The following is a 144,179-nucleotide window of genomic DNA, read 5'->3' as shown; positions in this document are numbered from 1 at the left end:
AAAGGGTGTTTGACAGTTCCTTATATTGGCCCCTAATATATTTATACATGTTGAGCATATCCCCCCTTAAACGTCTCTTCTCTAGTGTAAATAGTCCCAAATTGTTTAATAAGCTTTGTTGCTCTTCTTTGGATTTTTTTTAAATTCTATGATGTCTTTTTTATAGTGCGGGGCCCAGAGCTGCACTGCGTATTTGAGGTGCGGTCTAACCAATGATTTGTACAGAGGCATAATTACTTTTGAGTCCCTAGTTTCCATGCCCCTTTTAATACATGCGAGAATTATTTGAATTATGTTACTGTTAATTATGTTACTGTTAGGAGCAGCTCTGGTAATCCGTGGGCGACGCGCCCCGGCTGTTGCTAGGTGGCCGGGACGCCGTCGCGTCATTCCCTCTGTGCTTCCGCCGGACGCGGGTGCAAGTAGCGCTGCTCCGGCACTTCTGACTCCAAGTGCCCCGGCTGTTGCTAGGCAGCCAGGACGCCGCCGCGTCATCTGCCCCGCACTTCCGCCGGACGTTGACGCGCACTCAGCGGTGTTCTCACAACTCCTTCCTCCCCTGCCGCAACGGTTGCCTAGGCGGCGGGGGACGCCAGGCGGCCGCGGGAAGGCGGGGACAGTGTGCAGCTGATTTGCAGCAGCTGCAGGGGACGCCTTTTTGGCGCCCTATTTAAACTCCCGGGCACCACTCTCTGACGCCGGAGTGCTCCCGGTTCCCTGGTTCCTGGTGGTCTTGGCTCCTGTCCTGCTTCCAGCATTCCAGTATCTGTTCCTGCGTTGCTGCTGAGGATTAACCATTCCCGTTCCGTATCTACTCAGATAAGTGGGGGTTATCCTCATCTCATTTGTTCCTGTTCATTCTAGTATTATTTTCATACCATCCTTGAGTATTGTTACTCCTGTATGCCATTTAGTGTTAAGTACCATCTTTTGAGTATTGTTACTCCTGTACATTTGTTATTGTTCTTATACCATCATTTGAGTATTGTTACTTCCACATATCCTTTATTGCTGCAATACCATCTCTGGAGTATTGTTACTCCCAGTGCCTTTAAGTGGCAAGTTCTATCATCTCCTAGTCTAGTGAGTCCTCGCCTGTGGTTGTAGTTAGTAGTTCCCCTTTTCCTCCGTTGGCCTTGACGGGCGCGTTGTCACAAGTAAGACCTGGTGGCATCGGGGGCGGAGCCTGACTAACGGGCTCTGTCGAACGCGGCTATTATAGGTGAAGTCTTAGCCCTTGCACGTGTCCGTCAATTCTATCCGGAGGCAACGGAGTTAGGGTTGGCGGGGACTCTACGGATCCTAACATTATCACTGGCCTAAAAAAGAAAAGGCAGCTTAGTGCTTATTTTTGGGGATTCGTTCCTTTATTATGGATCCTGCTCAACAGGCCGCAGGCCACACACTTGCAGGGCAGATGCATACACTCACCCAGAAGCTCCAGGAGCTTACCCTCAGGGTTAATACACAGGAGGAACGGGTGCATAGGGGCTTATCTCCTGCTAGAAACCCTGAACCTAAAATAAACCTTCCTGACCGTTTTTCTGGGGATCGCTCCCAGTTTTTTAATTTTAGGGAGGCTTGCAAATTGTTTTTCAAACTCCGGCCGATATCCTCAGGTACGGAGATTCAAAAGGTGGGGATTATCATCTCTCTTCTCCAGGGTGATCCTCAGTCCTGGGCTTTTGGGCTCCCTTCAGGAGACTTGGCCCTCACGTCTGTGGATCCCTTCTTCTCTGCCATGGGGGTACTATATGATGACCCAGACCGGGCTGCCTCCGCCGAAGCTAATCTTCGGGCCCTTCGGCAGGGTAAAGGAACTGCGGAGGCATATTGCACCCAGTTTCGGAGATGGGCTATTGATTCTGGGTGGAATGACCCAGCTCTCCGTAGCCAGTTCAGAATAGGGTTGTCAGAGGGTCTCAAGGACGCCCTAGTGCATTACCCCACTCCCACATCCCTTGATGAGGTCATACAATTGACCATCAAGGTAGACTGGCGTTTTCTCGAACGCCAGAGAGAGAGGGACTCAGGGGTGCTGCCCTCACAGTCGCATGGAGTTGCCCTGGAGAATTTAGATGAAAAACCCATGCAAATAGGAGCTACTCATTTATCCACCGCAGAAAAAAAACGTAGGAGGACCCGGGGTTTGTGTCTCTACTGTGGAGGTCAGGGTTACCAGGCAGTAGCTTGTCCTTTGAAACCAGTAAAAGAACGGGCCTAGATGAATTCGGGGGAGTTCATTTGGGCCTATCTAGTTTTTCTCCCCTCAACTCGATCTTATTACAGGTCGTTGTCTCTAGTGGTAAAATATCATCAGAGGTCTCTGCCTTTGTGGATTGCGGGGCGGCTGGCAACTTTATAGACATTGGACTGGTTCACGCTTTGGGGCTCAAGCCCGTACCCTTAGTTAATACCGTGTCGGTCTGTGGGTTAGACGGCCTTCCGCTCTCCAACAGCAGCATTTCTTCATGCACCCCTGGTATTCATTCGTCGGTGGGAGCTCTTCATTCGGAAGAGATCTCTTTTTACATTTTTCATTGTCCATGGGCTCCTCTTGTACTGGGTTTACCATGGTTAAAAAAACATAATCCCAATATTGACTGGGAGATACAGTAGGGGAGATTACGCGGTGGGGCTCATCTTGTGCTGACAAATGTCTCACACTTCCTCTCCGGGCCATACACTCGGTCGTCTCTTCCTTGCCTCCTCCCTATAGGGAGTTTGCCGATGTATTCTTGAAAAAAGAAGCTGATACGTTGCCCCCTCACCGCGCTTTTGACTGTGCCATTGACCTGATTCCTGACTCCCGGCTGCCCAAAGGGAGGCTTTATGCCTTATCGGTTCCTGAATCCCAGGCTATGGACAGTTATATCAAAGAAAGTCTCGAGAAAGGGTTTATTCGTCCCTCTAAGTCACCGGTAGGCGCAGGTTTTTTCTTTGTAGAAAAGAAGGACGGGTCACTTCGCCCGTGTATTGACTTTCGAGCTCTTAACAAAATAACTATCAAGAATTCTTATCCATTACCTCTCATTTCAGTCTTATTTGATCAGATTCGTGAAGCAGTCATCTTTTCAAAAATCGATTTAAGTGGTGCATATAACCTCATCAGAATTCGCCAGGGTGATGAGTGGAAGACCGCGTTTAATACCCATTCTGGCCACTATGAATACCTGGTGATGCCGTTTGGACTGGCCAACGCGCCTGCGGTCTTCCAAGATTTCCTCAATGAGGTGCTTCGGCCATTCTTAGGAACTTTCACAGTGGTATACCTGGACAACATTTTAATTTTCTCTAAGAGTCTTTCCGAACATCGCCGACATGTTTGTATGGTCCTCCAAAAACTACGAGAGAACCAATTGTACGCTAAATTAGATAAGTGTGAATTTGAAGTCTGTCAGATCTCTTTTTTAGGGTACATCATCTCACCCAAGGGTTTTTCTATGGATCCATGTAAAGTTCAGGCTATCCTATCTTGGGCTCGTCCTACCAACCTTTAAACAGTCCAAAGATTTCTGGGCTTTGCGAATTATTATCGTAAATTTATTCGGTCTTTTTCTCAGATTGTTGCTCCCATCGTTGAGCTTACCCGCAAGGATGGCGATCCCGGTCAGTGGTCTCCACGGGCTATCGAATCCTTTGAATTATTAAAAAGGGCCTTTTGTTCTGCTCCCATTTTGCATCATCCGGATCCCAGTTTCCCATTTATTGTTGAAGTGGATGCCTCGGATATTGGGGCCGGAGCTGTTCTTTCTCAAAAGAATAGTTTCGATCAGAAGATTCATCCTTGTGCCTACTTCTCCCGCAAGTTTTCCTCGGCCGAGAGGAATTATGATGTGGGGAACCGGGAGTTGCTGGCTATAAAGTGGGCGTTCGAAGAGTGGCGTCATTGTTGGAAGGTGCAAAACATGTCATCACGGTGATCACGGATCATAAAAACCTGGCCTATATCGAGTCAGCCAAAAGACTTAACCCACGCCAGGCATGATGGGCATTGTTTTTTACCAGGTTTCGTTTTCTCATCACCTTCAGACCCGGTCCCAAAAACATTAAGGCTGACTCTCTTTCCTGGAGTTTTTTAACCAGTCTTACTTCTAATTGCAGCGAAACCCCCATTCTCCCGTCTTCCATCATCCATGCCGCTGTAGCCCAGGACTTGGCGTCCCGTGTCATCGCCTCTCAATCCTTGGCTCCCCAGAACACTCCACAGGGTCGTCTTTTTGTTCCCAAGGAACAACGAGAACTGGTCATCAAGGACTTCCATTCTAGCAGACTCGCCGGACATCCTGGCATAACCAAGACCCTTGAACATTTGTCCCGTGCAGTTTGGTGGCCAGCCATGAAACAGGATGTCTCTCGTTTTATTTCTTCTTGACAGACTTGTGCCAGACATAAGTCTTCGCGACTCTCGTCTGTGGGCAACTTCTGCCATTGTCCATTCCAAAAAGGCCATGGTCTCATATGGCTATGGACTTCATTGTGGATCTTCCGTCTTCTTCTCATTATACCACCATCTGGGTCACGGTGAACCGTTTCAGTAAAATGGCACACTTTGTCCCTTTGCGCAAGCTTCCCTCAGCCAGGGAATTAGCTCAGTTGTTTGTGACATACATCTTCCGGCTACATGGCCTCCCTGACAATATTGTCTCTGATAGGGGTACACAGTTTGTGGCTACGTTTTGGAGACGGTTTTGCTCTATGTTGGGGATACAACTCAATCTCTCCTCAGGGTATCACCCACAGTCCAATGGGCAGACCGAGAGAGTAAACCAGGCGTTGGAACAATATTTACGTTGTTTCGTGTCCAAATGCCAGAGCAATTGGGCAGAGCTGTTACCCTTGGCTGAGTTCGCCTATAACAACGCCTATCATGTGGCATCCAAGAAGTCTCCTTTTTTGTGCAATTTCGGATTTCATCCCAAGTGTAATTCTTTTGATGTCCCCATGGATACTTCTTGGTCTTCTTCCTCTGCAGTTGCTCTCCTTCAAAGGGCTTGGAAGAAGGTGCATCTCGCCCTTAGACAGTCCGCAGCACGTTCCAAGATATTTTTTGACAGACACAGAAGACCGTGTTCTTTCCAAGTTCGACAAAGAGTCTGGCTGTCAACTCGACATGTCAAACTTCGTCAAAGATGTCCCAAGTTGGGACCCAAGTTTATCGGGCACTTCCTGATTACCGAACAAATCAATCCGGTGGCGTTCAGGCTACGGCTACCCAGGTCTTTAAGAATTAATAGCGTCTTTCATTGTTCCCTTCTCAAACCTGTTTCAATTAATTCTCGCTCCTTGCCCCTCCAAAGTCGCAAGCCCCTTATTGTTCAGGGACACAAGGAATTTATTGTTGAACGTGTCTTGGATTCCAAAGTGGTCCGGGGGAAACTTAAATTTCTGGTCCATTGGAAGGGCTTTGGGGACGAAGAAAGGTCGTGGGTGCCGGATAGGTTTCTTCACGCGCCCAGGTTAAAGGCTGAATTCTTTAAGAGGTTTCTGTCCAAACCCGGTTCTGAGGGTTCGGTGACCCCTCCTCAAGGGGGGGTACTGTTAGGAGCAGCTCTGGTTGCGCGGCTCCGGTAATCCGTGGGCGACGCGCCCCTCATTCCCTCTGTGCTTCCGCCGGACGCGGGTGCAAGTAGCGCTGCTCCGGCACTTCTGACTCCAAGCGCCCCAGCTGTTGCTAGGCAGCCGGGACGCCGCCGCGTCATCAGCCCCGCACTTCCGCCGGATGTTGACGCGCACTCAGCGGTGTTCTCACAACTCCTTCCTCCCCTGCCGCAACGGTTGCCTAGGCGGCGGGGGACGCCAGGCGGCCGCGGGAAGGCGGGGACAGTCTGCAGCTGATTTGCAGCAGCTGCGGGGGACGCCTTTTTGGCGCCCTATTTAAACTCCCGGGCACTACTCTCTGACGCCGGTGATAGTCCTTGCTTGGTCAGAGTGCTCCCGGTTCCCTGGTTCCTGGTGGTCTTGGCTCCTGTCCTGCTTCCAGCATTCCAGTATCTGTTCCTGCGTTGCTGCTGAGGATTAACCCTTCCCGTTCCGTATCTACTCAGATAAGTGGGGGTTATCCTCATCTCATTTGTTCCTGTTCATTCTAGTATTATTTTCATACCATCCTTGAGTATTGTTACTCCTGTATGCCATTTAGTGTTAAGTACCATCTTTTGAGTATTGTTACTCCTGTACATCTGTTATTGTTCTTATACCATCATTTGAGTATTGTTACTTCCACATATCGTTTATTGCTTCAATACCATCTCTGGAGTATTGTTACTCCCAGTGCCTTTAAGTGGCAAGTTCTATCATCTCCTAGTCTAGTGAGTCCTCGCCTGTGGTTGTAGTTAGTAGTTCCCCTTGTCCTCCGTTGGCCTTGACGGGCGCGTTGTCACAAGTAAGACCTGGTGGCATCGGGGGCGGAGCCTGACTAACGGGCTCTGTCGAACGCGGCTATTATAGGTGAAGTCTTAGCCCTTGCACGTGTCCGTCAATTCTATCCGGAGGCAACGGAGTTAGGGTTGGCGGGGACTCTACGGATCCTAACAGTTACATTGGGCACTGCACCCCAGTTTGTTGTCTATTTGGACTCCTAGATCCTTTTCGCGTACTGAATTACCCAATTCATCCCCGCTTAGGTTATAACTTGTACACATCCCCTCGCATGGTACCGAGGGGATTTGCTCGGGAGGTGGGTGGCATCTCCAGTGCTCTGTAAGCTGCAATGTTCACAGCTTACCGAGCCAACCTGAATGAGTACAAAAGTGAGAAATATAATGTTACTCTTATTACTGTGAAAGAAAGGGCAAAATGCTGGTTTGTGCAACAATTTTCCAATTGGAAGTGACAAATCATCATACACTGGGCAAAGATGGGTTTGAGTGTGATTCATGTTGTATAGCGCACATTTGCTTTTTTATGACCGTTTGAGTCATCTGATTTATCTTTACTATTATGGGGGTATTTAATGCCAGACAATATTTCCGACAGCCAGGATTGAATACCCCCTATAAGTTAATGATGCAATCAACTACAGTATATGCATTGCCACAAAGGTGTACATGGCATACAGGGTTACACTGACCCAAAGGTGCATAGGGGAAACCCCTGTGGGCCCCACTGCCTAGGGTACCAACCACTTCATCTAGGAATCAGGTTTCAGACTGTGCACTTGAAGTATACCTTAAATATATACATAAATATATATATATATATATATATATATATATATATATATATATATGTAGACATTTTAGGGGCTCTGCACTCACTAAATTCACTGATGTTAATGGATACTAATTAGTGGAGATTTAGTTCATGAATTGGGGTGCTCGGCTTGTAATATTTACTATATATTATTACCAAGTGGCCAAGGTTATGCACTCTCTGAGTAGCTGGCCACACCCCCTCTGGATACAGGCCACGCCACTAAACATGGGCCCCTACAACTGCTCCAGTCCAGCACTAACAGCATATATTTTTTAAGGAGATTTTAAGGATGTGACATAGTCACACCCACTGCATTTGGTTACACCCCCAGGAGCCAGCCATGCACACAACTCACACACAAAATAGTCTTTTTTTGTTGTTTTTCAAAGAAATATTTCCTGCCCAGGCTCAGCAGCTGCAGTCTGTTATACATATCAGCAATTACCTATTCCAGTGTTTCCCAGGCTTGTTTGAATCATGGAGTATCAGCATTTTTTTAAAACTGTGCCTACCTGTTACCCTTAGGGTCAGTTATGTGGTGTTTTACAGTTGTGCTTCTGATTTTCATGATAGGCAAAACCTGTACTAGTTGTTGAAAAATTTGATTTGCTCCTGGACTAGCAAACTGTGGCACCCTTGCAAGTGTCCCGTGGCACCCAGTTTGGGGCAAATGTATGAAGTGTTGGTATGGGGGAGAAGTATCAGTACAGGTTATGTGCGCTAACTTCATCGCTTCTTCCCATGTATGAAGGACACGGCACAGAATTACAGGGGTGCGATGTGCCCCTATCCATATCAGCACTGCTCTTTAAAAAAATAGAAAGCCAATATTACCGTTCCACCTCCTGCACCAATCAACTTCGACAGCTGCAGAGTGACAGTGCTGCCCCTACTGCCGGCTCTGGGCTGTGCAGGAGATCATGTATGAGTAGCGAGATATCGCACATGGTGCTATAATACATCTGCCCAATAGTCTGAATTGAATACTGCATCAAATACTGTCTGTATGTAACCACAGCTGGCATTTTGGATGTGGCAGCAGGTGGATACATTGCCCTGAGATATCAAAATTATATGTATTAATACAGTTGGTTATTACGTACGTACGTTTGGCCGGCCGAACCAGAATAAGGTCTTTAGTGTCCATGTCAACATGGACACCCTAAAAATATTAAAACATCATGTCGACCTTTTAACCCTGTCAACCTTTTACCTGTCGACCTTTAGACCCTGTTGACCTTTTGACCCTGTCACCTTGTGACTGTGGACCATATGATTGTAGACCTAGACACTGTAGATGTTTTATACCATAACCGTGTCACCATACCCGGTAACACCTCCGGATGGTATTAGAATTACCAAGAACTGTATTGTGAAGGTTATTCATTGATACGTACCATAATATGCAGAAGCATGCCAATATAAAATTACTCACCCTTAGCTATTATCTGATAAAACAAGAAAGTCTGTAACGTCTCACATTTATGAATGGATTAGCAAAATGAACAAGTAGTCAGTCACATCTGTAGAAGCTTTTGCATTTATATTTTTTCTTTCCCTTTTGTATTTTATCTGAGAACATTAATTCAGTTTGCATAACACAAAGCCTCAAGTGAAGTATTGGAAACACAAGAAACAACCACCCACATTGTATCAAAGTAAAACTGGTTGATTGAAGAGAGGCTGCATTATCTATTCTTTGTTATTCTCTATGGGGACCACTGTAAAACTTGTTTGAATCCTACATAGTAACATAGTAATTAAGGCTGAAAAAAGATGTTAGTCCATCGAGTTCAACCTTTCTAACTTGTAACTACTAACTTGAATAAGTCATATCTACAGGATTTCCTTAGTGGCCAAAAATGCATCCAGTTTTGAAACACGTTGATTGGAAACACGTTGAGTATCCGAAACATGTTGATTGGACCTGCTTCTGAGGGTGAAAGGAGAGAACCAGCGGGACTCCACGCTAACGGACACCAACGCTCACAAGCTGCGCTGGTCCGGCTGTGTCTGCAGCACGCCCACCGCTTATCGGCTTAGAGCCGTCCCCGCAACAGCTTGAATCTCCTTCCCCTCCTACGTTACTTAAGGACTTTTATACTTGTGTGTCATTTTATCTGGACTATGTGGATTAAATTGTGAAGCTGCTTTTTAACACCTGGCTATCAATCATTGGAAAAGATACCTTTAAGGGAACATGTGGCAGAACTCTAAAGTAAGTTGAGTGCCTGCCATATGTTAAAGTTGCCATTAAAGAAAAGAAAGGTCCCATGCAGGATTGGTGGTAAAGAAACTGTTATGTGCATACCAGAATAGAATTCTAATGTCAGTTCACTGCCAGTAGGATTCCAAAGCACAAGTGGAATCTCCTCAGATTGTCGGGTGCACTGTGTGAAAAGGGGAACTGATACTCCCCCCTTAGAGATAGTGTTCATTCTCTATCTCATATTAGCGCTGGTTACCTTCATCTATACCTAGTATAGGCCTGTTAGTGAACAAATCATCTCCCAGTTCCATATGATTCCCAATCCTGTATTTGAACATACTAATCATATCACCTCTCAACCTCTGTTTCTCCAGTGAAAACATCATCAGCCTGGTTAACCTATCTTTGTGTTCTAGTGATTCAAGGCCTTTTACTAGCTTAGTCGCCCTTCTCTGTACCTGTTCCAATTCATGTATGTCCTTTTTAAGGTGCGGTGCCCATAACTGAACACAATATTCCAAGTTTGGTCTCACCAATGCCTTGTAAAGAGTCACTATCACATTGGCATCCCTTGAATCCATACCCCTTTTAATGCATGCAAGTGTCCGGTTTGCTTTTGCTGCTGCACTTGAGCAGTGTGCACTATTACACAAAGTTCTTTTCTACAGGAGAATTTCCTATAATAACTCCATTTAGCCTATAAGTAGCTTGTTCATTTTTCTTCCCATAATGGATTATTTTACATTTTTCAACGTTAAACTGCATTTTCCACCTTTCCACCCACCTTTCCAGTGTATTTAAGCAACTTTCTAGTGTTTCCACATCCTCTCCTGAGTTAATTTCCTTACTCAATTTTGTGTCACTATGGGCCTTATTCTGGTTGGTGCGGTCGGACCGCCGTGCATACGGTACAAATCCTGTATTCTTTCGGCTAGCGTGATTCCACCCACAGAACATCCGACAATGGGGAGTGGCGTGCATATGAGCGTATGCTCCCATGCACGGACGGTTCTTAGTCTTAGTGATCGGAGACATCACTGTGCTCCGATCGTAGGCGGTAGCGTACGTCCGAGCCCAGTTGCTTAGGCGTCACTTGTATGGAGCAGCCATTAATTTTAGAATTTGAAAATTGCTGGAAGGCAACTTCAAAGGGAATTCCCTTTGAAGTTGGCTTCTAACAATTTCCCAATTATCCTGAGTTTGTGTGTATGTGTTACACACATCATTGAGTATGCTGTTGAAGTGGATAAAGTGAAGGGTTAATCATGGTTAGCTACCTGACCCTCTCCATGCCTACTTGACCTTCTCCATGCCATCTTACATATAGAGTGTGAAAAAAAACTGCTAGGAGCAGATTGGCTGCCTACACATCAGTGTCTAAATGATCAATTTGTAAGATTGTTTCCAAGATTTATCAAACATTGCAGGTTAAAAAGGTCTTACAAAAACAACATTGTTGCTGTTAGACGTGATAGAGGTGTATAAATAAATAATGTGAAGTGTATGTTTGTGTTGCATTGAGAAAGTTGACACATGTCGACTCCTATGAATTGTGTATCCTGTTGTCCTAACATGACAGGCACACTTGCATTAAGGGTGTAGATAGTTAAAAGAGACCTAATTCCACATATTCCAACATGTGTATTTGGAGTAATTAAAACATAAAATTAATCCTACCTTGAAATGGTGACAAGTGTAGAAAGAGAACCTTCCAATGTATTTCAGGGCTGTGTATAGCTCAAATGAGCTATTTCCCTAAATAGCCTGCAGCATTGGTTAATATTGCGGTCAGATGTATGTAATTTAGGTGTATTTCGCGTTAATTAGCAGACCCATTGCGGGCGTACTCAGGCGGAAAATCTGAGAGTGGTATGGAGCACTCTTTGGCGTCCGACAGTTTTTTGCCAAAAATGTCCCGTGCGCTCTCAGAGCGAGATGGATGCACCTCCGTGGAGTTTGAGTACACACCCCCGTGAACGCCCAGGTATACACCCAGTTCTGCCCACTTTTCTGGCCTCTCCCCTAAAAACACCCACTTTGACCGTGTGCGTGCAGACAGGAGCTTTTGATCGGAAATGTCCTTTTGCAAGCGGAGTGCTGTCGTCGCACATGCGCATAGCGAATGGTACACATGCGCAGAAGAAAAAACAGCGTACCGTCCGAACGAGGACAGGACCGCACCAACCAGAATAAGGCCCTATGTCACTTCCAATATCATTAATGAATATAGTAAACAAGGTGGGTCCCAATATTGAACCTTGCGGGACTCCACTTTGGACCTTACCCCAGCTGGAATGTATTCCATTTACCACCACTCTCTGTCCCCAATTGTGTAACCAGTTTTTAATCCAATTACAAATTGTATCTCCTAGCCCTATATTACATAGTTTCATTAATAACCTTTTATAAAGGCATCGTGTCAAAAGCTTTAGCGAAATCAAGCAGTATTACATCAACAGATTTCCCTAAGTCCAGCCCCCTATTGACTTACTCATTGAAGCTAATTAAATGAGTTTGACATGATCAATTTTTGACGAACCCATGATAAACTTTCTCCTGTTCTAAGAAATTTTGGAAACTATCTCTTATTATTCCTTCTAATATTTTCCCTACAATGGATGTAAGGCTGACCGGTCTATAATTTTCCGGGTCAGTTTTGCTACCTTTCTTCCATATTGGTACTAACCCTGAGTTTATTGATTCCTCGAATATCAGAGATTATGGTAGTGCTATGACAGAACTCAATTCTTTTGGTATTCTAGGGTGTATTTTGTCCGGGCCAGGAGATTTGTTACTATTTAGGTTCTGTCTATTTCTGACTATTTCCTTCAACAAACATACAGTTTGGGAGCAATCAAAAGCCGGGCATTTAATCTGTGGGAGATCTTCTGAAGATTCTTCCCTTGTAAATACCAAAGCAAAAAATTAATCAAATAATTCCGCTTTCTCTTTTCCTTCTATTACCAGGATACCCTGCTTATTTTTTAGTGGGCCAATAATTTCCTTCCTTAACCGTTTCCCGTTTATATAACTGTAGAATTTTTTGGGATGAGATTTGCTATCTGCTGTTATTTTACGTTCAGTCTCAAATTTAGCCATCCTGATTGTATTTTTACATTTCTTATTACATTCTTTATTTGCTGCAAATGATTTGGGTGTCCTATCGTGTTTACCATATATACTCGAGTATAAGCCTACTTTTTCAGAACATTTTTTATGCTGAAAAAGCCCCCCTCGGTTTATACTCGAGTGAGGGTCCCACTTGAGTCAATAAGTTTTCCCAGTTTTTTGTTGTAAAATTAGGTGCCTCGGCTTATATTTGGGTCGACTTATACTCGAGTATATACGGTAAATGTATTGAATGCCCTCCTTTTTTTTTGTTATTTCAAATTTGACTTTGCTGTTAAGCCACATAGGTTTCCTTTTGACATGTGTTCTTTTATTTACCCTAGGAATAAATTTATTAGTGACCTCCAGCAGTATTTTTTTTAAAGTTTGCTTTTCAAAATTTAAGGACCTAGTTGCTCCAATATAATTATCTTTGTTAAAATCTAAATACAATGTGATCACATCGTGATCACTGTTCCCCAATGCCTCCCTAATGGTTATGTTAGGAACAATGTCCCCGTTGTTGCTTATCAAGAGATCCTGGAAATTGTTATTTCTGGTTGGACTTTCAATAAATTGATACAAATAGTGGTCATTTAGGGCATCCAATAAAACATTTCCCTTAGCGGTACTAGTTGACCTATCCTTCCAATTTATTTCTGGGTAGTTAAAGTACTATAATAATGTCTCCTAAGCTGGCCACTTTTCCCACCTGTAGCAAGAGGTCTTTTTCCTCCTCCTTATTTATGTTGGGTGGTTTATAACATGTTCCTACTATAAGTTTTTTAGCCCCTTTAATATTACCTGTGATTTCTACCCATACCGATTCTACCGACTCCATTGTGCTCTTGTTTATGTCTTCCCTTATGCATGGTTTAAACCCCACGTCCCCTTCTACCTAATCTGTTTTTTTTTCTAAAAAGACTATAACCCTCTATGTTAGCCTCCCACTCATGTGATTCATCCCACCAAGTCTCGGTAATACCTATGAGATCGAAATCTTCCTCCAAAACTAGGGTTTCTAGTTCCCCCATTTTACCAGTTAAACTCCTAGCATTCAGATAAAGGCATTTCAGATCTAATTTTTCCTTTGCCCTTATCATGTTACCTGTTACAGTTGCAGAAGGTTCCGTATCATGGACAATATTTGTACTTGGCTTTGTGTCTTTCATACACTTTTCATATACCTTGTTCCCTTTTTCCTCCCTTCCCCTTGCTTCCTCCACAATGTAGCCTGTATCCTGTGAAATTCTTGTATAATACAAAGCGTTGAATCATGCTAATTAAGTTTAATTTAGAAAAGCAACCTCCAGACATTGCAGTAGAGCAAGTGTGTTGTTGAATGATGCTGTTGCTTAGCACCAATCCGGATTCATAGAACAAATAAGTTTGCAGGCCGCAGATCTTGTAAACTACTCTTTTTTTGCCAAGGGGATTGATACCTAGAATTAGCCAGTGGGCAAACTACCACACACACCGTGTGGCAGCATGGAGAAATTCGTTCTTTTCAAGCTTAATTGTTTGGTCTTCTGAAATGCTTGCCATAGGTTTGCACGGATAACCAAACCTTTAGATGCATGCAACTGCCTCGAATAGGGCATATCATCTAAGTGTCAATTCTGGCTCCTCTCAATGTAACAACTGGGCCTGATTCACCTTGGATCGCATATGATAAGCTGCTCCCATCAGTAGCGGTGTCCCTCTGCAACTGCAGCCTGAGAGAGTCTAACTCAGCTTGCAGCCTCAAGCCGGCTTGCAAAGCCATGGAAACTGCGGCTTATGTTGGAGTCCTTGGTTCAGAAACTCCAAGGGAATGCCTCTGGCTGTCAATCAGGAAGAGGTGCTCACTGTTCTGTACTGTGATCACAGGACCCATCCTGCGATCATAGATTGAGTTATAACATCTTAAGTATTCAAAAAGTTAAGAAAGATAATTTTTTTGCAAGAATGGACCTGGAATTGAAGATTTTCTGAATGAAGCAGAGGTACAGTAAACATTCATACTAAAACAAACATAAATGAATCCCGCACCAGTCTCCAAAAAAGTTTTAAGGATTTTTCTTACCAAGGACCATTATATCTCCATTAATGTTCACATTCTCTGGGGATAATCTCCCAAAATCTTTATATGGAGGTGCTACCCACTACTCAATGTACAGGCACCACAACAAGAAAAGATAAGTATAATGTGGGAGCACTAAGAATCTACTAATGACTCCTAAAAATGTACTTTTATTAATTTTCCATAAAAAAGGTGAAATATAAAAATATAGTTAGTAGAAAATAAAGAACAAAAACTGTAAGAATTAAAACATAAATGGCAACTGCTCATCTATGTCTATGCAGGGATAACTTAACCCTGAATGCTTAACGTGTGTTATAATGATGATTTCAACACGATCTACAATTTCGGCTGGCTTTATATTTAGCCTCTTAGTAGGACTTCGTGTCAGAAAAAAGTATCAGAAAAAATAATAAATTGTAGATACTTAGTTGCGTCAGAAATAAGTAATAGTATCTATTTCATCTTAGACAAATATTACCAGAGTCATAATACTCTTCATGCAGTTTTGTTATATTGTATCAATCAGAGCGCTGTGTGCTTTCTCCTTTACAACCAGTAACCCAGTAATCACAGTGTCGCTGTGTATTTCATTTCAACATGTATCCAAATATTTTATTCAGTGTTTTGTGTTTAATTTTTGAAAACATTTATTATTTACCAGATTTTCAAACGGTTTTATTTTTCCTTTTATTTAGGGTTCATTATTTATTGTCTATTATTTATTTTTTATTCCCCCCCCCCCCTCTTATTTTTGTAGCAGCTTCTAGGGGAGAATAGATAGAATATTATTGGTTGCCCATAGCAACATCACATCTTCAAAAGAACCCTCATCTCAGTAAATAAACCCTCAAGTTTGTCACATTTGCATTTGGAAGCTGTTGCTGTGAATCCACAACATGCAGTCAAAGGAGCTCTCAAAGCTAGTGAAACATGTCATCACCAGGCTGCAAGAACAATAAATTCTTCAGTGGGATAGCAAGAACGTTAGTAGTGGCCAAATCAACAGTTTGGTACATTTTTGAGAAAAAAAGAGAGTGTACTGGTGAGCTCAGCAACGCAAAAAGACTGGGACAACAGTGAATGGGTGTGGAATCATTGGAAAGAAAACACTTCAGAACATCCAGCCAAGTAAATAACAATCTCCAAGAAGTAGTGATATTATCAACCAAGTCAAGTTTAAAGAGTTTAAAAAAATCAAATCCAGACGTCTCCATGCAAGGTGGACCCTTTCAAAAGCCTCAAACAGAAAGGCCAGATTAAATTATAAAAAAAAAAAAAAACACATCACAGTTCTGGAACAGTATTCTTTGGACAGATTAAACAAAGATCAACCTGTACCAGAAACCAGAATGATGAGAAGAATAAAGTATATGGCAGACTTGAAATGGCTCATGATCTGAGGCATACCACATCTTCTGTAAAAACAGATTGGAGGCAGTGTGATGAGTGTATAGAGATATACAGTCTTCTTAGATTCAGTTCTATTCTGAAAAGTTGATTGGACAGTAAAGATGGACAATGACCCAAAATATACTGCAAAAGCAGCCCAGGAAAGTTTTAAACTTTCAAGTGTTCCTTGAAAACTCACCTCTTCAGGCAGCCTATCATATTTAAGTACCACACACATAACCCTCTGAGGCACTTATGTATTATATAGCTTCCCTTCTGGACCTGCAACTTGGTGGGACTGCTATGCTATTACTGGTACCTGTCCTTGTGTTTCCTACAATGTCTCTATAGATTGTAAGCTTGCAGCAGGGTCCTCCTGCCTCCAAGTCTGTCTGTTGTTACCCAGATTGTTGAACGCTGTCAACAATTGTAAAGTGCAACGGAATCTGCTGCGCTATATAAGAAACTGTAAATAAATAAATAAGGCAAAGAAGGGGAACAATCAGCAATGCCCTAGTCAATCAATTGATCTCAGCCCAGTGTAGAATACATTTCACTTTCTGAAGACAATACCAAAGTCAGAAAGAAACAACCGAAAACAGCTGCAGAAATGCATTGGTGATGTCTATGCATTCCAGACATTAGACAAATTGGTCCAGAAAAAGTATTAAAAATTAACATTTTATTTATGATTATATTAATTTGTCCAATTACTGTACATTTGAAAACACGGGACTGTGTATAAAAATGTTTGCAATTCCAAAAATGTTTCATACAATTTTTAGTTCAACACCTTGAATAAAAGCTGGAAGTCTGCACTTCACATGAATCTCCATTGTTAAATTTCAAATCAATTGTGGTAGCTTATAGAGCTAAAATAAGGAAGATTGTGTCACTGCCCAAATTCCTACAACCTGAAACTTTACCAGAGGGCAATTTAAAGAATTGACTTGTCTGAAAGATGCGGCTGGTTTTTTTATGGTAAACAGGAAGCTTGTTATGCAAGTTTTATTTCCCATTGGCCTAAAGGGGTCTGGTCGGTGGAAAGAGGTACAGTACTGGGGGCATGACCAGCAGCTGCCAGAGAGCTGGGCATACCCCCATCAAGATAAAGATTGGAGGAGTTTTTCAGGGGATGACATTTCCCATGATGACTGATTATATGTATGTGGCTAAGATCTCTTAATTTCTACTATTTTTACTGTAGGATAAAATCTTTTTTTACTGGTCTGTTCTACTGTGCTGGGGGTATTATGGGGTAGATTTATGAAGCAGTGATAAGGGAGGAGAAGTGAGCCATAGGAGAAGTGGCCCATGGCAACCAATCAGCACTGAAGTAAGATATATAATTTGCATACTATAAAATTATAAAGAGCAGCTGATTGGTTGCTATGGGCCACTTCTCCTCTGGCTCACTTCTCCTCCCTTATCACTGCTTCATACATCTACCCCTCTGTGTAGGGATAATTTTACAACTGGCTATCGATAGTGGTAAACTATGCAATGGATTACCATCGATATTTTTACATATTGATGGTCATCCATTGTGTTTGATTGATTGACCTGTGGGCCAATCAAAACAAGGGGGCGGGGCTTAGCGGGTACCGGGGGGGGAGCTATGCTCCGTGTCCCGGCACTTTGAAAAAAAGAAAGCAAAACATCGTTTTGCTGTTACATCGATGGAGGGAAATCATCTGGTTCTCCCCCATTGATGGCAAAAGTATTCGACATCAGCCATGAACCATCGATGATATGCCTTTAAGAGAGCATATTTAGATGGTACAGGTAACTTTAGGGTACAGAGAAATTCTCTTCCCCATTCTGCTTCTCTAATGCAAACCTTTCTGTGCGTTTTCTGCAGAGTTACTGAAAATCCTGTTTTACACTAATGTAATCAGGGTCTATATCATGTGCAAATAAAGCTGGCACATCTGGGAGACCAGAGTAGCTGCGCAAAGACCATTCATCTTTTAATTTGTATCTGAATGGAATATTATACACTTCCGATTTATTTCTCCTTCAGTGCCCCATGTGTGGCCTATCATTTTGATGAAGAGGGTTTTTATGCACGGGCTACTCTAACCATTTCCAACTCCCTCGGCTGTTGCTAGCTGGCAAGCCTCCCAATAAGCAAATGTGTCAATTCTGTTGGCTCTGCAGTTAATTAGAGAGAGTAATCCAAACAAAGCCTTAACCCTTTGAGTGCCAAGTGAATTTGTCAATATATGTGTGAAAATTGGCAAGCAAACATTTGTATTCATCATAATGACCTGTAATGGTTACCTAATATAGGAAATATAATCTTTTTTTGCACAACCATTTATTTTAATTTATATAACAACTGTGAGCGACGCAGGTATTTCTTGTGGCTATTTTGCACATCTCTCACAGAGATGTTGGCACTCACAGGGTTAAATCATTCTAGTCTTTGGTGTGTTCATTTGTGATTTCCCAAAATGTTTCACTGTCTTATAGTAAGGAGAATAGTATGTGGCTGTAAGGCAAAAAGCTAGTGCAGGTGTCAGTACTTGCTACTGTATCTGCAAGCCAGTGAAAGATTAGTGAAGGTCATCTCACTATACAGAAATTTTAAATTGTGTGTGGCATAGTTTATTAGAACAGGATATATAACACGCAATCACTGTTATGGGATCAATCACATAACATTGTGTTTTCTAGCAACTCCGTATTCTAGCCATTTGATCTACAGTTTCAAATGCTGTTTGATCAGTACTCCCAATGTGTGTGACATTCAGTGCAGTCAGCTCATGTCACTGTCTATTTAGAACAACCTGTGAAAAAAATTATTATACTTCAATGTCAATGTACTGAGCCGAGTTCTTACTGACAGAGAGATCTCTAATATGAACTGTGTCCTGATCACTAGCAGAACTTTATTGTGTTCTTAGATTCTAAGGTACTTGTTACCTAGCACGGCGCCCGTCGGGTCCCATCGCATACCTTAACTTAAGGTATGCGATGGGACCCGACCGACCCGATTTTCGGGCTTTAAACACATTTTTAACGCACTTTGAAAATCGGTCGCATCGTATGCCATTATAATGGCATGCAATGCGACGGACCCGATTTTTACATTGGACCCAATGTAAAAATGGTCCCTGAGACCCGATTTTACATTGGACCCAATGTTAAATGCCCCCCAGACCCAATTTTTAATTGTTAACCCACCCTGATGGTTAATTATGTCAAATGCCCCCTCCCCCATTGTTAACGCAACGCCACAATCAACGTCAACCCGAAGCGTGGCGAGCGGCGGCGGTACGCGTCCTCCGACCTTTTGATACCCCCACTATCCACGTCGGCGTGGAGTTGATTTTATACAGTGTGGCAAGCGCAGCGAGCCACCGAGCCCGATGCGCGGCGAGCGGACGCGTAATACATCTGAAGTAATGCGCGTCCCCTCACAGGGCTCGCTGCGCTCGCCACGCTTCGGGCTCGGTGGCGCGCTACGCTCGCCACACTATATAAAGATAAACTCCACGGCAACGTGGTTAGTGGGGTATGAAAAGGTCGGAGGACGCATACTGCTGCGCTCGCCACATTTCGGGTTGACGTTGATCGTGGCGTGGCGTTAACAATAGGGGGCATACAATGAAAAATGGGGACTGGGGGGCATTTAACATGGGGGCCAATGTAAAATCGGGACTCAGGGACCATTTACATTGGTTCCAATGTAAAAATCGGGTCGGTCGGGTCAATCACATTGCATGCGATTTGGTTGCATGCGATGCGATCGACCCGATTTTTGCGACAATTTCATACAAAAAACATCGGTGGCGCCTTGCTAGGAAACAAGTACCAAATCTAATTAGGCAGAAATAGTATTTACATTTCCTTTAGTAAATTAATTACTTGTGGTCATTTTCCATCACTGGAATTACACCAAGGGTTGGATTGGACCACAGGGGTATGGGAGGAACCCACGGTGGGCCCTACTGCCTGTGATGTCCCCACCAGTCTGTTTACTTGAATCATGCATTATACATATTTTAGCTTATTGGACAATGCTGTATTTCTGCAGTGCATTGCTGTTATTAATCTGGTACGTTATCATACATGGTAAACAATGTCTATAGTCACAGGTATTGTGGTCTGTGGCGGTAGGCAATAACTGTCGGCAGGGTATTGTAATTGGTGTCCCAATTGCTATGCTATGTGAGTTGACCTGTCCCACGAAGAGAGATGTTGGACTCAGGGAGACTTGTGGCTGGGAGTTCTGAGAAATGAGTCTCTTGCTTCTGTGGTGGGGTGTCCATACCTCAGGGGCAAGGGTATGTACAGGTTGAGTATCCGTTATCCAAAATGCTCGGGACCAGGAGAATTTTGGATAACGGATTATTCCGTATTTCGGAATATTTTAATATTTCAATTATGTATTTTGAAGTATCTTGCATTTATTCTGTATAAACACATAATATACACACAAATATATTTTATTACCACATAAAATACACACAAATATATTTTATTACCATATAAAAACACACACAAATATATTTTATTTGTTCAAAAAACAAGGTTTTAAAACGTGAAACAAAATGTGTGTACTATCTCAGCACTGAATTTGAATGCCAAGCAATCATTGTCTTGCACATATATAGTGGCAGTTACATATCATGTCCCCAGTAGTGCTGTTACAAATGTCCCCAGTGAGTTTTTAGCGAAAAAAATTTTTTTTATCACTTTCTGGAATGTCTGGTTTTCGGAATAATTCGGATAACGGATATTCGGATACGGGATACTCGACCTGTATCAGAATAAGTCAAAGTTACATGCAGGTGTACACATAGGGGTTTATTCTGTTTGGTACGGTGGGACCGTATACGGGCAGATCAGGCTTTTTTTTCATCTGCGCATGAGTAGCTTTCGCAATGCGCATGTGCGGTGACCTCACACCGCTCACGGACGGGTCTATCCGTGCAAAAAAACCTGTCCGCAAGAGTACAGTCATTGTGGGCGGCATGTGGGCGTTTTTATGGGAGCGGCCGGAATAATGAGGAAAACTGGGCGTAAACATGGGCGTACACGGGGGTGTGCACACAAAATGCATGGTGCCACAACCGCCTCGATCGCCTCGTGCATTTTGGCCCAAAAACAGCCAAAGATAGCTCGAGACCACCCCCTAGAGCTACCGCATGAGAGCGGAAGCCTGGGTCTGCTAATTAACGCTGATTACTAGTCACACACATACACATGAATGTAATAAGCAATGCTGCAGGCTATTAAGTGAAAACCATGATTTCACTACCTGCAAGCCACACACAGCACTCAAACATATTGGTAGCATATCTTTCTACACTTCTCAACATGTAAAGGTTGGTTTAATTTTAGCTAATATTCATTCTAATACCTGGTTATATATGTCCAGCTAGTTATTTTATAACCATCTACACCCATTCAGAAAGTGTTTTTGTATACTTTAAAAAGCAGGACACTCAATTCCCAGAATTCGACATGTGTCAACTTTTTCACTGTAACACAAACATACCAGTTTTTCATTATGAAAAAGACACATAAACCACTTCTAAGAGCAACAAGGATGTTTTTGGACTCAATTTCTACTTGCAATGGTGGAGCAAAGTACTAAGGCCATGGCCACTATTTTGCACACAATCTTTATATTTTGCTCAACAACATACATTTATGCACTTTCATATCTGCTATGAATTTTATGTGGCACATTCTGGATGTAAGATGCCACCAAGTACATTATTGCAATCACATATCTCTAACAAAGGATCCCAACATCTATCCCTATCACACTCTAAAGTGTTATTTTGAACAATAGTAGAAAATGTTTGCATGTGGTGTACGCTCAGATATACGGAAGGTGTCGGTGTGAAAACGGACAAGATCCGTCTGTGCACTGTGGCGTACGCTCTGATGTATGCCAGGTATCGGTGGCTAAGAGGGAGATCCGTCCATGCACGGTGGCGTACACTCAAGTGTACGCCACTCCCCATTGTCGGTGTCTGTGACCGTCCGTGTGCGGCTATTCTGTGGGCGGACTTACGCTCACCGGGAGCGTACGGGAAACGTACGGTGTGATGGACCGTACGTACGTTTCAGACAAACAGAATAACCCCCTTTGTGTGTTACCTTAAAGTGAGCACCCCGCTGCTGCCTGCTTTCTTGGATTGGAGTGCGGATCATACTCTACACATATATATATATATATATATATATATATGTAGAGTATGATCCGCACTTTATCAAGGTGCCCAAACCTTGCAGTTTCTAATGGTGGCCAGTAACACCCCTTTTGTAGACTGCCTGCACCCACGAACATGGGCCCCTTACACTGCATTCCCCCAGTGGGCTCTTCATGCCCCAGTCCGTCACTGATTACACCCACCTGTAATCTGTCCCAACCACACAAAAAAATAACAATCATTTGATTGTTTGACTGATAATGAATTTGCTTATCCAAACTTAGGCCCTTATTCTGATCGGTGCGGATTTCTCCGCATGCGTACGTCCCGCCGATGGTGATCGTCTGCGCATGTGCAGAGGTCACTCTGCGCATGTGCAGGCGATTTCGCCGCACGTATTCTTGACACGCCGCACAGGGGGCGTAGAGGGGCGTGAGGGGCTACTTAGCCTCATTACCCTATCCATACGCCCCGCGTTTCATGGGCGTTCCCATGCAAATGCGGGGCGTATGCATGGTAATGAGGCCGTGACGCGTGTGTAGGGGGCGGGCATCTGACATCGCCGGATGTCAGCTGCCCGCCCCCATACATGATTTCACACGGACAAGTGTCCGTGTGGTCTTGTTTGGCGGGACCTGGTGGAGCGTGCGGCCCTGCATTCGATGTTCGGCGACCATCGAATGCAGGGGCTGCTCCCAAGACGGAGGAGGCGTATCCCCATCCAATTTCATGCGGATCGCCACATATCCGCATACGGACGGAGGTGGCGATCCATATGGAAGGCGGGGATTCGCCTGCACGGTCGCGGCCGCATATTCCTGATCGGGCCGCATCGATCAGAATAAGGCCCTTAGTGAGTTACATTTTTGGGATGAATGAATCTATAGTCTTTCTTATTTAATTTAAGAAACTTGGCAATCCTTTTTCTTATTGGTTGCACATTACATCTTTAGCACACATACTCTAAAGACCCCTTATGTACAGTATGTTAACTCCAAAGCTTTTTTTTTAACACAACCTCATTGGATGCCAATGTGTCCTTGGTGGAGCTCTGTTTAAGAAAAGGTTTTGCTGACTTTTTATACATTTATACTGTATCATTTACTAAAGAGCTGTTTTCTCTTATGTGAAATAGCGACTTTGTGAAGAGTGTGCATAGTTAGCGATCAATGTTATTTAATAGTGAACATGCCTGGAACCCGACATGTGCAATAAGTGTAAAAACTCTTCCAAGGTCTTTTACCGGAACAATCTCTACAGATAATTCAATGGCACATAAAGCATTGTGCATCAGCTAATGAACATGAAGTGTTGGCTATTCTCATTTCCTATTAACTGATTAACTGAAACCCAAACATTCTTTTCTCAATAAATGCCTCTTAAACTAATTGCTTTATATTGTCAAATTCAGTTATATACTAGGAAGCGGTCATCAAGAAACGGAATATTACCTGCATTTCTTTTTCTTTTCTTCTGAATTCAATTCACCTTAAATTCAAGTTTTCACTTCTACAGACCAGACATGATTATTTTTTGATTATCTTATATAAATCATAATTTCAGTTTTATTTTGAAAAATATTATCATGCTGGGAGCATTGTGGTCAGTAGTCTTAAGGCCCATACATACGGGGCGACTTTGAGCTGAAAGTAGCTCAAAACTGCATGTTTGAACGGCTTTCAGCTCAAAGTCGCCCAGTGTGTATGGCCCGGCGATGAGCGCTGCTACACACTTCCGCAACATCGCCGGGAAAGCTGTTCATCTGCTGGTTATACCAGCAGATGAGCGGCTTTCAGGACGGCTTTGCATAGTGCTGCGCTATGCAACGCTGTAATCCCCCCTCCATCGGCACCGGGGGAAAGCCGCTCAGTATGTATGCACTGAGCGGCTTTCCCCCAGCAATGAATGCAATCATCTCTGTCCATACACACTGGGCATAGTCGGTCGCGGTCAAGGACCAATATCGGACTGGCCTACAAACCTTCCTGTCCTTTAGTTAAGGGGAAGAGATGGAGAAGGGGGGTGTTACTTTGGAAAAATGCTAATACCAATATGAATTGCCTTTTCAACAAGTAGCAAAGTCATAACTAGAGACAGGATTATATGCAACATAAAAAGCTTGAAATATGCATGCAAATATGCATGGAAAATACTTAAAATATGCATAAAAAGTGTTAAAATATGCTACATTAAATAATAAAAAAAAGTAATTTTTAACTTATTTATTTAAAAATCAGCATACAATTAGTTGCAAATAAACCTCCAAAAATAGGCCCACAGCATCTGCAGATGTCTAGTGCTGTACACAGGATTTTTTTTTTTCTTCCTGGCTGCTACAGCATACTGCAGCGTCCAAAGCTCTTCTTGCATCAACTACACGGACCCTCATCTCCAGCGCCGATGGATCAAATGTCTGCATAGCGTGTGAGGGCAGTGCAGTGGAAGGCTTCCTCCCTGCGCTGCATACTCACTGTGACACGGCATTTCCTCCGCGCCGCGTGATGTCACAACCCTTCTGCAAACCTCCTCTGCTGCAGAAGTCTGTCTCTTGGCCCAAAGTCTCAGGCCAGTGGCAGGCAAAGGTTCAGGAGCTTCGTAATGGCATCTGCCCCGACTGACTTTTATCAACATGGATTTGCAGCCTAGAGCAGTGTCCAAGGTTCCCCACACTGCGCACATATTGCCCTAGCCTGCACACTCTACCACCACCTGGCCAGCAGCAGCAGGGCAAAGCAGTGCTGTGACTCACGGGTGGGAAGAGGACGGGGCCTAAAATATGCACCATCACTAGATTTTAGGTAAAATATGCAATAACCAGTGAGAATGGGCAAAATATGCAAATGCATATGCAGATATGTAAATGCATATAATCCTGTCTCTAGTCATAACTGACTTCTTCTGTCATTTATCAACACCTATTACTGCCATCTTTACATTACAAAATGTTTACATCATTCAAACATCTTTTGGTCAAAATAGCATATTGTGATCTAGCAATGTTTTGCTATACCTTTGTAAAATAATGGCTTAGCTCTGCTGTTTCCATTTGTATTGCAAATGCTTGGAAAGCTTCATTGAAAAGAACCTAAAGCTAAACCCGAAGCACATTTTAGAATGATCTTCTGTTATGGTCTGGAGCAGTGGTAGCCAACTCCAGTCCTCTACCAACAGTTCACGTTTTCCAGCTCACCTGACAGGTACACAGGTGCACTCATTACTGACTAACACATTTTAAAAGATCCACAATTGGAGCTGAATGCTTCACTTGTGATTCTCTGAGGAGACATGGAAAACGTGCCCTGTTGGTAGCTCTCGAAGGACTGGAGTTGGCTACCCCTGGTCTGGAGCATTCAAGGAAGAAAACAGAAGACCATTACAGTGTACCAAAGATTTATTTAATGCAATGCGTAGAAAAAAAAAAAAGAACTCCTAGATAAACTAGATAGATATTGTTCATATAACAGCTAAGGTGATGTCCAAGGCTCTGTCACAGCACAAGCACTATAAATCAGGTGAGTGCCATCCGAATTATATAGCGTGATCTAGGATTTATGTACCATCCACATTACAAACATTACTTGCAGCAATATAGTGTTGTAAAAGAAATATTATTAATATTATTAACTGAAAAAAGCATGTATTATACATACCAAGCAGTCACAATTTATTAAAATGAAAACTAATAGATTGTGCATAGAATACGTAATGTTTATAGAAAAGAAAACAAGTTGTCAAACAAAGTAATCCATAATACAAAAATGTGTATATACAGTATAAGCAGCACATTCAGTTCTTAACATCAAATTAGATAGTAGCACAACATTCTATACAAATAAATCAAATGAACGTATTATCTATACCCACACGGACGTTGAGATCCACAAATATTGTGAATTACAGAACTTTTGAACATTTTGGTATCCAAGGGGAATAACTAGAAATCCCAACCAACCTACCTCACTCGCACCTTCACCAGCACAAAACAATATACATTACAACTGAAGTAAGCAAACTAAAACCCATATCAAAGTTCAGTCCCTGAGGAGCAATGGTCTTTATGCTGATATATCCAAAAACCTCCATGTTTTTTTAATTTTAGCCATCCATTACTTCACTGATATCGGATGAAATGTGTTCAATATCCCATAATGTATAATCCATAGTTTTTATGAATAATCTGAAGAACTACACTGCCTATTGTTCTTCTCCTTCTTCAAATACATTGGCCAGGTTTTAGCTGACCAATATATTTAAAGTCTATAGAGGTTTTAAAGTAAATAAACAAATTGGATGGCCAGGGGCCCGTGTGCAGAGTCCGCGTGGGTACCCTCCTTTTTATGGCACAGTAGACTCTGGCATCATGCCAAAGCCTACTATGCATGCACAGGTCTCCAAAAACATGGAGGTTGCTGTTCCAGAGATAAAATTCCTACTGCACAAGTGCTGCAGCCATGTTGTCAATGATTTTTTGCTACAACTGTATTTATGGTGTGGGACTCCAGAAAGGTAAGTCACAAAACATGGGTGCAGTGTTTGAGGCTGTGTGTACCGCACCTATTGCACCCATTATAATAATGCCAATAGAGATGAAAGAGTAAAGTCTACACCTACTATAATTAAAATCACAATATAATTAGGTGTGTTATGGTATAATCAATTGAGATCTCACAACAGATGACTCCTTCTACTAGGCATACAGTAAGTACTAAGGTTTTCCCTTATTTATTATATTCAGTGATTTACCTTTTTTCATAACACATTTCATCTACATTCATTTCATCTTCTATTTCCCTAATAGCAGAATCCAATTTAATAATGGCATAACCCTTAACTATGAACTTCTATCTAACCATTTTTGTGTTACTTTCAATCATTATCTATGCTATTACATATAAATCCCCCAAACTGTCCTTTAGGTATGTTTTCTATACATTTTTCCTAATGATTACTGTTTCCTCTTAATCTGTAGATTTACAATTCCTTCACTATTTTCCACCTCTAGATTATAACTCACCAAGACTACCACATATGAATGAGTAATGTTAAATCTATTACTATTAATAGTATGAACTGTAAATTGAAATAATTATTTTTCAGACACTCTGCAAACTTCACAGACACAAGAAATAGTGTGAACTAACTCATAGTGCGATTTAGACTAATAAGCGGCCGGCCTGGTGAATTAACAGATAGTGAAGTTCCCAAATCCTTCACCCAGAATTACAGCTACAAAAAAAAGGTTCAGAAACTTCACAGCCTGCGCTGAATCAGCGAGACGTAATTTTCAAAGGATGTTTCCAATATCAGGAAGTATTCAAAACAGAAAGAGAAATTATAAAATAGTGAAGTAGAATATAATATGTCATAAAAAGAAAACATCAAATAATAAAAAAATATCAAATCTTAAAAAGAACATTCACATTAACACAACAATGGTGTATAATAGATAGCAGCAAATTACCGGAGAGCATGTGAACTGATATAGCATAACCGTTCAGAGAGGGCATGGGAATAATGATACCCCTGGTGATAATCACTGGTCCTCACTCCAGATGGTTACTGCTGACCGCAAAGTGCTGTCCGTCTATCAGTCCACCGACTGACTCGTTTCTACCCTCAAGGGGTCTTTTTCCAGGTCCGAATAGTGTGTTGATTTGGACCTTAAAAAACCTATTTAATGGAAATGTATTTCAACTAGATTGATACTGAATGCAAAGTAGCAATCAGTTATAAGGCTAATACAAAGTATAAACTGGTGTGATACAAACAGCAAAACTAAAGGGGTGTACACACAGAGCGATATTTGCTAGTGAGCGACTTTAACTAAGCGATTTTGACTAAGCGATTTGACTAGATACAACAGCGATTTTGACTAAGCGATTTTGTCTATGGGCGATTTTGACTTTACTAGAATTAACATACTGGGTTGGTACAGATAGCTTAGTGAATATGTCCCTCAGCAGTGAACACCAGCAATTTTGACTAATCAGCCAGCGTTCTAGGAAAATATTCTTGCCTGGCAACACTTTTTTATTAAGCGATATTATAGGGAGATTTGTATAACCTTGACAAAGATCTTTACTAACCTTCTAAGCAATTTTGACTATGTAGTCAAAATCACTTAGAAGGATCGCTCCGTGTGTACACCTCTTTAAAGTAGGCAACATGCTCACAATTGCAGAGATGAAGAACAGCGTAGAAATGCATTATTGAGATGAAAAAATACCAGAAGTTTTTAGTAACTAATCTCATAGCATTCATTTAAACTTTAAATGAATGCTATGAGATTAGTTACTAAAAACTTCTGGTATTTTTTAATCTCAATAATGCATTTACATTTTAAAGCATATTGTGAACTTGAAATTTAGTGGTTTCAATTATATTTTAGTATGCAATAAAAGAAGGTGAACTCTAATCTATTATATCTCAAAATCCTCTTCTTAGAAACCTTCAGAACTTTCTCATTGGATACAGACATATTTTTGTTAACAACCTTTCCATGTCCTTGTCACAAAGCATGAAATATTGCCACAATATCTTTTAGACTATATTTATCAGTGTCCCTGCCAGATTTTACACAATAGGTCAGAACAAAGTATTTCTGTTACAGGTCTTTTCTTTTAATCTTATTATACACAGAATATTAATTCAGAGCACAACAGCCCCCAGTCAGCTGAACAGTGAAACCGTAAATCTAATTTAATGGCTTATTCCATGGGTCTTCAAACTGTAGCCCTCCAGATGTTGTGGAACTACATGTCCCAGCATGCCCTGACAGTTTTGGCATGCTCTTATAGGAAAAAAATGTGGCAATGCATGTTGGAACATGTCGTTTCACAACATCTGGAGGGCCACAGTTTGAAGACCCTTGGTTTATTCAAACCAAACCATGTTGTTTGTTGTATACAGTACACTTGAAAATGCTTTAAAAGCTGGAGTACATGTAAAATTCATATGTACAGTACAAAGCCTTGGACACAGATAACATGGATGAGATAATGGACCAGCCAACCAGCTTCTGTCATTTCTCAATCGCCTGTAACATGGCAGTTAGGAGCTGATCTCCATCCACTTCTTAGCACATAAACTCCATTGGGGCAGATGTATTAAACCTAAAGAAGTGATAACGTGCAAGGTTATAAAGCACCAGCCTAATAGCTCATAAATTTCATTTTTGTATACCCAGTCTGTAACTTGACAGTTAGGGACTGACTCGCTTCTGCATTATAACCTTCCACTTTATCATTTCTCCAGGCTTAATACATCTTCCCCATTTGGGCAGATGTATGAAGCAGTAATAAGGGAGGAGAAGTGAGCCACCGGAGAAGTTGCCCATGGCAACCAATCAGCACTGAAGTAAGATCCATAATTTGCATAATATAAAATTGGACAGAGCAGCTGTCTCCCTTCTCCTCCCGTATCAATGTTTCCTCCATCTGCATCCTAACAGAGCTCATTCACATGTACTGTATGAGTAGAACAACAAAAGTCTAGTGGTGTGTCATCAAAAATGTTGCCATTAATTGCAGTATGCACCATTATTTAGCATTACTCCATTAACTGGAATGAATGGAGTTTTGCTTAATGGATCAGTAATGCATGTATTTTTTGGGATGTTTATGTTGAAACATGAAAGGCATTTGTGGGATGAATAGTGCGGGCTAAACATCAGCGTTGTGATTCCACAACTCCAATCCAATCATCCAATCAAAACCACCAGAATTTCCACTGTATTGGATGTACCTCAGTCCCCGATTCTGGAATTGGGACAATCCACTGCAGATGCATGGGCCCCAAAAGTGTAAAACAGAATTAAAATCATCATTTTAGACATTTTTGTTATTTTTATAGTAAACTGGTCTGAAAATTCTGGATTTTCCTGCAGTTTCCGTGCATAACACTCCGCTTGGAAAATGTCAATATTGGATACCTCTTCACATGAATGAGCCCTGGTGTGTACATGGCTCAGACGCCTCAGTTTTACAATAATATTATTTTTCATGTTTAACCCATTTTTATATTTCAAATAAGTATCAATATCTGCCTAGCTGCAAACAAACATTAAATATAATCTCAGAATTGAAATATTATAAACAATGGGTCAGATGTATCAAGCTTCAAAATGTGATAACATGGAGAGTGATAAACAGCCAGCAAATCAGCTCCTAACTGTCATGTCACTGGCTGGTTTTAAAAAATAACAGGTAGGAGCTGATTGGCCGATTGTTTATCACTCTATACATTACCGCTTTTTGAAGCTTGATACATCTAGCCCAATATGAATAAGCATCACAAGAAAATACTCCTGAAAAGAATAACTACAATCACATATTAAATAAATCGTACCTAAGGTTTATATTCTAGAATCCATTTGAAACAGAATGAACATGTTAGAGTACAGAGGGTACTGCAATTTCACATGATGCAAGAACATTTCTGCTTATAAGGTAATTACATGTTTACAGTATCTTCACCTCCTTACAGCTATTGGTTCATGAAAACTGTTTAGAATGCATGACTGAGATAATTATCATGAGAGAACATCGACTATAGTTCTTTATGTGTTCAAATCTAAGAGAATGACAATCAGGTGATATGAACAGAAAAAGAAAAGCAATGTGTAATAAACATGGCCAGTATGTTAAACTCTCTATTTTCCTTAATTCCCTGATATTTACTTTGATATATAAAGATTATACAAAACTGTATGAGAGATGTAGGAGCAGATGGATTAAGCCTGGTGAAGAGATAAAGTGAAAGGTGATAAAACACCAGCAAATCAGCTATGTTTCAAAAATGACAGTTAGGAGTTGATTGGCTGGTGCGTTATCACCTTCCACTTTATCTCATCACCCAGTTTAATACATCTGCCCCATAGTGTGATATTGGCTCAGTGGGTGCTCAGGAATGAGCCAAGATCCGGTGCTTACAGAAAATATGAATATGCCTACTTTATATCAGCAAAATTTATCTGCGTCTTATCTTTCATGTGTGTCTGTAAATCAAAAAAGGAACTATCCACAGTGTCATGCTGAACTGACACGTTGTAGAGGAAAGCTTAAGGCCCCCATACATTAGTCCGACTTGTCCTAAGGACAAGTCGGACCTGATTCCCCCCTGCAGCTCCCCGGGAGGGGGACACACGATTTGGCACTTGATGTGCCAAGTTTTGCAAATGATACATCGCATGCGATGTATCATTTGCAACTCCAGGGGAGCTGCAATGTGAAGGGAGCAGGGGGCAGGGGGACATTGAGGCGGCTGGGGGGACGGACGCTGCGGGGGACACAGCTGCGGCAATTACTTACAGCTGAGCCGGGCAGGGGGAGCCGGGAGCTGTCTGTACCGAAGAAAAAAAAAAGCCCATACAATGAATGGGCAGCCTGTGATTGGCTGCTGAGCGCTCTCTCAGCCAATTGCTGACTGGCAGAGAGAGCGCTCAGCCAATCACAGGCTGCCCATTCATTGTATGGGCTTTTTTTTTCCCTTCCGTACTGACAGCTCCCGCTGGCTCTATGCCGCCTGTGTCCCCCGCAGCGTCCCCAGCCCCCCCTGCTCCCTCTACCGCCGCGCCGCCCCACTAGGTCCCAAGTCGGGTGGTCGGACGTGCAGCAGGTCCAACCACCCGACGCAGATCCGATGCGCACGGGACCGCGCATCGGATCTGAGGGGACATCAAAACTAGCCGATTTTGGTCCGATTTCGGCCAGATCCGACTGATCTGGCTGAAATCTGATCAAAATCAGCTAGTGTATGGGGGCCTTTAGAGCCACAGTGTAGAACTGGATTCTCTTACCAAGTTACCTGTTAAGGCCCCCATACATTAGTCCGACTTGTCCTAAGGACAAGTCGGACCTGATTCCCCCCTGCAGCTCCCCGGGAGGGGGACACACGATTTGGCACTTGATGTGCCAAGTTTTGCAAATGATACATCGCATGCGATGTATCATTTGCAACTCCAGGGGAGCTGCTATGTGAAGGGAGCAGGGGGCAGGGGGACATTGAGGCGGCTGGGGGGACGGACGCTGCGGGGGACACAGCTGCGGCAATTACTTACAGCTGAGCCGGGCAGGGGGAGCCGGGAGCTGTCTGTACCGAAGAAAAAAAAAAGCCCATACAATGAATGGGCAGCCTGTGATTGGCTGCTGAGCGCTCTCTCAGCCAATTGCTGACTGGCAGAGAGAGCGCTCAGCCAATCACAGGCTGCCCATTCATTGTATGGGCTTTTTTTTTCCCTTCCGTACTGACAGCTCCCGCCGGCTCTATGCCGCCTGTGTCCCCCGCAGCGTCCCCAGCCCCCCCTGCTCCCTCTACCGCCGCGCCGCCCCACTAGGTCCCAAGTCGGGTGGTCGGACGTGCAGCAGGTCCGACCACCCGACGCAGATCCGATGCGCACGGGACCGCGCATCGGATCTGAGGGGACATCAAAACTAGCCGATTTTGGTCCGATTTCGGCCAGATCCGACTGATCTGGCTGAAATCTGACCAAAATCAGCTAGTGTATGGGGGCCTTTACTTTGTTTTGTGTAATAATGATGTTTTACTGATTGTTATAATTAAGATTTTACTGTATGTGGGACTTGTAGCACAACTCAACTCATTGCACAAATCCCGTTCTTTCTTAATATTAGGTTTCTTTTGTATATTATTATTATCTCAATTTAGGCGAGACAGATTTAAGGGCTCTGTATCCTAATTAGCCTAGAAGGTTGCGCGGTACATTTACTGCTGTTCCACAGAGGAGGAAAAGGTGCAAGTGGTACTCCAGTGAATCTGGAGTGCTGATCACATATCCTGTGACAGATGGTCACGCACTCTTCTCGTGCAATTATTCTCCAATACTCTCATTTGATAAGATGGGAGGTGTATTTTCTATGTTGCAGCAACTGAGCTGTATGAACTGATTGTAGGTTTAAAATAAAGCACATCAATGTCAGTAAGAATCACATGTACAGTATGAGGGAACGGGTGTGGTATAACACACCGACAGTCGGGATTCCGACAGTCATTAGCCCAACGTCGGACTCCCGACTGCACAGCACCCGAAGGAACTTGCAATTCAATTTTGCAAGTTCCTGGAACAGCTGCCCAAGTGGAGAGAGGGCTAATAAGTGTTTGATGCCTCCACCACAAATCACTGGGTCACGAGATCAAGGTGTCTTATTATACAATATGTTATTGCTTTTGCATATATGAAAAATTGAAATACAGTATTATTTTTAAAATAATGAATGGGATGAAAAACACAAATGATCCGGCGTGATTTCCATGAAGAGCATGCCTTTTATTGTAGATACTGCACAATCTGCTAGCACTCTCAGGAATAATAGGCAACCATGTGTACTGTACATCACCAGCATAGATACAATGTATAAGCTACATACAATAAATGTGTACAAAAAAAACAAACCCATAAATTAAATTTATAAAGAAAAAAAAAAAGCCTTTCAGCTATGGAGGAGGAGTGCATACTGTATATTCTTCAATCCCCATGCTAGTACTGAGAAGGTGACATACATGGTTACTATGAAAACTGTCAGAACTATTTCCCAGCAAGATCTGCTCCGTATGTCTGGCCTCACAAAGCCCCGATGCCAATGAAGCAGGTATCATACCAAGGGAAAGAATTCCGCATGGTGACGTAGAGAAGTAAAGTCAGATTTAAGACCAAAATTGTCAAGTGTTAAATTGCTTCATTTGCAAGATTTGACCACTTGCTCATAGGGTGGCGGAGGTGTGTTGTAGTAGGAGGGGGGCGGGGGAAACGCTGGATTTCCTTGTGGGGAGTTCGGCTGCATATGAAAAGATGGAGTGGCTGGATTTCCTCCTGGATCAGAGTAATATGGCATTCCCGGCTGCTGTGGTCCTGGAATACATGATGGACATACATTTCAATTGATGCTTTTTTTTAATTGAATTTAATAAATCAAAGAACTGTTACAAAAGTTTTTTTGCTATAGAAAATGTTCACATTGTTTGCAGACAAGATATTGTGATCATATATGGACAGCAGTGGCTCCTCCCTGTGTGAATTTTTTTTTTTTTAAATCAGTCTGGCCTAATCTATTTGGATCTTTATGGGGCCTTAAAAAGATCAAGCATTGTAGTTTAAACATGATATTACTACAGGCTAATTATATGTAGACTGAAGGGGTTTTCTCATCTAAAGGCCCGGCCTCCATGCTGTGTGATAGGCTTAAGCATGTTCGCTCAGCACACATCGTGGTACACCCGAGATGCACACCGCGATGTATGCTGTGCAGCATGTGGCTTTGCCTATTGTTTATAGGCAAAGCCTGTGTCTAGCAGAACAGTCAGTGCAAGCACTGTCCTTTCCTGCAGGCGACGTCTCCCGGAGCTGTACACATGAAGTGATAAGTGTTTTATTTCTAAGCGATCTAGTCAGATCACTTACAAATGGGGTGAAGATCACCCTGTGTGTGTGCCGCTTTAGTTTAGAATTTGGTCTGGCTAATTCTGTGTTCTATAGATACCCGCAGTTTAGGGATTCTGCATTGTGCATACACAATGGGCTGAGTAATTCCCACTTACAGTATGTCTGAATCTCTGGTACAAGACTTGTTGAGGTCCCTAATCTCCAATAAGCAATCTCGTATATGTTTATTCTAACTTTTTGGCTAAGTTGGATGATAGTGGGCTACAGGCTCTTATAACTAAATTGAAGGCTGATTTGGGAATATTGGAGGATTGGAAGGATGACCTTGGTTCCTCCTATAGAGTATGATATGTGCCAGTTTTCAGCAAATCAAACTATACAACGCATATACAGATGGAGTAGCTCTCATTAGAGCTGCTCCTGGCAAAGGGGGCGCGCACGCACGAGACGCTCGCATGCCCCGTTCTGACAGAGCCCGCCGCCGCCCTCTGCTGCCTCCCCCTCCACTAACCCTGCCCATCTCCCTGAAGCGGAGACGGGCATGGATTTCGCCATCTGCCACCAAGTGAGGGGGACTTGTGTGCGTGTGAGATTCTCGCATGTCCAAGTCAGATGCAGCGCCTCTCCGCCAGTGATCGTCAGCTCGTGGAATATGCAGGAATGTGCAATTTTAGTCAATATCAAGTAGAGTTGTTCAACCACTATCACCAGTTCTTTATTACTAATCTACTGAGGCTGGCTAGGGTTTTCATAGCCACATAATGGATGGCTCCACAGGCTCCATCTATGTCAGTGTTTACCAATCTGGTTAATAATACTGTTGCACTTCATCGCTTTATGTATGTTGTCAGAAAAATGTCCTCTTAAGTTTGATAAAGTTTGGTCCCTGTGGGAAAATCTACACTATGGCTTAGACGAGGTTGAGCCTGTTGCTGTCCCCACTGTGACTCATAAATGCTTAACCACGTCATGTCCTTTTCTTACTGATAAGCTGCTATCAGTAATCCTATCTTGCTCTCATAGGAGCATATGTGTTCTGCTATGTAGTGAACTGCTCTGTTTTCTTGGCCTTTGAATTTGTTAGTACATTATGGGGATGATATTTCAATCAGTGAAAAAAATGGAGAAGTTGCCCATAGCAACCAATAACCAACTACCTATCATTATATAGAACCTACTTCTTAAATGCTTATTCATAGCTGATTGGTTGCTATGGGCAACTTCTCTTTTGGTCTACTTCTCTACTTTTTTCACTACTACAATACATCATCCCAAAGTTTGTACAGCGAGTAAAATAAGTATCAAATTTATCAACATTATTCTCAGTAAATATATTGGTAATGGGGCTACTGTAATGACATTTCACCACATGTCAGTAAAAACCCATGCAATCCACATATGCAAATAAATCATACATGGAAAATGTATTTAATACAGACTTTGTTGGTAATGACACCTGTAAGGAGAAACTAGTCGCATTCATTACTCAGGTGCCATTTTGGTCCATTCTTCTAGACAAACACTCTTCAAATCCTGAAAGCTCACTAGGTCTCTTCTATGAACTCTGATCAGTTCTTTCCACAGATTGTCTATTAGATCCAAGTCAGGTGATTGGCTGGGACATTCCAGGAGCTTAATTTTCATTTGTTGAAACAAACTGAGAGTGTCCTTGGCTGTGTGTTTGGGATTATTATCTTGCCAAATGTGTACCCTCATTCCATCTTCAGCATTCTAGTAGATGACATCGGATCTTTATTAAAATATGATGTTTATTGGTTTGTCTTGCAATGCCATATATTTTGTATTTCAATAAAAATGTCTTGGTACATTTTTCCATCCATCCATTCATCCTGCAGTTACAAAAGTAAATACCAGAACCGTATGCTGAAAAACAGTCCCATACCATGTTTTTCCCACCTTCACTGTTGTTATGGTGTTTTTGGGGTTATGTGCACTGCAATTTCTCCTGCAAACATGGTGGGTAAAATTTACTAAGATGTGTATTCTACTTCACAATCAGAATCTACTTATTTATTTAGCACCCTCTAGAAGATAGTAGACAGGATCTGATTGGCTGCCCATACCAACATCACATGTGAAGTAGAATACACATCTTAGTAAATTTCCCCCGGTGTGTATTATGGCATCCAAAGCGTTCAATTGAAGTCTCATCTAATTGAGGTAGTCAGCCCGAAGCATGGCGAGCGGACATGGTACGCGTCCTCCCGACCTGTTTATACCCCCACTATCCACGACGGCATGGAGTTGACTTTATAAAGCGTGGCGAGTGCAGTGTGCCCTGCGAGGGGACACGGATTACTTGACGTGTATTCCGTGTCCGCTCGCGACTCTTCGGGATCGTTTTCCGCTGCGCTCGCCACGCTTTGGGCTTGGTGGCTCGCTGCGCTCGCCATGCTTTCTAGAATCAACTCCACGCCGACGTGGATAGTGGGAGTATGAACAGGTCGGTAGGACGCGTACCACGTCTGCTCGCCACGCTTTGGGCTGACATGGATAGTGGGGGTGTGCAAGGATGGAATAGCATGCAAATCGACAGGAAATCGTGGAAAATCAGCCAAAAATAGGACGCAAATCTGCCGCTAAATCACATCGCGGATCGAATTGGCCACAAATATGATATCGTATGCGATATTGTTTGCGATTAACATTAAATCATGCGCCGTGATAATATACAAGTACCGTATATTCTCCCAGTATTTCACAGGCTTGTCCAAATGTTGTGCAGCAAACTTTAAAGGAACCTCAACATGCTTTTTCATCAGCAATGGAGTTTTGCGCAGTGACTGTGCATATAGACCATTGCTTTTGAGTGCATTACTTATTGTTTTCTTTGAAACAATTGTACCTGCTGATTCCAGGTCTATCTGAAGCTCTCCACAAGTGTGCCATGACCCGTGGACAACTCTTCTGATAATTCTTTTCGCTCTTGTCAGAAATCTTGCAAGGAGCACCTGGTCGTGGTCGGTTTATGGTGAAATTATGATCTTTCCACTTCCAAATTATGGTCTCAGCAGTGCTCACTGGAACATTCAGCAGTTTAGAAATCTTTATGTAACCAATGCCATCGGTATATTTTGCAACAATAAGGGAGCGGAGGTCTTGAGAGAGCTCTTTGCTGTTACCCATCATGAGATGTTTCTAGTCTGACACCTTGTTAATGAGACACCTTTGTATAGGCCATCACCTGGGAATGAACCAGCTTATACTAATTTGCACTGACAAGGGGCAGAATTGATCTCTAATTACTGATAGATTTCAGCCGGTGTCTTGGTTTTCCCATGCCTTTTTGCACCTTCGTTTCTTCATGTGTTCAATAATTCTCCCTGTGCCATTTCAGATTACTACACATAACTTCATTTATGGAGATCTATGCTTTGATTTCTTTGCATGTGTGGATTGCATGACTTTCTGCAGATATTTGGTAAAAATTTCATTACAATAGCCTCATCATCTCTATATACTGTATATATGTCTAGTGTCCGTGTGACTCCGAAACACTCATCTGTTGGCAGCAAGTGAAACTACATCTACTAACTTTGGAAACATTTGCTTTGTGCGGGCTTACTAGTTATAAATATATATGCACACACACATATACAGTGTAATATATATATATATATATACTGCTTGGTGGCGGCCCGGCACTCTCCCCTCTAGCAGGAACTGTGGCCCTTATTCTAGTTCACTCTTTCTGACAAAATATTTCTTAGATGGACAAAACCATGTGCACTGCAGGTGAGGCAGGTGTAAAACCCCACCCAAATCTAATTATCTCTGCACAAGTAACACCTGCCTCACCTGCAGTGCACATGGTTTTGTCCATCTAAGAAATATTTTGTCAGAAAGAGTGAACTAGAATAAGGGCCACAGTTCCTGCTAGAGCCTGCACAAAAATAGCCCTGGGTAGGCTGGTAATGATCACAGACTTTTCTAAATCAAACCAGGTCATGCTCATGGGTCCAACGTTCCTGCAGTCAGGAACAACCGGTGGCCAAGCACTTTGGGGACCACAAGCATAAATTATCAGACTTGAAACATATGCTAGTGGATCACGTGCCAGCCTCGATACGCGGTGGCAATCTGGACCTCAAGCTTCTGAGATTGGAATCTATGTGGATCCACCGTCTGGGCACAACCAGACCAGATGGTCTTAATGATAGACTGCCACTTTCTGTGTTCCTGTAGGCCTTGATCAATCTAATCCCTTCTCCTTTCCCTCCCTTTAAGCTATACAGCCCCATACATGGCCACCAAGCTGCGGAAGACCTGAGAGGCCATGGGCCCCCCAACCCTACAGGGCAACACCTCCCAGTGACCCCCTGCCAGGGCAGTGGACACGGACACTATAGTCCCCACCCAATATGTGGCATCCTTCCCCGGTCCCAATGACTGACAACACTTTTTAATGTTTAATTTGTAAATTATTGTAGTACAGTTTATCACAGGATACATGCTGCACTTGTCTTTATATACACATCGTGTGTTACACTGCGGCCGTTCTCTGCCTTAACAGGCAGGGCCACCTAACATTAATACACATTAACGGCTCTAAGATAGCCCACAGTATACAACAGCAACACTACACATTGTAATGTTTCCACTTTTTAAAGTTGTTTTATGCTGATGCTCTCTGCACGTCTCTCCCTGCAGCCTCCCGTGTCATGCTGATCCGCCTACAACACGGGAGTCCATCGCCCGGAAGGTTGCCACGGCAACCAGGAGCTTGCACCCCATCAGCGTGTCAGGTAAACAGAGTGCCTGACAACTTCCGCCCTTTCAGGACGCACTTCCGCATCTCGGATTTCAGGATGGCGCGGACGGCCCGGGAGTTTGGCGTGGAGGAGTGTCCCTCCTCACTTATTTAGGTAAGACGTTTTCATTTCTGACACTGTTGTTGATTGAGCACCTTGACAAAGGGGTTACCGCACCCCGAAACGTTGGTTTCTGTCTCACGTTCTTAAAACTTTTGGAAGTTTCCTCGGAGTGCCGCCCATCATTACCAGCCTATATATATATATATATATATATATATATATATATAGGCCTATTATAACATCTGACCCTAGTCTCTCTACCCTCAATTCTAAAAAAATCATGTCTGGGTATTCCCGAGGTAAAAACCTCAGAGATTATGTGGTCCATTCAGATGTGACGGGGTTTAACAAAAAAGCAGTTGGTCAATTCTGGGGTACACCAAGAAATGGGTGCTTTAAGTGCACAGGATGTACTACATGTGGATACATGTTAACAGGCGACACCATTAAACATCCATCTCTCTCAAAAACCTTTAAAATCTTTCATAGGTTGACATGCACGTCATGCTATGTTATTTATGCACTAATTTGTCCGTGTGGCCGCTACTACATCGGCAAGACCGATTGCCAGTTTAAAACTAGAATGGCGCAGCACAGACAAGCAATCCGCGCTGCGATCCTTTCTGGCAACAGTATACAACCCGTTGCAAGGCACTATGCCGAGGCGGGCCACTCCACCACTGCACTACGTCACATGATCATCGATCATGTGCCGCCCCTTCGCAGAGGAGGCAATAGATCCAAACTCCTTCTGCAAAAGGAGGCAAAGTGGATGTTTTTACTGGACACAATGAGTCCTATAGGGCTAAATGAGTCCATGGGGCTACAATTCTTTTTGTGAATAAGTCTTTTTGTGTAGTTTGAATTTTGTCATGTTATACTTGTCTTTATATGTGTTTGCCATTACTTCATTGCATAATGATATAATGCCTTTTCCAGTTTCCAAGATGGTGGTGATGGGAGCACAGGGTGACAACTTCCGGGCGCGACACCGGCGTTTGCCGGCGCCCACCCGGAGGGAGGTTCTGGTGATGGCTGCACTACAAATATGGTGAGTGTACATGTATGTTTGCTGCCCTGACGAAAATGTGAATAACATTGAAATGTTGGCGTCTTCAAGGCTTTGTGTCGACTGTCATTTTTTCTGAGTGCCAGAGCCAGTGAGTGCCAGAACCACAAGAATCTTCTATATATATATATATATATATATATATATATATATATATATATATATATATATATATATATATACATATACTGAGAAAATTTTGTATTCAATACTTATTTTACCAACTGTATGTCTTTTTAAGTAATTTCCAAATGTAATAAAGATCTAGAATGTATAAAATAGTCAGTCTGACCTGGTGGAGGCCCCGGAGTTTGCCTTGTGTATGATACATTAAATGTTGGTTCTTCGACAAGCAAAGGTGGGTACATTCTCCGTCTAATGAAGAATCCGGCTCCACAGCAAAACAGGACTGCCATCATCAGCAGGAACCTAGGCAGAAGGAGATAAAATGTTGTCATTGTCTAATACAAGACAGCAGCTTATGGATGCAATGGTACATTACTGCTAGGTATATTCACAAGGGAGAATTAAGCTGTCTGCAAAGAGTAAAAAGAAAAACAAAGCAACAGTCAACATCTCTCCCCCACTGAATGTTCATAGATAGTTCTGCCCAAAGCAGAGGCAAACTGTAGCACTACACGTGCTACACTGTTAAGGCCACCAATAGAAAAAGTTCTATCAATTATCCAAGAGTCAGAAACAATTGGGCGTGGAGTCGGAGGCCATAGAAATGTGCTGACTCCAACTCCAGTTTTAAAAGGATAGGAGTACTAATAATTTTGGTGCAACAAGTTGGAGGTATAACATAGGACATTAGTTACTGGAGAATAAAGGGTGTTTCAACCCTTTAAAATCGCTCTATCTCTGCCACCACAAACCACATATGAATGAAACTCTTACTACTTGAAAGGGTATGGAATCAAGATCAAAATGACAATGGCTAGATACCTCTACCACTGCGGCAACAGCACCTAGCCTTAGTCAAGGCAAAATGGTGATCCCACAACACAAGGCATTTTGCGTTCTGCAGCTTAGCAAAACTGAATCCATAACTGCATTTAATTGAATAACGGCGTGCATTTTGCCATTTATTCGCCAATGCCAAAAAATATTCGTCATTGGTTCCAACACTTTGAGGAAACATGCTGTTTATGTAAGGGGAAAAGGACAGCACAGCCGCACACTTCGGGCCTTGAAAAAGCTCATGCGAAGCGCGTGCCGGCTAGCGGTGCGCTGATTGACAACGCATGTTTGTTAGAAATGCATTTTAATCTGTATCTCTTCCACAGGTTCTGACTTAAAAACCCAGTTAAGGGTATCTGCCATATCATCTCGAAATCTGCAGGCTGCTGTGTTGACCACTGAAACATTCCTGGCAAAGACAGACATCATTGTCTACCCAGGCAGTAGTGTCAACACACGCCTGCTGAAAGATAGCAGCCTCGGCATTGCAATACCAGTCACCATAACAGTCTGGTACAGACATTGTTACAATATAAGGTGCCTGTCCAGGAAACATTGTAGCACTATTGTTGAGACTCAGTCCACACAGCCACAGTGCTGAGACCATTAAAATTCAGTATACCCGCTGAGTCACAATAATTTTAGTTCTCGCTCAGGCAGTGAGCTCATGAAACTTTAACATACAGTCATGGTGCTGAAATTATTAGGAGAAATCTTTCATTCATTCTGAGCCGTACTACGCTTCCCTGCTGAGCAACACATCTTTATAGACACACGGCCTTGACCCAAATCGCTCTCAACACCCATTATATTTCAAATGTGGAATTCATACCACTAAAGAAACACAACCACTCCGCATACATTTCTGTGTATATGAAATTGGGAGTTGGTTGGTGTGTAACCGGGTCCCTGATGAGTAGGTGACTTCAGGCCATTAAGTGACTATATTCCCTGCAGTTCTGAGGCTGCTATAACTGTTACTGTCTCCCAGATACTTTATTGATACAGGAATTGTAATTATTTACCAAACATTGTATCTGTTTCCACCTTTGTGGACACGAGAATAGCAGGTAATAGGCAGTTTAAATCACTTGATAGAAATTTATGCACAGGAAAATTTCTTTCCTAGTGCCAAAAATATAAGAACCTATGGCATTATACAATATAACACAATACATTGAATCAGAACAAATACCAGTGCGTTGCCAAGAAGCCACCGTCTTTTTAACACACTTATTCTACCTTTTATCCGTCACATCCACTGTGGTATATGTGTGTTTTTATATTTCCCTAGTTCTTAAACAATGAATTAAAGGTTACATTTTATTGTTTGATTTGATTCTTTTGATAAGGTGCACCACACCAGTGACAATTCTTTTTTCTTCATTTCTTCTTAAAATAAATTGTAGCACACTTCAGAGGAAAACGAGAAAATTATTTTCTGCATAGCCCATGCAAGTCCACTCGTTGTGTCAGCTGAGAACTTGTGATCCCTCTCATGACTGTCTGGTGCGTGTTAAGGCAATATTTAATCATGAGGCCATTGCTCCTGGTACAGAATCTTTATGCAGATGGCAAACAAAAGGGTGTCGATTTTGGTGATGCAATGTTACAGAACATGGAAGACGACAGCTTCTTACCGTGTTTAATTAGTGATGATGCAACATTTCATCTAAGCAATAAGGTTAACCATCACAATGTGCGCATATGGGGAATAGAGAATTTACAAGGAACTGCATAACCACGATTCCCTGAAATGGATGTGTTTTGTGCCATTTCTCAAAGAGAGGTTTATGGACCTTTATTTTTTGAGTTTAACAAAAGGTATCTTGAAATGGTGTATTTTCAGCAAGATGGAGCAGTGCTACATTGGTACCTGCCTCTACATTGGATAGGTTCCAGGGGACCCTAAGACATTCTTATTTGTTTAACACCTTCTAGAAGGTAATAGATCAAATCTGATTGGTTGCCCATACCAACATCCAATCTTCAATAGAACTCCCATCTTAGTAAATAAATCCCATGGTCTTTGACATAAACCCGCAAGAAATAGTAAATAAACCCCCATGTTTTTGAGCCACCATGAGTGACTAATCTGAATGACCTCAAAAGCAAGATCACGGCAGCGGTGAATTTAGTGGAAGAAGCCACTCTGGGCCAAATGCACTAAGCTTTAAAAGTGATAAAATGGAGAGTGATAAACAACACAATCAGCTCCTGCCTGACATTTTTTAAACACAGTCTGTGACATGGCAGGTAGGAGCTGATTGGCTGGCTGTTTATCACTCTCTGAGAGGCATTCGGGATGAATTCAACTTGATGTTGTCCGTAAAGCAGGTGGAAGGCACATAGAGCATTTATAACTCAAACCATTTGTAACTTTTTGTGTAATTGTAACATTTTGCCATAGTGAAATATATTGCTTTGAAACTAGATCCAGCTCTTTGAACATTAAAATAAGCTTTAGCTATATAGTGAAGTTCGGACTAGTCTGTGGTTCAGAGAGTGATCAATTACTATAAATACATGATAATATCATACTAATAATGTCTGTAGGCCCCCCAATTGTACCAAATTGGTTGGAAGAGTCCTGTTTTGGGCAGCAGTACTGCTGCCCCACCTCCGGGGTGCAATGTGCATGCATGCAGCAGCTCCCAGAGAGTTGGAAATGTCCGACTGCATACAGTCTGCATCTTTTCACTGCTTGTTGTGCTAATTCCCCACCACCACACGACACTGCACCCTGGAGGTGGGGCAGCAGTACTGCTGCCAAAAACAGGATTGTTCAAACCAATTTTGTACAATTGGGGGGTCTACAGACATGTATGAATGTATGAATAGTAAGATTATGTGGAGGTGTATTATGTGCCATTAAAAATGTGTCTGCATTACCTGTTACCATATAGACTCAGGTTTTAATACATGACAGAAACCTACCAGAAATACCATAACCTCTGAATAGAGAGGGCCCGTACACAGCACCTGGATCCACAGCAGTCCTCATATGCTCGACATCTACAAAGAGGAACAGAACATTGTCAGTGAGAAAAGGTAAAGTTCCATTCATTATTTCACACCTGAATACACTGAAAGAAACAATAAGTGCTATCCTTTCAATTAGAAGTTCAATCAGACAGACGCCTCAACAAAGAACAAACGCACACATGCAGAAGTGGGATTTAAGACTACATCCAATACATTATGCAGAATCTGGCTTCATCACTAAATACCTGCCTGTACCATCTTAGTGGAACTACAAATGTATTCCTTCTATTGTAGGAAAGATCTTTAAACTTTTTTTTAACCAGTTATACCAATTTTTCAGGAGATCTAATGTAAATGGCACCCCTACTACGGCTTATAGACAAGCTTTACAAAATGATGGGCATACATTGCAAGAAAGCCTTCCAAGAAGAGTGGAAGCTGCTATAGCTGCGAAAGGGGACCAACTCCATATTAAAGTAATAGACACAAAGTAGACTGCGCAAAGGGACACTATGGATACTTAAATGGGTAAAAAATCAATCTATATTTTTATTTATTAATACAAAGTTTAAACACTTTTAAAAGTGAGGACACCGGCCGGTGAGATCTAAATAAAACAAAGTGTATCACATAAAACAAGCATTTACATTCATATTAGGAATAGTGAATGGTGCCATTAATGTAAATGCTTGTTTTATGTGATATACTTTGTTTAATTTAGATCTCACCGGCCAGTGTCCTCACTTTTAAAAGTGTTTAAACTTAAATATATATTGATTTTTTACCCATTTAAGTATCCATAGTGTCCCTTTGCGCAGTCTACTTTGTGTCTATTGTTTTTCTTCTAAGGAGGGGTTGAGTATCCCCTCTAGACGGCAGCAGGGACAAACAATTTCCAGCGCTTTGCTATTACTACGTTTGGCCATATTAAAGTAGATGTATTTAAATACAATGTCATTACAATTTACTCCCAACTTTCTAATCACATGCCGGAAAGGGGGCGTGGCCTATGCTGCAGGGGGCATGACCTTGTGGGGATGACGAGGCTGCAAGCCATGCCCCTAATTTTCACTGAATAGACACTGTGTGCATGCGCACAGCGTCTATTCCCTGGGCAGGTGATGGGGACTCCCAACTCTCCCCCCACCCCCACCATGGGACATTGCCGACCCTGGATGGGACAATCCCAAAAAGAGGGACTGTCCCACGAAAATCAGGACAGTTGCAAGGTATGCATTACAGTCCCTGTTGGTGTAGTGGTCAGGGTTCCAAATACTTCTGTCCATATTTTGGATGTATATATATATATATATATACACACAGTATATAAAACACACAATCTATTTGTGCACACAAATACACACAAAACATGTACAGTAATGCTAGAAGCTTCCTCCCATCTGGATAACAACAACTTTCTTACACAACAAGTTTGAAGCCCTGTTTGTGCAGAGCATTGTGTGGCAACAACCTGCACAATATTTTATTCTCTTATATAACACATATTCCCTAAGAATCTTCCAAGGCAGATTGATTTATCATTTTACAGGTGCGTCTACACTAACAATAGTTTGTGGAGTAGAGACAACAATTTGGTCTAAATGGTGTACAGGGAAAGAGTTGCTTGCCATATTCTCATATCCTTAGTTACAGGAATACTGAGTAAATGAGCATCTAATAAATACATTCTCTAAATCAGCTATTAAATTAGGGGGTTATTCAGACCTGATCGCAGTTATGCAAATTCGCAAGACGATTATCGAACTACTGTGCATGCAACTGGATCGCAACTCGGTGCGACGCCAAACAGCGAGAAAAAATCCGCCTACAGTTGTATTGACAGTAAGCCACTGTTTGCAGTTAGTTTTCTGGGAGTGTCAGAGAAAACGCAGGTATGCCCTGGCGTTTTCAGGGACAGGATGTGATGGTCAGCCTGTCTCTGGCGCAGACTTCTGGAAGGGTCAGAGTTATGCACACTTGCGCAGACTAAAAAAATAATTTGATGGTGGGTTGCAATTTGATTTGCAGCTCGGTGATCGCTTGCACAGGGCGTGATTTCTCCCTGTTGGGGCAGTGGCTATCTGGTTGCAGAACTCTTCAATTTCACACAGTGGCAATCAGTTCTGAATCAGGCCCTTAAGCAGCTGTACATATTTTTTTAGAGCTATCCGGAGAAGGATAACAACAGGAAATCTTCAAATGGGCAGTCCCAAGTTCTTGTCAGCAAATGTTGGATATATTAAGGCAATCATCCATCACAGATATACTGGAGCAAGGCCCCATTTTCTGGTGGCTGGGTCAGGGGAATTGGGAATATTAAACATGTATAAAATTCACAATTCCTTGATCCTGGAATTTTAATGTTTAATTTCCCCGATTCTATAGGCAAATCAGGTTTATATCGGCAAATACACTTTAGTGGTGAATCTGGTAATTGGGGCTGCATATATATGGGGCCTTTAGTTAAACAGGGCATGTAAACATAAATAACGGGTGTAGAAGGGCATACAGTATATGTGCATCATATACTGTATGCAGCTTGTACATGTTGATATATGGTTACCTTGCTGAGAAGGTTTAGTATTTTGTTCAAGAGGTTTTCAAACCCGTCATCACTTCCATTTCAATCATAGGCCTGACTGGGCTACGGTCACATGATGTTTTAGTCAGGTTTGTATGAAAAATGCCTGTGTTCATCCAGATCTGTGTATTCAAAATGTTTTAAAAAGGGCACCATATAAGGAAACATTACACAAGTAATTTGATATTCTCATCATCTCACTATATGATTCAATGTACAGAAGTGAAATATTACAATGTATGGTCACCAGCAAGTAGCTGCACTGTCACTGTTCTTCTTCAACCTGGCAATTGGGGGTATATAGACTTTACAACTAGGAACACACGTCATATTTATACACCATGAGGTACATTTAGTAAACAAAGCAACCAATCACATTCTGTTCATCATTTAGCTATTGCATCCTAGAAAATGTTAGACAGAATCTGATTGGTTGCAACATCACCCCTCTTTATTTTACAAGCTTCAGTAAAATTACCCCTGCTACCTTAGTAAAAACACACTAAGCTGGCATGTCATTTCTCCAGGAAACGGTCATCTGTCAGACCACACTTAGGTCGACAGTCATTAGGTCGACCCCGGAAGGTCGACTGGCCCCAAGGTCAACAGGGTTAAAGGGGCGACATGGGTCAAGGTCGACATGACTTAAGGTCGATATGGGCCAAGGTTGACATAGGTTTAGGTCGACAGTCATTAGGTCGACATGAGTTTTTCACTGTTTTTTGAGCCGACATGTGCTGACAGGCGGTGGTGGGAGAATAAAATGCTGGGTCCCTGCAGCTGCCGATAGTGCTGGCGGCTGGGGTCACCCAGTGAGTGTGGACCTTATGAATTCATGGAAATTTCTCAAATTGGCGATGACTAAGTCAGGTCATTTGCAAATTCCATCATGTTTAATATCCTTGATTTTCCAATTTCAACCCAAAAATCGCTGATTATCATTTGTGGATCGGTAGAATGGGTATCAGCCCCTACATGTATGGTCAGCATTAATGCTTGCAGAAGACACTCAGTTGTCTGCTGAATAGATTTTAGGATGTGTATGATTTCAATTGTATTTGACTGATTATAAAGACTCACAGTACCTGTACTTTGTACCTGTATTTTGTTAGTGTGGTAGTGCTGTTTGTAGCCAGGGCACCTTTAAGACCCTTTTTCATGCCCATCCCCACTTTCAGTGACACAGACTAAACGTGCCTTCTGTATCCTAATAATAGATTGAATCAGATTTTCTCATGAGAGCAGAACAAGCTCAAAATAGTTCTCACTGATGAAACTCAGAAAGTTGGAAATGTAATATGTCATCTCGATAATGACTAGGACACTCTGCACATTCTTAAAAAATGGCTTAGGTCAGCTATTAAAGGCATATATGGGGGTTGCTTCTTTATTTTCCATTATGTTTTTGTCATTTAACCTACAGTAGGATCAAGTCGATCAAGCAACTTTGGAAAGAGATTTGTCTCAATCAAACAAGTGGTCACTTGTCTTCCTGCTGGATATCTTCTGGGTGGCCATGCTGCAAGACCAGCCAGGAGATATTCTGTGCCATGTGGTGCAGTTTAATCAGTTATCATTCTGTTATTCATTCAATTGCACTGTGTGTACGGGCAATCTTGGGTAGTACAAAATGAAGTGAATTTGTCACGTTCGTGGTTCTATTGTGTACTTGCCCTAAGATTAAGACTACATGCGGTAAATTTACTAAGATTGGAGTACTATTGAAGATAGGATGTTTCCAATAGCAACCAATCAGATTCTAGCTATTATCCTCTAGCAGGTGCTAAATTAGAAGTAGAATGGGACTGGTTGCTTTGGGCAGCATCTCATCTTCACTAGAACTCACACCCAGTAAATTCCCTTCCCCCTGAGTCTAAGACAAGTGGTCTTAATTAGGGTCAGAGAAGCATGTGCTGAGCTCTGATTGGAGGAGCCCGTCACATGCTCCTCTGATCCATGCATGATAAAAGTTGGAGAAAGGCCCTCTGTTGTCATGGGGGGGTGAAAATGGGAGCCCAAATGGACCCTTGTAGGCTTGCTTTGTGATTCACTTCCTGCGCGGTGGCTTGATTTGCTCACTACCTGGTTACTAAAGAGTGTGGTTGGTGACATGATTATTTCTCCAACTTGGATTTAGCAACTACCAAAAAAACAACAAAGGGGTGACTTACTCTGAGGCTGTAACTTCTCTGCCAGCTGCTGCCTGAGGCTACAGCTTCCTGCTGTGGCATTATGTGGGGACATTAGAATTTAGGTTTTAACACTGTGTGTGTGGTGGAGAGTGCTGCAGTGTGGCATATTGTGTGGGCATTACAGTGTGGTATAATGTGTTTGGACTACAGTGTGGCAATAAATGTGAAAGCATGGGATTGGATACTAAGATAGTTGTACTGGTAAGATCTTGGTTGCAGGATAGAAAACAGAAAGGGAAATGTAACCAGTGGAGGACCTCAGGGATCTGTACTTGACCAGTGCTTTTTAATATCTTTATTATGTGACATTGCAAATGGTATTAAAGGGAAAGTATGCATTTTTTGATTACACAAAGGTATGCAACATGGTAGACACATCAGAAGTGCTAAAACAAATGATGGATGATCTAACTAGACTAGAAGAATGGTAAAGAGTATTGCACTTACAGATCAATGCGAAAAAAGGCAAAATCATACACTTGGGTCTCAAAAATCGAAACACTAAAATATAGTATTAACTTACCCAGAAAGACAAAAAATGACAATAGGGAAGGGAAAGGGGGACATGATACAAACTTTTTAACAAGATCCAGGAGGGAAACATTCCTCAAATGAAGGGAATTTTTAGAACATGAGGCCTTGTGCTAGAACTGGAGAGAGGTTGGTTCATGGGGACTAGCCTCCCACTAGAGGTGGTAGAGGGTACACACGTTCAGATATGCACTATTTTTCTATTTGATTTTGCTTATAGAAGCAAAATCGAATTGAACTCGAATGCACATCAAATGCTTTTAGCAACATTGTTGCAGATTAGATCTCAATGCACGTTCACATGCTGTATAGTGGAAATCGAAAAAGAAAAAAAAACTTGCCAGACAAGACTATATAGTAGATATCGAATCGAAATCGAATCGAATTCTATAAGCAAAATCGAAAACCTGTCAAAATCGAAGCGTGTGTACACCCTTTAAGACAGTAGAGCAATTTAAACATGCATGGGATAGACATAAAGGGGTATATGCAATGATTTTTGCGAGCTGTGACAGCAAGCAGTGCTGTCTGCTCTCCAGAAAAATGGGGTACCTTGAAGGGGGCTGCAGGCTTAAATGCATACTTGCCTACTTGACCCTCTCTGGGAAAATGCTCTGTTCCTGGACTTCCCTGGAAATGTATGATTGCCATCACCTGTGGTGAAACACCTTTCTTATCAATTACCTAAATCAGCACAGGTGATGGCAATCATACATTACCAGGGAAGTCCAGGAACAGAGCATTTTCTCCCTCATGGAGAAAGTCGGGTAGGCAAGTATGCTTCAATGCATTGATCAATACATGAACTAAATCCCCCCTGTTTATTAAAATTTGTTAATTTAGTGAGTGCAGAGCCCCTCTAATTTCTATTTAACCCCTTACCGCCGCAGCCTGTTTTTGCCTTCCTGACAGAGCCCTTTTTTTCAAATCTGACATGTATCACTTTATGTGGGGATAACTTTTTTTTGCTTTTACTTATCCCAGTGATTTTGAGATTGTTTTCTCGTGACACATTGTACTTCAAGTTAGTGGTAAATTTTGGTCGATACAGTCTGTGTTTTTTTGTGAAAAATACCAAAATGTCGTAAAAAAAATTGAAAATTTTGCAATTTGCAAAATGTTAAATTTTCTGCTTGTGAGACAAATAATCATACCACTCAAAATAGTTAATAACTAACAAAGACCATATGTCTACTGTATGTTGCCATCATTATTTCAACCTCCTTTTAATTTTTTTGGACACTAGGAGGCTTAAAATATGAATAGCAAATTCTCAAATTTTCAAGAAAATTTCAAACACTGATTTTTTTAGGGACCAGTTCAGTTCTGATGTGACTTTGAGGGACTTGTATGTGAGACACCCCCATATATGATGCCATTTCAAAAACTGCACCCCTCACAGTATTCAAAACAGCATTTTGGAAGTTTGTTAACCCTTTAGGTGTTTCACAGGAATTAAAACAAAGTGTAGGTGAAATTTCAAAATTTCATTTTTTTTTGCTGATTTTCAATTTTAATACATTTTTCTAAGGAACACAGTAGATTTTACTAGAGAAATGTGACTAAAAATTGATTCCCCCAATTCTTTTGTTTTCATAAATATCCTATATGTGGCCCTAGTGTGCACGTTGACCAAACCACAGGCTTCATAATAGAAGGAGCACCTACTTGATTTTGGAGCCTCCTTTTTATGAGATTATTTTTTAGGCACCATGTAGGTTTCTAGGCACCATAAGATGCTAAAAGTTAGGAACCCCCCCACAAGTGACCCCATTTTGCAAACTACACCCCTCAGGGAATTCATCTAGGGATATAGTGTACATTTCAAACCCCCAGGGGTTTCACCAATTTTGGTACAACTGGGCTGTGAAAATGAAAAATTAAATTTTTTTACACAAAAATGCAGTTCTGGCTCAAAATTTTTCATTTTCACAAGGAATGAAGGAGACAAAGCACCCCAAAATCTGTGCCGCAATTTCTCCCGAGTACGGCAATGCCTCATATGTGACCAAAAAATACCATTTGGGTGCATGGCAGGACTCAGAAGGGAAGGAGTGATATTTGGATTTTGCAGCACAGATTCTGGTGGAATGAATGGTGGGTGCTATGTCGCATTAGCAAGACCCCCGAAGCACCAATACAGTGGAACCCCCCCACAAGTGACCCCATTTTGCAAACTACACCCCTCAACGAATTCATCTAGGGGTATAGTGTACATTTCAAACCCCCAGGGGTTTCACCAATTTTGGTACAACTGGGCTGTGAAAATGAAAAATTACATTTTTTTACACAAAAATGAAGTTCTGGCTCAAAATTTTTCATTTTCACAAGGAATGAAGGAGACAAAGCACCCCAAAATCTGTGCCGCAATTTCTCCCGAGTACGGCAATGCCTCATATGTGACCAAAAAATACCATTTGGGTGCATGGCAGGACTCAGAAGGGAAGGAGTGATATTTGGATTTTGCAGCACAGATTCTGGTGGAATGAATGGTGGGTGCTATGTCGCATTAGCAAGATCCCAGAAGCACCAATACAGTGGAACCCCCCCACAAGTGACCCCATTTTGCAAACTACACCCCTCAGGGAATTCATCTAGGGGTATAGTGTACATTTCAAACCCCCAGGGGTTTCACCAATTTTGGTACAACTGGGCTGTGAAAATGAAAAATTACATTTTTTTACACAAAAATGCAGTTCTGGCTCAAAATTTTTCATTTTCACAAGAATTGAAGGAGACAAAGCACCCCAAAATCTGTGCCGCAATTTCTCCCGAGTACGGCAATGCCTCATATGTGACCAAAAAATACCATTTGGGTGCATGGCAGGACTCAGAAGGGAAGGAGTGATATTTGGATTTTGCAGCACAGATTCTGGTGGAATGAATGGTGGGTGCTATGTTGCATTAGCAAGACCCCCGAAGCACGGTGAAATGATGAACCTAATAATCCATAGATGTGTGGTATATTTTAAAACACTCCTTCATACATAGGCCGGGTTTGTCGGGGCAAGTTTCACAGTGGAAAATAGTTTGCTTTCTTATTCCCTTTTTATAGCAAACTTTGCACCTTTTTTGTGTCCTGCCCTTTTTTCCAGTGGAGGGGATTTCGTTAGGAAAATGCTGCCCTGATACAATACGGGGGCCAGTACTAGAAGTACTGGGGCCAGTACTAGAAGTACTGGGGCCCTCTGCCTGCTGGTTCCCAAATATTAGGCCCTTTATGACTTCCTCTTGAAAGTGCATAAATGTCCCCGTCTGGCTGGTAGAACGGAATAGTACGTAAGCGTTATACAGTGCCATCTGGATGATATACACGGCCAGCTTCTTATACCATATTTTTGTTTTCCGCAGGGCACTGTACGGCTTTAGTACCTGATCTGAAAGATCCACTCCGCCCATGTACTTATTGTAATCTAGGATACAAATAGGTTTTGAGGTGTGGGTACTGGTACCTCGTACAGGGACGGAGGTGGTACTGTCTCCGTGAATTATTGTCAGTATAAGGACATCCCTCTTGTCCTTATATTTGACCAACAACATATTTTCGGTGGATTGTGCCCTGCTTTCACCCTCAGTAATTGGGCAACGTGCGTTTTTGGGAGGCCTCTTTGGTTCTTGCGCACAGTACCGCAAGCTGCTGTACCTCTTGAACCAAGGGCCTTAAACAGGGGGATGCTGGTGTAAAAGTTATCCACATAGAGGTGATAACCCTTATCCAGGAAGGGGTGCACTAAATCCCAGACAATCTTTCCACTAACACCTACGAGGGAGGGGGGGCATTCTGGCGGTTCAATTCTTGTGTCCTTCCCTTCATATACCCTAAACCTGTGGGTGTACCCTGAGGTACTTTCGCACAGCTTATACATTTTTATGCCATACCTTGCCCTCTTATTGGGAAGGTACTGGCGGAATTTAACCCTTCCTTTAAAATGTATCAGTGACTCGTCTACACAAATGAATTTTTCGGGGATGTACATCTCAGCAAATTTGGCGCTGAAATGATCAATGACCGGCCTGACTTTGAATAGCCGGTCAAAGGTGGGATCATCTCTGGGTGGGCACTGTGCATTATCGTTGTAATGCAAAAATTTAAGGATCGTCTCAAAACGAGTCCGGGTCATGGCCATACAATGAAGTGGGGTGCTGTACAGAACATCTGTACTCCAATATTGTCTAATTTCTGGCTTTTTAACTATGCCCATATGTAACACCAGACCCCAAAACATCATCATCTCTACTGCATCTACAGGGGTCCACCTAGCAAATGATGACGTGGGGTTTTGGGCAATAAACTGCTGGGCATATAAATTACTTTGGTCCACCATTAAATTTATAAAATCATCAGAGAAAAAGACTTTGAAAAAGTCAATTTCTTTGAGGCCTGTAGTATCAAATTGGATTCCTGGGTTGGCCAAAAACTCAGGATCCTGGGGCTCAAAATTGTCTGGTGGTGGGGTCCATACGAGATCAATCATTGGTGGGGGGGGTCTCAGCTGCTCTATGGGGGCGTCTTTGAGGGGGTCCCTCATCACTAGAGGAGGAAGAGGAGCTTAAGACGAATGCAAATTCATCGCTTTCTTCACTGGCTGTGTCAGTGTCAGAGGCAATAAGGGCATATGCCTCCTCCGCTGAAAACAGTCTTTGCGATGATTGGGACATTTTTATTATTTTTGTGTTTGTGTAAGTGTAGTGTTTCAACACGTGTATAGTGTAGGGGGGGGTACAAACTTTATTTCAACACAGGGGGTATGTAGTGTGTATGTAGTGCTTTAACACGTGTAAGTTAAAAGAAAAAAAAAAAGCTCCTGCGCCAAAAATTGAGCACAGATGTTGGTCAGTAACGTCCGTCACAAAATTTAAAAAATAGACCCCACAGCACCCTCCAAAAAAAATAAATAAAAAAAAACTGCTGATGAGTCAAAGGCAACAGGAATTTGATCCAAAAAAAAAAATTAGATCAACCCTGTGCCAAAAATGCTGATTAGTGATGTACGTCACTGATCAGCGCTCAGCGGCCACAGGACACCCACAAAATCACCGTGGGTGTAAAACAAATAAAAAAAAAAAACCCACAGCACCCTAAAAAAAAAAAAAACTGCTGATCAGTGATGCAACACTGATTAGCAGTGAGGGGCAGCAGGCACACAACTTTTGGTGCAACCTGACAGGGTATATATACAAAAAAAAACCCTGCACCCCAAAAAAGTTGCTGATCAGTTAATTTATACTGATCAGCACAAAAGGGGGGCAGCAGGGGGCAGCAGAGACAAAATTATATCACACTATTATATTCTCTGACACAATGACGCTGCAGCAGCAGCAGCAGCAGCACAAGCACCAGGAAGCAACAGCAACCATAGCAACCAGGAAGCAGCAGCAGCTGGCAGCACGGATGCCACTAACGCTGATCAGGTCAGTATAAGGGGACAGATGGGCACGGAGACCGCTCTGCACGCTGTTCCTGACCGGAATGGCGGCTGCAGGGCTGTCTCCGTTATTTTCTGTGAGGTGTAATGGCTGTGATTGGTCCGTCGGTCCGACGGACCAATCACAGCCTTGGGGGCAGGTGGGGTGACCACCAGTGAGCCCTTTACACCCGGTGGTGATTGGTGCTGTACTTAACAGCACCAATCACCACCGATCCCTGTGTTACCGAGCGACGTTATTCGCCGGTACACAGAAAACGCTGTAATTGGCTGTTCACATTTGAACAGCCAATCACAGTGATCGCCGATGGGGGGGGCATCGCTGCCCCCCCTGGGCAATGAGGGAAGATGTCTGCTGTCAGGGACAGCAGCCATCGTCCCTCTGTCACCGCGTCTATAGACACGGTGACAGTTTAAAGTCATGACGTACATTTATGCCATGTGTCGGGAAGTACATCCCGACCATGACGTAAATGTACGTCAAATGTCGGGAAGGGGTTAAACAAGCCATAGGGCACCCCAAAACTAGGAAAGGTGAGTGCCAACGTTTAGTGTATATTATTTATTAGATTAATTTTTTAATTAGTCTCATTGTGGTCACATTCTCTCTTGCACCCTGTTTAATAATTTTTCATAGCTTATGTTAACTATTTCCCTAGATGCTTTGCAACAGGTGTGAGGTTATTGCTTACCTTTAAAAGCACAGTTGCTGTGAGTATTAGACCAGGTAGCATGCCTGTAATCAAACATTAATATGATAGCTATGTTTATTGTAATAAATTTAAGCAATAGTGTTAGGACCTGCAGAAAAGTGGGGCCCCGTGAAGGAGGCAGTAGGCTTAAATGCATTGATAAATACATGAACTAAATTTCCACTGTTTATTAAAATTATTTAATTTAGCGAGTGCATATATATCTCCAAACCACTGTTATCACAACAGGGCACATAACATTATCCGGTACTTATGTATTATCTGGGCTCCCATGTTTAATGCATCCCATTTTTTCATACCCCTACTATCCAACTACGCATGGAGTTGATTTTATATAGTGTGGCGAGCGCAGCGAGCCGCCGTGCCCAAAGCGTGGCGAGCGCACGGGAGCCCAGATATTACATAAGTACCCATTATCCTCAGGCTAAGCAGACCTGCAACCTAGCACCCGATCCTTATGTGTGTATTTACACTGTGAACAATGGAATGGTTAATAACTTGAAATTAATGCATATTAATTCATATAATATGGTAAAAAAACATATTATATGATATACAGAAACCTAAGTTCTATGTGATTCTCCTGTATCCATCCACCTCTCTTTAATGTCTCATGTCACACCTACAGTATTCCTACCTCTTCCACCTTTCATAGACTTTATTGTTCCATCCATCCCTCATTCATTGCACCTCTCCCTCTCTCCTTCCCCCTGACACCCCCCCCCCCCACACACACACACACACTCTCATGTACCTCTCAATTCCTCCTGATCTCAATACTGAGGGGTAGATTTATTATCTGGCGATCAGGGGAATATGCGCTATCCCCGTGCCTTAAGGCAGGGGATAGCGCTTCCCCTGATCTATCACACCTGCTGGCCAGAAACTTTATCGGCGGCGATGTGGGGCAGGAGGGATAGCTGCGCGCCTGCCTCCTGCCTGATTTATGAACGGTCAGCATCGCTGACCGTTCCGCTGCCTGCAGCTATCATCTTCGACAGCTGCAGGCGGCGATGCCCTATACCTACAGCAGATGAGCTGGCGCTGGGGCTGAGCTGCGCTGGGATCTCGCGTGAGTATCAAGATCCCGCGCATGCGCAGTCCAGCCGACCGGGGGGAAGGAGACAGCGCGGCAATGTTAACTGACAGCTGGAGGGGACATCGCCAGAGGGGGGAGTTAGCACTCCCCGCTTCGGCGGCAAGATCTTAGTAGATCTTGTTGGTGTCCCCTTCTGCTTCGCCTCGCTAATGAGGCGAAGCAGGGAGTGTTATAGCGGCGCTCTTAGCGCCGCTATAATAAATCTACCCCTGAATGCCTAGACAGAACCTGACTTCCAGCTGCATACAATCAGCCAGCATTCTTACAAGTCATTCTTCTTCATGCCTTGCTCCAGGGCTCCGCTGAGGGCTGGGGGAGTTGAGCTGTTCAGGTGGCATCTGTCCCTCATCTCTGCCAGCAGGAGGCATCCTCCTCTTTGCATCATGACCCCACTCCGCATCTCTGTCGCATGGCATAGTGCTGCGTTTTGTGTATTTTGGACTTCTGCTGCTCATGTACAGCAGCCCTGCTCCAGTGGCCATGATAGTAGCTCACCGCTGCACTCACTGAGTCTGACATTCTGGGCAGCTCCTGCTAGCTCACCACTGCCGCTGCCCTCACTGAGTCTGACACTGTAGGCAGCTCCTGCTGCTGCCGGCTCCCGACTACTGGCAGAGCTATCCGAATGGAGCTGAGAGCTCTGATCGCAGTAGCCAGCCTAAAGCTGGAACTGCACTGGACCTAGGCAGGCAGCATGAATGCCCCCAGGCTTGGCTATGCCTAGGGCCAGCTCTGGTATCAATTATTAAGTAAACCCACAAGCTCCTAGAAGATACAACATTGGCTTTGCATACTAAAATCACAAGGACTTTTGATTCAGGAGGTCAAATCACAGGAGGCACAATTCACATTTGAATACTTATTAGGATAAGAGGTCTTAGAGCTATGGCAAAAAGAGATTTGCATGATGCCCTTCTACTTTATAGAAATGCCAAAATCAGCGTCATTGCAAGAAGGGCAGTTCACAGCAGGCATATGGGGCCTTATTCTAGTTCACTCTTTCTGTCAAAATCCGTCTTAGATGGACAAAACCATGTACACTGCAGGTGGGGCAGATGTAACATGTGCAGAGAGATTTAGATTTGGTGGGGTTTTACTTCAAAGTGAGATCTATATTGCAGTGTAAAAATAAAGCAGCCAGTATTTACCCTGCACAGAAACAAAATAACTGACCCACATCTAATTCTCCCTGCACAAGTAACATCTGTCCCCCCTGCAGTGCACATGGTTTTGTCCATCTAAGAAGGATTTTGTCAGAAAGAGTGAACTAGAATAAGGCCCATAGTGACAATTATTTAATCATTTCTAACAGCTAAACCAACACAATCTGCTAAAATGACATTTAAATACTAGGAATCACGCATATACAGTAGGAGGATATGTCCCTTTTTGGAATAGCAGACATCTGGATTACTGGCAGGATAATAAAGATAAACCAAGGTTGCTTTACGTAAAGAAGAAAAGCATGGATTAAAATGAAATGGCAGAGAAACAAAAACAGGAGCAACAAGTGAAATAACGGCTCTGCGGCACAACACCAAGCCACGGATATATTTAGAACTAAAAAGCATGTTCATTTTGTTTTGCAGTGCTACAAAAGGAAAATGGATGCAAAGGTGGACTGCAGAAAAAGTAACATGAACCTTTTCTCTGGAATACATTTTTATATTTAAGCTAAAAATGTACAAAATAAAAGAACAAACTTAAAGTACAGTGTGATGATAAAAAGCTGTAGTACATTGATAACAGAAACAAACTAGACTTCGAAAACAGAATAATAACCGCATGACAAGAAGGAAGGAAAGAAAATAAATAAATGGAAACTAGAAAACTAGACCTCTCCCATTCAAAAAGCAAGATAATGAAAAAAAGAGGAACAAAATCACAAAAGGGGTCAGAAATTGGAGGTTCCTCCCACATGCCAGGGATACCCAGGTGCCCATGGTCACTACTGGAGAAGAGGACTGACTGGTGGTGGCCCCTGTAGGTACGTATTGTGTGTGTGATTATAGCATATAATAAAACTTTACTTTTATTATGTGTCTGTGTTTTTTATAACTATTTGCATGGGAGCAGAACTACAAAACCGAGTGGGCCCTTTAATGCCTAGCATGCTAGGACTTGTGGTTCTCCAAGTCCCTACATGCAGTGCATGCTTGCTTGCAGGGCTGCCTTGTGGCCTACTAGCACCCTGAGTGAGATTTTTTGAAGCACCCCTTCCCCCTTGAAATGCAGAGGCCGTGCTCCATTATACATATATCACACACTGTGATGCCCTTTATACATATGCCACACACTGTGATCCCCTTTATACATATGCCACACACCGTGATGCCCATTATATATATGCCACACACCGTGATGCCCATTATACATATGCCACACACCGTGATACCCTTTATACATATGCCACACACTGTGATCACCTTTATACATATGCCACACACCGTGATGCCCATTATACATATGCCACACACCGTGATGCCCATTATACATATGCCACACACTGTGATCCCCTTTATACATATGCCACACACCGTGATGCCCATTATATATATGCCACACACTGTGATGCCCATTATACATATGCCACACACCGTGATGCCCATTATACATATGCCACACACCGTGATGCCCATTATCCATATGCCACACACTGTGATCCCCTTTATACATATGCCACACACCGTGATGCCCATTATATATATGCCACACACTGTGATGCCCATTATACATATGCCACACACCGTGATGACCATTATACATATGTCACACACCGTGATACTGATTATACATATGCCACACACTGTGATGCCCATTATACATATGCCACACACTGATGCCACACACTAAGATGCCTTTTACATATTATGGCACATAAGTGCCACTTACATACATGCTCATTTCTAGGGGGTTCTTTCTCAATGCTCGATTCCAGGAGTCATGTGCACAATGCCAGAGGCTTTCTGTTTGATGCCAGGGGAGTTATACTCAAGGTTTTATGCTCATTGCTAAGGGGATTTACATTAGCGCGGAGTGAGAAAATTTAATTTGAGGTATTCAAAATAGGCTAGTGTGGAAAAGTTGTGAGTTGACCTGAATAATGCTGGGTACACACCAGGACGACTAGGGCCCGATCCCCACAATCTAGATCCAATTCCGACCAATTGGATGTAGATTGTGTGCTGATTGGGCCCTTTTCTGTCCTGGTGTGGACCGATACCGATCCGATGCGCGGTCCCGCGGGTCGGTCGTTATTGAGATCCTACCTGCTGCAGGTAGGATCTCAATGACGACCATACAGCCGGGTGCGGGTCGCCATCGGATCGGACCCGCTCACGGTGCACATTGTGAGCGGGTCGTGCCCCCCCGCGTCACCGTGAGCGGGTCAGACGAGACACTGACGACCCGCTCACGATGTGCATCGTGAGCGGGTCGTCCTGGTGTGTACCCTACATTAGAAACATGCAAAAGCGTTTTGATCTGAGTCAACATCTTCTGTTCTGGCAAGAGACCTAAAGGGTGACATTACATAGTTACATAGTAGGTAAGGCTGAAAAAAGACTTGCGTCCATCTAGTTCAACCTGGTATAGATATCCATTGCTGATTTGGTAGGTTCTGGTATTTTACAGACAAATTATATTTCTTATTTGTACCCATCCCATTCTATGGGATGCGTTTTTTTTTTGCGTTTTTTTTTCCGCAAAAACGTCCGAAATCGCATGTTTTTCCATTTTTGCATATTTAATGAGCTGCGAAAATGTGAAAAAAGTGAGATTTTGGCCAACAAATTTGACATTCTGGAAATGCGATGGCTGTTTTTCGCAGCACATCGCATCCAGATGTTTTCACATTGAAAAGTATACAAATCGCATATTTAATGGTATGCGATTTGTATAAATGTGTTTAAAATTCGCCCAAAAATCAGACCAGGTTCTGATGGGCGAATTAGCCAGAACCCTGCACAGATCATTGAGATCTGTGAATGGTTCTGTTGGAAAAAAAGGGTTAAACAGTTAAAAAAAAAAAAAAACTGCGCGGGGTCCCCCGCCAGAGCATAACCAGCCCCGGGCTCATTGAGCCGGTGCTGGTGACATAAAATCACGGTCCCCTACAAACAGGGGTCCCCTTGATTTAATGAAACCAGCACCAGGCTCAAGGTCCGGCGCTGGTTCCCAAAATACGGGGGACAAAATGACTAGGGGTCCCCCGCATTTCAAGAACCAGCACCAGACCCAACCAGCCAGCAGGGTAATGCCACAGCCGGGGGACACTTATTATTTAAGGTCAAAACATTATCCCCCTGGCTGGTCAGCATGGGCAGGGATCCTGGGGAAGTGGGGACCCCCCCCAAAGAAGGGGTCCCCCCTCTCCAGGACTTACCAGCCCATGCTGAAAGTCTGGGGCTGTCCCCGATGCCCCTGGGCGGTGGGCATCGGGCTGATGAAAAGTGTAAAAAAAGAATAAAAACTATTGTCTTATACTGTAGAACTATGAGTCCCAGCAAGCCTACCCCGCATGCTGGGACTTGGAGAACCACAAGTCCCAGCATGCGGGGCATTAAAGGGCCCGCTGGCACTTGTAGTTCCACAGTACAAGAAATAGTTAAATAAAACACACACTGACACCCAGAAAAATAAACGTTTAATACATCCACAGCCCACACATACTGATACTTACCTACCTTGAGCCCGTGGGTCAGTCCCTGGATCTGGGGTCCGGGGCTCCAGGGATGAAGAGTCCGGTTCCGGGGCCTTGGTCCTGGTTCCGGGGCTGGTCCGGGGTCCGGGGCTCCTGGGCTGAAGATTCTGGGGTCCTGGATCCGTAGTAATCCTAAGGGGTACCTGAGGAAGGAAATCCTACTCACCTGGTCCCCGGCGACGACCCCGGCATCTTCAGCTCCAGACGCGCTGCTCCCGGCTGGTACCCGCTCATGGACTGGAGAGACGCAGAGATGTTCATCTTCCGCGCCTCTCCTCAGACTGATTCTATTGGCCGCCTAGCGGCCAATCAGGAGCCGACTTTCTCAGTCCATACACACTGGGCGACTATGTCCAGCATGTGTGCTTACACACTTAGCGACTTTCCCCCTGCCCGGTGCCGACGGAGGGGGGAGGACGGCTTTGCATAGCGCAGAGCTATGCAAAGCCATCCTGAAAGCCGCTCATCTGCTGGTATAAACAGCAGATGAACGGCTTTCCCGGCGATGATGCGGGAGCGTGCTGCAGCACTCACCGCTTATCGCCGGGGCATACACACTGGGCGGCTTTGAGCTGAAAGACGCTAAAACTGGGTGTTTTGAGCGACTTTCAGCTCAAAGTCGCTCAGTGTGTATGGGCCTTAACTGTTACAAAAAGTATTACAAGTAACAGTGTAAACTGTCTAATGTATCATTTTACATATCACTTCTGTTTATTGACAGAAAAACTGTTTTGCATCCCCTATGCTGGGAACATGATTGGGCTGCATTACAGCATATAATTATGCAAAAGATTAGCCAATGTATTAATAGTTAAATACTCTAAAGTGTATTATGATGTAATAAACAAATACATCTAAAGTTTAGAAAAAAAAATCAATTGATTCAATAATAACAGGTTTCAAAGATGTTGCACATACAGTATTGTCTTCTTATTTGTTATGTTGTGTTTTGAGTTCAGTTTTATACAAACCACTTTTGTCCACTATTATTAGACTGTTAAATTGGGTCAATAAGCACATAAAAAGGAAATAAAGTATTTCTTATCAATCCTGCCTAGTAATTAACACAGTGATTGGCATATATGTACTGCTGGACACCACTCATAGAATGATTAACCTGTTATTATTGAATCAATGTTCTTGATTTTATTTTTCTAAACATTAGATGTATTTGTTTATTACAGCATAATGCACTTTAACATATTTAACTTTTAATATATTGGATCTTTTGCATAATTATATGCTGTAATGTAGCTCAATCATGTTCCCAGCATAGGGGATGCAAAACAGTTTTTCAGACCAATTCATGTTTAAAATAAACTCCTACAATTAAAGACAATAAACAGAAGTGTTTAAAATACTGCACGTACTGTAAATAACAGAGCGTAATGCATTGTTTACTGAACTTAAAGTAGCATTCAGTAAAGAGTTTGTTGGACATTAGAAGACACAGGTGTGCATTATTCTATTAAGGGCAAACAAAAGGGATTTACCCTGATTTTTTACCCCAAGTTTTTATTCTTGGTCACTTCAATTACAGAGCATCCTCTCCAAAAAAAAAAAAACACATTCAGTAGAAAACACACAATATTCACAATTGTGACCATGAAAATGTATTAGGGATTTTTTCTCCCGCCAAAGTCAGTCACTTTGCACTAGGACAAACTTGTACTCTTTTTTACTACGCTGAAGTATATTAATGAACTACTCTAAGATGTCCTGACATGATTTTAACTAGATCGGAGCATCTTCTTAGGTTTCATTATTTTCACCTAAAAAGCAAACCTTTAGGTCTCTTGCCAGAACAGAAGATGTTGACTCCGATCAAAACGCTTTTGCATGTTTCTTATTCAGGTCAAGTCAAAACTTTTCCACACTAGCTGATTTTGAATACCTCAATTTAAATTTTTTCACTCCGCCCTAATTTACATGCTCCTTGCCATGGGGAAGCAGTTTGACAGCTGGGCAGAGAGCGGTGGGCTGCACGGCTGTCTAAAGAGTGGGTCCTCAGATGCTGCATTTACACAGTGTGACAGCTGGGCAGAAGCGGTAGGCTGTTTGAAATCTTGCGCCGGGCCGCCAGCCAATGGGCACTTGTAGGCCGGCAGCCAATCAGGAATGGCAGTGGTAGCTCCTGATTGACTGCTGGCTTTAGACAGAGCCGGCCCTGCTTGCTGGGACTTGTAGTTCTACTCCAGAACAATGTAAAATAGTTATGTCTATTTTGACACAACAATCAGCCGGGTGTCCACATCCCAGGGGACAGGCCCGGACTTCAGGCTGGGTAGGGTTAACTCTGGAGCGGGGGGGGTTAGTCCTTTTTTGGGGGGTCCTCCAGGGTCCCTGCCTGGGCAGACCAGCCACAGGGATGAATGCTTCGGCAGGGGGAACTTGCATAAAAAGTTTCCCTCGGCTGTGGAATTACACTGTTGGCTGTTTGGGCCCGGTGCTGGTTACCAAAATATGGGGGGATCCTACTCATTTTGTCCCCCGTATTTTTGGAACCAGGACTGGCCCTTGAGCCTCATGCTGTTTTTAGAAATCCTGGGGATCCACTATGTTTTTTTGTCACCTAATTTTCTAAAACCAGGACCAGTTCTTTGAGTCCGGGGCTATTTATGCTCAGGAAGGGGGACCCCACAATTTTTTTAAACAAATTTTTATTTTCACACATTTTTTAGGACAGAACCATTCACAGATCATACTGTTCTGTGCATGGTTCTGTCAAACTCGCCATGTTGAACTTGGTCTACAGTATGTTTTGCGATTTTTGGTTGGGTTTAAATATGCATCCTATCATATATGCATCCTATTAAATATGTGAGTTGTATTCTTTCTAATGGGAAAACATCTGGATGTGAATTGAAGTGTGAGATAAAAACAACAGGTCAAAATATGCGATTTTCATAGAAAAAAATGTGTGATATTTACTGCAATTCGCATCCTATTACATTGGCAATTTTCAGAAAATACAAAAGTCGAAATATATCATCCTATTAAATGTCACCCTATAATCATGTGGATGGCTATATTCAGAGACATATCTGATGTGTCATGCAGCATGGCCAATGCCGATATGCTGATACATCTGACTTTACTGCCAACCACATGATAGGTGGGCCACAGTACACATTTAAGATTAAGAGGCCCATTTAAGAAGGATCGATTTTACAATGCGATCTGGGCGGAATATTAACTGACTGCACTGCCCCGGCTACAATGGGCACTGCCATGTCAGAATGGTGGTAGCCCAGGGACCCGAAGCAAAGCTTCCCAATGCTGATACATTGGCTAGCTTCGCATCCCTATGAGGGATGTGGTCGACGGCGGTGCAGGATGGTTCTCCGATCCCTGCTGTGGTCCCTTCTGATACATTTGGGTGATACTTAGATTTGTGGCTTACCGCTGAAAATGTGTATTTACAGTAGCCGCCAATATTGAATAATAACTGGACTCCTAAATCCCAAGTGGGATATTACAATGACACTACTGACAGACATACCTGCCAGGGGTTTCATGCTTGTTGCCAGGGGTTTCAATGATTGCTTGTTGCCAGGGGTTTCAGTGATTGTTGCCAGGGGATTACATGCTTGTTGCCAGAGGTTTCTATGCTTGTTGCTAGGGGGAAACATGCTTGTTGAGAGGGGGGTTGCAGGCTCAAGCGATACAACGCTCCCAGAATCAGACACTTATGGGTAGCATTGTATGTCAAACGTCTGTATCCAACAAGGCGGCACCCATTTTTGCAGCACTGTTTTAGAAAATTCAATGCAGACAGCAAAAAAAAACCTTAATTGAATCTGCTGTGTGCCTGCAGCGCTGGCTCCTCCTGCCATCGCTAGAGCTGCAGTGCCCTAGCTACGCCACTGCCCATGACAGCATTGCTCACTCCTGCTTGTATCATCTGCTTGTAGGCAGTGGATTATGGCAGGATTTGCTTCTGTTGCTGAGTCAACTATGGGTCACTCTTGGCATTTAATTAAAATAAGGGCAAGGTCTAATAACATGAAAGACCCACCTCTACCCCCAGAACATCCAAATCTTCTAACCAAGCTTCTCACGAGGAGAAATGAAAATTTGACAAGTATGTTGTAATCTACTTTAATTTGCCATTGGAGAGCAGCAGGCACCAGTACTTATGACTCACATACTTTTAAATGGAGCCAAAACGAAATAACTGATGGTTGATTTTAGAGTATGCTGTAAGTTGCCATATATTTTCAGAATATATTAAGGGTCTGAGTGCTGAGAGGATGAAGCCGTTTACATTTTTGGGGACTCAGTTTTCATTCAATTTAACATGATCTGTAAATATAGTGTCTCCTAATAAAGAAGCACAACAACATTTCTTCTTTGTAAGGCTTCTGTGGGCGGCATTTGTGATCAAAGTCACTTAATTGTTATAGATGCTCAGCTGAGAGTGTTTTGATCTTGGGTATCATTGTGCAGTAAGCCTTAAAGAGAAATAAACATGAGGGTGATAAAGAGTGATAAACATCCAGCCAATCAGCTCATAACTGTTATATTATAGGTTGTGTTTGTAAATGGCAGTTATGAGCTGATTGGCTGAACATTTATCCTTCTTTGGGGGTGACATTCTCTAAACTAAAAATGCGGTAAAAATGCTGTTATCTGGGTTTTTACCCAATGGGGAGAAGCGATGGGGAGAAGCGGTCATATGTTGTGGGAGGATGCGTATTCCCGTCGGCTGGGGATAACGCACTCCCTTAACGTATACCAAATAGTTAATACATTCAGGAGAAGAGCGGCGCCGCTTCACCACGAAAAAGTGGTGAAGCGAAAGGGGTAGATAAAGATCCTTATGGGCAGATTAATAAATCTACCCCAAAGTACCAGGAACTTTATCACTTCTTCTCCCATATCACTGCTTTATACATATACCCCTGCGTGAGATGCATTGGAGCACTTTAGTGTGTTCATTTCAGTGGCAAACGCAGGATTTTCATAAGGCGGTTTCCAGAGGGGCGGAGCAAAGCACGGAGATGGACACTTAGGTGACCCAGTATATGCCGGGTCAGTTAAAGTATTATAAAAAGACCAAATGTATATAAATAATAATGAAAAAAAAAAAATATATATACATACAGGGGCGTCAACAGCAGTGTAGACCCCTGGGCATAGCAATGTATTGGGGCACCTACCGATCCTGGGGTGGGGGAAGCTTTGATGTCCCCCGGGTGGTAGGGGGTATTATATCAACCGCTCAGCATGTATGGCCTGGATCAGTAATTTCCACTAATTACCCCTTTACTGAACAGATGGTGGGAGAAGGGGGCATTGGGCTGAATGAAGGGGCACTGATACATAACTTCCAGGGTGGTAGAGGATGTTTAATATGCAGAGGAGGGGTTTATAGTGGAGTGGGCTTATTATTCATAATTTTCTGGTGGGAGGACAGCTTGCTTGACTGCAGATATCTCCAGTTCCCAGAAATAGATTTCTTAGATTTTAATGGAATTAAAAACTAGAGGATCCCACCTACCAAATGGTATTGGGGACTAGGGGATCAAAGTTCAGAAGGCAGAGCAATCTGCCAACGAGAATATAAAACTACATACCAGGTGTGTGGAGCTGGAGCAGTAACCAGCTGCTGGAAGGCTGATATCTCTGGTTTTGGGAACAGTAGAGACAAGCTACTAGTGTCTGTCAAAGGGGGAGAGTCCCAGCTTTTGAAATATACCCTCAGAAAAACTCTAAGCCAGACAGAACCTTAAATATCTGACTGGGAATAGCAATTAACAGGCTTGGATGGGGACCACTGTTTTGTAGTCAGATATCTCTGGTTCCCAAGGGCCGATTTTTAAAATTCTTGTACCCATGGAAAGAGGAGACCCTCAGCTTTAAGCCTAGGACCCTTAGACTCCTGGGGGGGTTTCTGGGTACTCAGAAACCCCCCCTGCGTGCGCTACTGCATTTTCTGTTTTACTTCATGATCTTCTGTAATTGTCCTTGTGCGTTTCTGTACAATGCAATTCCTTCAGTATGTTCTGTGTTTTGCTGGTGACAATAGTAAAAAAATCTACCCCAAAAGGTCGACATGCAATAAATTGAGAGGGGCAAAAGGTTGACATGGTCAAAATGTTGAGATGAAAAAGGTAGACACATGGCAAGGTCGACATGAGTTTTTAATAAATAAGTTTAAAACTGCCTTGTTCTTACTTCACCATCCATTTATTAATATAATAGTGTGCCGAGTGTAGCAAGGCATTCAGCCAAAATGCAGGGGGTACGCATTACACTAATTGAGGGTCCATATTAACAGTTGACACCAAAAATGTTTTAAAAATGTCACCCTTTTCATGTGTCTACTTGTTTAATGTTGACCTTTTGACCCTGTCGAACCTTTTCCAAGTCAACCTTTCCCATATTGACACAGTTAACCTAATGACTGTCTTCTATCTAGATACAGTTTGAGCATCCCTTATCCAAATATCCGTTATACAAATTACCCCAAAAGCCAAACATTTCAGAAAGTGAAAAAAATATATATTTTTTTGCCAAAACGTTACTGGGGACATGTGTACCAGCACTGCTAAGGACATGATATGTAACAAGCACTAAATATCTGCAAGACAATGATTGCTTGGCATTCTAATTCAGTATCTGAGATAGTACACAAATTTTGTTTCATGTTTTGAAACCTTGTTTAATGCACAAATAAAGTATGTCTGTGTGTATTTCATGTGTTTGATGTGTTTATACAACATAAATGCAAGATACTTCAATTTACATCATTGAAATATAAAAAAAAAACTGAAATACTAAATAATCCGTTATCCAAAATTCTCCTGGTCCCGAGCATTTTGGATAAGGGATACTCAACCTGTACTGTCTATCTAATCGTAACCCGTATCTATATGTGCCACTGATAATGGTGCTTTGTGACTGTGTGTACCTCTACTCCAGGTCCGTTCCATAGTTACATTATAGGCATCTTTAACAGTTTTTCAATGCATATTAAATGACTGATTTTTACACCAGCTGCTCAAAAATAGTAAGATGAACACAAACACAAAACATATTTTATTGTTTTATGTCTTCTCTGTATCCAGCTTCATCTGCTCCCAATACTGCCAGCAATAAATCACCTGTCAGCTGAGATGAATAATAACTTACTATCTACAAGTTTGCTGCCTGCAAACTCTTTATCATGCAATCTGTTCCTATTAAATTACCTCAGCATAATGTCCACTAGAACACTGTTCTTCCTATGAATGCCTTTATTGTGTAAAGCATGGGATACATGGAACATATTTATTTTCTTTCAGACTTACTTATTTCTGTCAGACTACAATAAATATGTAGTCATCTTCCTTCTATTTTTATTACTGGGCACACTCAGGGCCATATTAACAAAAGAAGGAAATGTGGCAATGAAGCTAGATATAACCTACAATGCATCTCTACCAGCCAACTAACGCCCGAGACAAGCTACATTCCTGATGCAGAGTTGGAAAAATATTTGAATGTATGATCCAGCTCTCCATGTAACATTACTCCTGCACCGGCACTGCATTGAAACATTGTACCACACCTGTGGTGAAGTGTACTCATTTCTACTAAGCCACCTGGAGTGCTGTATTTCCCCTGTTGTGCTATATAAATATGTGTATATATATCTATATCTATATATATATATATATATATATCTATATCTATATATATATATATATATAGATAGATAGATAGATATAGATATATACCCACCCTAAGTCCAGGACAGGAGAGAATCAGCACTCACATTAGGATGAAGAAAAAAATACATTTGTATTGTAGTTTACAGCATGGCGAAATATAAGGACATCATGGCTGGCCCAACAGCCATTTCGACTGGAGTCCTTCCATTCTACCTCATGGGTACCATAATATAGGGAAGAAGGAGGTGGCACTCAACAGACTGCAATAAAAGGGGTCCTTTTAATCCAACAGTTTCAGGGTTACCCCCGTCTTCAGTGACAACCAGCATTGTCCCTGATGATGGGGGTAACCCTGAAACTGTTGGATTAAAAGGACCCTTTTTATTGCAGTCTGTTGAGTGCTACCTCCTCCTTCCCTCTATTGCTGGCCTTTTGGACCTCCATGGAAGGCACTGCAGCATTTCATTGTTTGCTGCTTTTACAAGTAAGCTACATATTTTTTCTGAATTCCGGATCTTGCTACAATATGGGTTAGCTAAAAATAAGTTACCCACATTCTACTGCATTGAAAGAGACAAAATTGAAACTACAGATCATTGAAATTATGTGCTAGTCATTTGTTAAATAAAAATAAATATCAAGCAAGCATATTAACTATGTTTGTGCAGGTTATTGGCCTTACAATGTATACACCAGGAGACTTTAAAATAAAACTTATCTTATGGAAAGTACATTTTGGCTCAGAACAGGTTCAGGATAACGTAGTATTCAACTCGTACCAATATTATATATGTCTACAGAGAAAGTAGACATATGCGTTTGATTGAGGGAGATAATTCAGCAATGGATTATCTCCCTCAATCAAATGTATATGTCTACTTTCTCTGTAGACATATAATATTGGTACAAGTTGAATACTACGTTATCTTACATTTGATGTTCTAAAGTGTCACAGTATTACACTATTGTTGTTCTTATTCTATTTTTTTGGGGGCTAATATCCCGAAAGAGAAAAATCCATTGCATCTAGCGCCTACAATACCAATTGTGGTATTGTAGGTTCAGGAACTCAGTTCCTGATGATGTCATATTTAATTAGAGGTTTAGGAATTGAGATTCAGCTGGTTCCTGCTGAAAAATAGCACTGTACGATATTCATATTTAAATTGGGGTTTTATTCTTAAAAAAATTCCACACTTGGCTGAAATGATTTTCATCCTAGCACAATCAATTAGATTAAAGGCCCACCATACACTAGTAAGATGTGGGCTGATTTCAACCAATCCCGATTGACCAGGCTGATAAATCATCCCAAACTGGATGTGTTTGACATCCCCTCCGACCCAATGCGTATCGGGTCGGACCCTACAGATTGAACCTGTTTTGGGTCCGATCCGTAGGTGTGTGCCAGCAGTCACACACCTATGCAGGGGCGGACAGAGGTGGGGAGTTGGTAGCAGCGGGAAGCTGGCGGCGGTGGGGTCCTGCCAGCTGGTAGTGGCAGGTGCTGGGCTGGGAGGCACAAAGCAACTTTTTCTTAATTATCTTAGCCAATGAGATAGGAGGCCGTTGATTGGCTGAGAGAATTATCTCAGCCAATAACTGGCTGGCCAGATTTTTTAAATTCCAGCACCCAGCACCTGCCCCTACCAGCTCACCGCTGCTACCAGCTGCCTGGACCCCGCTGCTACCAGCTGCCCGGACCCCACCACTGCGCGCGCCCCCACCACTGCTACAGCTCCCTCGTAGTTTACATGCAATAAATGGATGCTATTTATTGCATGTAATAAATGGCACATCAAGTGCCAAATCATAGCCTCCCAGGAAGCTTCCAGGGAGCTCAAGGGCAAATTGGTCTGACTTGTCCTAAGGACAAGTAGGACTAGTGTATGGGGGTCTTTACATCTTTACAATCAGGCTTTTGGTGCCAACACTTTACATAGATTGCATTGATTAAGGTGGTAAATGATTTATTGGCATGTTTATCACATCCTTTATATTCTTAAAACATGCAGAAATTCCACATGTTTAAGTCAAACATAAATATCACCGCTATTTAAGAAAAGTGCAAGGCAGGTAACATTTGATACCCCTTTTTTCCCGAATCCCATCTTGGTTAATAAACACTGTTTGAAGCCATATCACAGCTGCTCAAAGCTGAGGATGGCTTCATCTGTACAATAAACTTCCCCTACATTAGCCAGATTATCTTTAGCTGGTATTAGCCATTTTCACCAATATCTGCAGCCAGCATGAAAAATCTTTGCTAGGAAATTATCGGATGCACTGTCCATCAATAAGAGATGATATTTAGGTTGAAATTTTCTTTACTTAAAAATATGTCACTAATACCCCTTTCACATTTAGGGCCTTATTCTGGTTGGTGCGGTCCGTTCCGAATTCTTTCGGAGCTGACCGAACGCCACGCCGTGCGGACATTGTAAGAACAAACGCCCACAGGTCGTCCGCATTCGGTCGGACTCACTCTCTAAGAAGAGGGTGTGTTTTCAGACAACATCCAAACCGTGCGTGTGCGGCGGGAACACAAAGATTCTGCACGGTCTTACAGCGTCCGAACGGACGGGAAGCTGCCCGTACGCACCGATGCGGTGTATTTCCGCAAACCTCACTACTCTATTTGGAACTCATGCTTCTGCAACATGACACACTTATTCAATTAGCCAACCTCATAACAAATTGATTATTTTTAAATGTAATCAATTAATTCCGAATTGATACTTAAACAAATTACTAGCACTTTAGATTAACCCTTACATCATGTAAAGTGGTATTACTTCATTGTTGCCCCTTTACCTGTCTTAGTGGTTCCAATTGAACCTGTGAAAAGAGTGTAATTAATCACTAATGAGTAGAGGAGTGGATTGTATTGTGGTCAGCTGAGAGTGCTTCAGGTGCGGGCGTACTAATTGGGCGAACCGAATGCCTAGCGCATGAACAAGTGGTCTCCGCAAAGTGAAACTTGCTTATGGACACCGCATATTTCATGCATGTTGGTTCGTTTGCAGTCGGTGTCTTGTCTGAATGCACGCCTACCACAGTTCGTGCACTCCCTCGTGTACGTCCAGATTTACGCCCAGTTTTTCCCACTTTGAAACCACGTCCTTGTGTAGGGCCGAATGACGCCCATATTACGCCCATATTTCCCGAGTAGATTCGGTGCACATTTCTGGACGGTATTAGTGAGAATGAGTACGGAGACCATGCATGGCACATGCGCATTGCGTTGCCTACGCATGGCGCAGACGGCTAAAAAGCGCCCTCCGAAAGAATTCGGAACGGACCGCACCAACCAGAATAAGGCCCTTAGTCTTTTATTATACATGTTTATAACACATTTTTTAATAATTGTAATTTTTTTTATATTAATTTAGATACTTTTTAAATAATGGGCTGGGTTATGTGCCTAAAGGTGGCCATACACGCTGCAATAGCAGCGTGCAATGCGATGTGCACTCCTGCAGGCATCGCACAGTACAAAAAGTATGTGCTGCACATACTTTTTGTACTGCTTTCGGATGGCATCGCACATACATTGTATGCATGCCGTGCGATGCGATCTAGCCCTTAAAGTATTGCGATTCTCGCAGCATGTATGGGCACCTTTAGTGCCTGCAACATTTTGCGGACACAGCACTGAGATGGTGTATGCATACATGTACATGCACCCGAGATCCTCCATAGAATCGCATGTTGCATACGCTCCCACAATCGGGCTGCAGCTTGTTGCAATGGCAATGTGAAAGGGCGCAAAATTTATGGTTTGCAGGAGGGCGCCAGACACCCTAACACTGGCCCTGATTAGAAAGTATACAAAATCACACCGTGTATACACCTTAAATAAATGAGCAGATTTGTCTTTACTCTTTGTCTTTCGGTTAATATTTAGTCTTGTTGTATTACCATTTGTTCCAACGTGTACAATACTGCTGAATTTGATGTAGAAATGCATTAATACTTACATGTAATATGTAGGATATAATCCTTCAAAGTACCAGCAGTGTTTTTTGGCATCTGTGCACTAAAAGAAAAAAAAGAAAAAACAATGGTTACTGAACAAATTTAAGCAATGTTTGCTAATAACGTTTATTGTATCTAGTTTTATGAGTTTGCTTTCTTTTTGGGACATTTTAATAAAAAAAAAGCCTAAAACACATAATACTGTAAATATTACATTTTAAGGTCATCCATGGCCCACTGGAACCTTTAGTGCCTCATAATAAAATGTAATAAAAAAAATCATAAAAAAAAACAAACTGACCTAAATCCTGTTACCATGTTCTTAATCACTGAAAAATATGATAGGAATTAATTATTAAGTATTATTTATTGCAGAGCACTCTTCCTATGCTAAGTCACCACACCACTGGTCAGGGTGTCTATAATGTACAAGGAATAAAATAAAGAACTCTATATACTCTGCATTATGATACAGTTTGTACACCCACACATGCTGGCCATAGACATTGCTGACAAACCAGCGTTTTACACATGACATACAGTTGGAGCAGAATTTAGTGCCTTTCTGCTGATCACTGCAGTGCACTTGATGTTAAATGTCACAACTCACTTGCTTCAATGAACAGGTGTTTCCACTGTGATGTTTAAAATGATATTTTTCAATGTCTAAAAATTCATGAGTGTGTCAGTGGCTGGGAATGATTTCTCTGCGAAGTCATAGAAAACCCATTGTAGTTTATTTTATAAGCTGCTATATAGTTATCGCTTTAAGGAATTGTTGGTTTATGTCTATAGCTTGTGTAATAAATCAACACGGTTGTACAGTGACTTTATTGGGTAGGTTTGTCATGTTTCTTCTTATAGGATGTTGTAAGTTTATTGTGTTTGCTACTGTGTCTAAAAATATACCACTTTTATCCAGTTAATTTCCTCAAATATCTGCTAGTTGGTGGAACTATATTACGTTCTGCTGTTTGATTCAACAATTGAAGACTATTGATCTGATACTGTACATCCAAATATACTTAGCCAACAGTAAAGTCAGTATGTATCTTACAATCCAATGCAGGAAGGTTTAAACCAATTTATATATTTAGAAGAATTTTGCAGTGCAGTAAAACAAAACGCTGATTTACAAATACAGTGTCCAATATGCTATTCATTTGTGTGCAAGTATAACAAGAAAATTGAGTGGCGCTTATTAATACATGTGAAGCAATGTCAGTAGAAAAACACAATTTATTTCAATAAAAATATTAATCAAAACACAATAAAAAATAAACAGGTACAAACATACAACAAGATTAACCTCTGGGAGTATCAGTTTAAGATGATATGCACCTCAATGGTATTCCAAATTTTTCATAGGATCTATGCTCACAGCGCCTTGTGGAGGATCAATCCGATATACCCCTGCCAAATTACCAAGGACAGAGGCGATATCCCCATTATCTGTAAAGCACCCGTCACCGAGAGCACTCACACGGATTTCTGGGCGGAAGTGTGGCAGCGGTGCTTACTACAGCAGCCCCTTATTGCGGCAGTGAAGGGGCTCCAGGTGCACAACCACCAGTGGCTTCTGGAGCTGGGACACCCGCATTGCAATGGGGACCTCCAGCACAAATAACTGACAGGCTCCTAGTGCTGACAGCTAGCGGAGCCCGAAGCAGAGACTCATGTAACACCGGTACCTGCAGCTGTTCACCACCCTTAGCATTCTCTGGCATCCTGCTCGGTATACCTTGACCCAAAGAGTGATATACTCCCCTCAGTGGCGGAACTTGTGAGTGGTGGGCCCAGGTGCAAAAGTACAATTTGGGCCCCACAACAGTGGGTGACAGTGGTACAAGCTGTTGGTCTAGGCAGTAGTGGGCCCCTTAGTCCTCAGGGGCCCCGGTGCAATGCACCTGCTGCACCAATGGTAGTTCCGCCTCTGACTCCCCTAACGCATATGTGAGTATGTAAGTGCTTCGAACATTGTATCCCACACTAGTGGCGTTTTTACTGGGACTGTTTATAATTGATTCACAGTATTGAAAGGCCCATAAGGAATTATTGAAAGCGGGACTTGATTTGTTTACGGGCATACTGACATATTGCCCAATACAAAAAAACTCCCTCCAGATTACATCATACAGTATCATTGAGGTGTATATCATCTTCTTAAACTGATACTCCCTGGAGATTAATCATGTTGATTTGATGTATGTTTGTACCTGTTTATTATATTTATTTTTTATTGTGTTTTGATTAATATTTTTATTGAAATAAATTGTGTGTTTTTCTACTGTCATTGCTTCACACGTATTATTAAGCATCACACAGTTTTCTTGTTTTATTTGTTGTATTGTAGAGAGGGCGGCATTCCTCGGTGGTGGCAGCTGAGAAATACAGCACACAATTGCATTACCTAGCACCTTTACTTTAGATCTATTGTTCTACTTGCCAGAGTATGCCTAGCTCATTCCTGGATGGCTTCCTCAAGCTCATTTTTCTCAAAGTGGGTTTCATTGGTAAATGTCAATGTGGAACATAATCGATATATTTATCTGTTCCGGAAAACAGGAACTAAATTTGACCATATTTGGACCAGATGGCCTATGGGTCCTCACACCGCTCCACGTTGTGCCCTTTGTGTATTAAGCTCTCCTTTTGCTATTTATTTTGGGCAGATTGTACTTTTAATGTGACATTTCTAGAATTCCTTTTCCTTTTTGTTTTTCTCTCTTCTCCCCCACTGGACTATGTTGTACTACAGGTTGAGTATCCCTAATCCGAAATGCTCAGGACTACAAGCATTTTGGATATGGGATTTTTGCGGATTTTTGAATATTTTTTTCATACTTACCTGGTCCCTCGGGGGTGCCCCGATGGTCCCCTGACATCTACGGTGTTCCCAGGAGTCCACGGCGGCCTTCGGAATCCTCTTCAGTGGCATCTCCGGTCCCAGGGGTGTATTACACGATTGCTGGGTGTGCCAGTGATGTCACCGGCATGCCCGTGCAATGCATCATTGGGACCGGGGATGCCGTTGAAGAGGATTCCGATTTTTGCTTTTCTTGCTATTGGGTATCTGTACTGTTGACTTGCTTGACAATGAGGGGGAAATTTACTAAGAATCCGAATATGAAAAATTGTATTTGTATTCTTAATACGAATGCATACGGCTGTTTTAGCTGTATGCAAATTCGTATTCCGGTAGATATAGTCGTATTTGACTCAGTCATACAGTATTTTCCGATGGCATATGCATTTGTATATTTAGCCAATAGGAATTTGTACTTTAAATACAAATTTAAATACAAATTCATATTTTTAAAGACAAATTCGTATTTTAAAATACGAATTTGTATTGGCTGCAGTGTCAAAAAAAAAGCAGAAAAATAAATAATAAAAAAAACAAGTGAGTGTGGTTCCCTTATTTTTATAAGGGGGACAAAATGACCCTTATTTTTATTTAAAATACAGGGGACAAAATAACTAGGGGTCCCCTGTATTTTAAGAACCAGCACCAGGCCCAACCAGCCAGCAGGGTAATGTCACAGCTGGCGGACACTTATATAAGGTCCCCCGGCCAAAACATTACCCCTTGACCGGTCAGGGGTCCTGGGGGAGTGGGGATCCCGCCCCCCTCCAGAATTACCCTACTCAGGTTGAAGCCTGTGTCTGTCCCTGATAAAGTAGTCATTTTTCCCCAGTATTTTGGAAACCAGGACCAGCCCTTTGGCCTGGTGCTGGTTGTAAAAAATAAGGGAACCAAAACTCAAATTGTTCCCTGAATTTTTACAACCAGGACTGGCTTTTTAAACCTGGGGCTGGTTATGGCTGTGGGGGGGACCCCGCGCCGTTTATTTTATTTATTATTTATTTATTTTTTACACACTGAAGCCTGCGCGGATCTGACTGATCCGTGTAGGCTTCTGCCAAATACGACAGGAAAATGAAGTGTATTTTCCTGGCGTATTTGGAAATTAGTGGCCGTTTACCGCTAATTAGCGGCTGTATTTTCAATACGGCCACTTAGTAAATTAGAAATCACCATTAACGTATTTTCAGGATAGTAAATCCTGAAAATACGTATATGCCTAAAAAATTCGTATTTTGTTATACATATACAAATTTTTCAGTCGTATTCGGCTTAGTAAATTTCCCCCTGAATGTTTAATAAAAACTACTTTAAGAAAACAAAACAACAAAACAAAAGCTGTTTCACTGTTACCCCTGTTAGTGATGTTTACTTAAAAATAGATATGTACAGTATATATACAGATGGAGCGGAAGTCATCTTTGCAGGGGATGGCGGAAGAATCGTCATCCGCCATCCCCCGCTAGCCGCCGTAAGGGGACGCGCGTGCATCTTACAACAGGGCTCCCCCCAGGCCTCCGCAGCCTCACCGACGGTCGCCCCGGGTCCTCGCCGCCTTGCCGCACCCCCCCTAACCCTGTCCATCTCCCTGAAGCGGAGACGGACAGGGTTCCCGTCCCCCCGCCAACGGGAAACTGGGACACGCGTGCGTGTGAGACACACATGCGTCCCAGACAGATGGAGCGCCTCTCCGTCGGCGATCACCAGCGGACAGATTCTGGCGATCCCTGGGCAAGAATGAGAGGCGTTCCATCTGTAGGAATATTTTGTCTAAAACTAAATCGTAAAATCCATCATTTACATTTTGAACTTAAAACACTAGTAAATCCTACTTGACAACACTTTATAATCATGACATATGCACTGTGGTAGAATGAGGTTGGGTGGAGATGGTGAGACTGAAGGAATCCACCCACACCAGGAACAAAAAGGGTGTGTGACACATAGAGGCAGAACCCAGCTGGGGTTCTTGCAGTCAGACAATCCAAGTGGAATTACAGACAGAGCTCAGGGAGTATGGAAACCACTGAGTACCTGGAGGCCAGGTTAGACCTGCATGTTACAGAGTTAGCTACCAAGCTCTGTATGGAGACCACTGAGTACCTAGAGGCCAGGCCAGACCTGCATGTTACAGGGTTAGCTACTAAGCTCTGTGGATAACCTGCACCTTTGATGTGTGCAGCCGAGGCGAGGTGCAGGGAACTGGAGACATACAGTATATGCGGGAAACTTGCCCACCCTTCCGGGGGTCAGGCATGCCACTGGATTTTCTGGTGGGTAGGCAAGTATGAACTGCTCTAGTGAAGCTGTGGCAATCAGCCAAACCAGGCCGGACATGTATAATGTAGTGTATGGTGCAATGTACTTTCTATTCAATCCAGATTCGATCCATGGTGTCATGTACACATTTGATTTGGACTATATACAGATGGAGCCGGGCTCCCTCTTGCTGGCGAATCGTTAGACTGTCTCCGCTGGCGATCCGCCAGCAGCGAGGCGCTCCATCTGACTGAGACTCACACGCACGCACGTCTCAGTTTCCGGGCGTCGGGGCGACGGGAACCCTGTCCATCTCCGCTTCAGGGAGAGGGACAGGGTTAGGGGGGGGGGTGTGGGGAGGCGGTGGGGACCCCGGGTGACCGCCGACAAGCCGGCAGGGACCCAGGGAAAGTGGCGGGGACCCGGGGGAAGCGCCGTCGGAAGGGGACGCACGCACATCTCGTGTGCGCGCGTCCCCTTTCGCATATCAGATGGCGGCTGGCAGGGGATGGCGGCTGGCGATTCTGCCGCCATCCCCTGCAAAGACCAGGCCGGTTCCATCTGTAGTACAGATCTGTACTATATAGGGCCAGATTCTCTAAGCTTCAAAAGTGATAAAATGGAGAGTGATAAACAGCCAGCCAATCAGCTCCTGGCTGACATTTTTCAAACACAGTCTGTGACATGGCAGGTAGGAGCTGATTGGCTGGCTGTTTATCACTCTCCATGTTATCACTTTTGAAGCTTAGAGAATCTGGCCCAAAGTCTGGATTGCACGGTCTATATTTCTATTGGATTTCAATGGAGCCGCGCATCTGGATGGAATGAATCTAAATTGATTGCGTTAGATTTCTGTCCAATTTATTTTGCTTATACAGGTTGAGTATCCGTTATCCGAATTATTCCGAAAACCAGACATTCCAGAAAGTGAAAAAAATTTTTTTTTTTTTGCTAAAAACTCACTGGGGACATTTGTAACAGCACTACTGAGGACATGATATGTAACTGGCACTATATATGTGCAAGACAATGATTGCTTGGCATTCAAATTCAGTGCTAAGATAGTACACACATTTTGTTTCACGTTTTGAAACCTTGTTTTTTGAACAAATAAAATATTTTTGTGTGTATTTTATATGGTAATAAAATATATTTGTGTGTATTTTATGTGTTTATACAGCATAAACGCAAGATACTTCAAAATACATCATTGAAATATTAAAATATTCCAAAACACGGAATAATCCGTTATCCAAAATTCTCCTGGTCCCGAGCATTTTGGATAAGGGATACTCAACCTGTATAATCAAAATTGAATAGAAAAATAGATGAAATCTAATCGGCTGTATGCCCTATTACCCTGCAGGTAGCAGGCAAGATTGTAAGAAACTTTGTTGCAGACTAGCTGCTAATTTAGAGGGACCAAGCAGTGGGGTAGTGCCCTACACGGGGGCCAGGCTGTTTATTACTTTTCTGTTTGGTTTTTGCTGACAGTGAAGAATCACTTACTTATTACATGGAAACGCTGTGCTTGGTCCATGACTAAGCATTTCAGCACTGCTCCAATGCACCCCTCCATCGAGCTAATTACCCACAACCACCCAAACCATGCCCTGATCTTTTTTACTTTTTTAATCAGTGTATTTCTACCGGTGATATTAGCCTGACATGGTCATATTTATCTAATGTGTGGCATTAACAATTAAATATATTTACAGTATATACCTTAGCTAATTTAACCCATCTACAGTATCTCCCTCGTAATGTGTATATTTTTTACTAGTCTTCCATTATCTATTCCAAATACCATAATTTGTAATATACTCCACCGCTTCTACCCGTTTGCCGGTATACCAACTATGTCCACTTATTTTAGCATACTAAGACACGAGAATTAGGGATGGCCACCAGCCATCGATGATTCAAAATCATCGATGGTTCATGGCCGATGTCGAATACTTTTGCCATCGATGGGGGAGAACCCTCCATCGATGGAACAGCAAAACAATGTTTTGCTTTTTTTCCCCAAAGGGCCGGGACACGGAGCATAGCTCCGCCCCCGACATCCGTGAAGCCCCGCCCCCAGAGTTTTGCTTGGCCCACAGGCCAATCAATCAAACACAATGGATGACCATTGATATGTAAAAATATCGATGTCATCCATTGCAAAGTTTAGCACTATTGATGGCCAGTTGCAGTATTGCCATTGATGGCAACCATCGATGGCAATGGCAATGATGGCCATCCCTAATGAGAATCCCCCCTTTTTACAACAAACACTGCTTCATACATTAGTAGTTATATTGCTGACATTCCTGATTCAGTGGAAAGTGTATTATAACACTTCCTGCTTCACCTCATTATTGAGGCAAAGTAGGAAGGGACATTGACAAGATGTATAGGTATTTTGTCTGCCGGAACAGGGGGGAAAAAACTCCCCTCTCTGGCGATGCCCCGTTGTGCGCACAGCGCATTAGCGTGCACTAACAGGCTGTCGCTGTCTGCTGTCCGGCATGCGCAAGATCTCGCTACTCATGGCGCAAGCAAGATCTCCTGTACGCCCCAAAGCCAGTGGTTGCCACAGCAAGGGAGAGTGCAGCTTCTGCTGTGGGGATAGGGTTTTACCATCCCTGCCCATCTCCCTTACTTGGAGACGGGCAGGGACACGCAACTTGTACTAGTTTTGGTAAAAAACAACTGAGTAAATCTGCTCATCTCTAATCCCTGTACTGTTAAACCACGTTCCAGTACAGTGTAATACACTCTTTTTAATGTGCACCCTGAAGCTGAGCATCCAATGCCACACTCCCCTCCTGCACACTGTTGGCAAGTATGCAACTAAAGGGGTACACACAATGCGATTGCCTTGCAATTCGATCAGGATTGAAACACACGGCCAGAAAAACGCATTTGCTTTTGGACTATATAGTAGAGATCTGTACAATATAGTCTTGCCTGCACATTTTATTTGTGATTTCCACTAAATGGGAGCTCGCTTCGTCGAATCGGCATCGAATGTGGCTAAAAATAATTTCATTTCTATTTGGTATTGACCCCACACATAAATATATTTTACGGACACCAGTAAAACTACGTTTTTGAGTTTACTAGACCCGGAGTGACGTGTCTTATTGGAAGTATTATATATATATATATATATATATATATATATATATATATATATATATACATATATAAAATTGAAGGCCCTTATTCTGATTGACGCGGACTTTACCGCATACTTTCGGATCGCGTGTTTACGGCGTCTGCGCATGCGTGGAGAACGCAACGCGCATGTGCCACGCCTTGACTCGGTACCAGTTCGGCCAGATCCCGTCCAGAACTGTTCACCGCTATCATTCGGGAAATAGGGGCGTATTATGGGCGTCATGCGGAATGACACATGGGCGTAGTTTCAAAGTGGGCAAAACGGGGCGGAAACATGGGCGGACACGGGGGAGTACACTTATGTTGGGGGGCGTACATTCGGAAACCACTCCGAATGCACGCTATCAAAAAGGGCAGAAATGTGCGGTGTCCACAAGTGTACTATTGCTTTGCGGACACCACTCGTTCATGCGCTAGGCGAACGTACGCCTAATGACTACAACCATTAACACCTGAACCCAATAGAATCTACTCCTTTACTCATTACTCACTAATAGGACGCTTGTCAGTGCTTTAATACAAACCATTGCACTTACATTGCTGTAAGGGTTAATGTGTGCAATGCATGTGTTAGGCATGCTTGTAAGGATATATTGGAATCTAATTGATTCCAATTCCAAATAAGCAGTTTTTTATGAGGATAGGTAATTGAATAAGTGGGTCATGTGATGTATAGCAGAAGATACTTCATAGTGGGTTGTTTGGCGTAAATACTCCGCTTACGTGCGGTAGCACCGCTTGGCTCCCGTTCGGATGCGGTATTCCCGAGCATACTCTGTAATACTCTGTAATACCGTGCCGAATCGGAGTGTTTCTCCCGCACACGCATGCTTTGTATGTCGTCCGTAAACACGCCCTGTTCTTAAAGAGTCAGTCCGTCCGAATGCGGAGGACACGTGGGCGTTTCTACGGACGATGGCCGCACGCGGCAAAACACCGTGGCGTGCGGACCGCACCGTAAGAATGCGGGAATATCCGCACCGATCAGAATAAGGGCCGAATCGCACCTTGTGTATGGGGCATAAGTTTTATGCTCAGTTTTCCCCATATTGTACATGGTACAAAATGCATGGCAATATTAACCCCTTTGAGTGCCAAAGTTGCTGTGAGAGATCCTCAAATTAGCCACAAAAAATGCCAGCGCCGCTCACAGCGCCTGTTCTTGTTTAGGTGCAATATTTAACTACACGTCAACTAATTGACTTGGCTGTATTTGTATTTATTTACACTAAAAGAACAGTCTCTGTGAGCGGCGCTGGCACTTTTAACGGATATTTTTAGGCTCTCTCACAGCAACGTTTTCACTCAAAGTTTTAATATCATATAGGTATACATAATAAGGAAATACAGCCATCAGCATTTTTCACCACAATCCAAAACTGTGTGTATCTAGCAAATAAAAACAATGGGGTGTACTACTGTCCCTTAAGCTGCCAACTGTTAAGGGGAAGAAAACAAAAACAAAATGTGATGACATAAAAAAAAAAAGAATTGAGCAAGTCATTTTGTTTTTTGTCTTTGCAGCCAGAATAATAATGTATCATCAAAACAGCATGGAAAACTATGACTCATATCATTGGGAAAACTCCAACGCACTATATGCCTACACAGCTAGAACACACAATGTATAATGAGTTACAATTATATTGAATTTCACAAAATAGGAACATTTTCATATAAGTGATGCTCACGCTTGTACACAATACATATTCAATAATGGTTTATATATTTATACTGTACTCTACAGAATCAGAACACTCCTTAAAGCACTTAAAGCAGCCTCAAAAGTAGTGTGCGGGGAGCAGCTGTGAATACCTGTATTCCAATATATATCTCCAATGGATTGTAAACTGTTTTGGTCACCTATTATATTGCTTCCTCGCCTCGGTTGACTACAAATGAATTACAGCCATCACATTTCTACAAGAGACATCCCAGGGGATTTAGAACAGTGAAATCAGGAGAAACATTCCGGCATGAAGCTAATTCTGTTATAGTAGGTTATGATGCTCTTCCGATTGACATGTCACATGCGGGAATTAGAAACACCTGCAGTGACATTCAGCCTCTGACTTTTTAATTGTTTGATTTCAATTGTATCCTGGTTGCTTCACTGATGGTATATAAACATTATGTATGTACATTAATTGTGTTTATAGGTTTATTCTATAAAACGCACAGGAATTATTTTGGCAAATCACACATAAAACCTATTAAGATGTAATCAGCCAAGCATTCCTGTGTCTGACATACTGTGTAATGAAACAGCCCGCAACAGCCATATGGCTGTCAGCATCCATCGCAAGGGATACAGTAACTCAATGCACACAGACTCTCAATATAGATACATTCCCTTATGTCGCAGCTCTCACTTCTCATCAGAAGCCAGAAGTAGTCGTCAAGTTGTGCTTATGCTAGAATATTAGTTAGCAGAGCGTACACTTTTGTTTGTTCCAGAGTAGCAACTATCATTATAAGTTATCTGCTTCCTACCTACTAAACTCCTATATCCCCCCCCTTTACTACAGAGCCATAGTTTGCCTTTGGAACTCTAGATTAGGAGTTGTCTATTATTTTAACTTGGTTAACTATATTGGCCAATGGCATAGTGTATACAGAGTTTTCGGGTTAGGCTGCGGGGAGGGAAATTTAGGGTTAGACACTTTGGGTTTAGTTTACCAAAATGGGACTTCTATTTCCCATGGCATGCTATGGGCAACCAATCAGAATCTACTACTTATTTATTTATTTAGCATTTTCTAGAAAATAATAGACAGGATCTGATTGGTTGTCCATAACAACATCACATGTAAAATAGAACTCCCATCTTAGTTGCTCCAAAAGGAACATACTGTATCTCTACAACGAGTTAGCAGTGAATTGATGGCTAATGCTATCGCTTCATATCTACTGCAGGAACCCATCATGGTACTGAGCCTGTGCATTCTGCTGACAATGCATGTGCAGGCGGCCATTGCTGGGGAAGGATCTTTCAAATGCTTCAAAAAGTAGCCAAGCAGTCCACAGGCTGCAATGGCTACTGCTATGGAAAATGGGGACCAAGTTCCACAACCCAATAGCAAATTCATCGATAAACAGCTCTCGTAGAAACCTATGGGGCTGCTTCTGCAGAGACAAAAGGAGAACCAAAGCAATGGCCCCCTGTACTTTATGGGTATACAGAATATTTGTGAGTACTCCCGAAAACGGATGTTTTAGAGGGATATTTACTCAAATATTAATTATTAATAATTAATACGGCCCAAAATGGTAAAATAATGGTTTGACTACATAGATTTTAGAAAATAAATACATTTCATCAATCCCATACTTAACATGGTAACAGCTGCATGGCAATATGAATGCCATATATAAATATCCAAATAGAGCCTTTTTACTGTCATTAGTTACTTTCAAATAGGACCTACTGTTGTCTTAGCTATGGTTTATAAACCAGGATTTGTTGCAGGTCAGCCTCCATAATGGAAGTGATTAGATTTTTATTTCATTGTTATTTTAAGCTGGCTGTCACTATAGGAACAGGAACCATGACATGGAGTCTGTGCCTGATCAGCCAATAGACTGATTAGGCTGCAGCCTGGAACGCATCGACGCAATAGATTGCGCTGGGATTTTAAAGCTTCCTGGTGCTGCTGGAGTTGGGGCGAGCAAGGTCCTGTGAGATCTCCAACTGTGGGAGCAGTGGTGCCTGCAGGGATTGTTGGTGTCACCGAGGCAGGGATGCCAGGAACACCAGGATGAGGAGATCCTGAGAGAGCTGCAGCTGGCTCCGCGGCCAAGGCTGTGATTGATTCCACTGCCACCATTGTCAGAACTGCTTGGGCAGTAAGCAATTTTTAGCTAAATATGAGCGAAAAGATTGGTGGTGGGGAAGGGGCGGACAATTCTGAATTAGCCAAGGGGGGCTGGAACCCTTAATAAGGTCCTGCATGGACTGTATGCCTAAATAATTTGATCAAAATATGAACTTATATCCCATACTTTAATTTTGCATGATACATGAAGATTTGAAATAGAAGACAATAGGGCTAATTCAGACTGGATCACTTATGCGATCGATCCAGCAGTTTCCAGTGTTGGGAAACTGATTGACAGGCAGAGGCGTTCGCGAGGGATGGATAGGAGTGGGGGCGGACGACGGAGTTTGGAAAAAACGGGACTGATGAGGCCATGGACTGCATCACAAATGCCGTTTCTTTGTCTGAGTAAGGTTAGACTTACTCAGGTTGCAGCCACAGATGAGCATCCTGACACTTTCAAACATCTAGTATTTCAGTGTACTTGGTCACGTTCTATGGCTACAGAGTTACACCTTCCTTTACCTACCCACTGGCACTGACTTAAGATAAATAACACAACTGTACAACATATGATTAAACACACGCTACGCATTCTATTTGCAAATGCATTTAGAATGCACGTGGAACACCGATTTCACCAATTATGTCAATGCAGTTGCTGACTGCTGGTGCATCATTTAAATGAATGGGACCGTCCGGAAAATACTGCCTGAGAATTCGGCAAATTTACTAAACTGCCGAATTCTCAGGATTCGAGTGCAGTCATTCGTATTTGGCTGCCGAGTTTCCTGGCAGCCAAATGCAGATGAGCATGAAGCATCGCACAGATCAGTCAAATCTGTGCGATGCTTTAGTGTATAAAACATAGAAAAATAAATAATAATTTCAAAAACCAGCATTGGACTCTTGGACCAGTCATAGGGTTTTATTGGGGGGGGGGGGGGGGGGGGCACACTGCCCCATGGACCTGGTCTGGGCTGAACAGCCATGGTTGTAATTTTGGCTAGGGGAATTTGTATTCAAATTTTATTCCACCTCTGGCTGATGGAGCCCGGTGCTGGTTATAAAAATACAGGGGATCTCTATTTTTTTTTGTTTCCTGTATTTTTGGAACCAGGGCCGGTCCAAGAGCATGATGCTGGTTATAGAAATACAGGGAGACCCCAATGCTTTTTCCCCCCGGTATTTCTGCAACCAGCACCGGATCATATCGCTCGGGGCTGGCTATACTGGTGGGGGACCCCACGCAGTTTTTTAAATTAATTTATTCTCACTTTTGGGCCAGATGCACTACGCTTCAAAAGTGATAAAATGGAGAGTGATAAACAGCCAGCCAATCAGCTCCTACCTGCCATGACACAGGTTGGGTTTGAAAAATGTCAGGCAGGAGCTGATTGACTGGCTGTTTATCACTCTCCATTTTATCACTTTTGAAGCTTAGTGCATCTGGCTCTTTTACACAGAGAAGCCAGCATGGATCTGACTGGTCTGTGCAGGCTGCAGCACAATACGGATGGAATATGTGTCATATTTTCCATTCTAATTTTCTGCTAAAATTCCTGGCCGAATTCAGCAGTATGAATGTTAATAAAGGAGCCAACCACCATAGAACTCATGGCCATATACGGTCCAGTTCTATTGATGGTGTACTCATCCGTACACCCGAATTCGGCTGAGCTTGCTGTATTCGGCTGATAGTACATCAGGCAAAACAGCTGATTCCGGACGTATTTACCATTCAATGGGTACAAAAGGCTGCATATCCCATTGGATATTGGTCAATTTACAAATCTTTTCACTTTATCACACTCCAAGGCTCAGTACACCTGCCCCTGTCTCTTTCTTATTCTCAAATGGAAAAAATAAAATCAAGAAAAAAACAAATGCAGGTTTTGGGAAATGTAATCTTCAACATTGTGACTCATGTAATCAAGGTTGCAAATGCTGTGAACATATTTTAAGACCAATGCCGACCAGTATTAAGATTACAAAGCCACATAGACTAGAGTGAAGCAAATCCAGCTAAGGTTGCACATTGCATGATCACCTGGAGCAAGCATATTGTGATGCAAGGGCTAGTACACATCTCACAGGGAGAATACAGACTCCTCAGCATGAGCCACAGTAAGACTTGAGGGGAAAGAGGTGAACAGCACCATTGTATCTTCTGAAAACACCATAACCAGCACCAGTCTATAACAAGCTGTGGTTCTAAAGGGCTATCCTACTATAATGGCGTAAAGTGACAGGTGGTCTAACATGAGGCTGAAGTCCCCTTAGAAAACAACAGCCCTTTGCTGAAAGTACTGGGGTTCATCCCAACACCCCTATTGTAATAAAAGTCAGTTTGTTGCTTTCTTTTTTTTCTTCCTGTGGCACTAATGATTATTGCTAAAGTATCATGGCCTGGTGCTGATTGTGGCATTTTGTGGGGACCTCTAATCCCTCCCAGGGTACAACCAGAAGAGTAGACTTGTCTACTGGCTCCTGCCCATTTCCTCAGTGAAGTGGGTGTGGCCTAGGGGCTTGAGGTGGCAATTTGCACTGAATTTCATATTTTACATTGGCCCCAAGCCCCACTAACTGATGAGGCAAATCGAGACATTACAGAGCAGGGAGTGAGGCCATGGTCCCGGATCTCCTGGTTTGGAGCATGTGAAAGTAGGCAGGTATGTTATAAGGATATACTGTTAGCTGTGAGTGAGAAAGTATTGATTGTAAATCACAAGGACTTTAATGTGCAGAATTATTTTAATTCCAGTTCCAAACACCAGAATCTGTAACTATGCATCATCATAAGTAGGTGCATATCCGGGAGTGCACATTTTATTTCTAGTAAATGAAGGCCATTAAGACTTAAGGGGGATAATGAAAGCTTGGTGAGAGATAAAGTAGATGCAAAGGGCCATGTTTGGAAGGAAATGCACAGCTGCCAGGAAGCGGCTGTGCAATTCTATGTCATTAAAATTCAAATGCATCTGTAGGAGATAAACTGTGTACACACGGGGCTATATGAATCACATATCGCTGGCAATATGGTCACTGAGCGACCATATTGCCAGGGATTTGTGTGTGCTGTGGGCGATAAATCGCCGGGTGCGAACTCCCGTGTTCATCCCCCTAATGGTCGCTGGTCACAGGAGCATGCTCTGCAACCAGCTATTTCCCCTGCAGCTCCCCCGGCCGAGTCTCCTTTTCATCAGCGACCATCTCTGGTCGCTGACGAAAACGGGACGCTGAGCAGTTTATTGCACCGTGTGTACACAGCTATAGCATTTGCTAGATTCGAGTGCTGCGTCTGAGGATGCAACCTCAGATCACAATAGCGACCATCAATCGATTTGCGATTTGTGATGGTTTCAGGCACTAACCAGCCTGCATAAGCTGAAACTAACTCAGGCTTGCCGTAAGTACCGGACCCCCCGATCCAGGATGTATACCCTCAGTGACACTAACCCCGGACTCTTCACGCCTTCAAAAACGGGAGAGACGCACCCCTGTTTTGAAAAACAGTGCTGGGTTTGCCTCCCAAAACGCAGCATGATGCCAATCATGCTGCAGCTGACAGGGGGCTGTGTGTGATATTGCAAGACCCATTCTGCACATGCACTGAACAGCCCTTGGGCCTACGCAGACCCCCAGAACATTGTATTTGTACACAAACCATCAGATTCACATACAAATTTGAATTAGGCCCAAAGTACCAACCTATCAGCATTTCTCATTTGTCATTCAACACATTATTTAAATTGTCATTTAGAAATTGTTTCTAAATACATCTCACCCTTTCAGCCTTACAGATTTACACATACAGTAGCTACAAGGACTCACTGGGGGAAATTCACTAAGATGTGTATTCTACTTCATGTTGCTATGGGCAACCAATCAGAATCTACTTATTATTTATTTAGCACCTTCTAGAAGGATCTGATTGATTGCCCATAGCAACATCACATGTGAAGTAGAATACACATGTTAGTAAATTTCCCCCTCTATATCTTATTATTTTATAATATGTGCTGCATTTATTGCATCAACTTTACCTTATTTTATGTTGGTAACATCTAATATACCTTGATCAATTCACACGGCCATAATTTACAAAACATAACTGCAAATAAAATAATGATGGATTCGGAATCACCTGCTGCCATAGGCCCTCCAGCAGCAAGTGAGATAATACAGATGCAGTATACTGTAATTAGCTTACTCCAAGGACTTGTGCCCTAATTGCACAGCTAAGCAAGATAAGCTGATGCAGCATCAGTGCTCATTGCGTGATGTCTGCATTCATGTCAGTGAGGGGAATGCTTTACAAACTGAAACAATGACTTTATCTGGGAAATATGTTTACCAAAAATGTCCCCAAAATGTAACATTCTTTAAATGATCAAATTTTTAAAAGATATTTACAGCCAGTTCAGTAACATAACAAACAGCAGATCTGTTAATAAATGTATATTCAATAAGGGACAAAATAGCTGTTATTTACATAACATCATCATTTAAAACATCAACAATTTTGGTGACTTTTTGGAAAAATAAATAGCCCATATTTTCTGTAACTATATAAAATTATTTTCTTTCCATTTTATGGACCTACAGCTGCAAGAAGATAAGAGAGCAGCAGGGGGTGGGCGATCCCATCACCCATGATTCACTGTTGGCTGGAACAGAACCAGGGGTGGCATGGCTGCTGCAGTACAGTCGTCTCAGGTTGGTGGGGATTCCTATTACGCTTGCGGCATCGCCAATTACCAAAACTCCCCTTCCCCCAACTCCTAAATATAATTAAATACAGATCCATGTTGACCAGCTAGGCGTGGTCTCATGCAACCACTCCAAGCAAGTGGTTAAAAAGAACACAAGACAGATCAAAAGCCTTTGGGGTTTATTTACTAAGATGGGCGTTACAGTATATTGAAGATGGGAAGTTGCAATGAGCAACCAATCAGATTCTGTCTATTAACTACTAGAAGATGCCAAATAATTATGAAGTAGATTCTAATTGGTTGCCCCATCTTCATTAGAACTTCCATTTTTGTAAATAAACCAGTTTGTTTCTAAAAAGCAAAAAAAAAAAGTTAAGAATTGTTTATGGAAGGCTAGAACATAATGAATAACTTGTTAACTATACAGCATGCTCATGCCTCACCTCCTTTATGATGCACACTTATAACATATTCCAAGTGACAATATAGTGACATTTTGACAATAACCTCAGTAAATAACTATAAAACACTTTAGACGGAAATGATTCCACTGAAGAGAATGCAAAACATTCACCAATTTCCTTCCTCCCACGGTGGGTATTTAATTACTAAAGATATATCACTGACACTGGTCACTGTCATGATCTGATCTGTTCATAATAGTAGTCATACGGCTCGCTAGGCAATATGGGGATTATCCCTTTCACTGTGAAATGGATAACCCCTTTGTCACCTCAACCAGTCTGCATCCTTCATGGAAGAGGTTGCAGTTTAGGTCCTGATAGAAAAAACACTGGCCTGGGACAGTCACCAACAACTAGAACTTGTCACCAAAACAATTTACAAATAAAACCTGCAACTTTAGAAAAAAAACAATGTACTGGGGAACATTTTAGACTGTATAAAGGTAGCTATATTGGGAGGTATCCTTCTTTGAATAAATCAAGGAGGCTGAATATTATTTTGACAATTACTACGGTACTTATGTAATATCTGGGCGCCCGATTTTTTCATCGCATCGCATGCAATATATTGGCATACAATTCATGCGATGCGATTTTTCATTGTAAAGACCCGATTTTTAATTGTATAGTCACCCATGGGTGATTTCATACCCCCACTATCCAACTACGCATGGAGTTGATTCTATATAGTGTGGCGAGCGCAGCGAGCCACCGAGCCTGAAGCGTGGCGAGTGCAGCGAGCCCCGCGAGGGGACGCAGAATACATGCTTAAAGGGGAAAAGGGGAGGGGATGGTGACCGGTGCACAAGAAGTGAAGAATATATTTAATTATTTAGGGAGAAATGAAAAGATCCACGATAACAAATGATTTGAAGGAGATAGTTAGTCTCCCTGTTTTTTAACAATTTTTCAAGTGGAGGTGCACCCTGGAGAGTAAATGGGTTACTGAAGAAAAAAGAGAAAAGACTCTCTCTTTGTTGGGGCACTCTTGAATTATTTGAGGTTTAGATGATAATGATAATATTACATAGGTAGGTGGTGAGTAAACCACACAGACCACTTGCCACTGTGATGCCCAAAAAAAGGGGGGGGGGGGGGTTTGACTGTAAGTACTAGATAACGATGTGTTTAGGAAAACAGAGCTGGAGCACCCATGCCTCTGAGTCCTATTCGTGAAAATGTTACTTATATTAAAATATAGCTTTTAATAATAACTCTTAAAATATACTAGACAGACATGTAGACGAGACAAGGACATGTATACATATAGACAAACAATTATGCAACAGTGTATATTGCTCCGTATATATAGCAAAATAGGACCTGGGGGTAGTGGGAACAGGCAAAAAAGGTGTGTAGTGAGTGTGGAGTCCCCTCAAAGTGGTGGTTCACACTCAGTAGCGTCCCAACACCCACTCCGTTCCTCAGGTCTGGTATGCCTAGACCTGTATCAGAGAATTGTGCATGTAGAGGTTATGATACATATAACACGAGTTGCTAGTCTTGCAACAAAGTTTATCCACAAATAGTCCTAAATGGGAGAAGAAAGCGACCAGTGTACATGCATGCACCAAACTTCTCTTTTACATTGAAGGTCCTATCGCTGTCACGGAAGGCATATATACCCACAGTGCAAATAGTCAGGTACCAATATTTATCACAATAAACAATTTTAGCTCCTGTGTTGACACTGGTGTGGCCAAATAGAATCTGGAGACGGTGGGAGCAGGGAAAAGGAGGTGTATTGGGTATAGGATCCCCTTAACACGGCTGTTCCCACTCGCTCTCTATCCCAGCGACTACTCCGTGTCTTGGGTCTGATATAACTAGAGACCAATTTCCCAGGAATGGTGTGTGTAACACATTTGACACATTTTACACAGGTTGTTATAGTTTTGCAACAAAAAGTTGCTGATACAATTAATCCTGGATGGAAGGGAATGTGCTCATCATATGTACACACAAGAAATATTCCTTTACATTAATGGTCATGTTGCTGCCACGGAGGGTCAATACATACATATTTCAAGTGTTCTGGTATCAGTGTTCAACACATTCAACAATTGTCACTGAGGTATAAAACCTTCCTTTGCATATCGTGGTCCTGTTGCTGCCACGGCGGGCATAAAAATCTACTGAAAATTCTATATCCAATATTCAGTCCAGCAGAGCAGTCAGTAGATATAACAAAAAAATGCAAAATGCACACTTTGGGGGATATCAATACATGGTATCCTCTGTTGTTTATCTTGATTACTGTGTGCTTGTTAACCCCTTACTCCACCATAGGGACTCAGGGTCAGTCAGGGAGGTGACGTGATGTGTCACACTCTCTGGGTGTCGCTTGTCAGTGTACCGGGGTTAAAGTAAACCTAGGTTGAAAATAACAGAGAAAGATCTGATGTCCCCTTGGGGTTGTAGTGAGGTATTCCCAAACCGACTTTATATACCCGAACAAAAAAGGTTGTGGGGCCTGGTCTTAACGGGAAAGGTCTCCCTTTCCGTCAAGCAAGTCCCTCGTCCAATGGTCAAGCTGCCACCTCGGTGGGCTTTTATGGGTATTGTGGGGGAATACCTCCCCCTGGGTTTTTCAGAGAAAATATAGATGGCTCAGCGGGCCCTTGGTGCCAGGCGGCTGCTGCCCAGCTTTGTATACCTCTCCGTCAGGGTGGAATTAATACATAATTTTCTGAAGAGGTCTCCCTTCTTCAAAAAGTGCTTTCAACACCACTGGCTGGCTGCCACCCGTACTGTCAGGGTGGGCCCTTAGGGTATGGCGGGTGAGCGGGCCTGTGTGCACGTGGAGGGGATTCCTAGCTAAGGAGCCAGAGAAAGGGGGGTACTGCTGCCCTGTGATATCCCTGATTCCCCCTGTATGGCAGAAACTCCCAAGCAGGGTGGTTTTTTAGGGATTGAATCTGGGAGAGTGGCCCCCGAAGTGAAAAGAGCCCAGAAGAGGACTTAGGAATAGTGTCGGTTCGTATGCTGCTGTCCTCCACATGTAACAGAGTACAGAGGTGGGGGGTGAGCGATACGGGTAGAAGATCCCGACAGAAAAAGGTTAGTTCAGAAAGGAAAAGATTTAAAAAGATTTTTTTGTGAAATAGTGGTCCCGGTGTCGACAGACGCCGTCGGAGTCGACAGGGTGTGATTCCTGAGTTTAGGCAGGAAATCACACTAAGTACAAATGTTTATGAGTCCCAGTTGTAGGTGGCAGGTAGCGGGTACATTATATTGATGTCAACGCTAATGCATGCCAGTTGTGAGTGGCGGGTAGGGGGTACACTGGTATTGGCAGCGTGGTCAGGTTTTAGGGGCATATATTAAAGAGTGTACCTTTGAGTGTGCTGCTGCGCTGGTCAAAGATTTACTTTGATACCAACGCTGGTGCATGCCAGTTGTAAATGGCGGGTAGAGGGTACAGTGGTAATGGCAGTATGGTCAGGTTCAGGGCATGTACCGAGAGGGGTACCTCTTAGAGCGCTGCTGCGCTTGTCATATCATATGGCGTCTATGGTGTATCCGCCGCTGGTTCCCTATTACCTGTGCGTCTTAGCCGTCTGAGCACCGCTGTTGCCCGCTGTCAGATGCCGGCCGTCTGTCCCGTCTATTATGTGTATGGGTAAGTGCGTCTTACCCGGAGAGGCTGGGACGCCGCTGGCTGCTGCTACTGCTGCTGTTGTATGGAGGCGCGCTGTGAGGGCGTCACTCCACTAACACCAACGATCGTTTCACCTGGGGTCAGGCTTCTTCAGGGTCAGTGTGTGGCTATGTTGGGCGTGTATTCGCCTTTTAAATGGTCTGCATGCTGTCCATTTGCGTTAATTAGATCAAATTTAGTACTGGTGTTTGGGTGTCTGGGCGTTCGTTCTCAGACATCTTAATATTGACCCTCTTAACTTTCAGAGGGTATATGTATAACCAATATGTGAGGTTTAATGGTTACTATCTCAGAAATTGGGAAAAATAATAAAATAAATTTGTATAGTGAATATGTGTGTGTCTGTGTATATAATGGAAACATCTGTTTGAGAAGGAGACTGTGGGTTAAGAATGGCAGGGAGAGGGGTAGCGTAGCGAGTGCTAAACTATAGTGCCCTCTTTATCATGTGCTCCCTGGGCAGATTAACAGGAAGAAGAAGTGGCTCTATTGGGGATGAGTAAAATCTTTATTGGGTGACTATGTCATTCCCCGAATCAGGCAAGTTACCGGTGTTACCAATGGGGCGCTGATGCCCGAGTATTATGATGGTGCTATAAGCGATGAGTTTTAGTCATCATTCATGATTAAACATTTGTGGTCGAGAGGAGAGAGAGACTTGTGAGATATGGGGCTATGTCCTGAAGAGCGGCCATGGAAAAGATATTGGGGGGAGGGGGGGGGGGAGGAAAGGGGGGGAAAAAAGAAAAAGACTAAATGGGATTCTGTTGTGGGAGGGGAGCGGTTACATATTTATATACTAGGTCTAGTCAGATTATCATGAGTGGTATGACCGCATTGTGTCCTCCGACATGCTGTGGGGACCTCTGTGTCGTCCATTAACTTGTCGACACAACAATGTGTCAGATCTAGAAGGCGGATTCATATTTATAGAATGAATCAAGCCAATTTTGATGAGCAGTGTGACCGCATTATGTCCTCCGTCGTGCTGTGGCGGGCTTATGTGACGTCCATTAGCCTGTCGACACTATAGTATGTCAGGTCTAGAGAGCGGTAGCATATTTAAATCAATGCATATACATATATATATATATATATACACATATATATATATATATATATATATATCTCGCCCAGTTATGGTAAACGGTGTGTGCGCGTTGTGTCTTCCGTCATGTTGTGACGAACCTCTGTGTCGTCCATTGACGTGTCGACTTTACAGTGTGTCAGGTCTAAGGACATATTAGGCCAATATGGGCCGTCATAGTATTGATGCTAGACTAGAGAAAAAGGAAGGGGGGTGAAATTCTAGTAGTCAAGAAGAGGGCTAGTGATCTCGTGTTGGAAGTCTTTGGAGGCTAACTAATTTATTGGGCCCCCAGCAAAATTGGTGACTGAGGGGTGAAGATATTATCAGCAGTGTACTAAGTTGTGAAGAATGTATAAAAAAATGATGGTGAAAGTGCTAAGACAAGACTAAAACTTAAACTTAAACGTGAATACAGGTGAAACTTAGTGACAGGTTACCGACTGTGTTGATGATGAGTGAGTATATAATTCGTACATGGAGACCTGCTTTCAGAGGTCCCTGATCATCACTGATGTATGTGAGGTGAATAAAAACAGACGAGGTAGGGTGCTAAGTGGAGTGTGCGAGTGCAGTATCCAACAATAAAAGTAATAATAGTTTATGATAATGGTAATAATAAAAGTTATAGGGTGCATGTGTATATATAAATATATGCATATATACATACACACATATACACATGTATATATCATATATGCACGACGGGGGGCATGAGGTCCCTGATGTTAAGTGATCTGAATGGGTCTTGGTTAATGACGCGTTGAGGTGTATCCACTAATGGAGGTTATGGGGGGGGGGGGAAGAAAAAGGAAAAGAAAAGGGAAACTGGGGGAGAAAAAAAGGGGAGGAAGAGAGAGAGAGAGAGAGAGAGGGGGGGGGGGGGAAGGTGAGAAAGGAAAAAGATTGTTTCATGTCTGGGGGGCCGAACGGTGGTTGGGGCCACAAGAGCCCGAGTAAGTTATTTACAGGAATGATCCGAAGCTATTGTTCTCATTAAGGCCGTGTGGATTGACAGAATTGAGATAGAAGATCCATTTGCTTTCTGCTTGTTGTAGTTCTTTACTTAGATCTCCACCTCTTATCCCCATTCGGATATTTTCTAATCCAAACGCCTTAAGTTCCTGAGGGGATCCTTTGTGTCTGGACAAGAAATGCCTGGCCACTGAGGTCAATTTTTTAAATTTTCGGGTGTCTGCTTCGGCGTTGCGGATGTTGCTGGCATGTTCTAACAGGCGGAGTTTAAATTTCCTGCTTGTCATCCCCACGTATCGGAGTCCGCAGGGGCATTCGAGACAGTATATTACTCCTGATGTTTCGCATGTGATAAATTGGTTTATTTCCAATATCTTGCCGAACCGATTGGTTACTTTGCTAGTTTTAATGATATATACGCACGCCTTGCATTTCCCGCACGGAAATGTACCAGTTACTCTGGGTTTAACTTTAGGTGTCCTTTGGAAGTGGCTTCGAGTAAGTTTGTCCCTCAGGTTCTTGGCCCGCCTCCAACTATATTGTGGTCCGACAGATGTAATGTCCTCAAGGTCAGGATCCATCTCAAGGATGTGCCAGTTCTTGCGGATTATATCCTGTAGATCTTGCCATTGATCACAAAAATTAGTTATGAATCTTGTGACAGGTTTTTTATTGGTTTGTTTATTGAGATCTGAGAACAGAAGATCATCTCTCTGACATTTTAGAGCCTTGTATTTTGCACTTTTAATGGATCTTTTGCTGTATCCTCTTGTCAGCAATCTATTACTGAGTTCTTGACTTTGAATTTGGTACATCTCTTCTGTCGAACAATTGCGTCTTAGACGTAGAAATTCCCCTTTGGGGAGATTCCTTATGGTGGGCGGGAAGTGTGCGCTGCTGCTGACGAGTAGACTGTTGGTAGAGGTCTCCTTCCTGTATAGTTTAGTTTCCAGATTGTTGTTATCTGACCGGTATATGACTATATCCAGGAAGGTGATTTCGTCATGATGGATATTGTGCGTCAGTCTTAGGTTCAGGTTATTGCTGTTGAGTATATTGATAAATTCAATGAGGCTTTTTTCGTCTCCCTGCCAAATCACCATAATGTCGTCTATGTATCTTAGCCAAGATATGACTTTGTTGGTATGTGCATCATTTTGTTCGGAAAAGACGTATTCTTTCTCCCACCACCCGAGGAACATGTTGGCATACGTGGGCGCGCAGGCCGCGCCCATCGCAGTTCCCCGGGTCTGGAGGAAGAATTTATCGTCAAATGTAAAGTAGTTCTTGTTAAGAACAAATTCCAACAGTGTAAGTAGGAATTCTCCAAAGTCAGTCATCCCTTCCATGCTGATGAAGTATCTTACTGCTGCCAGTCCGAGTTTGTGCTCAATGCATGTGTAGAGTGATTCTACATCCAAAGTTGCCAAGATCTGATCCTCCTCTAGGTGTACATCATGTATCCTTCTCAGAACATCTCGCGTATCCTGGACATACGATGGTAGTGTATGGACATGATGCCTTAGGTGTTTGTCCAAGAAGATGCTGGCCTGTTCAGACAGGCCTCCCATCCCCGAAACAATAGGTCTTCCTGGGGGATTGGTCAGGTTTTTATGCACTTTGGGGAGCATATAAAATGTCGGGGTTTTGGGATGTTCACTGGAGAGGAAAGCATGTTCACTCTTTAGAATAGTACCATCTTTGAGTGCCTTGTTGATTAGTCTGTCATACAGGATTTTGAAGTTATTTGTTGGGTTCAAGGTCATTTGCTGATAACAGTTGTGGTCCTGGAGTTGTCTTTTCGCTTCTTCCATATATAGCTCTTTGGGCCACAGGACTATATTCCCCCCTTTGTCCGAGGGTTTAATGATCATTTCCTCCCATGACTGCACTTCTCTGAGGGTGCGTCTCTCGTCCCATGTCAAGTTGTGATTGAGCTTGTGTCTCTGGTCTAGTTGGGTTATCAGATGATTCATATCCCTGGACACTGAGTCGAGAAAAATTTTAATCTCCGGACTAAAATTGTCTTGGGGCATAAAATTACTCTTTTTCTTTAAAATGGGACGACTGGTTCTATTCTCCTGCGTGGTGTTAGGATCTTGTAGTTCTTCAAGGATGTCAACCATCTGCAAGTCTGTCTCAGTGAAGACTACTTCCTCAGGGGGTTGGGTGTTCTCTGTACTTGCACTGCCAGGGGGGATGATGTTCTCTTGATTTGCAAAATACTTTTTCAACAGTAGTTTCCTACCGAACAGACGGAGATCCTTCTCCCAGGTGAACCGGTTCAGTGGACTGTTGGGGGAGAAGGACAGGCCCTTTCCTAAGAGTGCATGATGTTCAGCGGTTAACTCTCTTTGAGTCAGATTTATGATTGTTAACTCATTGTCACCTCTTAATTCGGTTTCCGGGTCCTGGAGCTCTGGCGTTGGGGTTGGGGTGGGTCCCAATTTCGCCAATCTCTTCTTCTTCTTGCCTCTCCTGGTGGTCCTCTTCCCTGTCTTCGTCGATGTCCCTGGCCATCCAGGCCTTCCCCTAAAAAAGGAACCTGGGATCTGGATTGAGCTGACCCTAACTCCTCTGTTTCAGAAACATCTGTTTCTGAGGAGCTATAGTTATGTTCATATCTCCGATTAGGATTCCGATTTTGGTAGCGTGTGTTGGTGGTCCATTTAAAGATGCTCCCAGTGGTAAAATCCTTTTTGTCCCTTAAGAACTTGCTCTTTTTTCTTTCTATGATGGTGTCCTCATACCTTTTGAGTTCCTCCCTATGTTGTTCAAAATTTTTTTGAAATTGTTGGTCTTTCTCATAGGTTTCCAGTTTGGCTCCCAGTTCATCTATGAGCTTTTCACAGTTGCTTAATGTAAGCATACTGTGCTTCACAAGGATCCCCATGAGTTCACCAGAGCACTTGAGAAGGCTTGTTTCCCATTCAGTTCTCAGGGAGTCAGTGGCCAGTTCAAATGTGGGGAAAATCCTGGGTCGTAGACCTCTGGGTACTATTTTTTGTTTGGTATAGTTGTTTAGCGTAGTTATTTCCCAGTTTAATCTTATTTGTTTTTGCATTAGATTCCTGAGCGATTTGAGATCCTCCTCCCATGTAATGCTGTGGGACGGGCCTGTGCCTGTTGAAGGGAATATGTCATCCAAATCTTCGTTGATGTTCCATTTTGAAGTTAGTTCTTTTCTGAGGCTGAACGCCATGATGAATTACTGGGCAAGCAATGAGTGTGATTCTCCAAAGTAATACGGTTAGATGGTACTCAGTGTGAGTTTCGAAAATAAGAATACTGTGCTACCTGGTCAGTTAGAAATCCTGGGATGGCCCAGGTGCGAGATGTATGCTTAAAGGGGAAAAGGGGAGGGGATGGTGACCGGTGCACAAGAAGTGAAGAATATATTTAATTATTTAGGGAGAAATGAAAAGATCCACGATAACAAATGATTTGAAGGAGATAGTTAGTCTCCCTGTTTTTTAACAATTTTTCAAGTGGAGGTGCACCCTGGAGAGTAAATGGGTTACTGAAGAAAAAAGAGAAAAGACTCTCTCTTTGTTGGGGCACTCTTGAATTATTTGAGGTTTAGATGATAATGATAATATTACATAGGTAGGTGGTGAGTAAACCACACAGACCACTTGCCACTGTGATGCCCAAAAAAAGGGGGGGGGGGGGTTTGACTGTAAGTACTAGATAACGATGTGTTTAGGAAAACAGAGCTGGAGCACCCATGCCTCTGAGTCCTATTCGTGAAAATGTTACTTATATTAAAATATAGCTTTTAATAATAACTCTTAAAATATACTAGACAGACATGTAGACGAGACAAGGACATGTATACATATAGACAAACAATTATGCAACAGTGTATATTGCTCCGTATATATAGCAAAATAGGACCTGGGGGTAGTGGGAACAGGCAAAAAAGGTGTGTAGTGAGTGTGGAGTCCCCTCAAAGTGGTGGTTCACACTCAGTAGCGTCCCAACACCCACTCCGTTCCTCAGGTCTGGTATGCCTAGACCTGTATCAGAGAATTGTGCATGTAGAGGTTATGATACATATAACACGAGTTGCTAGTCTTGCAACAAAGTTTATCCACAAATAGTCCTAAATGGGAGAAGAAAGCGACCAGTGTACATGCATGCACCAAACTTCTCTTTTACATTGAAGGTCCTATCGCTGTCACGGAAGGCATATATACCCACAGTGCAAATAGTCAGGTACCAATATTTATCACAATAAACAATTTTAGCTCCTGTGTTGACACTGGTGTGGCCAAATAGAATCTGGAGACGGTGGGAGCAGGGAAAAGGAGGTGTATTGGGTATAGGATCCCCTTAACACGGCTGTTCCCACTCGCTCTCTATCCCAGCGACTACTCCGTGTCTTGGGTCTGATATAACTAGAGACCAATTTCCCAGGAATGGTGTGTGTAACACATTTGACACATTTTACACAGGTTGTTATAGTTTTGCAACAAAAAGTTGCTGATACAATTAATCCTGGATGGAAGGGAATGTGCTCATCATATGTACACACAAGAAATATTCCTTTACATCAATGGTCATGTTGCTGCCACGGAGGGTCAATACATACATATTTCAAGTGTTCTGGTATCAGTGTTCAACACATTCAACAATTGTCACTGAGGTATAAAACCTTCCTTTGCATATCGTGGTCCTGTTGCTGCCACGGCGGGCATAAAAATCTACTGAAAATTCTATATCCAATATTCAGTCCAGCAGAGCAGTCAGTAGATATAACAAAAAAATGCAAAATGCACACTTTGGGGGATATCAATACATGGTATCCTCTGTTGTTTATCTTGATTACTGTGTGCTTGTTAACCCCTTACTCCACCATAGGGACTCAGGGTCAGTCAGGGAGGTGACGTGATGTGTCACACTCTCTGGGTGTCGCTTGTCAGTGTACCGGGGTTAAAGTAAACCTAGGTTGAAAATAACAGAGAAAGATCTGATGTCCCCTTGGGGTTGTAGTGAGGTATTCCCAAACCGACTTTATATACCCGAACAAAAAAGGTTGTGGGGCCTGGTCTTAACGGGAAAGGTCTCCCTTTCCGTCAAGCAAGTCCCTCGTCCAATGGTCAAGCTGCCACCTCGGTGGGCTTTTATGGGTATTGTGGGGGAATACCTCCCCCTGGGTTTTTCAGAGAAAATATAGATGGCTCAGCGGGCCCTTGGTGCCAGGCGGCTGCTGCCCAGCTTTGTATACCTCTCCGTCAGGGTGGAATTAATACATAATTTTCTGAAGAGGTCTCCCTTCTTCAAAAAGTGCTTTCAACACCACTGGCTGGCTGCCACCCGTACTGTCAGGGTGGGCCCTTAGGGTATGGCGGGTGAGCGGGCCTGTGTGCACGTGGAGGGGATTCCTAGCTAAGGAGCCAGAGAAAGGGGGGTACTGCTGCCCTGTGATATCCCTGATTCCCCCTGTATGGCAGAAACTCCCAAGCAGGGTGGTTTTTTAGGGATTGAATCTGGGTGAGTGGCCCCCGAAGTGAAAAGAGCCCAGAAGAGGACTTAGGAATAGTGTCGGTTCGTATGCTGCTGTCCTCCACATGTAACAGAGTACAGAGGTGGGGGGTGAGCGATACGGGTAGAAGATCCCGACAGAAAAAGGTTAGTTCAGAAAGGAAAAGATTTAAAAAGATTTTTTTGTGAAATAGTGGTCCCGGTGTCGACAGACGCCGTCGGAGTCGACAGGGTGTGATTCCTGAGTTTAGGCAGGAAATCACACTAAGTACAAATGTTTATGAGTCCCAGTTGTAGGTGGCAGGTAGCGGGTACATTATATTGATGTCAACGCTAATGCATGCCAGTTGTGAGTGGCGGGTAGGGGGTACACTGGTATTGGCAGCGTGGTCAGGTTTTAGGGGCATATATTAAAGAGTGTACCTTTGAGTGTGCTGCTGCGCTGGTCAAAGATTTACTTTGATACCAACGCTGGTGCATGCCAGTTGTAAATGGCGGGTAAAGGGTACAGTGGTAATGGCAGTATGGTCAGGTTCAGGGCATGTACCGAGAGGGGTACCTCTTAGAGCGCTGCTGCGCTTGTCATATCATATGGCGTCTATGGTGTATCCGCCGCTGGTTCCCTATTACCTGTGCGTCTTAGCCGTCTGAGCACCGCTGTTGCCCGCTGTCAGATGCCGGCCGTCTGTCCCGTCTATTATGTGTATGGGTAAGTGCGTCTTACCCGGAGAGGCTGGGACGCCGCTGGCTGCTGCTACTGCTGCTGTTGTATGGAGGCGCGCTGTGAGGGCGTCACTCCACTAACACCAACGATCGTTTCACCTGGGGTCAGGCTTCTTCAGGGTCAGTGTGTGGCTATGTTGGGCGTGTATTCGCCTTTTAAATGGTCTGCATGCTGTCCATTTGCGTTAATTAGATCAAATTTAGTACTGGTGTTTGGGTGTCTGGGCGTTCGTTCTCAGACATCTTAATATTGACCCTCTTAACTTTCAGAGGGTATATGTATAACCAATATGTGAGGTTTAATGGTTACTATCTCAGAAATTGGGAAAAATAATAAAATAAATTTGTATAGTGAATATGTGTGTGTCTGTGTATATAATGGAAACATCTGTTTGAGAAGGAGACTGTGGGTTAAGAATGGCAGGGAGAGGGGTAGCGTAGCGAGTGCTAAACTATAGTGCCCTCTTTATCATGTGCTCCCTGGGCAGATTAACAGGAAGAAGAAGTGGCTCTATTGGGGATGAGTAAAATCTTTATTGGGTGACTATGTCATTCCCCGAATCAGGCAAGTTACCGGTGTTACCAATGGGGCGCTGATGCCCGAGTATTATGATGGTGCTATAAGCGATGAGTTTTAGTCATCATTCATGATTAAACATTTGTGGTCGAGAGGAGAGAGAGACTTGTGAGATATGGGGCTATGTCCTGAAGAGCGGCCATGGAAAAGATATTGGGGGGAGGGGGGGGGGGAGGAAAGGGGGGGAAAAAAGAAAAAGACTAAATGGGATTCTGTTGTGGGAGGGGAGCGGTTACATATTTATATACTAGGTCTAGTCAGATTATCATGAGTGGTATGACCGCATTGTGTCCTCCGACATGCTGTGGGGACCTCTGTGTCGTCCATTAACTTGTCGACACAACAATGTGTCAGATCTAGAAGGCGGATTCATATTTATAGAATGAATCAAGCCAATTTTGATGAGCAGTGTGACCGCATTATGTCCTCCGTCGTGCTGTGGCGGGCTTATGTGTCGTCCATTAGCCTGTCGACACTATAGTATGTCAGGTCTAGAGAGCGGTAGCATATTTAAATCAATGCATATACATATATATATATATATACACATATATATATATATATATATATCTCGCCCAATTATGGTAAACGGTGTGTGCGCGTTGTGTCTTCCGTCATGTTGTGACGAACCTCTGTGTCGTCCATTGACGTGTCGACTTTACAGTGTGTCAGGTCTAAGGACATATTAGGCCAATATGGGCCGTCATAGTATTGATGCTAGACTAGAGAAAAAGGAAGGGGGGTGAAATTCTAGTAGTCAAGAAGAGGGCTAGTGATCTCGTGTTGGAAGTCTTTGGAGGCTAACTAATTTATTGGGCCCCCAGCAAAATTGGTGACTGAGGGGTGAAGATATTATCAGCAGTGTACTAAGTTGTGAAGAATGTATAAAAAAATGATGGTGAAAGTGCTAAGACAAGACTAAAACTTAAACTTAAACGTGAATACAGGTGAAACTTAGTGACAGGTTACCGACTGTGTTGATGATGAGTGAGTATATAATTCGTACATGGAGACCTGCTTTCAGAGGTCCCTGATCATCACTGATGTATGTGAGGTGAATAAAAACAGACGAGGTAGGGTGCTAAGTGGAGTGTGCGAGTGCAGTATCCAACAATAAAAGTAATAATAGTTTATGATAATGGTAATAATAAAAACCTAGACCTAGTATATAAATATGTAACCGCTCCCCTCCCACAACAGAATCCCATTTAGTCTTTTTCTTTTTTCCCCCCCTTTCCTCCCCCCCCCCCTCCCCCCAATATCTTTTCCATGGCCGCTCTTCAGGACATAGCCCCATATCTCACAAGTCTCTCTCTCCTCTCGACCACAAATGTTTAATCATGAATGATGACTAAAACTCATCGCTTATAGCACCATCATAATACTCGGGCATCAGCGCCCCATTGGTAACACCGGTAACTTGCCTGATTCGGGGAATGACATAGTCACCCAATAAAGATTTTACTCATCCCCAATAGAGCCACTTCTTCTTCCTGTTAATCTGCCCAGGGAGCACATGATAAAGAGGGCACTATAGTTTAGCACTCGCTACGCTACCCCTCTCCCTGCCATTCTTAACCCACAGTCTCCTTCTCAAACAGATGTTTCCATTATATACACAGACACACACATATTCACTATACAAATTTATTTTATTATTTTTCCCAATTTCTGAGATAGTAACCATTAAACCTCACATATTGGTTATACATATACCCTCTGAAAGTTAAGAGGGTCAATATTAAGATGTCTGAGAACGAACGCCCAGACACCCAAACACCAGTACTAAATTTGATCTAATTAACGCAAATGGACAGCATGCAGACCATTTAAAAGGCGAATACACGCCCAACATAGCCACACACTGACCCTGAAGAAGCCTGACCCCAGGTGAAACGATCGTTGGTGTTAGTGGAGTGACGCCCTCACAGCGCGCCTCCATACAACAGCAGCAGTAGCAGCAGCCAGCGGCGTCCCAGCCTCTCCGGGTAAGACGCACTTACCCATACACATAATAGACGGGACAGACGGCCGGCATCTGACAGCGGGCAACAGCGGTGCTCAGACGGCTAAGACGCACAGGTAATAGGGAACCAGCGGCGGATACACCATAGACGCCATATGATATGACAAGCGCAGCAGCGCTCTAAGAGGTACCCCTCTCGGTACATGCCCTGAACCTGACCATACTGCCATTACCACTGTACCCTCTACCCGCCATTTACAACTGGCATGCACCAGCGTTGGTATCAAAGTAAATCTTTGACCAGCGCAGCAGCACACTCAAAGGTACACTCTTTAATATATGCCCCTAAAACCTGACCACGCTGCCAATACCAGTGTACCCCCTACCCGCCACTCACAACTGGCATGCATTAGCGTTGACATCAATATAATGTACCCGCTACCTGCCACCTACAACTGGGACTCATAAACATTTGTACTTAGTGTGATTTCCTGCCTAAACTCAGGAATCACACCCTGTCGACTCCGACGGCGTCTGTCGACACCGGGACCACTATTTCACAAAAAAATCTTTTTAAATCTTTTCCTTTCTGAACTAACCTTTTTCTGTCGGGATCTTCTACCCGTATCGCTCACCCCCCACCTCTGTACTCTGTTACATGTGGAGGACAGCAGCATACGAACCGACACTATTCCTAAGTCCTCTTCTGGGCTCTTTTCACTTCGGGGGCCACTCACCCAGATTCAATCCCTAAAAAACCACCCTGCTTGGGAGTTTCTGCCATACAGGGGGAATCAGGGATATCACAGGGCAGCAGTACCCCCCTTTCTCTGGCTCCTTAGCTAGGAATCCCCTCCACGTGCACACAGGCCCGCTCACCCGCCATACCCTAAGGGCCCACCCTGACAGTACGGGTGGCAGCCAGCCAGTGGTGTTGAAAGCACTTTTTGAAGAAGGGAGACCTCTTCAGAAAATTATGTATTAATTCCACCCTGACGGAGAGGTATACAAAGCTGGGCAGCAGCCGCCTGGCACCAAGGGCCCGCTGAGCCATCTATATTTTCTCTGAAAAACCCAGGGGGAGGTATTCCCCCACAATACCCATAAAAGCCCACCGAGGTGGCAGCTTGACCATTGGACGAGGGACTTGCTTGACGGAAAGGGAGACCTTTCCCGTTAAGACCAGGCCCCACAACCTTTTTTGTTCGGGTATATAAAGTCGGTTTGGGAATACCTCACTACAACCCCAAGGGGACATCAGATCTTTCTCTGTTATTTTCAACCTAGGTTTACTTTAACCCCGGTACACTGACAAGCGACACCCAGAGAGTGTGACACATCACGTCACCTCCCTGACTGACCCTGAGTCCCTATGGTGGAGTAAGGGGTTAACAAGCACACAGTAATCAAGATAAACAACAGAGGATACCATGTATTGATATCCCCCAAAGTGTGCATTTTGCATTTTTTTGTTATATCTACTGACTGCTCTGCTGGACTGAATATTGGATATAGAATTTTCAGTAGATTTTTATGCCCGCCGTGGCAGCAACAGGACCACGATATGCAAAGGAAGGTTTTATACCTCAGTGACAATTGTTGAATGTGTTGAACACTGATACCAGAACACTTGAAATATGTATGTATTGACCCTCCGTGGCAGCAACATGACCATTGATGTAAAGGAATATTTCTTGTGTGTACATATGATGAGCACATTCCCTTCCATCCAGGATTAATTGTATCAGCAACTTTTTGTTGCAAAACTATAACAACCTGTGTAAAATGTGTCAAATGTGTTACACACACCATTCCTGGGAAATTGGTCTCTAGTTATATCAGACCCAAGACACGGAGTAGTCGCTGGGATAGAGAGCGAGTGGGAACAGCCGTGTTAAGGGGATCCTATACCCAATACACCTCCTTTTCCCTGCTCCCACCGTCTCCAGATTCTATTTGGCCACACCAGTGTCAACACAGGAGCTAAAATTGTTTATTGTGATAAATATTGGTACCTGACTATTTGCACTGTGGGTATATATGCCTTCCGTGACAGCGATAGGACCTTCAATGTAAAAGAGAAGTTTGGTGCATGCATGTACACTGGTCGCTTTCTTCTCCCATTTAGGACTATTTGTGGATAAACTTTGTTGCAAGACTAGCAACTCGTGTTATATGTATCATAACCTCTACATGCACAATTCTCTGATACAGGTCTAGGCATACCAGACCTGAGGAACGGAGTGGGTGTTGGGACGCTACTGAGTGTGAACCACCACTTTGAGGGGACTCCACACTCACTACACACCTTTTTTGCCTGTTCCCACTACCCCCAGGTCCTATTTTGCTATATATACGGAGCAATATACACTGTTGCATAATTGTTTGTCTATATGTATACATGTCCTTGTCTCGTCTACATGTCTGTCTAGTATATTTTAAGAGTTATTATTAAAAGCTATATTTTAATATAAGTAACATTTTCACGAATAGGACTCAGAGGCATGGGTGCTCCAGCTCTGTTTTCCTAAACACATCGTTATCTAGTACTTACAGTCAAACCCCCCCCCCCCCTTTTTTTGGGCATCACAGTGGCAAGTGGTCTGTGTGGTTTACTCACCACCTACCTATGTAATATTATCATTATCATCTAAACCTCAAATAATTCAAGAGTGCCCCAACAAAGAGAGAGTCTTTTCTCTTTTTTCTTCAGTGACGCAGAATACATGTAAGGTAATCCGCGTCCCCTCACGGGGCTCGCTGCGCTCGCCATGCTTCGGGCTCGGTGGCTCGCTGCGCTCGCCACACTATATAAAGTCAACTCCATGCGTAGTTGGATAGTGGGGGTATGAAATCACCCATGGTTGACTATACAATGAAAAATCGCATCGCATGCCTTAAGTAGTGGCATGCAATGAAAAAATCGGGTGGACAGATAATACATAAGTACCATTACTACTTTATCACAATACAATCCACTATTTTTCAGTTTTGTGATTCCCAGGATCCCGGAATTGGCGTCCCTAATCAAAAAAAATACCCCCCCCCCCCCCCACAAAAAAAAATAATAAAAAAAATGACTGCCCCACACATTTACCGGGAGTGGTGCGGCTTGGATCGGTAGAGCGGGGTGTATCAGTGTGGCGGCATGCATGTGCAGCGTGACCTCTTTCCATTTTACGCTGTGCAACAGCTGGAGATGGGAGCAGCCAGGCTGTGTCTGGGTGTCTGGCCACCCTACAATCCACTAAGTAGGTATCTAAACCACCCAGTAGCTTGCCACAATTTATGGCCCAAATCACTTTAATTGATAGTCTCACAATGGGCCAGATTCTCTAAGCTTCCAAAGTAATAAAATGGAGAGTGATAAACAGCCAACCAATCAGTACCTACCTGCCATGTCACAGACTGTGTTTGAAAAATGTCAGACAGGAGCTGATTGGCTGGCTGTATATCACTCTCAAGTTTATCACTTTTGAAAATCAGAGAATCTGGCTCTCTAACTGTAAAGTGTTAGTCAATAACAAAATTATAGAACAATGACCGCGCTCCAGACACTGCAGCCCTAGATCCACCCCAAGACTCCTAAGATCTTGAACAAAATATAGCAAACACAATGGGCAATCTTAGGCGCTGTATCTTCCTTTTCTTTTCGCAGTGTATTCAATCTCTGCGTCCTGATGTTCAGGATAGGACACTGTCAACTGACCTGTAATCAGTGCCCTATATGCACATCAAGGTTTCTTTGATTTTCGCAAGATATCAGCAGGGCATCACTTCTGCACTCCCGCACTCTGATTACTAATAGGATAGAACTCACCAAGGGTCAGAGCCCTATGTTCATCAAAAGGTTTCTTTTGGAATAGGTTCCATGTGCCCCAGGAATCAGCGATGTCCAATCCAGTTGGTAAGGTAATACACTTTATTCCATACACCAACACTCCAATAAAATACGATAAAAAGTTCAAACAGGGGGATACGCCTGGCTCTGTGCAAGTTTAGATGGGTAGCTCTCCAATCCGGATAGAAAGTTTCCCACAGCCGAGGATGACAAACAGCAAAACTTTGCAACAGCACTCCAGGCGGTCCACCTCCTCCCACCAACGCGTTTCAGGCTATTACTAGCCGGCTGGTTGGTTTCTAGTCCTGTCTCTACTTTCAACCAGGAAATAGGAACTTCCATTTTAGTAAATCCCCCCCCCCCCCCCCCCCCCCCAGTGTCTGTCTAGTTATTTTTAAAGAAGCCATGTTCTAAAAAATAGAAACCGAGGAATTTCTGGCTACTGGCATACTCAACATTTGCCTACTCCCAGTATGCCCAGGGAGATCGTCCAGACTCCCATGAGAGAAGATCAACCTCCCCAACCAGCAAAAATGACCAACTACCAAGTGGGTTACAATCCATTGTGGCTCGTGTAAAGAGATTTGGGCAAAACACAAGGGTTTAAAAAATGACAGTATACCCAATATCAAGATTATAAAAATGTCAGACCAGAATACGCAATATTTTATTAGTATTATCATAACAGTCTATACCTCAGTCTACATTCTTTGTCTTGTCTATAACATCTTTTGAATTTAGTGACTATCTGCTGATAACCAATAACCTTGTGCTTGTGTGTTTTTGTTTGTACGTGTGTGTGTTTGTGTATGTATGTGTGTGTGTGTGTGTGTGTGTGTGTGTTTACTATTCCTTCAGAATTGCCAAAAGCATAAAAAAAAATGAGAGCTACTTCAATGAGCTTCAAAGCATTTGGAGGTAGTTCATCTAACATGGTAATTTTTAATTTCAGTTGCTGAAGCAATCTCATGGGTAAACTGATGCCAGCTCCCTCTATGGAAAAAACAGCTCTTGTCACCCACAGCACAGCATTACTGAAGCCAAGAAAAGCCTTTGGAGACTATTCGCATGGCTGCACTGAAATGAAATGTCAGTGTAAGTGCTTGGAAAATACATCACTGTGTCAAGGCAACAATCAGTCAGGTAACGCATAACAAATACAGCAACTTACTATATGTATTGTAGTGTTACACTGACACCTAAACCAATCGTTGATGAGTAAAACGATGACACTTTCAGGCATACTGTAGAAGTGAAATGTCTGTTCTGTAAGGAACCAGCTAAAGTATAACCATTAGATGGTTTGCAGCTGGAGCAGTGGATGGGGCGGTTTGCTGTGATCAGAAAACTTAGGGGCTGATTCGACCTGTTCGTTCGGGTCCATATTCGTCTCTGGTCATGATGGTGGGGGTTTGCATATGCACGAATAAGCGCACATGTAAACCCCCGGAGCAAACGCCTTCTGTGATTATTACAGGGGCTTTCGCTCCATGACAGGCAGACAGGGGGTGGGCTGGGGGTCCGCCAAACATGTTATGGGTGTGCCCACAAAAAAAGTGGGCAACGCATGGAAATACTAGGCAGTCACATGACATTAGCGCCCAGCCCCCATTTTAGCCATCTCCAACCAGAATAAAAGTAAGTGTAGACTTACTTTTATCTATGAAGGGGGGGGGGGGGGGGGAAATCATTCATTCACACCATTGAATGAATTCTACTCATTGCAGCCGCATGCGAGTTAATGTGTGAGCGTACACCTCCACTCGCATGCTAGTGCGGGAATTGCTCAGCAAGGGGGCGTGCGTTTGGCGGGGCAGCATTTACCTGCTCGCTAGGCAGGGAATATATACGATGCCTAGAGAGCAGGTCTGAATAGGGCCCTTAGCACTGCATGCTGCCCTCGTTTGCATCCTTGCCAGGTCCCATACAAAAGAAAGCGAAGAGGGCGCATGTGCACACCACCTTCCATTCAAGTCTATTGGATAGCGGTAGCGCACAATCCTCGCTCTCCTTGCTGCAGTGCATAGGGACACGTCTGTAAAAGTACACAACTGCAGTTGATTGGAACTTTCATTGTCACTAGGGGGGGGATATTCTGGTTCACTTCTCGCAAATTCCTGCTTAGATGGACAAAACCATGTGCACTGCAGGTGGGGCAGATGTTACTTGTGCACAGAGAATTAGATTTGGGTGAGTTATTTTGTTTCTGTGCAGGGTAAATACTCGCTGCATTATTTTTACACTGCAATATAGATCTCACTTTGAAGTAAAACCCCACCCAAATCTAATTCTCTCTGCACAAGTTACAGCTGCTCCACCTGCAGTGCACATGGTTTTGTCCATCTAAGGAGGAATTTGCCTGAAGGAGTGAACCAGAATATCCCCCCTAGGTTCTTGACCATGAACTTTGGTTTGCTTCCTGACATCGATCCTCTTCTACTTGTCCTGACATTTGGCCTATCTCCAACCTCCAACCCTGATGTTTTGAACTTTCTTGTGGCAACATATTGAGCTGAATAAACCTGTGGGTGTCCTGTCATAGTGCCTTTATGGACCACTGATCACACATATAGAGCACCACATACAAGTCTGCGCCAAATGCTTGCGGTACAATGTGTCCACTGAAACAGTCTGTGACATCTGCCTCTGTCCATAACAGATGGTAAATTATAAGGATGTTAATAAACCAGGAAAGGTCACAATTATAAATGATATGAATGTTTAGTGAGATACATCCTTTTTTTTTTTTTACACTGGATAAATATTATTATAATTATTTAAATATGTATAACCATCTGCTCTGCTCTGATCAATCAACATCATTTCTTACATTTTTACTATTATCTTTTATTCATAAAGCATCAACATATTATGCAGTGATGGAAAAATACTAAATGACATACAATGTCATGAAACAGAAGGTAACATGGCCTTGCTTAATTAAATGGGTGGAGATTATTAGATAGACAGTGTCTAGATAAAAAGTCAATAGGTCTACCGCAAAAGGTCGACATGCAATAGGTGGAATTTTGGAAATCTTCAGCTATTCAATGTGGACGAGCCCCCGATGGCGAGCTATATGGTGAGCAGTGCCGATGGCTCGCCATCAGAGTATTCAACGACCTCCTTCAATGGCGGAGCTCGTTAAAGAATGCAGCGGGCTCAATGCATTTGCGGAGAACCTCGCCGTTAAAGGGTAGAGGATTTTGCCAGAACAATGAATATGGCAAGTGGGTTTGATGGCGAGGATGGCTTGTTTTCGGCGATCCTCGCCGGACAAACCCCCTCGCCGGCGACATTGAATACACCCCATAGAATCAGCATCGCATTGACGACTTTTGTGCACCATGTGCCTTAGCAGTTGCTGAACCTGCTCTGATTTTACATGGTCTTCCGCTTCCTGGGTAATACTGTTGTTCCATTTTCTTATAATATTACATATACAGTTGACGTGGTGTATAAAATAGGAATGTCATTTCACGAACCACCTTATTACAAAGGTGGCATCCTAATCTCCAACCTATTCAGACCGATTCATTCTGTATCACAAATGTTTCATATGGAGAGTGTCGGGCTAGGTACAGATGTGGCAATGGGTCTCAAGGAAACACCTGACTTCAATAATTAATCAACGAGAAGATGGAGGACAATGGGACTTATATTACACAGACTCACCATACAGAATACAATGTTTGTGTTAGTTTATTCCTGCATTAAAATAAGAATACAGAGAGGGACTGGCATAACTAACTGTGTTAATGATTTACACATATAGTAGCCGAATGTGTGTATCAGTGTTTAAATGTCACAAACCAGGATGTGATCAGTATATGCTTCAAATAAACGACCTGTAAGACAGGTGCCAGCCGATTGTTCTCTGGTCTCAAATGTAACGTACTTTGAAAGAGTAAGAATCAGCGCTCTCTAGTGTCATAATTTAATTATAAAATGTGGTGATAGTGTGCGCGACACAAATCAGATGGAATCAAACTTATCAATATGGGTTTCGTCTCTCATACTAGTATAGCTGGACTACATCAGGAGGAGAACTTCATCCTCCTGATGACATCCAGCCATACTAGCATGAAACTAGTGTTGCGATTTTGAAGCACAGTACCAGTATTTTCGCTCTAATTTGTCCTACCGAATGTAAGATATATTTTAATGTGTTCATTTATGTGGTGCATATAAATAAACTCCTAATTATTAAATCATGGGAGCAAATATTTCTTGTATCCACATGAAAAATACCTATTGGGGGGCAAGAGCATTGAAATTGGGAGGAACGGATGGGTTTCCACTGAACAGGTGGGGCAGATGTAACGTGCAGAGAGAGTTACATTTGGGGGAGTTATTTTGTTTCTGTGCAGAGTAAATACTGGCTGATTTATTTTTACACTACAATATAGATATTAGTTTGAAGCACAAACCCCACTCAAATGTAACTCTTTCTGTACATGTTACATCTGCCCCAACAGCATTGCACCTGGTTTGGTCCATTAGAGAGTGAATTTGCTTTGAACCAGAATCAGGGCCAATGTGTGAGCTCCATGTGTAAACAGGCAGCTCCTCAATCTGATTGGTTTGGGATTTTGCTTTTTTTTGGACTTTGGACCAAAGAAGACACGGCCTACACTCGAGCTGGTAACCCTAGGGGACCCTAGGCATTTTGGGGCAGATGTATTAAGCCTTAACAAGAGATAAATGTAAGGGTGATAAGGAGAGATAAACGTCCAGCCAATCACCTGCTAACTGACTTTTTTCAAACACAGGCTGTAACATGGCAGTTAGCAGGTGATTGGCTGGACGTTTATCTCTCCTTATCACCCTTGCATTTATCTCTTGTTAAGGCTTAATACATCTGCCCCTTTGTTCCCCTGGAACCAGCTCAAAGAGCCCGGGGCTGGCTATACCGTTTTTTTATTTATTTCTTTTTCTATATTTACACAGAGAAGCATCGCACAGATCTGACTGATCTGCAGTCTTCGGCATAATACAGATGAAAAATGTGGTGTATTTTCTATTCGTATTTTGAGCTGGATACACAGACGAATTCAGCCATACGAATGAAAGTATGGTGTCTGATAGAACCCTATGGTCATAAACCTTTTCACTTTGAGCATAAATAATTTGTTTTGGGCCTGGACCACCAACCCAAGGCACCACTGGGAGTGTTCCAAGGCACCCCTGGGTGCCAAGGCACACAGTCTGGGAACCACTGGTGTAGCTGAGCTTGCGGTTTGTAAAAACCCATTAGATTTTAGTATATGTAGAGCGCATCCAATTGTAAAGCGCAACGGGATATGCTGCGCTTTATAAGAAACTGTAAAATAAATAGATGTAGTAAATATATAAGAAATATTTTCAGTTTATGAAGAGTGGAAGCTTCTGTTCTAGAGATGATAAACACTAATCTTTTTCTATATCAATATTCTAATTGAATAGCAAAGGTTGCAGGAGCACACATGTTAAAAATAGATTTGTTATTTTAACAACTAGCTGTACAATGGTACAAATTTGTTCTCAAAACAGACAACACCTCGAGCACTGCAGGTGGGGCAGATGTAACATGTGCAAAGAGAGAGTTAGGTGGTAAAATGTGTACCGTACATTTTAAACACACTAAAAAAATATGTATTTTGGAATATTGGATATGGGAGAATCAACCTGTATTACAAATTGTGTACAGTATTTCTTTGAATATACCTATATCAGTGCCAGTGATATTGTCAAATCAGCCTGTGTGTGTTTGAGTCTAGGGACAAGATATGCACTGCGATTGTTGTAATATTGCTCCACCACAGTTTCCACATCTGGGAAAGTTGATATCCTCCGACAAAAGAGAATCTCCAACAGTGAACTTGAGTCAATGTTGGATAAGCAGACGAGCTCCACTTTCTGAGGATAGTATTTTTGCCACTGTCATTATCACTGTCAGAAGTGGAAATAAGTAAGGGCCAGCCTGCGCTGGGAGGTGGGTTGCCCAAATGTTACAATTACAAAAGAGCATAGCTGTTACATGTACAGTATAAGGAGATTAGTGGAAAGAATGATGTTATACATGCAACCTTCTGGTTTCACAGAAGCAAAGATGATAAGTTGACTCACTACGAGAGCATTACAACAGCAGCACGTTTCATCTGGAACAAAATGTTTTCCATTGGGAAGCAGATAAATGCCCTATTTATAAACTTGACATGAACAAGAGGATTGCAGATATTTCAGGGTCCTAGTGTAGTGAGTTAATACAATGTCAGAGTACGGTAGGTCTAGCCTCAACGCATCACAAGCTATGTACACTGGAGACCAAATGTCTGTCTATTGGTGGCAATGAAGTCTACAGCGGTTGTTTTTAAGGAAATGAGGAAGAAGGTGGCTATTGTGTGGAAGTTTTGGGCATAATGGCGCAACTGTAAACACATTAAGAAATTTAACTTAAGTTTCTGAAATCATGGATACTTTTAAACAATTCTGACTGGCACAGGGATTGGTAAAATGACCTTCCCATCTCTGGAACAATATTGCAAAGGAAGCAGCTTCACTCAGCTGTCCTGACAGTATTATATTGAAAAATGAGGGCAAAATATGTTTCTTTTTTGCTGCTATAAGTGGAAATAAATTTTAAAAATCAGCCTTCTCATTACATATTGATAAATAGACTCCTATAGTCATACGGAATACCTTATCAGACCAGTTACTGGATGTGGAGCTTTCCATTGTTATTGTTGTCAACTGTCATTGCTGTTGATTAATACCAGGAAACAGCTATTCCTGGATGACAGATAACCACAGGAGTATACGTGCTGTATACAACGATGGTAAATACAACATTGCAGAGAAATAGGACTGCAGCTTCTTAAGAGCTTGTGAGTTAGGCAGCAAGCATAATTCATACTTGATCTATTGACTTGTTTTAATCAGGGGGCCAAATGTAATAGCAGCTGTGCGGGATGCCGGCAGAACTTTGAAGTTTTTTAAAGGGGCACTCGTTTACAAGGTATGGCTTTGCTATATAAGTGAATGGCCCATAAAAAAACCTCCGGTTTTGCATGGCTGTTTAAATCGGAGGCTATTATCCTGAATCCGAAATGAATGCAAATCAAACTTATGGGCTCCCACATTATATGCAAAAAATAAATGCCTGTACTTATCTGTATTATCCTCAGTCACAAGTGTAGATGCAGCTTATTTGCATACAGATCTGGCTGTACATTCCTGAAGTATGAACTATGCTAAGATACACAAGGGGGATTATTCTGGTTGATTTGCAAGCCTTGCAAGTCCACCAGATGCCGTCCTGCGAATGCCGATACACAGGCCCCTACCCCTCGCACGCTGCATTTGTACGCACGGGCTGTGAATGGATTTTACAAATATACATCCATTCGCAGGCTGTGGGGGAACACCTACGTCATTAGATAGTTGCCGACCATCGAATGATGTGGAAGGCCCACGCACATCGAAGGTTACTCTGAGGTAAATTTAGATCTGCATGGACATTCAGCAGGAAGCACAAGCCGGTTTCTTGCTGGTTCGACCCGGTAATTAGTGCAATGTGAAAGGGGTTACCAGGTCCCGCAAACGGGTAACAACACGGCAATACGAAACGGTAAAAAAGAAGGGTTCTTACCGGTTTGTTGTTGTGCGACCCATTTCCCGTTCACACTATGGAGGAGGCAGCGCTTGGAGCAGTGCAAGCTCTAAGGGCTGCCTCCTCCCCCGCCCCCAATAACGCACCGACTCCCTTCCACGCCCCTGGATGATGTCAGCGAACCGGGAATATTGCTGGTTTGCTGAGGGGATGTGAACATCCAAAATTGCAGGGTCGCACCGGGACTGAACCATTTCAAAATCCCAGTGCAACCCTGCATTTTGCGATGTGAAAGCAGTCTTATTCTCACTGTCTCACACAAGACAGACTTACTGCTGCAGACCTTTGGGATATACACACACGCATGCACACACACACACACACACACACACACACACACACAGTGCCTGCTCTCTTCACTACAGTGTTCTCAAACAGAGTTAATACACTGTCATATAACTGCATCTCACCCGAAGCCAAGTTACTGTAACTAGATATGCTGCTTTGCTTTTAAACAACTTTCACTGTGCAGATAAACTGTATTTACAGTGTAGTGGCTAGATCTTCTTTACTGGGAGGACCATTCCTATCATATACTGAGTCTGGTTGTGGTACAGGGGTCCGACAGTCATTAGACCGACGTCGGGATCCCGACTGGCCGGACCCAGACCTCATGGTGAGCGCAACTAAGCCCCTTGCAGGCACCGTAGCTCACTACGCTACGCGAGGCACCTATTCTATTCTCCCACTATGGGGGTCGTGGACCCCCACGAAGGAAAATAGCCGACGGCCGTCGGGAAGCCGGCTGTCGGTATTTTGACAGTCGGGATCCCGACGTCGGGTAAATGCCTGTCGGGACCCCATCCGGCACCCCTGAGTCCACATCTTCTTGGAGGGGGGATCGTCCCCGGTGCATGGTGAGTGAAATGAGCCCACAAGGGTAAAATGCAGCTGAAATAAAAGAAAATAACCTGCACCAAACCTAAATTGGAGACAAAATAAAATGGGTCCTTTCGGCGAATGGGAACTAGTCACAAAACTTATTTACAGGGTAGAAGACTAACTTAAAAGCGGTGTCTTTCAGGTGTTGGACCACTTTATATGTGTCTGCACTGGGCACTGCCATGTTGGAAAACATCAGGTGTCTATCAGTACCAATGGATGACCAGAGGGTTTTCTGAACCAATCACGGTGCAATGCTGCTTAGAAAACGTGTTCAAGAGGGAAGGTGCCAGTACAATAAGTAACTTCTCCCAGAGGTTGCTTGTCCCCCTGCTTTCTGCTGGGGCTTTTGGATGTGTCCTCATGCTGCATTGGGAATTCTTGTCTCCTTGTGCTAACAAGTACCTGGTTATTCTTCCAGCTCACCTTGCCTTTGCTACAGATCTCTGCTGCCACACTAGCCTAACTGCATACCTCCCTACATGACCCTCTCCAGGAGGGACACAATGCTCTGTTTCTGTACTTCTCTCTTAATTAATGATTGCCATCATCTGTGTTAAAGCATTTTTCTTATCAATTAACCTGTGTGAAACAGGTGATGGCAATCATACATTATGAGGGAAGTCCAGAAACAGAGCAATGTGTCCCTCCTGGAGAGGGTCATGTTGGGAGGTATGTAACTGCACTGGTAGGGATTATCCTGTAAACCTGGATGCACTCCACAGCTCTGCACTTGCACCACAGCTCCACAGTTATCCTGTTACCCTCCTCCTGCTGTACAGCTTTGCAGCATCCAGTAGACCTGCACCCATACTTGCCTATCTGACCCTCTCCATGCGGGAGAAAATGCTCTGTTTCTGGACTTCCCTGGTAATGTATGATTGCCATCACCTGTGGGGAGCTAGGTAAAGGTGTTTTACCACAGGTGATGGCAATCATACATAACCAGGGAAGCACAGGAACAGAGCATTTTCTCCCGCATGGAGAGGGTCAGGTAGGCAAGTATGCCTGCACCTGCATTCATACCACACACAAGTGTTTCTGGAGCGAACGCACAGTGCAGGAGTTTGACAATGAGTCTCATAGCCTGCAACCCCCTCCAATGGTGCTAGCAGCCATAATTGCAAATACACTGCTTTTGCTAAACAAAGAGTAGACAGGGCCGAGGATACACTAATAGACGACATTGGTGACAGCCACTGGCACAAGGATTGAGAGAAAGAGGTAGCAAAGAACTGCATTGGGGGGGGGGAGCCACATGAGGGAAGCTACACTGCATAGGGGTCACATGAGGGAAGATGTGTACTGCAGGAACCAGTGGTGAAACTTGTGGGTTGTTATGCACAGGTGCAAAAATATAATTTAGGCCCCTATCCTCTACCCCAACCCAAGTTAACAATAACTCATTGCTGGTTTGGTCAGCAGTAGGCCCCTTATGCTGCTTTCAGACCGCATAACTGGCTTTGACCCTGTGTTTGAAAACGTTTCCAAAAACGGGTCTGCCAGGTAAAACCCCTTTCACACCGCATCTCTTAAACGGTATATTACCATTTAAGTACCGGGTTTTTTTACCTGGCAGACCCGTTTTTGGAAACTTTTCAAATACAGGGTCTTTCCAGTGCGGTCTGACAAGTCCCTGTGGAGCAGCAGGCAGACCACTCTCCCCAGGGCAGGTCTCTTGGTGCTGCCCCCGCCCCTCTCCTGTAACAATCTCTTGGCACAAGGGGTTAAGGGCATGCTCTGAGCCAGCGCAGTGCATATTCAATGAGCCGGATGCTCATTACATATGCGCATATTTTATGAACTGCTGATTACATATGCACATATGTAATGATCGGCCAGCTCATTAAATATGCACTGCGATGGGGACCTGCGCTGGGTTTCCAAAAACCAGTATTTGTAAAATCGCTCTGCACCTTTCACACCGCACATATTACCATTTTGAAACGGTTAAAAACTGCAAAATACCAGTTAAAAATTGCGGTCTGAAAGGGGCATAAGTTGTCAGGGGCCCTGTTGCAATGCACCTGTTGCAGCAATGTTAATTCCACCTCTGGCATGAACCATAAGCTGTGTGAAGGGGGAGAGTTATGTCTGGGACAAGCTGTGTGAGGGGGGTATGAAATGTGTAGAGGAAGAGCTGCATGAGTGATAAACTGTGCCAGGACAAAGAACTGCACTGGCTGGTATGAGGGTAGTGGGAGTTGTGCAGTGAGGGAGTAAGTATTTGTTGCAAGGGGGGCATCTACAGAGCTTAAAACACCAGCTGGCGGGTAGGGTACTTGTTTTGGCCTTAGGTATTGCAAGTACTCGATGCCCGCAGCGTGATGAAAACAAGGACCTAGCACCTGCATACAGAATTCCCTTTGATACCACGGCCCTTGTTGTGAGGCCACACAAACTCTTCCAGTACTGCGCGCATCTAAGGTGCAAAATAACAACCACCCCCCCCCCCCCCACGCTCACCTATGATTGTGCCCCCACTTTATTTTCTCCTGGCCCCAGAAGTCCATTACTTAAATCCTGCGATAACTAGCATTTCTGGAAGTGTAAATATCTTTATAAAATGTACCTAGCAACAAACCAGGTAATTAGAGTATTAATGTGCCTGAATGAAATTATTTGATACATTTTGTAGCTAATTAATAATGGGATTAGTTATTATGGCCCCCATACACTGCATGTAGTTGACAGGAGGTCCGATGCGATGCGCGGTCCTGTGCGCATAAGTGTACCATGACATAGACACCTCAAAAAAATCATGTCTACTTTTTTAACCTGTCAACATTTTAAAAGTCGTTATTTTGACCATGTCGGCATTTTGACCTTGTCGGTATTTTGACCATCAGCCAATGTTGGTCAGTATTTGACCGTTGGGATTTTGACTTGTAGGTAAATCATACTGAACCCATCTGCTAGTTATAACAGTATCATCATACAAAACATACAGCATATAGCATATTAATCGATAGACAACAACAGTGTTTATTCTTTTTTTGTTTTATTTATTGCAATTGATTTTTTTTTGTGCTGATAAGGAAACACTGACTTGCATATTTGGAGAGAAAGGGAAACACAGAAAAAAATGTCATTACAAATACACTGGCATGCTGAGAACTGCAAAGGATCTTGATGCCCAAATGGACTTCTGCCAAAAAATAATGAGCAGCTAGTGATCAGCTTGGAAAACAGCGGAAGATGTTCATTTGTAATTGAAAGAAAGCTTTTACAACAAGCTCACCTTAGAAAAATTGATTCTGTATAGCTGATACTTAAAAACACTTATGTTGCCTACACACGGGGCGATTTCAGTGCATTTTCTAAGCAATCTCACTAAATCGCTTAGAAAATTACCCTACATCGCTCCATGTGTAGGGGCCATAGCAGTGGCGGAACTCCCGGAGGCAATGGAGTCATCTGCCGCCGGGCGCCAGGCTTACAGGGGGGCACTGGCTCAATTGCCTCCATTGTTCAGCTTAGTGCCGCTGCCGCCTGCCGCACTTATCTTACTCATAGCGGTGCAGCTGCGCAGGTCAGTGGGCGGGCGCGGGCAGGCGCTCCGTATTCTTGTTAGTAGTGGTGCATCGTGCGGGCGTGCAGTCGTCCCCCCCCCACCTCTGTTTGGGTTGCTCCCCCCCCACCCTCGTAGCCATGTGCACAGCCCGCCCGTGTCGCTGCTCCTCTCTGTCACCTAGTGATGAAGAGCCAGGCGGCAGACAGTCCACTCCACACAGCCAGTGTGCGAGTGTTACTCTCACTGAAGAAGCAGACGGCAGCTGTCATCTGAATGCAGCTTTCACCTGAAAGCCGGGACCTGGGAGGGAGATGCGGCAGCGTTTGAGGGTAAGTCTCTCTCTCTCTCTTTTTTTTTTTTTCTATGAAGGGGGGGGGGACTTTTATCTTGCCTCCGGGCGAATTGAATGAACTTACAACACTGGGCCATAGCGATGTGCGGCCCACACATCACTATCACCCGGCAATTAATATGCAGCATGCTGGGTAAATGTAGTTAATTGCTGGGAAGGGTCAGTGTACTCACTGGAGAACTCTTGCCCTGACAGATCGCTCAGCACACATCGCTGACACATCGCTGTGCAGTGATGTGTGGTGAGCTATCTTGCTGAGCAATCTGAGCGATCTACATTGCTCAGATTGCTCAGCAGTCTGGCCCTGTGTGTAGACTCCTTTAAGCATTGACAGTGCCCCCACTGCTTATCAGGTGATTCTGTACATGTGACTCCTGTGAGACAAAATTGTAAACCTCTCATACAGTGTTATGTACAGAGAATGCAGACAGCACTCATGATAAATGAATATTAATGCACTGACGGCGAGCTATCGGCGGCGAGAAGCACCGATAGCTCGCCGCCAGTATTCAACTCCCTCTCCTTGACTCACTGTTTCCACCTCACCTGTTCCCTAAGGAGAGGTGTAAACGGCGAGTGTGGGGCTGGCCACAAGATGCAGAGAAGATGGCTTGTTTTCAGCGAGGAAAAGCCATCCTCGCCGCACAAACCCCTTCACCGGCCACATTGAATACCGATCCTAATTCTTTGCTGTGACTTTAGAAAACTTCTACAAAGTTCACACAAAAAACCATACTCAGAAAACTCTTCTACCCCTAGATCAACATTGGACCTCTTAGGGGGTTATACAAAAACAACGTGGATTGAACAATCCATGTGTTTTTCGACTGTGCCAGATTTTTTACAGTAAAAATTGACGCTTTAATTGAATAGGTTGAATGTAAATTTGTCCTAAAAACAGCTCAATTGAATACCCCATGCGCCATGGTGGTTGAGTGCATTAGTTATTGTAATTTTTTTAAACAATTGTACCTATTTATACAGGGCTTTCTGAAACTCTCCACAATGGATTTTGGACAACACTTCTGCTAATTATGTTCACTCACACCACCCAAATCTAACTCTCTCTGCACGTTACATTTGCCCAACCTGCAGTACACATGGTTTTGCCCATTTTAAGAGCAAATTTATCATGCAATAAGGTCTGAATGAAGCCCAGTGCTCACTGGAACATTTAGCAGTTTAGAAATCTTTCTGTAACCAATGCCATCGGTATATTTTGCAAGAATATGGGAGTGAAGGTCTTGAGAGAACTCTTCTTTTAAGTTTGACCATCATGAGTTGCTTCTTGTGTGACACCTTGGTAATGAGACACCTTTGTATAGGCCTCCCACAATCCAAAATTATACTGGTAGGTTAATTTGCTGGCAACAAAATTACCCTAGAATGTGTGTGTGTGTGTGTGTGTGTGTGTGCGTGTGTGTGTGTGTGTGTGCGTGTACATGTACATGTGGTAGGGAATATAGATTGTAAACTCCACTGGGGCAGGGACTGATGTGAATGCTCAAATATTCTCTATAAAGCGCTGCGGAATATGTATGCGCTATATAAGAAACTGTTAATAAATAAATAATAAAAGCCGGGATGTACTAAAGGGAAAATGCAGTTAAAATACCTTTATCAGGGTTTTTACTGCATTTCCTGATGACTTAAGGTTGTAAGTGGTTGTAAGATGGTGTAATGGTTAGCATTACTGCCTCACAGCACCGAGGTCATGGATTCGAATCACACCATGGCCCTAACTGTGCGGAGTTTGCATATTCTCCCCGTGCTTGCTTGGGTTTACTCCGGGTACTCTGGTTTCCTCCCACAATCCAAAATTATACTGGTAGGTTATTTGGCTGGCAACAAAATTACCCTAGAATGTCTGTGTGTGCATGTGGTAGGGAATATAGATTGTAAGCTCCACTGGGGCAGGGACTGATGTGAATGTTCAAATATTCTCTGTACAGCGCTGCGGAATATGTGTGCGCTATATAAGAAACTTTTATTATAAAATAAATAATGTCTTGTATACTGTTACTCCTTGTCATTTATAAGCTGCATCTCCTGCATAGTGTCCTTGCTGCTACATTTCTCCTCATAGATTTATATAACACATCATTTTGATATCCTGTCCTGCCAGAGTCACTCACTGGATATGGCCTTCAAACTTGTATCCAGCTCTCCATTTAAGTAACATATTCCCTCAACCATATACTGCCTCCCACAAGATATGACATGATTTTAGCAATCTGTCACACATAATAATTGTTTGTGCAGGAAAAGTTCTCAACTTTATTTAACTATCCAGAAAAAAAATACAACAATAAGTTACTGCATTTTTTTCTTCTGAGCTTGAGTATTCCATCTATGGGGGTGGGGGGTGGGGGGGATTTATCCAATTTGCCCTGATTCATTTTCAGCTGAAAAAACAGGCTTATACAGGTATCCTGATTTATGACCGATGGTCATTATAAAGGTATAGGCCAGTATTTAATGCTCTTGATTTACCGCTTTTTTCGGTGAACAGGGCTTTTTTTCAGCGAAACAGTGATTTTTTTTCACCGAAAATGATATTCACTGTATTCAATGTTCACTGTTCGCCTAAAGCGAACAGAGAATGCCAGACAGTTCTCCATTTCATGCTCGCTGCAATTCGCTGGTGTATTTCAATGGGGTTTTCACTCTAATTCGCTGAGAGTGTATTCAATGCTAGAATGGAGAACTCCTTTCACAGTGATTTTCGCTTTTTTGGTGAACTGTAATGTGTACTTTTAAAATAAATGTTTTCATTTTTTTGGTGTCTAAAAATATGTTAATTTATTATTTGCAGCATCACATAAATATATTTAGATTTTTTAGTTTTATTTATTTTTTCATAACATATGCAGGGGGGGCTGCTGCTGATCATATTACATGACATATGCTGCGCTGCTGATTACATTAAATTTTGCAGGGAGGCTGCCGCTGATCTCACATATATGCTGCGGAGACCCCTTGCCCACTGGTGGGTGGCATGCAGTGGGGTCTGACAGCGCAGGGTCAGGCTGAGTAGCGCTGGCGGGCAGAGGGTCCCTGCAGCGTATGTGAGATCAGCAGCGGGGTCCCTGCGGCGGACGGGAACTACTAGTTCCCACTGCACACTCAGCAGAAAGTGACCCACTGCACCAGGCATAACTCACTACTGTGCGCACCGGGTCACTTTCTGCAGAGTGTGCAGTGGGAACTACTAGTTCCCATCCACCGCAGGAACCCTGAGGCGTTGAATAGGGTGCATGGCGTGCAGGCAGCTAATCATTGAATAGAGTTAGAGGCAGGGCCGGATTAACAATGGGCCTGATGGAGCTACAGCTTCAGGCCCACTCTCCAAATAGGCCCATTTTGTAGCTGAGGGTCACGGCTTTCCAGCGAGCCCAGCCCCGTGTCGCTAGCCCCCCGGGAACCAGAGATACCGCCAGGCAAACCTGGAACGTTGTCCCCATAGGATAACATGGGACCCGCTAATTCCGACCTCCACCCGGTTCCAACGGCTGTCAGTTCCCACTCCGGCATTACAGAAGCTCGAGGTTGATCTCAGTCGAACCCAAATCGCTGGGCCTTCAGTCTGATACCTGGTCCATATGGGTTCATTGGTTCTAGAGATATTGTGGGTAAACCAAATTTTTTTTTTTTCATTTCTAAAATGTAATTTCATGGCTGTTCATGTTGTTTGAGGTCAGAATTCTCTGGAACCAAACGTCCCAGTTTCAAGGGACCAAAATCATTCGAAGCCTACATTTAAATGGGTCAGTTGGTTCTGAAGATATAGCTGTTTGTTTAAAGGGGGCGGCGTTGGTTTTCTCTCCCCCTCACACCAGAAAATGCAGGGATTAGGCTGGTGTAAAAGGGGCCAGTCCGAGAATGTCCTTGCATGATCCTGGGATCATATTCCCGGGTAAGTCCCTGCATTTTCTGGTGTGAAAGGGGTATTATTTCAAATAGCCGGGACATGCAGTGATCTGAATACAGCCGGGCAGCCCCCTGCTCTCTGCCCGGCTGTCAATCAGTGCCAGATTAAGCCTTCGGGGGACCCAGGGCACTTTAGACAGGGGGACCCCCTTGCACTTGTCATTACTGGTCACAAATTGCATGAGAGAATATTATACTGTCAAAACACAGAGTAAAGACAGTATAAACTTGGTCAATGGGTAACTGCTTACTCTGTAGGACTGTAGGAGACCTCACAGTGTCAGTGCCTCTGATTAAAAACCCTCCCATGACTAGGCTGCTGCTGCTGTCCTCCATAGGCCTGAGAAGCATGTAATGAGCTCCACCTATCAGAGCTCAGCATAAACCTCTCAGCCTCTGCCTTTTTGTGCAAAGTGTCATGGGACATAGTCAACTCCCAGTAATGCACTGCACACTTGTGCAGTCAGTGTGCCTTGGCTCCCGATGCTCAGCACCATTAATCAATGTCACATTGGCGGATAGGTGAAGCTGCAGCACTACCCCACGCACAAAACCTTTAGCTAAAAAAAATAACAATAATGTTTTTGTTAAAAATACATGCCAACCACAGGGGGCCCCTAGCTAGAGGGGGCCCATGGGTACTGACCCCTTTTGCCCCTGCTTTAATCTGGCCCTGCTGTCAATGGCTGTCATTTCTGCGCCTCGGTGGCTGTCCCCCAGTTACCGCGAGCATGTATTCCCCCTTGGCAATGAGCATGTAATCCCACATGGCAACGAGCATGGAACCCCTGGCAATGAGCATCGAACCCCTGGCAATGAACATGTAGGTAAAGCAACACTTATGTAGCATCATTTTTAATAGGCATTATGGTGTTTGGCATAATACCTAATGGACATTATGGTGTGTGGCTTAACATGTAATGGGCATTATGGTGTCAATTTTTAATGCGCGCCAAATGCCCCTGTTTATGGAGCATATTGTGCATTTTTGCTCAATCTTTTTGGTATAGTGCAGGCATGTCCAAACTATGGCCCTCCAGCTGTTGTGAAACTACAAGTCCCAACATGCATTTCCACAGTTTTGCTATTAGGGAATGCTAAAACTATGCCAAGGCATGCTGGGACGTGTAGTTTCACAACAGCAGGAGGGCCACTGTTTGGACATGCCTGGTATAGTGTGCATTTTGGCTCAAAATGTGAATTTTGCCTTAATCTGTGTGGCATAACGTGAATTTTGACTCAATCTGTTTGCCATAGTGTGAATTTTGGCTCAATCGGTGTGAATTTTGGCTCATTCCATATGTCATAATATGTAAGAGGGAAGTACAGTATAAGGGGGTTACTATTGTGTTACATGATTTGTATAAGGGGTATACGGTGTGGTAACTTTAGGTGACCACATAAAAGGTGCTGAAATGTTGTCTACCAAGTTTCGGCTTTCAGTATTTTTTTTATGACTGGAGTGCCGCCTCACCCCGCAAGTATCTGAGGACATCGGCATCCTGCGGGTGTACCTTTGGAGGGCACCTGCCAATATATCTCCATGCATTTTTCTTATGCCAGCCCCCTGCCTTTTCCAGGCATATATAATTAGTTGAAAGCATTTACACAAATAAAGACACACCCATGAGCAGACCACCCAACCAGAACACTGGTCACGCCCCCCACATTATTGCGCATAATAGGCCCTTGATCATTTTCAGCTCCAGGCCCATTTAGACCTTAATCTGGCTCTGGTTAGAGGCTGTTTTTATTGGTCAAAAATGAACCTGTGATCGCATGAAAACACATGGGATCCTGGTTATTACAGCTTCAGCGGCTATCCTATTAGCCCCGACATCCTTTTACCCTGATACCGGCACTTGTCTCCGCTAGGTGCCGGTATATGGGATAAGGATGCCGGCATCAGGGCTAAAAGGACAGCCCCCTGCAAACCTATTAGCAGTGTTATAGTATCGCTGCTAATAGGATTTCCCCTTTGAATTGGACTTACCGTAGGAAAAAGATGGCCCTGTATATAGTGGTCGCAATTTCAGGATTATCTACACCATTGAAAATTTTAGAGCACCCTCATATTTCCAGATTTTTTATTGGAATTTAGTTTAATATCTCAATGTACTCTGAAATTGAAGCATAGAAAATAAAATGAAATGGAGATAAAAAATAAACCATACAAAAAATTTTGTTTATAAAAAAACAATAAGGGGGGAAATGTAATAGGATGAGAGAATCAGAAAGTGAGAGATTTGGTAAGAAATCTCCGGTGTTTATAAAGCGGCAATCATTTACACTAAGTCAAACTGGTTTTATAAAAACTGGAAATTTCTTACCAAACCTACCTCTTTCTGATTCTCTCACTTTATTACATTTCCCCCAAGATATAATCTATATTTTTGACACAAAGCTGCTACCTCTTGCAGATATAACACACGTGCGGCAATCTTTTTACAGTAGAAATGAAATATTGTGAAGTTCTTCCTAAAACTTTTGTTCCCACAAATGTGTTGGTATGTGTCATTACGTTGGCAGAAAAAAGGTTAACATGCATTAGGTCGACATGGTCAAAAGGTCGACATGGCCAATAGGTCGACATGAAAACCGTCGACATGCGTTTTTTTCATGATAAAATAAAAAACAACTTGTCCATACTTTACCATCCCAGTAGGCAGAATATAATAGTGTGCCAAGTGTGCCCGAAGCATGGCAAGCACAGTGAGCCTTACGAGGGGACACGGTACACTTATACATTGTCCATGTTGACATAGACACCAAAATATGTGAAAAGTTCATGATGATCTTTAGAATATGTCGACATTTTGACCATGTCGATGAAACGTATGTCCACATTTTTTCATGTGTCAACCTTTTGACTATAGACCAATAGAGGTTGTCCTGTTGACTGTCGACCTAGAAAACCACAGTCAACTTAATAACCCATACCCAAATGTTCTGCACTTGTTGATTACTTTGCATTCCCCCTTCTGTCCAGTTCATCCTGAGACAGCTCCATAGGTTATGAGTCTGGGGGATCAGTCATGATTTTAAGCCTACCATCTTTGTTCTTTTCCTCAATACAGTCCTGAGATAGCTTCAAGTTATGTGTTGGGTCATAGCTGGCTGTAAGCTGAACCCATGACCATCTAGGTCAGGCATTCCCAACCATGGTCCTCAAGGTACTGTACACTAACAGGGTTGGGATAATTTGGTCTACAGCATGATGGTCAACACCATTAGGTCGACCCGGGAAAGGGTCAACATGGTTATAGGTTAAAAGGTCATTAGTTCGACAATGTCTAGGTTGACAGTCAAAAGTTGACATGGGGTTTTTCACAGTTTTTTTACCTCAATGTCAACACAGTCGACATGGACATAGTTTAAAGTTCACCGCATCCCCTCACATCGCTCGCTGCGCTCGCAATGCGTCGGGTATGGTGTCTCGCTACGCTCGGTATACTATTTTATTCTCCTACCACACCCTAGTGGATAGTAGGGCATGAAATATCGCCTGTCAGCACATGTCGGCTCAAAAACAGTGAAAAACCCCATGTCGACCTTTTGACTGTCGACCTAGACACTGTCGAACTAATGACCTGTCGAACTAACGACCTGTCGAACTAATGACCTTTCAACCTAGAACCATGTCGACCTTTTCCCACGTTGACCTAGACCCATGTCAACCATCATGGGTCTATGACTGTCGACCATCATGCTGTAGACCAAATGACTGCATCCCCACTAACAGTCCAGGTTTTAGTGATATCCATGCTTCAGCACAGGTGACTTAATTAGTACTTCAGCTATTTTGATTTAAACACCTGTGCTGAAGCCTGGATATCACTAAAACCTGCACTGTCAGTGTGTGCCAAGCTTGGGAACGCCTGATCTACATGTAAACAGTAGGGTATTGCCGGGTGCTGCATAATGCTATGGTAGCGCTTTCTTTCACAGTGCCGTTCACTCTGTGCTAGGATGCAGCAAGACCCCAAGATCATCATGCTTCATCTTTTATGTTTGACAGTTGGTGTCACCGGTTTATTTACCAAGCGATGGCTTAGTAAAAAAGCCACCCATCTCTAATATCTAAGATAATGTATTACCCAATGTCTAAAAGGGTAATGCTTTTAATAGAAAAACAAGTTGAGTTTTGCTATTAAAAGTATTCCCTTTTTAAACTGAGCTTAAACACGTGGGGATACAGAAGTAAATTCCACACACTGATGAACACTGTCTTTTACTTATTCAATGCTCCGCACGCGGTCGTTTGATAACGGAATGGACTGCAAACTCTCTAATTAGCAATCCATGCTGAATTAGACCCCAAATGTGTCAAATATTCTTTCCACTGAAGCTGATGATGCTGCTGCACTACTCTACTCCTACCATGATTATTTAATTACCAGATACAGTGAACCACTGGGCTTTTTCCACCAGTCTATAGATGCCAAGAGGTCATTAAATGGCATTGCTTTTGTTGGGATCATGACCAGTGTTGGGAGAAGTGTATTTGATTGTTGATATTTTTCTTTGGCAAACTTAAAAGGTTTAACTTTACTTCTGCAGCTAAACAACTACCACAGTAACGTGGGTCCATTATTGTGATTTAAATCAATGATTTTTATCAACAACATCAAAATTATGTGACTTAAATCGTGATTTAAATCAAGTTGATTTAAATCAGTAAACCCTGTTCAATGGATTACAAAAACTCTGCATGATGAATCAAGGATCTAAAACGATGATTAATCGCTGCATAAGATCTTCCTGCTTTCAGTTGTCTGCTGGCAGTGCTTCATGTACCAGGCAAGTCTATTTTCCCTCACAGTAGAACAGCTGTCGGTTCTTAACCCATTACTTGTTCCCTGCCTTTTGTATAAAATAAAGTATAAAACATACATTCTTTTCAGTTATTGCTACCCTAAACTATTTTATTTTACTCCATAAGTTTACTGTTTATCTTTATACTATTACAGTATAATTGCTGGACTTCAATTGCTTAAATTTGAATAAAAACTGGCAAACTGTGGGTATTCTGAAACTCTGGAATGGCATTGAAGATCTTTGTCACGGATTAGTGCTAATCTGGTGTTATGCTGTATTTGTTAAATTACTTACACAGTTCTAACACTTAAAAAGACCTTCATATTACACCGTAACCAGTTGAAGTGTGCTATTCCTTAATTAAGATAATGTAACACTGGTTTTCTGCTTTGCAAGTCGAAGGCATATCAAGGTCAATCCTTATTGTATTATAAGTATCACTTGTGTTTTCCAATCACAAATAGCTGCTATAACAGCATTATGATGGGAGCAAATGTTAATTTATGTGGTACACCAGGTTGGAAAACAGCGATCAATCATTTCCTTGCTGCTTTCTGTTTAAATCCAGGAACTTACACAGTTAAGTCCAACATGATGCTGATTCACAATTTATAGCAATAAGTTATTTTAAAAAACAATTTAGAAACTACTTGCCTACTCCCAAATGTTAGATAGCTATTGTGGATGCCCAGAAGAGATGGCAAGTCTCCTTGCTGCCAGCCACCCATGGCCACCCACTTCCTGAGTTAAGTGGGCTGTCTTGGTGGGTGATAATGCAATTTGTGCAGAATTGAGTCATTGTGGGCCCGCCACTTGCATCATAATGCTTGGCATTGAGGCACTGTATAGTAGGGGAGGAGCCACAATGACTCAAATGCATTGTCACTCCTCTGCACTGCCAGCCTGACCGCAAAATGCCTACCAGCCACCTGGTCCATCCTGATGAGGGCAACAAGGAGGCCAAAAACTATGCTTTATATGTGCTGGTTCAATAATACCCCTTTCACACAAGCCTAAATTCCCGGGTTGGGTCCGGGAACAACTCGGGACTAGCTCTGGTGTGAAAGGTTCCAGGGACAAATTCCCGGGTTAATTTGCCGACAATTCAACCCTGCTAGGTAGCAGGGTTGCTCCCGGGTCCTTCCAGGGTTACTGGCTGGTGTGAAAGGTGCAGGGACATCTCCCTGCTTCCCGTGTTGCCTCTGCTAGTGCTGATTTGCTAGCAGGGCAACTTCCTGTTGTGGTGGACACTCACAGACACGCCCAGAGACAGCATACAGTGTGCAGTGAGTCAGTGTGCATGTTCTGTGGCACCACAGACCCCAGAAGTTCATTTTAACCCCTGAAAGCCTGCAAACTGTGCCATGTCTTGGACAAATGAGGTGGTGAGAGAGCTATTAATCATTAGAGGGGAAGATGCTTTCATTTGCCTTTTAATTTGTTTTATACAAGAAAACAAAGGTAGAAACACTACAAATGTTTTGTGTCTTAATTATTAATAATCAATAATCTAATACAAGCCTAAAAAAGGCCATTTTCAATGCTATTCTCATAGAAATGCAGGGTCATCCCGGGTTCAGAGTGAAAGGTGCCGACCCGGGTTGCCCCTGCTTCAAAAGCATGTATGAATGGGTCCCAACCCGGGAATACCCCTGCTTGTCCCTGGAATTAAATTCCCGGGTTTGTCTCTGCATTTCTGGTGTGAAAGGGGTATTAGACTATGGCATACCTCCCAACATGACCCTCTCCAGGAGGGACACAATGCTCTGGTTGTGGACTTTTCTCGTATGATTGCCATCACCTGTGGTAAAACGCCTCTCTCATCAATTAACCTGTGTGAAACAGGTGCTGGCAATCATACATTACCAGAGAAGGCCAGGAGCAGAGCATTGTGTCCCTCCTGGAGAGGGCCATGTTGGGAGGTATGCTATGGCACACACCTTTTTCAGGGGTAAGAGCTTTATGTAGTCTGTGAAACATAAATGTTACCTAACACATTGGGGGAAATTTACTAAAATGGAAGTTCTGTTCCACATGGGATGTTTCTATGGGCAACCATATTATATATATATATATATATATATATATATATATATATATATATATATATATATATATATATATATATATATATATATATATATATATATATAGTATGCTGGAAGGTGGCACTCAGCCAATAAGACTCAGACAGGCCCAAATAGATGCCAACGTTTCAATGCTTCTTTATTGCATTTTCGTCAGGGTGCTAATACAAAGACATACACACAAATAACTCACCTAAATACCCTCAGCACACGTGCACGTCCACTCCCCGCCGGCCGGTCTGCGTCTAATCATGACGTCATCCGCCCGTACAGGTGGAGGACGCGAGGTGTGTCTGAACAAAACATGTGATAAATACAGACAAATCAGAAGAGAGCATTTACGGAACCAATAGCAATCATCCAGCACCCCTGAAAAGGGGACTCCCCTTTTCCCAAATGCTCAGAGTTAGCAGGATTACTAGCAATCGCAGTGAATTGGATAAAGCCCTTGCCGACATGATTGAGAAATTTGTTAAAAGAGGTTATGCACTGTCACTTCTATTAGAAGCCAAGAAAAAAGTATTGAGCATCCCCCGTGACAAATTGTTTGTCGCAAAAGACAGGTCACTTGAACAAAAGAAATTTGTGTGGGTGAATTCTTATCATCATGCCAGTGATGCGATTAATCGATCTGCCAAAAAATATTGGCCGATTATCACTGGTGACACATCTCTTAAATCCCTTAGTGATCATAGAATGATGAATGCCTACACCAGGGGTAGAAATCTAAAATCATACTTGGTTAAAAACGATGTTGCACCTCTATTACAATCAATTGCACCAACCACATTTCTGGCTACCCCTCGTGTGGGATGCTTTAAATGTACGGGTTGTGTCACTTGTGGACACATGGTGGCAGGTGACAAATTTTACCACCCTTACTCAGGTAAATGTTTTAACATCAGGCAAAGGGTCACATGTAGTACAAAATTCGTCGTATACCTAATAAGTTGCCCCTGTGGTCGACATTATGTCGGCAAAACAGAGAGGGCATTTAAAGAAAGAGCAGCTGCGCATCGACATACCATTAAAGCCGCACTGCTGGCTGGCCACAGTGATCATCCGGTGGCCCGACATTTTGTACAAGCCAGGCATACCCTGGCTTCCCTGCGTTACCGTATCATTGAGCATATCCCAGAGAATAAACGTGGTGGTGACAGAGGTCTCCGTCTGCTACAAGCTGAATCCAGATGGATTTTCAGACTTGAGACACTTTCACCCCGCGGGTTAAATGAACAGCTCGGTCTGTCTTGTTTTATCTAAGTCTATATTCATGTATGTTTATCATGATTCGGTCCTAATGTTTATATTACATTGAATTGCTTTATTATGTTTGCATTATTTTATAATTGTAAACGGTCATTGACTTCTTGTGCAACTATATTGATATGCTACACAGTGTGTTACCATGGTTCCGTAAATGCTCTCTTCTGATTTGTCTGTATTTATCACATGTTTTGTTCAGACACACCTCGCGTCCTCCACCTGTACGGGCGGATGACGTCATGATTAGACGCAGACCGGCCGGCGGGGAGTGGACGTGCACGTGTGCTGAGGGTATTTAGGTGAGTTATTTGTGTGTATGTCTTTGTATCAGCACCCTGACGAAAATGCAATAAAGAAGCATTGAAACGTTGGCATCTATTTGGGCCTGTCTGAGTCTTATTGGCTGAGTGCCACCTTCCAGCATACTAAGTATCCCGACCGATTGAGCCGGGACCAGGGAGGCACCGCCATTTCTTTTTGATATCTTCTTATATGGACTTTATGGTGGAGTGCCGCTGACCTACTGATTCATATATATATATATATATATATATATATTCTAGAAAGAGCTAAATAAATAAGTAGATTGTTATTGAAATATAACTCCCATTTCTCCCATTTTAGTAAATTCCCCCCATTATGTAGGAATCGTTGTTGCACATAACACCATGCCTCCTAACATGACCCTCTCCAGGAGGGACACAATGCTCTGCTCCTGGACTTTCCTCTTAATGTATGATTGGCATCACCTGTGGTGAAACCCTTTCTGATCCATTAACCTGTTCAACACAGGTGATGGCAATCATCCATTAAGCGGGAAGTCCAGAAACACAGTATTGTGTCCCTATTGGAGAGGAATATGTTGGGAGGTATGATAACACTCTAAAGCTGCCCATACACAGTCCGTTTGGGACTTATATAGTACATATCGCATTGCATTGCACGCCTTGTGCATGCAGTGTGCATGCAATGCGATGTGATAACCAGCTAGTACAAAAAAGTATGTGCAGCACATACTTTTTGTACCGTACGATGAGATGCGCGGGAGCGCGCATCTCATAGCACAGAACGGAAAGGTCTATGGGCAGCTTTAGGGCTATTTTACACACTCTGGCTCCTGCCGGGCAGTGAAATCCCGCACAGCCAAAAGCTGTGCACAGTAGTTGTTAATGGACACTATTGTGTCCATTCACACGGGACGGCCATTGGTTGCAGCTAAATACCCACCATTGAAAGGGACGGCTGCCGGGCTGTGGCCATCCCCACCATTCTGTGGCCATCCCCACTTAAATAGCATCGCATTGCATGCACAACGCATGCACAAGGCATGCAATGCAATGCGATGCTATTTAAGCTCAAAACACACGGCCGAATCGGCACGTGTATGGGTACCTTAAGGGCTATTTCACACACTCCGGCTCCTGCCAGGCGGCGAAAACCTGCGATGACCTGCGAAAACCATGATGCAATGCGATAAAAGCAAGTACAACAAGTATGTGCAGCACATACTTTTTGTACTGTGCGATGAGATGCCGCGGGAGCGCGCATCTCAAAGCACACATAGCGGCGCCGGAATCGGCACGTCTATGGGCACCTTTAATACTCTTCGCAATGCTATAAATTTATTACACAGAATACATTTATCTTTTCCAGATGAAAAGAAAATCGTTGTAACACTTATGTTTGAGTGACAACAAACCTAAACTATGCATTTAGAAAACAACATTTAGGAAGCTGAAATAATCTGGGGATGAGACACCAAACAGAGGCACAGTAAACACTGGCTGCGCTGAGAATGTTTAACCCTGCGATTACAACAAAAGAGGGAAGTGCTGTTATGTACTGTACTCATGGGTGTGGTTTACTGTAGTTTTTGGTATCTTAAATGACAAAAGCTATATACTCTATTGGGGAAGCTTAAGGCAAGTGATTAATAAAAATGATAATAATAGCGTTTATACAAGTTTCATTGAGATAATCTATCTGTGCATGAACATGCCAGCTTTCGGAACCATCAGCCACTAATAGACATACTGTATACATCTCTCACGTCACATCTCATTTGCATATCTACAAAGTTGCTACTCGCAATCACAAAGAGTCACAGCTGTTACGTATGAATTTCACTTTTTGACCTCAATTACATCTACTACAGCAGTGTATTGATTATGACCACACAATGTATAAATAAAGCAATGGCAGTTGAACCATTTATGCTTTGCAAGGGAAGGAAAGCCAAACATTAACAATATATAGAACGGGTGACTTTTTCCATATAAATTGAATTTAACAGTCAAATGGTTACCTATGAAAGGTGTGTCTGATAAGAGAATGGTCTTTTCATCAGATCCACAAATAGAAATCTGACACAGTCCTGAGAACAATGGATCTCTGTGTGCCTCCTCACTCAGAGAAGCACACATGTAGGGAGACTACAAGATCATGTACATAAAGGCCTAATATTTCATACCCCACCATATGAATTCTATCTACTGCACAAACATGGTTGTAATCTATGCAAGTAGCATAGATGCATTGTCTGCCAGCTGGCTAGACAAGAAGAGGAAACTTCCCATGGTGACCATATACATAGAAGCCAATTGCCAGCCAACACCTATTTCATGCTGAGAACTGTCATCAATACTGTAAGCAAGGAACAAATACAGAATTGGGTATTTTTGAATCGTAAATTTGCACTTAGACAATCATCACAGTTCTCCTTCTTCTAGATAAGGAAACAGGCATATCAAATAAAGTGTTCCTGACAATGCACAATTTTCAAGCACACAGAGCTTTACCAACAAGAGGTTCTGCAGCAGCTGGGAGCCCATTTTAATCTGATATACATTTAACTACAGGGTGGTGCAGAAGATTAAAACCATAAGAAGAATGATACAAGTTTAGACATTTGGTACAAGTATTGCAAAATGTAGATAAATCAACCCCACTCTTTCCAGTACCAAGTGGCAGAACAGCCTGACCCGGTAACAGTGATCACAGAGTAAGTCCAACAACATACTGTACATGAAGGTGATGCTTATTCCTATATATACTGCACAGCTGTGGAGGCTTGCATGATTTAGTATTGCACATCAAGAAACTCCCAGCAATGTCTTCATCCTGATGTGCAGTGCTATGCTGGCAGCTGTACTATGGGGTGAGACATTGCACATGATAGGGGACCTGGCTGGGACTCCTGCTTACCTCTAACAGCAGGGACAGAAGGAAGACCCCAGCACACTGCCAACTCTTCATATCTCACTGTCAGGCACTTCTCCCTCTAGGACATGAACCTTCCTTTCCCAGCATTAATATCTTCGGAAACAATAGAGAGTACTCCCAGCAATAGCTGTTCCCTTTACTTTGTGTTGTGCTCCATGTGGGGCTCACATGCCGGAGAGCAGATATGTGGGACAAATCGATGATAAAGCAGGGTCGATCCTGGGACTCCTTAGCTTGTTGTTAGCAGCTCATCCTCCTCAGCAGCAGCAGCAGCAGCATCAGATGACAGAGAGCCGGCGGGGATGTCTCTGCTATGGGCACCGTTCCTGCAGGAAGGGGGGAGAGGGTGATGATGATGATGGTGGTGGAGTTCACCCAGATAATGAGGGAGGGGGTAGGAGGAAGAGGGGAGTAGGGGCTAGCACTGGCACAGGGGAGAAGGGGCTAGCCCTGGCATTTGAAGGAGGCAGGCTGTCATGTTATTCTCTGCTTCTCATGGAAATGGTTCTCAAAGATGGAAATGGAGAGACTGGGCTGAGATGTCACAGTGAGGAGGGATTAGGAGGAGGGGATGCCCATTCTGTTATACCTCCCTTTCTCTCTGCCGTCTTGTGTTCTCCTAGCAGCCAGTAACCAGATCCTTTTTATTATTATATTTTTCCATTCTCACTGGTTTCCTGTGAGTGGCCTGCGAGGCATATGCTTATGGTATACAGTGTATACAGTAGGCAGCAGCACTGGGGGAGCACTTAGGAAAGTGCTGCTACACATTATACTGAAGCCAGGCTCTCTGCTCTGCATGTACAGTAATAATCCCTGCTGCTGCCTGTCGGATTATTGCTCTCTGTGTATGTTTATGCAACACACAGCAGCAGCACCAAATGCATATACCTGGCCCTTGCATCAGTACGCTATACTGTGAGGACATCACCCAGTCACAGTGCTAGTGAAATAAGAAGAGATGTATTATGCATCTGGGTACACACGGTGGACGATTCAGACCTGCTTGTTGAGCAGCGAATTTTGCCCCATCTCCGATGGTGGGGGACTGCGCATACGCATAGGCGCTTATGGCGCCTGTGCAGACCCCCGGAGAGACCCCCCCGCTAAACATACAGTCGTTGACAATATAGTCAAATTTGACTACATGTTCAGATGATAAGGGGGCGTTTACCACCCGTGGGAGCGCGCATCGTTATAGTGCATACACATTAGATGATATGCATGATAATATTGGTTTTTAACCGCATGCGATTGCTGAAATGCAATCGGCGGCGGGATCGGGGGCCGGAGCCTGAGTGCTGGTGGAGTGGGGACCGGAGCGCTGGCGGTGGAGTGGGGACCGGAGCGCTGGTGGCGATGGAGCGGGGACCGCGGTGGAGTGTATCATGTGAAGGCTACCTTGAAAAAGCTACCTTGAAAAAGCTGCACCCAGCAGCGAAACGCATTGGCCCAGGCACCCAGCCTACCCACCCCCCACGCTGCTGTTCCAGTCATCACCCATTACCACCTGAAAGCTTTAATAGGAGAACGAGACCACCATTGGCTACATTACACTGACCAGAGTATGGTGCCAATCATCTGAAGGCAAGCCGCCTCTCTAATCAACCACCCAGGTCACCCAGTGGACCACCTACAAAACTTCTGATATTCCAAGTACTGTACAGATCCATTTCAAGTTTATTCTCTCCTCCTACAGCGCTGCTCTCTCCTATACCAAACAATCTTTCTTCAAATCTCTCATCTCTTCCCATTCCTCCAATCCCCGACGTCTCTTTGATACTTTCAACACTCTACTTCGCCCTGCACCACCCCTCCTCCCTTCTTCCCTCACTGCCACTGACTTTGCCTCCTTCTTCCTCTCTAAAATTGAGGTAATCCGACATGATATCTCCTTCCATACCCCCTCTGCTGCCCACCCACCCCAATCATCCTCCCCTACCAACTACCCCACTCTGTCATCCTTCTGCCCTACTACAGCTGAGGAAGTCCGCTCCCTCATCTCATCCTCTCCCCCCTCTACCTGTCCCTTGGACCCTCTCCCCTCCCGTCTCCTCAGTTCCCTCTCCCCCACTGGCTGCTCCCACCTTGCTCACCTCTTTAACCTATCTCTTTCTACTGGCATCTTTCCCTCACCCTTCAAACACGCTCTGGTCTCGCCTATTCTTAAAAAACCTAACCTGGACCCTTTATCTCCCACAAGCTACCGCCCTATCTCTCTTCTCCCATTTGCCTCTAAAATACTAGAACGGCTGGTTTACAGGCGTCTCACCAGCTACTTGTCTGACCACTCCATCCTAGATCCCCTTCAATCTGGCTTTCGCCCACTTCACTCCACTGAGACTGCCCTAGTGAAAGTCACCAATGACCTGCTGTCAGCCAAATCCAAGGGTCACTTCTCCCTGCTTATCCTTTTGGACCTATCTGCTGCCTTTGACACTGTGGATCACCCTCTCCTCCTCCACACACTCCAAAACATTGGCCTCTCTGGCACAGTCTTCAACTGGTTTTCCTCTTACCTCTTCAACCGTTCCTTCTCAGTCTCTGCCTCTGGCTCTACCTCACCACCTTCTATCCTTCCTGTCGGGGTCCCTCAGGGTTCCGTCCTTGGCCCCATTCTGTTCTCTCTGTACACCTCCTCTCTGGGTGCACTCATTAACTCCTTTGGCTTCCAATATCACCTCTATGCAGATGACACCCAAATCTACCTCTCCTCTCCTGATCTGTCCCCCACTGTTTTCTCTCAAGTTTCCAACTGCCTCGCTGCCATCTCTACCTGGATGTCTGAGCGATTTCTGAAGCTGAATATGGACAAAACCGAACTTATTATCTTTCCCCCACCCAGAGCTATGCCCCCTACTAATATCTCTATCACTGTTAACAACACCATCATCTCCCCTGTTCCCCAACTCCGCTGCCTGGGTGTCACTCTTGACTCCTCCCTCTCCTTTGCACCCCACATCCAAGCCCTGGCCCATTCTTGCCGGTTCCAGTTACGCAACATTGCTCGCATCAGGCCCTTTCTCTCACAGAGTGCAACTAAGCTGATCATCCACTCATTAGTCATCTCACGGCTTGACTACTGTAATGCTCTTCTCACTGGCCTCGCTCAATCCCAACTAGCTCCTCTCCAATCTGTCCTCAATGCTGCAGCCAGGCTTATCTTCCTCTCCCGCCGCTCTAACTCTGCTACTCCCCTTCAACAAAATCTGCACTGGCTTCCATTCCCCTACAGAATCCTCTTCAAACACCTCACACTCACATACAGGGCCATCTCTAATTCCATTGCTCCATATATCTCTAACCTCATCTCCATTCATACACCCTCCCGCCCTCTACGGTCAGCTGACGACTGTCGTCTCTCCTCCACCCTGATCACTGCTTCCCATGCTAGAGTACAGGACTTTGCCCGTGCTGCACCCCTTCAGTGGAACGCACTCCCTCGCTCCATTAGACTCTCCCCGACCTTGCAAAGCTTCAAACGGGCACTGAAAACTCACCTATTCATCAAAGCGTACCCTTCCACTGCATAAACCAGCTGGTTCTCCGACCCCTTGCCTGTTTACATCCTGCTATCTAACCACCACCCACTTGCTTGCACCTCTTGTAATCTGTCTGTCTCCCCTTCCTACTAGATTGTAAGCTCCTCCGAGTAGGGCCCTCTTCCCTCCTGTTGTCAAAGCCCACTTCTCTTCACATTTCACTCACAGCTCTCCTTTACTCCAACACTCAGTGACCATCTTCATACTCATCTCCATCATTGGCCTCAAGCCTCTAGTTGTATTTTGATTGGGTCCTCACTACTTACATTTAAGCTGTAATGTGTATTGAACTGTGGTGCTCTTTATTTGTACTGTATTTTTGTTATTTATTCAATGTTATGCCAAGTTTTGTCTCCCTGTATTGTTCCTTTGTACGGCGCTGCGAAACACTTGTGGCGCCTTATAAATAAAATTATAATAATAATAATAATAATCCCACTTTGGTCAGGTCTGGAGGATAAATTCCATCATCCAATCTCCCTGCTTCACACTGAACTGTGGACTCTCAAAGGTGATGTTACTACAGGTTGAGTATCCCGTATCCGAGTATCCGTTATCTGAATTATTCCGAAAACCATACATTCCTGAAAGTGAAAAAAAAATATTTTTTTTGCTAAAAACTCACTGGGGACATTTGTAACAGCACTACTGGTGACATGATATGTAACTGGCACTATATATGTGCAAGAAAATGATTGCTTGGCATTCAAATTCAATATCTGAGATAGTACACAAATTTTGTTTCATGTTTTGAAACCTTGTTTTTTGAACAAATAAAATATATTTGTGTGTATTTTATGTGGTAATAAAATATATTTGTGTGTATTTTATGTGTTTATACAGCATACATGCAAGATACTTCAAAATACTTAATTGAAATATTAAAATATTCCGAAATACGGAATAATCCGTTATCCAAAATTCTCCTGGTCCCAAGCATTTTGGATACGGGATACTCAACCTGTATAACTGGATGCAGCTCTCTCACCCACTTGCCATTTTCCCCCTTTCCCATAATACCATTGTATGATTTTATTTGTGCTAATTTTAGTGTGTCATTTGTACTAATAAAGTGCTTTTTTTACTTGACCTTGCTCTGCCATCAATTAAGCGCAATCTACACTCTTTCCATTTTTTTATCATATAGGGACTGACAATCCCTTTTTTCTGATTGCTGCTGGCTAAGACAACTCACACAGGCGCCCCAAATTACTTCGGTAACTGCTTTTTCTTTTGCTATATTATTAATACTTAATTAATTGAATTATATATAGTCCACCGGTGCTGCCTGCACTGAATACTGTGAATAGAGGTTGCCAGTATTATTTACTCAGTCCACTGTTGCCACTGGCAGTGTTACTGCCTTAGTGTACCTACCAACATACTAGGCTTCTATATCTAATTTGCTGCTGGTGCACTGACGTGTACCATTGAGTGCCACTGCCAAGCAGTACCTAATAATAAAATTATTATAAATTCTGCTTGTGCACATACTAGTTTTGCTGACGTATCTACCTGTCTGGTGCCTAGTTCTGCCGTATCTACCTGTCTGGTCTGGGGCCCACTGCCTAATACTGTTGTATCTACCGTCTGTTTTGGGGCCCACTGCCTAGTACTGCCGTATCTACCGCTGCAGTGCCACTCTTACATGAGCCACGTGTTTGTGCCACACACTTGTGTGGCTTAGCATAGTTATGCGGCTACCTCGGTGCAACCTTTTGCCCTAAAAACAATATTGTGAGGTGTTCAGGATAGACCGGAAATGAGTGGAAATGAATGTTATTGAGGTTAATATAGCGTAGGAGCAAAAAAAAAAAAACTCAAATTCTGCGATTTTAGCAGTTTTTATGCTTTTTTAACAAAAAAATCAGAACACAAAACCAAAAAAATCCAAACACAAAACACTTAGGAGGTGTTTTGCCAAAACCCATTAGAACCCAAAACCTCAAGGTAATCAGAACCCAAAACCCGAAAAGTGGCCGGTGCACATCCCTACTTGAAATATCGCTGGAGGGTGAATGCAATCCTTGGGTCAAGGGAGTGTCCTCACGATGTATGCGGTATTTGTAATCCACAGTATGCAGGGGGTGGTGTCCCATATGTTGGTATATTGCTGAGAAAGTTCCAAAGTTAAACCCAGGGATGAGATACAGAGATAAATTGTAGTAGCAAAAAAACAGTGCAACCTTTAGAATCCGAAGCTGGTTTTAAAAGTACAAGCGCCGCCTATGTGGGAGCAGCTCAACACAACACCCCACTAGGCACCTGGTCTATTCTTGAGCCCACCCAGGTGCTCAATTATACCACCTTTTTTCTTTTGGGCTAAAAATTAACCCTACAATATCCGTGTGTGCGTTTACATGTGGTAGGGAATATAGATTGTAAGCTCCACTGAGGCAGGGACTGATGTAAATATTCGGTACTTGTTTCCTAGCACGGCGTCCGTCAGGTTGATCGCATGCCTTAAGTTTAAGGTACTTAAGGCATGCGATTGACGCGATGGACTCGATTTTCTGTCAATCACCAGTGTATTTGCCGGTAAAAGAGAAAATCGCGTTGATCGGGTCCATTGTGGCCCATTATAATGGGCCGCGATGCGACCGACGCGATCAATGCGATTTTCCCATAGAGAATGTTAAATGATTTTTAAAGTTAAAATCGGGTTAATCGCGTTGGTCACGGTCCATTATAATGGGCCGCGATGCGATCGACGTGATCAACGCGATTTTACATAGGGAACAATAGGAAATGGGCCAATATGGCCAATTTCTCATTGTATATGGTTATAAAGTATGGTTAATGCCCCCCCTTTGTTAACGCCACCCCACTATTGACGACAACCCGAAGCGTGGCGAGCGCAGCCACGGCGGCGGTATGCGTCCTCCGACCTTTTCATACCCCCACTATCCACGTCGCTGTGGAGTTTATTTAATATAGTGTGGCGAGCGCAGCGAGTCACCGAGCCCGAATCGTGGCGAGGGGACGCGTATACCTGTGAAGTTATGCGCGTCCCCGCGCGGGGCTCGCTGCGCTCGCCACGCTTTGGGCACGGTGGCTCGCTGCGCTTGCCACACTACATAAAATCAACTCCACGCCAACGACGTGGATTGTGGGGGTATGAAAAGGTCGGAGGACGCGTACCGCCTCGCTTCGGGTTGGCGTCAATAGTGGGGTGCCGTTAACAATGGAGGGACATTTCACCCATCAGGGGGGGGGGGTTGCTATTAAAATGATTTTTTGGGGGGCTTTTTACATTGAATTCAATGTAAAATTGGGTTTCAGGGACCATTCTACATTGATTCCAATGTAAAAATCGCATCGATTGCATCGCATGCGATTTGGTTGGCATGCGATGCGATCGACGCAATTTTTCCGACCCGATCAATACAATCAAAATCGTGGGCGCCGTGCTAGGAAACAAGTACCGAAAATATTCTCTGTAAAGCGCTGCGGAATATGTATGCGCTATATAAGAAACTGGTAATAAATAAATAGTAAACAAATTTAAAATAATAACTTGGAGATTTATTGGCAATGAAAGGGGTCAGGTTTACTATCTGAAGTACCCGGCGATGGTTTAAATGTTAAATGTTCAAGTATTAAGTAATCAATGAGTTGGATTTAATTGTCCATTTCAAAAACAATTAGCAGCTTAGCAGCTCTTCCAACACACCCATGAGGTGGCTGCTCAATGTCGTTTTTTTTTTTGGGGTGTCGCCAGTAGCCCTAATCCCCAGCTTGTTCACGTCAATTCCCTCCAGTTTCAAAACAGAACATTAACCCCTTCCTGACAGAGCCAGTTTTTGCGTTCCTGACAGAGCCATTTTTTTCAAATCTGACATGTTTCACTTAAGTGGGGATAACTTTTTTTTGCTTTTACTTATCCCAGTGATTTTGAGATTGTTTTCTCGTGACACATTGTACTTCAAATTAGTGGTAAATTTGGGTCGATACAGTCTGTGTTTTTTTGTGAAAAATACCAAAATGTCGTGAAAAAATGGAAAATTTTGCAATTTGCAAAATGTCACATTTTCTGCT

At 43.2% G+C, this 144,179-nt stretch overlaps 1 protein-coding gene across 1 annotated transcript; it reads right to left on the bottom strand.

Annotated features, from left to right (window-relative positions):
• Window positions 1-33,404: 33,404 nt before the first annotated feature.
• VOPP1 (VOPP1 WW domain binding protein) lies at window positions 33,405-137,237 on the bottom strand. Its single transcript, XM_083188534.1, has 5 exons — window positions 136,582-137,237; window positions 73,273-73,331; window positions 44,343-44,420; window positions 40,735-40,871; window positions 33,405-34,007 (listed from the first exon to the last, which is right to left on the bottom strand). The coding sequence occupies exons 1-5, from the start codon at window positions 136,630-136,632 to the stop codon at window positions 33,835-33,837; spliced, it is 498 nt and encodes a 165-aa protein (XP_083044660.1). The 5' UTR covers window positions 136,633-137,237; the 3' UTR covers window positions 33,405-33,834.
• Between the last annotated feature and the right edge of the window lie 6,942 nt (window positions 137,238-144,179).

This window comes from Crinia signifera, chromosome 5 (genome assembly GCF_055691185.1).
Source record: "Crinia signifera chromosome 5, ASM5569118v1, whole genome shotgun sequence".
Classification (NCBI taxonomy): Eukaryota; Metazoa; Chordata; class Amphibia; order Anura; family Myobatrachidae; genus Crinia; species Crinia signifera.
This window is presented reverse-complemented; position numbering and strand designations above follow the sequence as displayed.

Bases quoted from the DNA above. Each gene is read 5' to 3' on its own strand.
- VOPP1 (XM_083188534.1), bottom strand. From the start codon at position 136,632: ATGAAGAGTTGGCAGTGTGCTGGGGTCTTCCTTCTGTCCCTGCTGTTA. The intron at 44,421-73,272 runs GTAAGTATTAAT...TCCTCTTTGTAG, and splicing joins TTATATCCTACATATTACAT to ATGTCGAGCATATGAGGACT. The intron at 40,872-44,342 runs GTAGGTTTCTGT...CCTTCTGCCTAG, and splicing joins CAGAGGTTATGGTATTTCTG to GTTCCTGCTGATGATGGCAG.